This window comes from Heterodontus francisci, chromosome 13 (assembly GCF_036365525.1).
Source record: "Heterodontus francisci isolate sHetFra1 chromosome 13, sHetFra1.hap1, whole genome shotgun sequence".
Lineage (NCBI taxonomy): Eukaryota > Metazoa > Chordata > Chondrichthyes > Heterodontiformes > Heterodontidae > Heterodontus > Heterodontus francisci.
Genome location: NC_090383.1, coordinates 7956556 through 8078504, shown reverse-complemented (window position 1 = coordinate 8078504; position 121949 = coordinate 7956556). Strand labels below are relative to the sequence as shown.

At 44.2% G+C, this 121949-nt stretch overlaps 1 protein-coding gene across 3 annotated transcripts; it reads left to right on the top strand.

The window, feature by feature from the left end:
• The first annotated feature begins 24820 nt into the window (after positions 1–24820).
• Positions 24821–86174, top strand: LOC137376210 (BTB/POZ domain-containing protein 3). Of its 3 annotated transcripts, none has more exons than XM_068044324.1 (5): positions 24821–25120; positions 66044–66263; positions 67867–67957; positions 70975–71093; positions 78591–86174. In XM_068044324.1, exons 2-5 carry the CDS (start codon positions 66136–66138, stop codon positions 79621–79623), a joined length of 1371 nt encoding a protein of 456 aa, XP_067900425.1. In that variant the 5' UTR covers positions 24821–25120; positions 66044–66135; the 3' UTR covers positions 79624–86174. The 3 variants fall into 3 exon arrangements, with proteins under 3 accessions (XP_067900425.1, XP_067900426.1, XP_067900424.1); XM_068044325.1 differs by lacking the exon at positions 24821–25120 and adding an exon at positions 64855–64943; XM_068044323.1 differs by lacking the exon at positions 24821–25120 and having other exon boundaries at positions 65885–66263.
• The last annotated feature ends 35775 nt before the right edge of the window (positions 86175–121949 follow it).

The window sequence follows — 121949 nt, the reverse complement described above, 5'->3', positions numbered from 1 at the left end:
TATATTACATTATACTACACATGCCACAGATAAGACCTTAAGTTGTAGCTGTTTACTCCAAAGCTACAAGACTTTCTGGTGTAACTGCTCTTATCCTCTTTGAAGAGCAGAATTTATTAATTGCTATCTTTCTCTACTATAGTTAATCCCTCTACCTATGTTTACTACCCTAGCCACTGAAGTTGCACCTTAATCACTCATGGCTGACATCATTAATGCCACTTATTTCCTTATACAAGCAATTTTCATATCAGAAGACAAGCTACGAATTTCTCCCGCAGCACTTCAAAGCCATCCTGTTTTTATTGAAAAAACATTTTGCTCCAAGATACAAGGAAGTTCCATTATTAACTCCGCAAGTTGTCCAACATGCGACATTCCAGAATGTCCAACAAAGTCCGGAATGGAGACGTGGTCGGGTGCGATTTGTTTCCACCTGACAAGATGGAAACTGACTTCACCATGGTTACAAAGGCCAGCGGAATTTAAATAATGCTGGTGAGCTTCCAGCATTGAATGAGAGTGGCCTGTTGGTCGTGGGGAACGTACTGCTGCGGGATTTTAAAGACCAGCAAGAATCACTTTGGAAGCAGAATATTAATTTGTTGACCCTCAAGAATGTTGGTCAGATCCGTGAGGGCTGGAAGATGGGCCAGAACTCCTAGATTCATGGGTGAAGGTGCAGAAATGCTTCCCCATGAATTACCACGTAGGAGGGACAGATTAGCACAGAGCAATGCAGGCCAGTGAGCCAATTGCCATGCCCGATATCGAGTGGGCTGCGAGGAAAACTCCAGCCAATACACTATCACACGGGTGTGTGGTGGGTCAGCACAGCAGAGTCCAATGTTGTTCTACTCGATTGTTCCAATATGTCTATGTACTAGTAGGAGCTGCTGGACAACAATTAGGAATGAAAACCCAGGCTGATTTTTCCTCTCACTTCGCTACAGTAGTGTTCAGACGAATTGTCATGTCCTTTTACCAACACTATAGTTGTGCCACTATAGTCAGCACAGAACATGGGTGAGGCCAGGCACCTCTCTAGTCTGTATGCCTCTGTTTCAATGTGATTATCGACTGAATTATCAGGGGTTCAGGGAGCATAGACCCTCCAGTAAATCACTGAGGTATTTGAGGCAGAAGATCAGTCACGATCATATTGAATGACGGAGCAGGCTCATGGGGCCACCTGGTCTACTCCTGCTCCTATTTCTTATGTTCTTGAGGTATTTAGCTCCATCGCTGTGCACATTAATATTTGTTTCAGCCTGAATAATCCAAGAATCTTTATGGTTTCTGAGTACACAAAATGTTTCTGCATTGGAAATAGTTAAAATAAAAATACATCAAAATTAATTTTCCCACTTTCACTGACTTGAAAAGCTATCTTATTTTCTCAGCAGGCCTATCATTCTTTCAGTTGGTTCCCCACACTTCAAGATAATAACGCACTCATTTTTGCTGCAGTAAACTCTTTCAGTTTAGCTTTTTTTCCCCTCGAAGTCCAACATCTGCCACTGAACAGATAGCCTAATAGGCTGAAGCCAACTCTGTATTGAGTGGGATCCCAGCTTTCATTTCCATGCAACAGCTGAGTAAAATGTGTGGTGAATCACAGGAGCAAGACTGCAAAGTAATAGAGACACATAGCAGGCCATCAGAAACACATATTGCAATAGCATATGCAGTTAAGCAATTTGCAGCAGCACATTACCTGGGACCAATAGAACACAATCAGCAGACACAGCTTGTTAATTATGCTGTCAACATTTACTGCTGGGATCCAATGAAATTCTGTGAGAAAGCAACCCAGCCCATTAGTTTTATACATGATCATTTAGAGAAATGCACTCTAGATCAATTAATTCTATGGCATTTCTCTTACTTAGAACAATTTCCAGATAATTCATTAAAGGTTAACGTGATAATATAGCCAAAGGCTTTTAGGAGCTTGACAAGGGATATTTCAGTGTGCACGCATGATTCTGTTTTCCTGTATGCAGCCAAAAATATGATTAATCATTCCTTAAACAAGTTACAAACTCACTTAAGAGTTAATTGGTAGGAACAGATACCTTTTCAATGCACAATAGCGTGGTCTTCCTGTATGTGACAGAGTTAATGCTTGTGCTCTGTTTGTGTAATGCATTTATCCATCAGCATTAACGGATTTATGGCCACACTGTTAGTATTCGGCTGGGGAGTAATCTGGTTTATCACACATTCCTGATGTTACCATTACTTAGCTTGTGAAGGGCTTATTAAGACACAATTAAAGGCAAATATGGAGATTAGCTGATTCTTGTCTTCCTGACCATATTATAATGATGACACCTTCTAAAACGATGGCAAACTAGTGGAGAGAGGTGGCAAAGGCCTGTCAGACAGTTGAGCAGCAGATATGCGAAGAAATGTTTCAATCAACAATACATTGGACAACTTGGGTGAAGAAGAGGAGCAGCCATGGAGCTATGTGACCATGAGAGGCAGACCACAAGGACCCAGTACTATCCAAAGAAGCAAGTCTATGGCATGTGGCACAGCTCCTGCAACCCCCATGTATCACAGCTAAGTGCATCTGGCACCCCATTGATCAAATATTTTGCATGCCTACCATAGCATCTTACAATCTTACAATAGGACCCAGCAACAGTTGGCAGGATGCCATTGGTGAGCTGCAGGCTACATGATATAGGATTGGGAAGAGATATACGCCTTCTAGTGGATCAGGACTAACAGCAAGCTTAACAAATTGCCAAGAAATAAGGCGGAGGAAGACAAGTCAGCAATAATATCAGGACAGTCACTGTGTGAAGGACATTGGGCTGAAATACCTCCTATTTCATAGATTTATGAAACCTGAAACTCAAGGACCAGGGTCATGTTAGGCCTCCACTCAGTAGCTACCAGTCCTTCTGCCATCCTGACTAATGCCTTTCACAAACATCACCTGAGCTGGCATCTGATTCAAAATATTACAAAATACAAACATTAGAAAGTATTTACTGCACAGAAACAGGCCACTCGGCCCAACAGATCCATGCCAGTGTTTATGCTCCACATGAGCCTTTTCCCACCCTTCTCCATCTAACCCCATCAACATATAGAACATAGAACATAGAACAGTACAGCACAGTACAGGCCCTTCGGCCCACGATGTTGTGCCGACCCTTTAACCTACTCTAAGATCAAACTACCTACATACCCTTCATTCTGCTATCAACCATGTCTTTCCATTCCTTTCTCCCACATGTGTTTATCTAACTTCCCCTTAAATGTATCTATGTTATTCACCTCAACTACTCCCTGTGGTAGTAAGTTCAACATTCTCACCACTCTCTGGGTAAAGAGGTTTTTCCTGAATTCCCTATTGGGTTTATTAGTGACTATCTTAGATTTGTGGCCCCTTGATCTGGTCTCACCTGCAAGTGGAAACATCTTCTCTCTGTCTACCCCTATCAAAATCTTTCATTAATGAAGACCTCTATCAGGTGACCCCCTCAGTCTTCTCTTTTCCAGATAGAAGTCCCCAGCCTGTTCAATTTTTTCTCATTCAAATGACGATATTCCATTGCTCGGAGGGTCCAGCTTGTTGTTCTTTGAGTCTGGCATATTTCCTCTTGTGGGGGTGGGTGCTGGGAGTGTAGTCCAGTACAAGGGGGTCATTATTTTATAATTAGAGTCAGGCCATTCAGAGGTGATGTCACCTCGGAAGCACTTCTTCACACAAAGGGTAGTGGAAATCTGGAACTTTCTCCCCCCAAAAGCTGTTGAGGCTGGGGGGAGGAGCCAATTGAAATATTCATGACTGAAATGGCTAGATTTGTGTTAGGCAAGGGTATTAAGGGTTACAGAGCCAAGACAGAGTTACGATACGGATCAGGCTCAAGGGGCTGAATGGTCTCCTCCTGTTCCTATGTTTGAACACAAGAACATCATAAATAGGAGCAGGAGTAGGCCATACAACCCCTCGAATCTGCCCTGCCATTCATTAATATCACGGCTGATCTACATCAACTCCACTTTCCCGCATTATCCCCATGTCCCTTGAGTACCTTAGTGCCCAAGAATCTATCGGCCTCTGTCTTTAATGTACTCAATGACTGAGTATTCAGAGCTCTCTGGGGTAGAGAATTCCAAAGATTCACAATCCTCTGATTGAAGAAATTGTTCCTCATCACAGTCCTAAGTTGCTGACCACTTACGTTACATTACTATATCTATTGCACGAAGGCATGGGCAATGAATATTTTGTTAGGTTGTGGTCGCAAAGATTAAACATGGCACATTTTATTTAATAAAACACAATGCATCAAGAGTTTGGGTATATATTTCCTTTTTAGAACATTGTCTCTGCATTAAGTAACTTCAGCCCCCGAGAGCTAAGCTTATCAAAGACCCAAACCTATATCTAGGCATAAACTAGAGATAATGCTCAATTTACAGGGTGAAAAACATGGATTTTTGAAAAATCTAAATTTTGAACTTTAACAGCTTTTAGATTTTCAGGGGAATTGTGAGACAAGTATTTCCATTCCCCTAGTATCGTCACCTCTTCACATCCTCACTCTCAGTTCACTCTGAAGCAGATTCACCACTGGACTAGCAGAATGCTTTTAACACTGCACACATAGTGGCGCGGTGGAGGGAACGCCAGTTTTCACGATATCAGAAAGGTTCTTTCCTACTGACTTTCACAATGACCGAGCTTTTTGTAAACTCCAGAGCATGTGGCTGAAATGCTGAGGAAGCTATGTGGAATATACTGATAGAGAGACATGCTTCTGTTTTCAGACAATTGAGCGAGTTTAAAATGCACGGATGCAGAAAAGCCATTTCACTGTTTCTCGTTGGACTGTATATCCATTTGTGTTACTGCACAGATCGGCTCACTATTCTCTCAGAATATATCAAACACCTTTATTGCTATGGCTCCAACACTAGAAATAACAAATGAACCATCGATGGGTTATTTTAGTTGGGATGCAGAAAGTGCCATGGTCTACGTGTGCCAAGAGACACTTGTTCTTCTGTGCATGTGTATGCTGCAGCCTTATTTAAAGAGATAGACTATGCAAAATATCTAAGTAGATCAATTCAGATGACTATTTCAGATGCCTGTACAGTTGAGAAAAACATTATTTTTGTATGGTACCGCTCTTACTTCATCGGTGCAAATGGATGCTTCAGGATAAGCAGATTCAACTTAGCTCAGGTTTTATCTCACTTTAAGCTTGAAAGCCTTGACAACATCAGTTACATGGAAGAATCTCTTGTGTTGGTGACGGCAGTATCTCTCTAATGTCCTGTGTTGGCTCAGAAAAGTATCTCTCTATCGTCTTATGCTATATGCTCACAGCTGAATATCATTCTAACCTTCGTTGCACTCAATCCCTGTCTGGCTAATGCAGTCCTCTACTGGGATGCTATCAAAACACCAAGATAATGTTCCTGTTGATTTATGAGAAATATAGTTCATCCAACATTATACTTCTAGAGTTGTTAAGGGCAAGGGTTTGATGTGTGAAGATGAAGCATAAATTCTGACTGAAGAATGCCGCATTTGTGACTCATTGGTTCTATTTTCATTTAAGCTCCAAGTCTTGCAGTATGCTGGAAGGACGGTAACAAGATCCAGAATAGATCAGTTATGTTGAAACGTAGGTCTGAATTTTATTAGTTCACTGCCATTTTCGGTGGCGAGCTTGAAAGAAGGCGCGGCGCATGCATGCCTTGTGCACCGCTGAGTCGCCACGATATTTCGATGACGCAGAGGGAGCAGCCACTCCGTCCCCAGCAATACCGTCCGTGCCACTGCGTCGGCACCGCCGCCATTTTTAAACTCCTACAAGCCCTTCAGTTCAATTCCCATTTTAAAGATCCATTGATTTGACATTGAGTTTAAAAAATTAAATTAAAGCTGGAGACCCCTATACCACCCTACCCCCACCCCTCGCAATGACCACACACTTTATTTTTGGGACTTTCTCACCAAAGAAAACTTTATTCCCAACCCAAACCTTCCCCCCCTCCCCGAACTTCGTCACCTTTACCCTTCAACCCCTTCCCACCATCCCCTCAGCCAATGGAAACTGTTATCCACACATCTGCACCCCCCGCCCCCCCCCCCACCCCCGCCCTGAAAGTTTCACTCCTCTCGCCTCCCCACCAGTGTCGGAGATCCGAAGGCGCGGGACTTCTGGAAAGCAGCCAGAATATGGTCTTGGGATGGCCAGGTAAGTGCTTATTCACTTATTTTAATATCATTAACATATTTAGATTAAGGCTCCACTGCCAAGCGGCGGGCTGAGTGGCTGTCCCGAGGCCTCGCTGCCGCTAGTAAAATGCAGCGGAGCCTTCCCGGCGTCGAGCTCCTGAAGAATTTTCCAGGATCCCCCACCACAACCTGAAATGCTCTTCTCCTTTAACAAGAAATCCAATGAGAAATTATTTTTCCCAATCCTCTTTTCTTTAATTCATTCACCGGATGTGGAGATCGCTGGCAAGGCCAGCGTTTATTGCCAATCCCGAATTACCCTTGAGAAGGTGGTGGTGAGCCGCATTCTTGAATTCAACTGAGAATCTTCCTCAGCCATTTTCAGAGGGCAGATAAGAGTCAACCACATTGCTGTGGGTCGGGAGTCAAATATAGGCCAGACTGGGTAAGGACGGCAGATTTCCTTCACTAAAGGACATCAGGGAACCAGATGGGTTTTTACAACCATTCAATAGTTTCATGGTTATCATTACTGATATCAAGCCTTTTATTCCCAATTGTTATTTAATGAAGTGAATTTAAATTTTCGAGCTGCCATGCTAGGATTTGAACTCATAAGTCCAGGCCTCTGGATTACAAGCCCAGTGATATAATCACTATGCTACCACACTCTTTACTCATATGAACATTTTTAAGGGATTTAGAAAAATGTCAATGCCCCCAGTCGGGAACCAAATTGGAACATTACAACCCTTGGACCTTAGTGGAAAATAAATTGCGAAGCCTAAGAAATTGGTTTGTGCTATGCTGAACGTACCTGGCCTGCTGGCATGAACTGGCCACAGGGAACCATCACTGCACTGGAACAGATGGGCCTGAGCAACACCTGATATTGAGCCTCAGGCCTCATTCACACGTTCCCGCTGGGCATCCCTCAGGCAACTCACCCGGCAGAGCTCATTGCAATTCGGGGCCACTGCCAAGGCCTTGGGAGAGCAGGAGAAGTGATTGGGGGGGGAGGGGGTGCCAATCGGGTGGGGCACGATCAGGAGAGGGAGGGAAGTGATCGGGAGAGGGCCGGCAACAGTGTTTGGCACCACACAGCTCCACATTGAGGCAAGTCATTGTTTTCGCAAATTTACCTTTTTGGTTGCAGCCCTGCTGTTGTCTCTTTAACGGTCGTTGTTTAGACCGCATGTGGACCATGTCTTCCTCAAGATAGCCCAATTTTGCAAAGGAGGTTTCAAATGGATGTTAGACCCTCTATTTGCATACTCAAAGTACCTAATGCCTGTTCCAGCCATGGGCCCTGCACGCCTCTATCTCCACCCTTAGCAATATGGCGGGCCGGGTGCACTTCCACTGAGTAATGAACGAGCATGTGCCCTGCCTGCTATATTGGATGCTTAGGAGCTCATTTTGCGCCTGAAAAGAGTGCCACCAAATTTCTAGGATGTTTGGTTAATTCTACTGTTGCACTAATGGGAGAACTTCTAAGATTTCTTTTAATATATTCTGTCAAGATCACCGAACTGAAATGGAATGCTTCCAATTCCACGTGCTGTGTGGAATCCTTGTTGAGCCATGTCGATAATTCTGTATTTTTAAGATTGAAGGATAAAGTACCATCTTCTGCACTAATTAAGTTGTTTGTGAAACCTCAACATCTTGACAGTGACAGTTAAGAGCCAAAGCGACAGTGCTTTCAATAACAAGAATGACAACTTACATTTATATAGGTAGGTGCTTAGTAAGACCGATATCAAATAAAAACACCGAGCCACAGAATGAGATGTCAGGGCAGATGACCAAAAGCTTGATTAAAGAGTTAGGTTTTACGGAGCGTCGTTGCAGAAGAGAGACAGGAGGAGAGGAGAATTCCAGAGCTTAGGCCCCAGGCAGCTGAAGGAACGGCCACCAATGGTGGAGTGATTACAATTGGAGGATGTGCAAAAGGCTAGAATTGGAGGAGTACAGAGATTTTGGAGGGTTGGAGGGTCTTTGAGAAATAATTACCCTGCCACCTACTGGGTGGATGAAACAGATAATGTTTCCCTATTAATATTCTGCATTTGAACTTTTCTTCACTCTTTGCCCTTGAACAGGTCTAACACAGAACATCTCATTAGCAAAGGATTCTTCACTAAACTTAGACGTTTATTTTCACACTGTAAATCAACTCCTTATGTCAATACAGATATAGTATCTATATTTATTACTCATGCATTGTAAATCGTTCTTCCCTATCATTTTCAGTTCAGGGATCATTCTTAATTTTTAGTTTTGTTTCTTTCCATGTTTGTTCTACCATGAACTCATGTCATTCCAGCTTCCCCGAGTGACCAGGTGCATGGTGTCACGTTGCCAAGGGCTATCTCTAAAATTAAATCTGTTTACACATGAGCAGAAACAACAACAACTTGCATTTATATGGCACCTTTAAGGTAGTAAAATGTCCCAAAGTGTTTCACAGGGGTGTTACAAAACAAAATTTGACATTGAGCACATAAGGCAATATTGGGACAGCTGACCAAAAGCTCAGCCAAAGATGTAGTTTTAAGGAGCCTCCTAAAGGAGGAGGAGAGAGTTAGAGAGACAGAGAGGTTTAGGGAGGGAATTCCAAAGGTTAGGGCCCAAGCAGCTGAAGGCACGCCACCCCCTCCCCGCCCCCACAATGGTGTGGCAATCGGGGATTGGCATGAGGCCATAATTGGAGGAGTGCAGAGATCTCGAAGGGTTGAAGAAGATTGCAGAAATAGAGAGGGTGAGGCCACAGTGGCATTTGAAAAAAATTGAAGCATTGCCAGGTCAGGAGCCAGTATAGGTCAGTGAGCACAATGGGTGATGGATGAATGGGACGTGGTGTGAGTTAGGACATGGGCAGCAGAGCTTTGGATGAGCTCAGGTTCGAGTAACAGAATCTGGTGACAGAATCGGAAACAAGCTCACCGAAGAATCTAAGGGAAACCACGGGAAAGGGAAGCAGTGACAATAAAAGTCACTTGGAGTTCTGCGAATTCATTTGCCATATGCAGCACTGCACAAGAGGGGCAGCTGAAAACAACAACAACTTTCATTTATATAATGCCTATAATGTAGTAAAAGATTCCAAGGCACTTCACAGGAGCGACTGTCAAGAAAAAGTTGTTAGTATATTCCCAGTAGGTTCTAACGAAGCTGTAGGTGTAGGAATATATTTGTATAATGGCTGCTTGTTTTTTTTCAAGTTAATCTTAATTATAGAGTCATTGAGAGATACAGCACTGAAACAGGCCCTTCGGCCCACTGAGTGTGTGCCAACCATCAACCATCCATTTATATTAATCCTACATTAATACCATATTCCCTACCACCTACCTACACTAGGGGCAATTTACAATGGCCAATTTACCTATCAACCTGCAAGTCTTTGGATGTGGGAGGAAACCAGAGCACCTGGCGAAAACCGATGCAGTCACAGGGAGAACTTACAAACTTCGCACAGGCAGTACCCAGAACCAAACATGGGTTGCTGAAGCTGTGAGGCTGCAGTGCTAACCACTGCGCCACTGTGCCACAAGGGATGAGACAATGAGCACTCCAAGATTCCAAAGAGAATCAATGTTCCCAGGGGATTGCTTATTTATAATGAAACTACAAATATGTGTTCAAAACCTTACAACTTCACTATAATCAGCAAACAGCAAAAAAAAGTCATCCCTTCTTGGCATAACAGGCCCAGCAATGGAAATATGGGCCAATGTGCTCTCAGGATTGATAAAAATAGTGTATCACCTTATATTGTGAAGCTATACCCATCAGGAAAGGATAAACAGGCTGGATCTCTTTCCTCTGGAAAAGAAAAGTCTGAGGGGTGACCGAAGGGAGGTTTTTATCATTATGAAAGGTTTTGATAGAGTAGACACAGAGACAATGTTTCCACATGTGGGGAAGTGCAAAACAAGAGGCCATCAATATCAAATGGTGTTTGGCATCCTTCCATCTGAGAAAGATGACGGACATGCAGAAAACAATCCATTTCGGTGGGGTGTCTTCTCTGGGTGCACTTTTGCTGATGGCTGTGAAGGCCAATCCCTGAGAGGCAGGTACTGCCACAAGTGCTGTAGGTGAAGCTGCCAAGTGACGCTGTGAGTTGTTATTTTCAGCGTTGGTGCTTGTTGACAAGCTGCTGTAGTCTGGGAGTCATGGGAGTGTACGCCAGTCCACAGGATGTGTCACCATTTCCCTCTTTCACCAGCTAGTGACTCCCAGGTGTGATAGTCGACATTTAGGGCCTTTATGACCTTGAAGCGGAACTCTGGGTGCCTCACTGGTCGTCTGGCCACGGCTACCTCACCATACAGAAGGTCCTTGGGTATGCGACCATCTTCCATCCTGTGGACATGTCCGATCCACCGAAGCCGCCTCTGTTTGGTTAGTGCCAATACGTTTGCAAGCTCTGCCTTTGAGAGGACTGTCACATGTGATTATGTCCTGCCAGGATATACCCATAATGCACCTCAGACTGCAAAGAAGGAAATTATTGAGCTTCTTTTCCTGGTAGCTGTAAGTCACCCATGTTTTACAGCCATAGAGCAAGGTGCTGAGAACACAGGCCTTATAAACAAACCATCAGCTTGGTCCTAAGGGTCAGCTTGGTGTTATCCCATGCATGTTTTTCAAGCCGGCCAAAGGTGGTAGCTATTTTCCCTATGTGTGTATCGAACTCTGCATCAAGGGACAGATTGTCAGTCACCGTGGAGCCAAGGTAGCAGAATTTGCTAATCACTTCCAGTGGGGTGTTATTCCAAGTGATCGGGGCAGAGATGGAACACCTTGTCCCATGACCACAGTTTTCTTGACGCTTATAGTCAAGGAGAACAAGTTACAGGCATGGGAAAGACAGTCCATGAGTCTTTGTAGCTGAGTTTCAGTGCGAGTGACTAGCGCAGCATCATCAGCGTAGAGGAGTTCTCCGATCAGGACATGATAGGTGAAATTTTATGCTCTCCCCCGTGGTGGGTTTGGAGGCAGGAAGAGCATAAAATCGGATGGGATGGTGGTGGGGGTGGTGGGAGGGGGGTGGCCAATCCTGCCACCATCCCATCTCTGCCAAAATTTAATCTGGGCAGGAAGGCCTCTGAATGGCCTTCCCGCCCTGCCACCAATTGAGGCCCTTAACTGGGCAACTAACCCCCAATTAAGAGCCTCTTCCTGCTGCAGCCGCAAGAACCCGTGCGGCTGGCGGCTCTACCACCGCAAGGGATGCACGGTAGTGGGGTGGTTGGTGGTTCCACGTTCAAAGTCACTTAGTGCCTGAACGAGGGACCCAGCATCGGGAAGGGGGGAGGGGACCCACTAAGGGCCACCTCCCTGCCCTTGCTGCTGACACTCCTCCCACTCCTCCCCCAAGAACCCCACCCCATGAGACCTCTTCCACCCTGACCTACCTTAAGCCTGGTTCCAGTGCCGCTCCTCAGAGTCTGGTCGCTGCAGCTACAGCAGCAGACACCGCCTCCACGGTGGCACTGCAGCTGGCAGCCTCTGATTGGCCGGCAGCTCTCCAAGGGTGGGACTTCCGGCAATGGGGTCCTAAATACTATGGAAGGCCTGCCGTCCAGTTAAGTGCCTGATTGGCACCAAATTCGACGAGCCTGCCAGAAAAGAGATTGCACGGGGATCATGGTGTTGGTTTCCCCCTATGTTGAGACCACCCCGCTGCCAGCATAAAATTCCCCCCCACCCCCCAATGTGTTTTATGATAGTCACCAAGAAATCCAGTAGGGAATTCAGAGGAAACTTCTTTACCCAGAGAGTGGTGAAAATGTGGAACTAGCTACCACAGGGAGTAGTTGAGGCGTATAACATAGATGCACTCAAGAGGAAGCTAGATAAGCACATGAGGGAGAAGGGAATAGATGGTTACACTGATAAAGTTAGATGAGCAAGGATGTGAGGAGGCTTGGATTGGTTGGGCCGAATGTCTACTTCTATGCTACATATTTGATATAATATTGGCTCAAGATAACTTGTCCGTTGTTCAAAGATCGACTGATTCTGATCTGGTAGAATGTGGCAGTGGAAAATAGAATCACTTAAGAGTCTTTAGAAACCTGTCAAAAGTAGTACCTTAACTATTAAAAAAATTCCAAGAGCGTTAAACAAAATATGGTGGGAATAATATAGAATGTGCACTAGAACTTTCAAATAACATTGTTTCTTATAGTAAAGGAATCCGAATTCTAACCCTGTTTCCAGGGGTGGTTTGTGATGTGGCTACCAGATGTTGATCTAAATACACTATATTAACTAAGGGGACAAATGAAAGCAAACCAGAGAAGTAAAAGGTTTTAGACTACAAAAGTCAGCTTTGTTAAATTAACCAGTGTAGTAATGGAATGGTCTTTTGGGGGATGACACTAGGGAAGATTGATAACATTTTATAATGAAGGAGATCACAAACAAGAAATCTCATCGAATCTGCTCCCATGGCACCATATTGTTAGCAGTCTATTCTGGATGTTTCATGCATACCTCCATTTGTCATTAAGTTCAGAAAGTGAGTTCAGGTTTACAGAAGAGCACACAAATCTAATTGACTGGACGACTGCTTTGAACCCTAATAAGATTGGAATTCTTTGACAGGGAAATAGCTCTGGGAGACAGCTAAGCAAATGCAAATCAATAGTTTGTCATTTATAATGGAAGGAAGTATGTCAACCTCCTCCACATTCTTTTAAGGTGCCAGCTGAGGCTCAATTGATACCATACTGGCCTCTCAGCCAGAAGGTTGTGGGTTCAAGTCCCACTCCAAGCTTGAGCACACATATCAAGTCTGACACTCCAGTGCAGTACTGCGAGAGTGCTGCACTGCTGGATGTACCATCTTTCAGATGAGAAGTTACACTGATGCCCCATCTTGGGTGAATGTTGTTCCGGCCAGGTGAGGAGGAGTCGCAAGGCTCCCCCCCTTGTTTGACTGCAACCGGTTTTCTTTTTTTTAAACAGTGGCTGTGCTTTCCACGTCAAAGAGTGTTTGTTGTGATCATAAAAGAACCAATCGGACAGGTTTTCTTGAGTTTAAACAAAAAAGAGAGGAGTTTATTGTACTTAACCAAAAAAACCTAATCTAAATAAAAAAACTAAAATTACAGTACACTTCCAGTCACTCACTCACATGAGAATCACACACACCAATAGATTACAGAACAGGGAAGAATAGTAGTTGGGAGAGAGTTTGGATCAATAAAAAGGAAGATACAGTCTGTGGTGTCTGGTAACTTTAGTGGTCTTCCGGTTGAATTCGTGGTCCTGAAGTTCTGGGTTGATAGTTGTTCTTGGATACAGCTGAGCAGAGTTTCCTTCCCAGTCTTGGATCTTGCAGCTAGCAGCCAGACTTCACAAACCCCACACAAGGTCTTCTGGAGAGAGAGAGAGAGAGAAGCATACCCCTTCTGGCTTCTGCACAGATTGAGGGCTGGATTTTAAGAGCCTGCCGCCGACCTCTGCCCCGCAATCCCATGGAGGGGGTGGGCTGTCCATTTCTGGTAATGGCATCTGCTGCCAGAAAGGCCAGCCAGCCCTGCCGACATATTTACATTTTTAAAGAAAGATGCCCCCCAAAACTAACTAAATAAATTTCTTATGCCCCTTTCCCACCCCCCCAATAATAATTACAATAAATATTTTCCCTTTCCCCCCCAAAACACCAAACGTTTACATCTGACCTTCCCCCCCACAAACTGCACAAAGTTTAAGGTTCAACCCTTCCCACGATCCCCTGCATCCATCACGTATATTTGACCCCGTTTCCCCACCCCCCCCAACCCTGCACTGACAAATGTACCTCCTCCCCCCCACCAGTGCGGCGCCTCGTTTCCCCGGACAGGGATCTGAAGGCATGGGAGTGCCAGCCGACATGCTGAAGATTGCGGCGGGCCTTCAAGATCTCAGGGAAGTGTATTTAAATTTATTAATTTTATTGATTTGCATATTTAAATTGTGGTCCTGTTGCCCAGTGGTGGCGGGGGGGGGGTTGCTGCCACAGAGCCTAGTCGCCACTGGGAGAATCGGGTCGGGCCCTGCCGGCATCAAGGTCCATTTGGGCCTCATCTGGAGCCATCTTCAGGACCGCCCCCTCACACCCCAACATGGATCACGAAGTCGCGGGCTTGGTAAATGTAGCCCTGCGTTTCTGGCCTGTCGATCTTGTCCAAGGGAAACTCCCAGCTTTCACAGCGTATCCTTTGGTGTTTCCAATGAGATTCAAGTTTAGGAATTTCAATCTCTCTCAGGCCTCATGGTGTCAATGTTTACCCCTGGCAAGGTTTTCCCTTTCAATGTTAATGTCTCAGGATAGCTTTGAATGTCTTGCTAATGAAAGCAATCTCAGGTAGTTCAATCAATAGGGAATCCAGTGTTTTGGGTAAAGGCATGCATCTCCACTTTGATGTCTTGGACTGTGAAAGGTGTTCAAATGCAAATGGTGGCGGCCATTTTTAGCTGTGGCAAAGTCTTTGTAAAAATTGACTGTAATATTCCAGCTTTCATTTTTTTAAGTTTAATGTAGGTTTCCAATCAATGGATTAAAAATCCTCATTCAGCATAGCACGTCTTCATAACAATGTAAAAGATCCGAGAACACTATTTCGAAGAAGAGCAGGAGAGTTATCCTTGGCTAATGTTTATCCCTCAATCAACATCACAAAAACAGATTATCTGCTCATTTATCACATTGCTGTGTTACAACCGAGGTGGGAGGAGTGCGCTGTCTGTTCTAGTTCTACTTCTCCACAGGTCACAACATATATTTTAAATGTTTACCTAGTTACCGATACGGTCAATCATATGCTCTACTTTTTATCCCAGAGTAAAATACACCAACCAGGTTTTTTTTAATAAACAACAAAGTTATCAGTTTATTATAAAACAAGACTTATCCAGTAATGCAGCAAAGCATTAACACACAGATAGAAATATGAAAGTTCCCTTTTTAAATATCCCACATACAATCTCACACACGCACTGGAAAAAAAGTAAAGAAATTATCTCTGCAGAGGCCTTTTACAAAATAAAAAGACAAAAAAGGAATACTTTGGCCAAAAACTTGCTAATTCCTAAAAAAAAAGAAGAGATGGAGAGATATCAATTGTCCCTTTTGGTCTGGCATCCGGGTATACAGAGACGGGCAACTGGAATCTTTTCAGAAGTAGTTCGTTCTGGAGATGTCGAAAAATAGTCTCGTAGATTTTCCAGGAGAAATGTGACATCAGGGGTTTCAGTTATCACACTCTGGATTCGCAGGGTTTTTCAAAGAGGTAGAGAAAGAGTTGCTGACCCACTGGATTTCTCCAGATCTCTAAGAGAGGTGCACGAAAAATGAGCTGAGGGTTTCTTTACAGCAGGCTACAAAACCAACTGCTTTTCAACACTGTCCACATCCTAACTGAACCAAAACAATATCTCAGAAGTCAAACCAACTCATGACCCTCATAAATCTTGATAAGTCACTTCTCTGAAAACATCTCCCCCAAGTCACCAAGGTTTCTGTTGTTTATTTAGCTTAAGACATGTGATATCCAGTAAAGGTTGTTTTCAAACACAACATCCCAAGTGCCCTTTCAGTGAACATTCAAAAAAAAACAAAGTCCAGCATCTTTGAAATCTTCAGTCATTTCCACACTTTAAATATAAGTCCTCAAAAAAATGTAACAAAAAAATGGAAGCACTTTCATAACAGCTGTTTGTGGCAGTTTGCAGTGCGTATAACGGCTGCTGTGTTTCCTGCATTACAACAGTGACTACACTTCAAAAGTATTTCATTGGCTGTAACTGCTTTGAGACATCCGGTGGTCATGAAAGGCACTATATAAATGCAAGTGTTTCTCTGTTTTCTTTTTCAAGGTAAGTTCACAGTGTCAGTTTAGTAATGCACAATCTTGTGTGCTTGTAGAATAGACTCCAACCATTATTGTTATCCTTGGGAGCCATATAAGAAGGTGAAGTGTAAAAGGTGCCAGAGGTGTAGGGCAGCATAGTGGCGCAGTGGTTAGCACCACAACCTCACCACTCCAGTGACCTGGGTTCGATTCTGGGAACTGCCTGTGCGGAGTTTGCAAGTTCTCCCTGTGTCTGCGTGGGTTTCCGCCGGGTGCTCCGGTTTCCTCCCACAGCCAAAGACTTGCAAGTTGATAGGTAAATTGGCCATTGTAAATTGCCCCTAGTGTAGGTATGTGGTAGGAGAATGGTGGGGATGTGGTAGGAAATATGGGATTAATGTAGGATTAGTATAAATGGGTGGTTGTTGGTCAGCACAGACACGGTGGGCTGAAGGGCCTGTTTCAGTGCTGTATCAATAAAGAAATAAGAATGCTTTATGAAGGGGACATATACAATTGACCCAAAATTTGCTGGAATGGGGCATCTTGCAATGTGCCCTGTTTGTTAGATTTCTTCGCCCACCCTTCAGCTCGAAAATCTTTAGTGTTGGAGATGTGAGCTGGTAAAGGGGCATCTGGGACCTTGGTGAATATTGGGACCAACAGTCTTTCTCCTTAACCAATGAGATTGAAGGATTGAGAAAGAAACAGAGGAACGACTTAGAGGAAATAGGGTGAGTTAGACTCGTCAGGTATAGAAAGCAAAATAAATAGAGGGAAAGAAAGATTGGATCGAGAGATAGTGAGACAGAAAAGAAAAGTAAGAATAATTACATTTAAAATTTTTAAAACTTCTAACAACAATTTGCTACCTGTAAGAATGAGACACTGCAGTTTCAATTGTTCTCTTTCTGGGTAGGAGAGGTTGAGTGACATTGCAGGACTGTAAATCTCATCATTAAAAGGCTCCTTACGCCATTAAGCACCAGCCCTATCTTTCTGCAGTGAGTTTAATTGGAAATTAATGCGCAAATGCAACAATTTCTTGAAACTTGAAGGGGGCTTCTGTTTTCATGAGGCTTATGGTGGAATGGAACAAATTGTCCATCAATTTATGGTGAATTGCAACCCATGGGGTATCTCTTCCTCGCCACCATCTGCTAGAAGATTTACAGATTAATAACGGTGTGCACCATTAAACTTGCCATTATTTTGCTGCCCCATTATGTTTATCTTTATGGTCTTCAAAATGTGATGGGGAAATGGAACATTTTCCAATTCAGTTCCAGCGCCCAATGTCTGCATCAAGCAATCTTGGTCAAGTAAAGGTTGATGTGGAGTGTGTGGAGATTTCTAGGCGCAATGAACACTTCTGAGTAGTTTCAGCTTTTCACATTGTGGAAATCACAGTGGATTTCTGACTATTGCCATGTTAGGTCCCTTCAAATTAATCATGTGGAAACAAAACAGATACTACACTGCTTCTAAATTGGATTATTAAAGTGTCAGAAAGCTGGGCTGAGAGAATAGAATGGCTGGCAGCTTCTATAAGCAAGACCAAGCTTAAAATGTTCGGCTGTGCAAGCGGACTCCCGCTAACTGAAATGTGTCAAGAAGAGTGATGATTCTTATCATAAGATCAGCTAGAGCTATTGCCTCCATCTCAGATTGGTATCCCTTAATGAAATGCTCATCAATTGTTCAAATTAATAGGGAGCCAACAGTGATCAATTTTACTTTGATGTATCAAGAAAATATTACACACAAAGCTTCTTCTTTCATTGTTGCAACAGGCAAGAGAGCCGCTGATTCTATCACAGCCTTCTGCCCATGAAAATAATAATGTCTTTTTGATCGCTGGCATAATTATTCAAATACTTGTTCTGATGTATATTTACTAGAATGATTTGCGCATCCTTTGATAAGCTATGATGATAGCATCAGAATGAAGGGCCATACAATGTTTAATTACCTTCAGTGTCACATATTGGATAAAAGATTATCATGAATTCTATCAAAAATATAAAACTTCACATTACAAAATATCTTGTAAAGTTCCCTAGGAACTTATAACAGGCAATGGAATGTGTCACTAAAGACGTCGAATTTGCAGGGTTATTGGTAAAATGGGTGCGGGACTAAATTGAACAGCTCTCTCAAAGAGCCAGCACAGGTGTGATGGGCGGAATGGCCTCATTCTTTGCTGTCAGATTCTATGATTCTATTTCAAGCACGTGATACGTTCGACTTAAGTAGCTATGCCCCACTAGTGTGACATATTATATCCAGAATGATGGAAAGCAAGAGGTCAGGTGACATTGCATGAGAGTGAAGCGTTTTCCAATGTTCTTCACATCTTCCGATCTGTTCCTGGCCCTTTAAAGGGTGCCGTTTATCATTCACATGAACAGGGTTTCTGCCACACGTAGGTAGGTGGTAGGGCATATGGGATTACTGTAGGGTTAGTATAAATGGGTGGTTGTTGGTCGGCACAGACTCGGTGGGCCGAAGGGCCTGTTTCAGTGCTGTATCTCTAAAAAAAATATAGTGAAGTTAGGGCGATGGAGTGGGAGCAGCTCCAAGGAAATTTGTGGCCGTTAGCGCAGCTTTCAGGATACCTGGCATCCACCTGCATCGTCATTTACGGCCAGCACCAGAATCCCTTCATCTTCATAAAAGCCTTTGCGTTGAAGTAGGGAGTCACAATGTCCCCATGGTTTCGTCAATAAGGCCTTGTGCTTTTAGGAAACCAGCCTTTCTCAAAAAATGTACAGCCCGCTCTTGCTAGTTTCCATTGTCCTTAGAAAAAGCTAAGAGGGTTCAATTCGACTCAAGAGCAGTCTTTTTTTGCACCTGAAAATCGGGGGACCAGGAGTTGAAAATTGAAGGAGGGCCTTGGCTGTGCCAATGGCACCCAAAGTCAACCTGAAGCCATATACAGGCTGGCCTGTACAACGGAGAGAAGCCTTTTTGCCTCAAACAGGCAGGCATTGCTTTACACTGCAAATCAGTGTCCTACAACTGTTGTCGGACCTTGATGTAAAATTCAGGTACAAATGGGCAGAGCTTGCGAGACATGAACTGTGTCTAGTTAGGCCATTCAGCCCCTCAAGCCCATTCCACCATTCAATTGGATCATGGCTGATCTGTATTTTAACTCCATCTACCCGCCTTGGTTCCATAGCCCTTAATACCCTTGCCTACGTCAAAATATGTCAATTTCAATTTTGAAATTTTCTATTGGCCACCGCACCATCCACTCCCCTCCCACCCTCTCCACCACCCTCTCCACCACCACCCACCACCCCCCCCCCCCCCCACCGCCCCCCCACCACAACCCCACCACCTCGGCCCCAGCAAAAAACAGCTTTTGGGGAGAGAGAGTTCCAGAGTTCCACAACCCTCTGTGTGAAGAAGTCCTATTTGACCTTGAACTGAGGTTCCAACCCCATATCCTCCCATCGCTAAGACCGCCTGATCTCATTTGCTGCTGAAACCCTCTTCCATGCCATCATTATCTCCCATCTTGCATCCTTTAAACCGGAACTCATCCAAATCTCTGCTGCCATATCCTAACTCGCACCAAGTCCCATTCATCCATCCCCTCTATGCTAACATACATTGGTTTCCCGGCCTGTCCACGCCTTGATTTTAAAATTGAGATCCTTGTTTTCAAATTCCTCCATGACTTCACCCCTCCCGATCTCTAACCTCCTCCAGCCCTATAACCCTCTGATGTCTCTCAGCTCTTCCAATTCTGGCCTCTTGAGCATCCTCAATTTTAATCGCTCCACTATTGGTGACCATGCCATCTGCTGCCTGGGTCCTAAGCTCTGGAATTCCCTCCTTAAACCTCTCTCTTTACTTTAAAACTAAGCTTTTGGTCATCTGCTGCAATATCTCTTTACATGGTTCGGTGTCAAATTTTATTTGATAATGCTCCTGTGAAGTGCCTTCAGCCATTTTACTACATTGAAGACACTATATAAATGCAAGTTGTTGTTGTTGCCTACTGCTTCTATTTCAGAATGTTTTTGATTTGTTCATAGGATAGGCAATGGCAAGGTCAGCATTTGTTGCCCATCCCTAATTATCCTTGAGAAGGTGTTGGTGAGCCACCTTCTTGAACCACTGCAGTTCTAAGTACACCCATGATTTTGACCCACCTCAGGAGGTGAGATACTCGCTGCAGAATTCTCAGCCTCTGACTTGCTCTTGTAGCCACAGTATTTATATGGCTGGTCCAGTTAAGTTTCTTCTCAATGGTGACCACCCCCCCCCCCCCCCCCCCCCACTCAGGATATCGATATTGGGGGATTCGCAATGGTAATATCCAGGTCTAGTTATATGAGGGCACGGACTGCTTCAGTATCTGAACATCCCCACTTCTGAACTTATGATGGAGGCAAAGTCATTGATAAAACAGCTGAAGAGGGTTGGGCCTAGGATACTACCCTGAGGAACTCCTGCAGCAATGTCCTGGGACTGAGATGATTGACTTCCAACAACCACAACCATCTTCCTTTCTGCTAGGTATGACTCCAACCAAGTGGAAAGTTTTCTCCTGATCCCCATTGACTTCAATTTAACTAGTGCTCCTTGATGCCACACTTGGTCAAATGCTGACTTGGTATCAAGGGCAAGTCTCACCTCACCTCATGAGTTCAGTTCTTTGGTGCATGTTTTGGACCAAGTCTATAATGAGTTTTGGAGCTGTGTGCCCCGGCAGAGCTTCAGTGAGCAGATTTCCAGAATTAGCAGAGATTTTTTTTTAATCAATTCATCAAAACTCATCAAGGCAATGTTGACATTATCTAAACATTCTGATCTGAATGTTCTTCAGAATTTAAATTAATTGGTCTTGACGAATGCGACCACTGATTAAACTTGCCCTACTCTCCTCTTTTCATTAAATTGCATCTGAGAGCACTATAGGTCTTGGTCACAGAATCACAGTATTGATACAGCACAGAAGGAGGCCATTTGGCCCATCTTGTCTGCACCTGGTTTCTGAATGAGCAATTCACCTTGTGCCACTCCCCTGCCTTCTCCCCGTAACCCTGCACATTCTTCCTTTTCAGATAGCAGTCCAATGCCCTTTTGAATGCCTCAGTTGAACCTGAGGCAGTGCATTTCAGACCTTAACCACTCTCTGTTCGAACAAACATTTCCTCATGTCGCTTTTGCTTCTTCTGCCATTATTGTAAATCTGTGCCCCCTCGTTCTCAACCCTTTCATGAGTGGGAACAGTTTCTCCCTATCTATTCTATTCAGACCCTTCATGATTTTGAATACTTCTATCAAATCACCTCTCAGCCTTCTCTTCTCTAAGGAAAACAGTCCCAACTTCTTCAATCTATCTTCATAACTGAAATTCTTCATCCCTGGGAACATTCTCGTGAATCTTTTTTGCACTCTCTCCAATGCTTTCACATCTTTCCTAAAGTGTGGCAATACTGGATGCAATACTCCAGCTGATGCCGAACCAGTGTCTTATACAAGTTTAACATAACCCCTTTGCTCTTGTACTCCATGCCACACCTACGATTCTGTATACTTTATTAACTGCGCCCTCAATCTGTCCTGGCACCTTCAATGAGTTATGCACATATACATCCAGGCCCCTCTGCTCCTGCAACCTCTTTAGAATTGTACCCTTTATGTTATATTGTCTCTCCATGTTCTTCCTACCAAAATGTGTCACTTCACATTTCTCCATATTGACCTTCATCTGCCACCTATCCGCCCATTCCACCAACTTGTCTAGGTCCTTTTGAAGTTCTATGCTATTCTCCTCACTGTTCACAAAGCTTCCAAGTTTCGTATCATCTGCAAATTTTGAAATTGTGCCCTGTACACCAAGGTCTAGGTCATTAATATATATCAGGAAAAACAAGGGTCCCAACACTGACCTCTGGGGAACTCCACTACAAACCTTCCTCCAGTCCGAAAAACATCCATTAACCATTACTCTGTTTCCTGTCACTCAGCCAATTCCATATCCATGTTCCTCATGGCCCATGGGAGCGGTACCTGCTCCAGTTGCCCTCTCTTCCACGATCTTGTTCACACCTGGCTGGCCCTGGAGAAGGAGCATGCAGTAGCAGCTGGTGCAATTCCACGACTGGTGATCACTGCAGGGACTGGAAGACATGTTGGACACTAGGTGGGGTAGAGCTTCCACTTTGACCCCAATCGGCAATTTGGGTGAAAATTGCGCTGGTTTTTCTGAAATGAAGTTAGGGTTCAAGTTTCCGCCCAAACTCCCTTGCATAATCACAAATGTAAAATCTTCCATGAACCAGTGCAATTGGGCAGCGTAACAGAAGGTGACCATTCCTTTCCCTTTGCACTGAAATATATTCCTCAATACATTTAAGAGTAGTAACCTGGTGTTGTTCCATTAATACAGTGGCAAAAGATAATCATTTTTAATCAGAGTGTCTAGTCCAACTCCTGTGAGTAACCCAATCTTAAATCACTGAAAATTACTTTTAGAAAAGCTATACAGAACTATTTATTAGTTATATTGGTGTACAGTAGTCAGTTTCTTGGTAAATTAAATATTTTTTAACATGCATAAACTTTTAAAATGTGCCTATTAATGCTTCTGCACCTAAAAGAAAAGCTCAATTTGAAGGGTCTCCTGGAACAGGTGTAAACGGCACAATTATGTGTCAGTTGTGACTCAGTGTTAGCGCTCTCATCCTTGACTCTAGTGGGTTGTGGGTTCAAGTCCCAGTCCAGAGATTTAAGCACATAATCTGTGTTGATATTCCCGTGCAGTAGTGAGTGAGCATGGCACTGTTAGAGGTGCTAACTTACATGAGAGACATTAAACTGAAGCTCCCTCTGTCCTCGTAGCTGAAGCTAACAAAATCCTGTGGCCCTATTTCAGGGGAGGTGGTGGCATAGTGGTAATGTCACTGAACTAGTAATCCAGAGGCACAGGCTAATGCTTTGGGGACACAGGTTCAAATCCCACTGTGGTAGTTAATGGATTTAAATTCAACTAATTAATTAAAATCTGGAATTGAAAGCTAGTCTCAGTAATGGCGCCCTGAAACTATCATCGATTGTTGTAAAAACCCACCTGGTTCACTAATGCCCTTTAGGGAAAGAAATCTGTCATCTTTACCTGGTCTGGCCTACATGTGTGTCAGGACCCACAGCAATGTGGTTGACTCTTAACTGCCCTCTGAAATGGCTTAGCAAGTCACTCAGTTGTCAAGGGCAATTAGTGATGGGCAACTGTAATGAAAACGCTACATGCCTCATGAGAAATATTAATTTCATCGGTCGGAAGCTTGCCTGAGACTTTTACTGGAAATTCTTACAAATAACTTTTAAAAAAAGTAAACTGGAAGCCAAGACGGCCACTGCAATTTACATTAGAAACACCAAAAGATTAGACTGGAGACAGCACGACTGACTCAACCTAGCCAGAACAATGGGGTGCTCCCTGATTAAATTACCTGAAATGGCTTTATCAGCATAGTCATCATGGGCCATCTACACCCATTGACTTTGACAGAGCCAACCCTTTCCAAGTGTGACTGGACATCTTGAGGGGCAGAGCCTTGAATCTCAGAAGGACCTGATTAACACCACAAAGAGTTTTGGTAATGAGATGAGACTGCTTGTGCAAACAGAAAGCAGGGAAGAGTAACTGGAAAAGCCATTAATGAAGCAGTTCTCTCTCCAGTCAGACTGCCACAGTCAGCAACTAGGGGATAAGGATCGAACCCCTCTTCTGCCTTCAGAAGCCCTGAGAATAGTGAGCCCACTACCGTGCACCTGGCCCAGCAAGGACTTCAGGAATATAACTTCAGCTGAGGACTTGAGATTTAAAACTGTATTTAAATTCCATTATTCCTGACTCTACTCCAACCACCAAAGCTGTTTTCCCTCTGTAACCTATTTGTGTGTGTGTGACGCTCATATGAATGTGTGCATGAATGTGTAGCATATTTTTAGTAATTTTAACCAGTTTAGAGTGTTAAGGATAATAAACTTACATCGTTCTTGTTTAATCTCAAGAAAACCTGTCTGATTGGTTCTTTGGCAATTATATTACAGGAACAGGATCAAGCGCTCACTGAGGTGGTAAATTCAATCACTGTGTAAAAAGGATAAACCCTGTGGAGGTCAAACCAGAGAAGGGGTGCAAGGGGAGCCTGAGACCCCTTCCTCACCTGGTCATAACAGCAACAAATGCTGACCTTTCCAGTGACACCCACATCCCAAGAAAGAAGTTTGAAAATTAGCGGAAATTTGCCAGTGCTCATTATTTCAATTGGGGGGAGGGGGGGGGGGGGGGGGGGGGGGGGGTGCGGCAAGGCTAGTTTTATAGGTGGGGCCGGCTTCGAGCAAAAACACTGCTAAAGGTGGCGGAAACTCGATTTGCGCCAGACGTATCCGGCGCTTAAAATACTGCAATGATTGGCTGAATTCAGCCAGATTGCACTTATCAAAAAAAAGGACAAACTAGAGGAAACTCTAGGTGTAATATTATTTAATTTCATAAGTTCCCTTTTTGTATATTTTTATGGCTGGTCTCCTTAGTTGCTATGCTGTTTGACGACACTTTAACCCAGTTAGTTAGAGAGGGTATCCTGAACTACTGCAATGCTGGGGCACATTTGCACTGGTTGCATTTTTTACATATTTGAATGGCGGTTTGAGCAGAAAGCTGATTCTGTCCTTTGCACCCTAGTTACCAATTCAGAAAGAGTTGTGGGAGCCAGTAATGGGGACTGCAGATGCCCAGTCTACACACAATAGAAGCCATCACGTCCCTTAGTCGCTTGCAGAGCTGTTCCTATCCTGAATCCCTGGGAGGTCTCTCTCTCTTTCTCTCTCCACCCTCCACTGAAAGCTCTTCCCAGCATTTCCCCACCCCACCGTTAGCTCGCTTCCTAACAAGCTTCAGGGATGATGATGGTTCCGACTGGACGGTCCGATCCCTGACCCTTTGGGTTGTGTGGGGAAACCAGAGGCATTGAAGGATCCAACGCAACAACCCGAATCGACATCGGAGCAGGTCAGTGATACCCAGAAAGGGGGTTAGCAGCGGGTGGTGGGGCAGAGTGGTGTGACGGGGTGGGGTGTCTCCGCCCTGGGTTTTAGTATCACATCCATTGCGGAGCTGCAGCTGCGAGTTTTACATTGCAGGGGGAAGCAATGCCCGGTCTAGCAATTCCACCCTTCATTGTACCTTTGTTTGAAATTGACGGTGCAGTTTGCACATTTTTGAATGGAGGGGGAGGATAGATAGAGAGTAAGTTTTGTGGGGAGGAAAGGGAGAGGTGCTGTGTTGCCACTTTATTGGGGCTTTGAATTGTCCCATAAGAGCTCACCTTTAGGATGCAGAAAGTTCTTTTTGGTTGTTTTCGCTTCCCTGACATGTTTTGCCCCAACCTGGAGTCTTGGTGTTTCCCAACAGTTTGAGCAGTTATTTGCTGAAACACCCTGTTGTGTTCAGTTCATGGTACTGCCTGCAGTTCCATCTTTCTCTCTCTCTTTCTGTCTCAGTGGCGTCTGGTTGAGACTACAGGAAAAGGCTGCTGAGTGTAGATAATATAGAACCAGTGGGACACAATAGCACCTTGTTTTAAATCAGTTCCACTCTTTCTGGGCATTATCAGGGCTCGTGTTAACTTGGTTTAATGCAGGGGGGAAGAGAATGATCAATTTAGCAAAAGTTAGACTGGGAAAAGTTGAGTCTTACCAGAGTTTACTTAAGTTGCAGTTTGCAAATCAAAAGTGATTTAACCTATTTGAGAAATTGCAGGCTTTTTAAATCATTATTTAGGTTGTTTACATTATATGATGTAGAATGGTGTTCAACTATAAGCTTGATTTGACCTGGACTGATTAACATGGGGGGCCTTCGGTCATCATATTAAACTTCCAGACGTCAGTAAAATTGTTGGTTAAATTGGTAAACAGCCCCCATTGAGTTTGCATAAATTATCTCCAGCCAGTATAAACCTACTTTTGACAGTTACTGCGCTGGAAAACGATACAGCAGCTTGTCGAAGGCACAAGTTTGGAGAAATTAAGTTGCATTTGAAAACTATGACTGGGTCATTCAGAGTTAGATATGTTTGTTGTATATTAGCTAACGCTGTAGACAATAAATATGCTGCAATCAGAGACAACCATAAGATAAATCCTAACTTGGAAATGCATCATCACTGGGTCAAAATCCTGGAACTCCCTGGCTAACAGCACTGCAGGTGTACCTACACCACACAGACTGCAGCAGTTCAAGGTAGCTCATCACCACCTTCTCAAGGACAGTTAGGGATGGGTAATAAATACTGGCCTTGTCACTATATCCCAAGAACAAATTTAAAAAGATACATATACGAGAAATATAAAACAAGTCCAACACCATCAGAGAGAAATTAATTTTTCATCAGAACTGATAAAGCAACATAAAGATGTTATCTCATTTTCCTTTGAGTTCGTGGCAAAGCAGCCCTGAAATTGCTCGGAGTTCGCAACCCGAAACCAACGTGAGCAGAGGAAGAATTTGGATCAAGGCCTGGTTATGCCAAGGTGGAGGAATGGCTTTGTTAATTAATTATGGTATTAGCACAATAGAGAGGGATGACCTAAGTTCAGGAAAACAGGATGTAAAAGCAGTTTGGGTAAAGATGAAAAATGATAAAGGCAATAAGTCACTGGTGGGATTGGTGTACAGGCCCCATAACAATACCCATAAGGTAGGACGGGGTATAAAGGAAGAAATAATGGGTGCTTGTCAGAAAGGTATGGTGATAATCATGGGGGACTTTAATCTACATATAGACAGGGGAAAATCAGATGGGCAAAGGTAGCCGAGTTGAGGTCATAGAATGTTTTTGGGATAGTTTCTTAGAACAGCACATTCTGGAGCCAACCAAAGAGCAGGCTATACTAGATCTGGTAGTGTGCAACGAGATAGGATTAATTAATGACCTCATTGTGAAGGTACCCCTAGGCAGCAGTGATCATAATATGTTTGAATTTTACATTCAGTTTGAGGGAGAAGAGTGGGTCAAAGATTTTAAACTTAAATAAGGACAATTATGAAGGCATAAAAGCAGAGCTAGCTAAAGTGAACTGACAAAATAGGCTAAGGGATAGGTCAATAGAGATGTAGATATTTAAAGGGATATTTCAGAATACATAGAATAGATACTTTCCAATGAGAAAGAAAGATTTCAAGGGGAGCACCCAACTTCTGTGGTTCAAAAGTTAAAGGTAGTATCATAATTTTAAAAAAAGCATATAATTGCACAAAGATGGGAGGCAGGTCAGAAGATTGGACAGAATATAAAAAACAGCAAAAAATGACTAAAAGATTTATAAGGATGGAAAAATTAGAGTGCAAGAGAAGCTAGCGAGAAATATAAAAACGAAAAGTAAGAGTTTCTCTAGATATTTCAAAAAGAAGAGTTAACAAAGTGAGCGTTGGTCCTATAGAAAGTGAGTCTGGGGAATTAATAAGGGAAAATAAGGAGATGGTAGATAAATTGAACAGGTATTTTGCATCGAAATGAGAACAGAAAGTGCAGGAAATAGTCAGCAGGTCTGGCGGCGTCTGTGGAGTGAGAAACAGAGTTAATGTTTCAGGTTTACGACCCTTCATCAGAACAGGCAAAAGTTAGAATGTAACTGTAGGAAGGTATTTTGCATCAGTCTTCACTGTAGAGGTTACAAGTAACATCCCAGAAATAGCTATAAATCAGGAAATGGAAGGGAGGGAGGAACTCAAGAAAATTACAATCACCAGGGAAGTGGTACTGAACAAATTGTTGGAGCTGCGGGCTGACAAGTCCCCGACTCCTGATGGACTTCATCCTAGGGGCTTAAAAGAAGTGGCTAGTGAGATAGTTGATGTGTTGGTTTTAATTTTCCAAAATTTGCTAGATTTGGGGAAGGTTCCATTAGGTTGGAAAATAGTGAATGAAATTCCTTTTATTCAAGAAGGGAGGGAGACAGAAAGCAGGAAATTACAGGCCAGTTAGCTTGACATCTGTCTTCGGGAAAATGTTAGAAGCTATTATTAAAGACGTTATAGCACGGCATTTAGAAAAATTCGAGGTAATCAGGCGGAGTCAACATGGTTTTGTGAAAGGGAAATCATGATTAACCAATTTATTGGCATTCTTTGAAGAAGTAACATGTGCTGTGGATAAAGGGGAGCCGGTGGATGTATTGTACTTAGATTTCCAGAAGGCATTTGATAAGGTGCCACATCAAAGGTTATTGCAGAAAATAAAAGCTCATGGTGTAGGGGCTAAGATATTGGCATGGATAGAAGATTGTATAGCTAACAGGAAACAGAGAGTTGCATAAATGGGTCATTTTCTGGTTGGCAAGATGTAGTGAGTGGTGTGCCACAGGGATCAGTGCTCGGCCTCAACTTTTTACAATTTATATAAATGACTTGGATGAAGGGACCGAAGGTACGGTTGCTAAATTTGCTGATGACACAAAGATAGGTAGGAAAGTAAGTTGTGAAGAGGACATAAGGAGGCTACAAAGGGATATAGATAGGTTAAGTGAGTGGACAAAGACCTGGCAAATGGAGTATAATGTGGAAAAATATGAAATTGTCGATTTTGGCCGGAAGAACAAAAAAGAAGCATATTATCTAACTGGTGAGAGATTGCAGAGCTCTGAGATGCAGAGAAATCTGGGTATCCTAGTGCATAAATCGCAAAAGTTTAGTATGCAAGTACAGCAAGTGATTAGGAAAGCAATTCGAATGTTATCAGTTATTGCGAGGGGAATTGAATATAAAAGTAAGGACGTTATGCTTCAGTTATACAGGGCATTGGTGAGACCACATCTGGAGTATTGTGTACAGTATTGGTCTCCTTATTTAAGGAAGGATTTTTTTAAACATTCATGGGAAGTGGGCGTCACTGGCTATGCCAGCATTTATTGCCCATCCCTAATTGCCCTTGAGAAGGTGGGTGGTGAGCTGCCTTCTTGAACCGCTGCAGTCCGTGTGTGGTAGGTACACCCACAGTGCTGTTAGGAAGGGAGTTCCAGGATTTTGACCCAGTGACAGTGAAGGAACGGCGATATAGTTCCAAGTCAGGATGGTGTGTGACTTGGACGGGATGTAAATGCATTGGAAGCAGTTCAGAGAAGGTTTACTAGACTAATACCTGGAATGGACGGGTTGTGTTATGAGGAAAGGTTGGTCAGGCTAGGCTTATATCGGCTGGAGTTTAGAAGAGTAAGAGGCGGCTTGACTGAAACATATAAGATCCTGAGGGGTCTTGACAGGGTGGATGTGGAAAGGATGTGTCCCCTTGTGGGAGAATCTAGAACTGCTTAAAAATAAGGGGTCATTTAAGACAGAGATGAAGAGAAATCTTTTCTCTCAGAGGGTCGTGAGTCTTTGGAACTCTCTTCCTCAAAAGGAAGCAGAGTGTTTGAATATTTTTAAGGCAAAGGTAGATAGATTCTTGAAATGCAAGGGGGTGAAAGGTTATTGGAGGTAGGCGGGAATGTGGACTTGACATTACGATCAGTTCAGCCATGATCTTGTTCAATGGCGGAGCAGGCTCGAGGGGCCGAGTGGCCTACTCCTGCTCCTAATTCGTATGTATGTAAGGCCAGGCTCCACTTCTTTTTGGATGGCGGGGCATTCAGAACACAGCCAGAGGCGGGGCAGATGCTTTTTATGTCCACCTCCTTCCGTGGAGGTATCACAGAAAGAGGCGGGAAATGGTCAGGCAGCAGTATCTGCCAGGAATCCCATCACTGCCGCCTCCTTTGTCCCAATGCAATGTTCCTGTGAAGCAAGTGAAGAGCATGCCAGAACCTGATTCTGGCATAGATGGGGCCTGGTCCCAATTTTATTTTGGTGAGAAGGCTAGTTTCTTCATGGCATTGTCCACGGCAATCAGTGGCCCCATAAAGCAAGGGTCCCAGTTGCACTGGAAGTGGCGCAGGTGCCTACCCAGAATAAGCCCAAGACTCTGATCCTGGGATCTCAGATGAAGCCTGGGTAAAATTATGGGATGGGTGAGAGTTCTGCTCTTCCTCCCCCCCAAATCCATCCCCAGGAAGGTGTTCCAGAATCTGGGTCTGAAGGACCTGTGGTGTATATCCAGCGTTTTCTAGTTTTATTTTGGATTTTCAATATTCACAATTGTTTTTATTTGTACCCAAGAGATTGATGTCTCACAATTTGAACCTTCTGTTGGTAGGATCATGGTGAGAAATTTATAGATTGAGAATTCTTTTAGATATTCTGGTTCTGTGTTGATAATCTCCCCTCAGTGCTTGCAAGAGCTGGACCTGCAGCAAGGATATATTTTTCCAAGATATGTTCATGATGTTCATCTGTAGTATCTGGATCTCCTACGGTCTTGTTTCCAGTGAGTCGAAGGATATGGTTGACATTTGTGCAAAGTGGCAGGAAAAGTTGATAAGGCTGTCAAAAAAGCATGTGAAATCCATAGGCTTATAAACAGAGGCCTAGGCTACAAAAGCAAACAAAGTTATGCCAAGCAGTTATTAAACACCGATTAGGCCACAGATGGAGCATTCTATTCAATTCTACACACTTAAGGAAAGATGTCAAAGCTTTAGAGAGGGTGCAGATTAGAATGATACCAGGGATTATGTGGAGATACTGGAGAAACTGGGATTGCTGTCAGAACAGAGAAGGTTCAGAGGAGATTTAATGGAGGTGTTCAAAGCCATGAAGGACTTTAAAGGAGTAAATAAGGAGAAATATGTTCCAGTGGCAGCTTAACCAGAGGACACAGATTTAAGATAATTGGCAAAAGGCACAATGAGGAGAACTTTTATTTTACACAGCGAGTTGTTGTGATCTGGAATGTGCTGCCTGAAAGGGCAGTGGAAGCAGATTCAATGATAACCTCCAAAAGGGAATTGGATAAATACTTGATGGGAACATTTGGAGGGCTATGGGGAAAGGGCAGGAAAATTGGACTAATTGGATAGTTTCAAAGAGCCATGATGGACCAGATGGCCTCCTGAAGTTCTATAATATGGTGAGAATTAGTGAAGTTAAAGTGATTTTAGGATTAGCTTGGAAAGGTGTGACATATGCTGTTACAATTGTGCTTCCTCCAGTACATTTCCTTGTTTAAATGGCTTGATGTTGCTTTCTATGAGCAGACGGTTATCTCCTTTGAAGTTTAACCTTTGTTCTCTGATGCACTAAACCTACGTAGCCCAGGTCCAATAATAAACCCCAAATTATGTTAAATTGTTTACTCAAGAACATTTAAGGTTCCCTCTGTCTTTTGTCAGTTTGGAAGAGAAAATAGTTGCACTATAAGACCACTTTATTGCAGGCTCAGTCATTGTCCGGATTTATTTACAAATAAAATGATAGAAACAAACACATTGGCAAGATACTGTAAAGCACAACCAGTTATTAAATATATGTATATTAAACAATGATGGCATTTAAAAGAGCAAGATGCTCACCAAGATCCTTCTTGGAAAGGCACCTACACCCTCCGTAAACTTGAGCTCATCCCAAACTCTGTTGCCCATATCCTAACTTGCACTAAATCTCACTCACCCATCACTGACCCTGAGTCTCTCCTTAAAACCTACCTCTTTGTCCAAGCTTTTTGGCCACCTGCCCTAATACTTATATTTATGTGGCTCGGTGTCAAATTTTGTCTGAGTACGCTCCTGAGACGCGCCTTGGGATGTATTACTATGTTAAACGTGCTATATAAATGCAAGTTGTTGTAGTGGTTCTAGATTAGCAGTTAGTGGTTCGATTTAATTTCCACTGTGACCAGACCAATAAATTTGGTGATTTGTTGGCTGTCATCAGAAAAAGTGACCATGAGAAAACCTGGTTGGATTGTTGTAAAATCCCAGCTAGTTCACCAAAGTCTTTCAGCTAAATGAACCTGCCAACCCTTGCCTGGTCAGACCTAAACACTAGACCTGACGATGCAGTTGACTTGTAAGTGGCCTAACAAGCCATTCAGCCATTAAAAAAAAATAATCACCAGCAAAGTCTTGGCCCCCACAATCTCAAGGCAACTAGGGATGGGCAATCAAATTGACCATACCACATTCTGAGAGCAAATTTAAAAACATTTAAGAAGGAGTGTTAGAATTGGCCTCAAGGGCTAGAGAGGGGAAATATCAGTCAGGAAGCATCCTCTAGCCAACCAGTTACTCCTTCTGGAAACATGCCGGAAGAGATGGCTTTCTCACCCCTCCCTATCTCTCTGACCTTCCTCCAGCCCTACAACCCTCTGAGCTCTCGGCACTCTTCCAATTCTGACCTGTTGAGCATCCCCAATTCTAATTGCCCCACCATTGGTGGCCATGTCTTCGGCTGCCGAGGCTCTAAGCTCTGCAATTTCCTCCCTCAACCCCTCCGTCTCTCTACCCCTCTCTCCTCCTTTAAGATGCTTCTTAAAACCTACCTCATTGATCAAGCTTTAGGTCGTCTACCTTAATATCCCCTTATGTGACTTGGTGTTAAATTCTGTTTTAAAATGCTCCCGTGAAGCGCCTGGGGATGTTTTATTACATTAAAGGTGCTATATAAATACAGGTTGTTGTTGTTGTGGACAGGATCAAATTTGGATGCCTCGTCCAATAGTCTACCAAGCTTCTCTGTCTATGCCTATATGTGAGGAATGGCCGTTTAGGCGAGGTGCTGGAGTGCAGCGAATGTACCTGGAACTGTACCTCGGCACCTTCAGAGGAGGGGAAGAAGAAATTGATGTGGGGGGGTTGAGGTGGGGTATGGATTGAGAAGCCCAAAAGCGGTATGCTCTGGGGGAATAAAACCACGACAAAGAAGCTCTCCCTGTAACGATCCTTTTATTTTCCAAAAATATACTTTATTCATAAAAATTTGTTAAAAAAAAATTACCAAACAGTTCAAATCTGACATTTCAGAAAGTGTGATAGAGATCCGATTCCTTCAATACAGAACATTTACGCAGAGAGTAGTAGGGGCGTGGAACGCCCTGCCTGCAACAGTAGTAGACTCGCCAACTTTAAGGGCATTTAAGTGGTCATTGGATAGACATATGGATGAAAATGGAATAGTGTAGGTCAGATGATCGGCGCAACATCGAGGGCCGAAGGGCCTGTACTGCGCTGTAATATTCTAATTCTAATTCTAATGAGCTGCCTCTCAACTCTTTCCATTCCATTTTATATGCAATGTACATTTGCATTACACGCAAAAACATCTTTCACTGAGTTGATGGTCCTCCAGCAGCAGTTGATGTTTATCTCGGTGTGCGTCCCTGGGAACAGCCCGTAGAGCACAGACTCCTGTGTTACAGAGCTTCTCGGGATGAACCTCGACAAAAACCACTGCATCTCTTTCCACACCTGCTTTGCAAAGGCACATTCCAGAAGGAGGTGGACGACGAGCTCTTCCACACCACAGCCACCTCAAGGGCATTGTGCGGAGGCGGTGAAACTCCAGGCATGCAGGAAGGCTCTGACGGGGAGGGTCCTTCTCACCACCAGCCAAGCTACATCTTGGTGCTTGTTTAAAAGTTCTGGCGATGAGGCATTCTGCCAAATGACTTTGGCGGTCTGCGCGGGGAACCATCTGACAGGATCCACCATCTCCTTTTCCCACAGGGCCTTGAGGACATTCCGTGCAGACCACTGCCTGATGGACTTGAGGTCAAAGGTGTTTTTCTGCACAAACTTTTTCACGACAGATAGGTAGTACGGCATGGTCCAGCTGAGCGGAGAGTTCCATGGTAATGTGACCAGGCCCATCCTTCACAACACCGGGGACAGATAGAACCTCAGCATGTAGTGACACTTGGTGTTTGCATACTGGGGTTCTACGCACAGCTTGATGCAGCCGCAGACAAAGGTGGCGAGCAGTATGAGGGTGACGTCAGGTACGTTTTTTTCCCTCTTTATCCAGAGGTTTGAACATCATGTCCTTGCGAACACGGTCCATTTTCGCTCTCCAGATAAAGCAGAAGATGGCTCGGATGACTGCCATGGCACAGGAGTGGGGTAGGGGCCAGACCTGCGCCACGTACAGTAACAACCTGAACGCCTCGCCTCTGATGATCCAGTTGAGTTTTGTAAAGTAGTCTCAACACTTGCAACAACCTGTAGCAGAAAAATCACCATAACCTCAACACTTCAAGTTGCAGCCAAACTATTTCACATCATTCAGACCTACCCTAGGTTATACCAGCTACACATGTTTTATATTGTTAAAACAAAATAAGTGCAAGTTCTGCTGATGAATTCATTGTGCGACCTTTTTTATGGACAGACTCCAAAGCTGGAAAAGTGTTTTTGTTAGACACTTTATCCAAATTACGGGGCCCCTTTAAGGTGTGTGGAAATGTGCTTCCCTGCTATTTTAAGGACTTCCTGTTTTTAGTTCTGTTACAAATAAGCATCATGCAGCAACCCTGGTGGGAGACAAAGGATCAAGAGCCAATTGGCAAATACAGTATTCATCCAGTAATCATCGTGCTCCAGTATTTTGTTAGCCAAATGTTGGGAGTGCAGTGTGGTTTACTGCTATAAGGTTTCATTCTAAATACAGGCTGCAAGGCAATTAGGATCTGTGCAAAAGATGCTGGTGGTTGGTACATGGTTTGCTACCATCTTGCTGTTCATAACATTGATTGAGGGGTAGGGGAGAGCGAGGGTATAACATTGATCTTGTATATGAGTTGTATCAAACTGCTTTTACTGTGTTTTCCTGTAGTTGCACCACTAGAAATTAGATAGTAAATTTGCTGATGACGCTGTATTATTTAAGTTGGGTGGAAGCGAGAAATCAGTTGTGGGGAAGCTTCCAGAATCTGTCATTAGGAATAGAGTGACTGAGCACTCGAACAACTATGAGCTGATCGGAGAGAGCCAGCATGTCGAGGATAGGTCATGTCTAACTAATCTAGTTGAATTTTTGAGGAGGTCACTAATAAAATTATAAGGGAGTGTCTTTGGATGTTATCCATATATGTAACAGCCAAGCTGTATATAGTAATTTGTAATTCCTTATTCAGGATTGTCCATATAGATCCCATGGGAATTTCTCTCTTCAGAATGTCTTTGTTGCAGTATTAGGCACCTCATCCACAACCGTAAACGTTCATTCCCTCCACCCCCAATGCACAGTGGCAGCAGTGTGTACCAGCTACAAGATGCACTGCAGCAACTCGCTAAGGCTCCTTCAACAGGACCTTCCAAACCCATGACCTCTTCCACCTAGAAAGACAAGAGCAGCAGATGCACCACCACCTGCAAGTTCCCCTCCAAGCCACACACCATCCTGTCTTGGAACTATATCGCCGTTCCTTCACTGTCGCTGGGTCAAAATCCTGGAAATTCCATCCCTAACAGCACTGTGGGTGTACCTACACCACATGGACTGCAGCGGTTCAAGAAGGCAGCTCACCACCACCTTCACAAGGGCAGTTACGGATGGGCAATATCTTGCCAGCGATTTCCATATCCTGTGAACAGGTTAAAAAAAAGAGTTTACAAATCAGTGTTTTCTTGCAATGTTTTTGACTGTTCTTTGTTCCACATTGCACACCTTTTCTTGGTTATATGCAGAATGTTGTCTGATTTCCCATTGCTTCCCAATAAATAACCTCATGTTATTCTAGATCTAACTCTGAGGTCCCTCTAAACTCCTCCAATGCTGTGGATCCAATATTTGCAAGGAAGGTGTGAGATAGCGCAAGGGAAAACCCGGCACGATAGGGGCGGGGGAGTTAAGACCAGTGGACCCATGGGGAAGTATCCCAGCACTCGGAAGGGAACATCAGTGATCGGGAGGGTTGGGGAAGCTTCAAAGCTTTCTTGAGGGGCCTGGGGTGGGAGGTTCCTGCTCCTCTTGGCCCACAAGGAGTGCTGGATGAGCCACTTCCCTTGGGAGCTGGCAGCTCCCGCCTTGGTTCAGCTGCCAGGAAACGCACAGCTTGGGCCTCCCTCTCTGAACTTTGAGATGCGGTGCCAATGATGCCATCAGGCTGCGACATTAGGATGTTAACTAGGTCCCCGCCTGCCTTTTGTGGGAGCCTTATCCATGGTGGATTTCTGCACTTTAAGGTTTAAAGGGGTGCAAATGTGTTCACGTTTTCCTATCTTGATATTTTAACCCCCTCCCTTGCATATTGAAAGCTATATCTTTAGCACTGATTTCTAAAAGAGGGTCCCATGTTACAAGTGTGACAACCTAATGTCGACCAGCAAAGTATTCTCATGATCCTGATGATTGAGTTTAGCCGATTAGTTGCAAATCGAGAGTAATTTAATTAAATTTTTATGTACTTTGAGAACTGCATTGAAATTGTCCAAACTATTTTTTCCTTGGACTCTTTTGAGTTTTTGGAGAAGATTTTAATATGGGTATCTGAAGTGAGAAAATAGAGGGCTGTGCTATTAGTTAGGAAACACTTCTCCATGCAAAGGGTGGTAGAAGTTTGGAACTCTCTTCCGCAAAGGGCAGTTGGTGCTAGGTCAATTGTTAATTTTAAATCTGATATTGAGATATTTTTGTTAACCAAAGGTATTAAGGGATATGGGGCAATAGCAGGTAGATGGAGTTAGGTCACAGATCAGCTATGATCTCATTGGCTGGCGCAACAGGTTCGACTGGCTGAATTTCCTCCTCCTGTTCCTATGTTCCAATCCAATTGGAAATTTCTATCAGACGAGCTTATAATTAGTAGAGGACGACAGAGAATGAAAGAGTACTTTTGCATTAATTGAATGAGTAAACTTAATGTGGCTGCTTAAACCTATTGTTTGGTGCACTCGATAAGTGAGATCCAATACCCGCTTTAAGGTAATCCATTCACAGAATTGCGATGATTTAATCTACTGCATTCCAGATTCATTCCGCATGTTTATGATGTCATCTCAACCCTTTGATTGCATTATTGCCCTGTAATTAATTCTCTTGCAGGTTTTCATTATTTTATTTAGAGGGCAAAAATATCGCGTCCACGCTCAATGTTGCTAAAAGTAGGAACATCAGCCATATAATTATGTACGCAGGGTGTAGAATTTCCCTTTAATTTGATAGAAATTATTTCTTGCCAAACCTGTCGTAACCTTGGCAAGACGTCCTACTTCAACCACATTGATAGAAAGTGGAAAACCTTTCCATAGAATCATGTACAGTCATTCTTTTAACAACTGATGATGTGCAATCCCATCCTCAAGGCCCGATGACCCTTAAATCCTCCAACCTTCTGAGATAGTGGCTGCAGTTCAGTGAGAGAAGGTGGGAACTTGAGTAAATAGTCAATGGTTATGTCAGGTTCCATGAACATGTGGGTAAGGGGTAGACAAGCACACAGGAACAAAGCAATAATGCGGTCAATTTGCCGTATAACATTCATTATTTCCCATTATTAGGTCTTTTACTTATCTCAATTACCACAGCATGTCTGGTGAAATGTGCTGCATTATCACTGCATCTACTAAAGGTGTTCAGCCTTACAAACAGTTACTTTTCTTCTTCTATATAATGATCAAAGGAATTACCTCACATCCAGGCGTTTATACCATCGTCCCAATCATCAGGATTTACTAGAGCTTTCTCTATGTACATATAAGTCATGCAAATTGGTGATGACAACCGATTTCTCTTAAACTCCAATCCTGTGTGGCTTTCAGGTTTTGAGAAAGTGGGTAGTGTTATATATTGTTATACTATCTGTAAAGTGCTAGGAAATAATTAGCTAGGAACTAGTTGTTATGTGTAAGTGTTCCAGTGGGGCCACATTCATGGCTGCACTGAAGAGTCATGTGATATGTAACAGAAAACCAGTCTCACCAGTCCTACAGCAGGCAGCATGGTGGCTGACCAAATAAATGAAAAGCTCAAGCATTTCCAAGTTTAAAGTGTGATTATTTCCAACATCTGGGAACCAGAAAACAACAAGAAGACGTAACAGTCAGTATCAATAACGCTGAAAGGCTGCACAGTGGACTGGGTTACTAAGTTACTGTCTAACTCTGTTTAAATGGTTAACTTTGACTCTCAGTACTTACTAAAATCAAAGATAGCTTGTGATGGGAATGCAAAGGATGTTGCCCATCTTTTTGCATCCAGTGCCTGCTGCTTGTTAAATACAGATGGAGTTAGATCCAGGACAATTGTTACTCCGCCCCGACATTGTGCTTCAACAACTTGTATTTATTTAGCACCTTTATGTAGGAAAACATCCCAAGATGCTTCACAGGAGCGTTATCATACAAAATGTGACTCCGAGCCATATAAGGCGATATTAGGACAGATGACCAAAAGTCTGGCCAAAGAGGTAGGTTTTAAGGAGCATCTTAAAGAAGGAGAGAAAGGTAGAGAGGCGGAGAGGTTTAGGGAGGGAATTCCAAAACTTAGGGCCCAGGCAGCTGAAGGCACGACCGCCAATGGTGGAGAGATTAAAATCAAGGATGCTCAAGAGGCCAGAATTAGAGGAGTGCAGATATCTCGGAGGGTTATGAGGAGATTACAGAAATAGGGAGGGGCGAGGCCGTGGAAGGGTTTGTAAAAAGGGATGAGGATTTTAAAATCAAGGCGCTGCTTAACCAGGAGCGGGTGGTAATGACCTGAAACTCGCTGCCCACAAGGGCAGTGGAAGTGGAGACAATCAATGATTTCAGAAGGAAATTAAATAGTCATTTGAAGAAAATAAACTTGCAGGGCTACGGGGATCGAGCGAGGGAGTGGGACTAACTGGATTTCATGCTGGCATGAACTCGATGGGCCGAATGGCCTCCTTCTGTGTTGTAAGTGACTCTATGACTCTAGTGCAGGTCAGCTAGCACAGGGGTGATGGGTGAATGGGACTTGGTGCAAGTTAGGACACGGGCAGCAGAGTTTTGGATGACGTCAAGTTTACGGAGGGTAGAATGTGGGAGACTGGCCAGGAGTGTGTTGGAATGATCAAGTCTAGAGGTAACAAAGGCATGAATGAGGGTTTCAGCAGCAGTTGAGCTGAGACAGGAGCAGGGTTGTGTAATGTTAGAGGTGGAAATGGGCAGTCTTAGTGATTGCATGAATATATGGTCAGAAGCTCATCTTCAGGACAAATAGTTCAGCCTTAGATATTTGCCAGGGAGAGGGATAGAGTCAGTGGCTGAGGAATGGTGTATATGGCAGGGACTGAAGACAATGATTTGATTTGATTTAGATTTAGAGATACAGCACTGAAACAGGCCCTTCGGCCCACCGAGTCTGTGCCGACCATTAACCACCCATTTATACTAATCCCATATTCCTACCACATCCTCACCTGTCCCTATATTCCCCTATCACCTACCTATACTAGGGGCAATTTATAATGGCCAATTTACCTATCAACCTGCAAGTCTTTTGGCTGTGGGAGGAAACCGGAGCACCCGGAGGAAACCCATGCAGACACGGGGAGAACTTGCAAACTCCACACAGGCAGTATCCAAAATTGAACCCGGGTCACTGGAGCTGTGAGGCTGCGGTGCTAACCACTGCGCCACTGCGCCGCCAATGGCTTCAGTGTTCCTAAGATTCAGTTGGAGGAAATTTCTGCTCATCCAGTACTGGCTGTCAGACAAGCAGTCTGACAACTTAGAGACAGTGGTGAGGTCGAGAAAGATGGTGGTGAGGTAGAGCTGAGTGTCGTCAGTGTCCACGTGGAGGTAAAGGGTGGAAATGGGCTTCAGTTCCTGAATCATTCCTACATTCTTTCACTTTATAAAACTACTTTCCTTTTAACAAACTCACTTTTGTAGGCAGTATATTTTATAAAGTGCGTCAAATATCTGTTAAAATGTGGAAAGTCAGTTTGACATTTCAGAGAATTGCACTCCGGCTTACATGTGCTAAAGCTTGTGCTAATTACAAACCCAATCGACTCACTGTGATGTGACAGCATTACTTTTTCAGGAAACTGTTTTGCTGCAGGCACTCTATAATATGTGAAATAACAGATGGCTGAGGCCAAAATATCAAGGTGCAAACATGTCCTGTTGGGTTTGTGCTTTTCCATGCATCTGTGCATCAAGCACAATACACAGGGGGCTGTGTGCAGTTCTGCACCATCCATTCTATGATGTGCCAGCAAAATTCATTAACATCTAGGGAAATAGACATACCCTAGGCTGGACAACATTTCAGTTCAATTCATAAGCTGCTTTGTTCCAAAATAGGCAAAACAGACACAACACTGGATATGACTTAGAGGCACTTGGTACTGTCGGTATAATAACAATACCTTACATTTATAAAGCACCTTTAAGGTAGTAAAACATCCCAAGGCACATGATATAAGGCAATATTAGGACAGGTAACCAAAAGCTTGCTCAAAGTGGTAGATTTTCAGGACCATCATAAAGAAGGAAAGAGAGGTCGCGAGGCACAAAGGAGGAACTCCAGAACTTAGGGCTCAGGCAGCTGAAGGCACGGCCGCCAGTGGTGGAACAAATACAATCAGAGAAGCTCAAGAGTTTGGAATTATAGAAGCGCAGAGATCTCGGAGAGTTGAAGGGCTGGAAGAGGTTAGAGAGATAGGGAGGGGCGAACCCATGGAGGGATTTGAAAACAAGGATGAGAATCATTCCATTGTATACTATTACAAAAACAAATAAAGAACTCACATCAGTTAACCAATTTTGGTGGGCCTTTTACGTCAAAAAGCCTGAAACTTTCCACAATCTTACTTTCCAGAGTAGAGGTTCTCTCCTCGCTGTCTGCCACTGGCCACCTTTCTGGTGTGCGCTCTGATTTTTTTTTAAAAGCCTCTTTCCCTGACCCACAGAGATCAAAACAAATCTCAACCATTCACTCCCTGCACCACCGGAGCTCCGTGGCAGCAGTGTGTACCATCTACAAGATGCACTGCAGCAACTCACCAAGCCTCCTTCAACAGCACCTTCCAAACCCACGACCTCTACCAACTAGAAGGACAAGGGCAGCAGATGCATGGGAACACCACCACCTGCAAGTTCCCCTCCGAGCCGCACACCATCCTGACTTGGACATATACTGCCATTCCTTTATCATCGTTGGGGCATGCTTGTGGAACATCAAACTTGCATTGCCTGTATTTTGCCTCGTGCACCAACTGTTGTGTGTTGACTGACATACCTAAGGGCAGTGACTGAAAGTGTAGCAACATTTCTCTAGCTTGCTGGTTCTGCATAGGGAACATCAGAGCTGCTAGGATAACTTCACCCACTGAAGAACACCATTTTCCCTACCAGCCATGCAGTGTATAATGCTGTTGTCCTCCAGGGTGTATGTGATGTACACTACCACCTATTCTCGTAGATGAGGTACGATTTCACCATGGTTGTACAGTGGAGCCAGTATTTACCTGGTTGTATCAGTGTTCTGACAATGCAATTCCCTTCATTTCACTTTCCTACATAACATCAGTGACTACACTTCAAAAAGTACTTCATTGTAAAGTGCTTTGGGATGCCCTGAGCAGGTGAAAGCAGCAAGTCTTTCTTTGACTAAATGAACTTTATTTAGTAAAGAAAAACATTTTCTTTGAAAGGTTGCAATGCTACAAAACCAGGCATTCATAGAAGGAGATGTACTGAAAGTTCTCAACCAAGTAAAAGCATTATTTATACTATTAACCAAATATCTAATAATGAACAAGATGGATATGGCAATACAAGATATTGTGAGTTTTTACCATACTAAAACACAAAGAGCAAAGATGGGAGCAATACTGAATTCCAGTTTACTCAACCTGATAAATGACCAACTTTTAACCCATTATTATCACTAAATTATAAGAGTGATTATTACAAGATTTTCTATAATATTTTTATGACTGTTTTCACATTATCTCTCAACTAAATTACTAAATTTACTCAATTTACTCAAAACACAGATTATCTTCTTTGGCCTCCTTATCTCGAGAGACAATGGGTAAGTGCCTGGAGGTGGTCAGTGGTTTGTGGAGCAGCGCCTGGAGTGGCTATAAAGGCCAATTCTAGAGTGACAGACTCTTCCACAGGTGCTGCAGAAAAATTTGATTGTTGGGGCTGTTACACAGTTGGCTCTCCCCTTGCGCTTCTGTGTTTTTTCCTGCCAACTGCTAAGTCTCTTCGACTCGCCACACTTTAACCCCGCCTTTATGAGGCCCGCCAGCTCTGGCGAACGCTGGCAACTGACTCCTACGACTTGTGATCAATGTCACAGGACTTCATGTCGCGTTTGCAGACGTCTTTAAAGCGGAGACATGGACGGCCGGTAGGTCTGATACCAGTGGCGAGCTCGCTGTCTTTGGGGATCCTGCCAAATTCCATGCGGCTCACATGGCCAAGCCACCTCATGCGCCGCTGACTCAGTAGTGTGTATAAGCTGGGGATGTTGGCTGCCTCGAGGACTTCTGCGTTGGAGATACGGTCCTGCCACCTGATGCCAAGTATTCTCTGGAGGCAGCGAAGATGGAATGAATTGAGACGTCGCTCTTGGCTGACATACGTTGTCAGATTATATGGTCATTATAACATTGCAGTCATTTACAGCCAATGAAGTACAGTCATTGTTGTAAGGTAGGAAACATGGTAGCCAATTTTCACACAGCAACTCCCTAAAAACAGCAATGAATTAATGACCAGATAATTTTTTTTTTATGTTGATTTAGGGATATATTGGCTTGTTCACCAGGAATAACTCCCCTACCCTTCTTTAAAATAGTTCCTGGGATCTTTTATGCCCAACTGAGAGGGCAGACATGGCTTCGGTTTAACGTTTCATCCAAAAGATGGCATCTCCAACAGTGCAGCACTAGTGTAGCGCCACTGGGAGTGGTGGCCACTGCTGGGACTGCAGCCCAGCCGAGGACATGGAGCCAGGAGTGCAGGTAAGTTTGGTTTGCCTCGTCGGGGAATTCAGTGGTGCCCCAGCGAGGCAGAGGTGGTCGTTTGGGGAGAAGGGGGGGCATCTCGAGTCCTGGGGTTTGTTGGAGAAGCGGGGGCCAATCGGGCACCCTGTGCCTGTTTATCCCCGTGGAGGTGAGCGAAAGCCCTTAAGTGGCTGTTAAGTGGCCACTTAAGGACTTTGGCCTCGGGTGGGCGGCCCAGTTCTCATTTCACCCTCCCGCCTCCCGGCCCGCATAAAGTGGGGCAGAGGCGGGACTGGGTCGAGAAGGCCTCCCAGAGCCTCCCGCTCAATTTTATGCCACCCCCCCCCCCCCTTCCACCATCTGGCACGCTAGGATGGCATAAAATTCTGGCCAATATCTCCTCATGTGGCTTGGTGTCAAATTTTGTTTTTGATAACACTCCTGTGAAGTGCCTTAGGATGATTTACTACATTAAAAATGCCATGTAAAGCAAGCTGTTATTGATGTTCTCTTGTCCTCACCACAAAGGCAACCTCTATGTAGGCAAGCCTCCATTACAATCTGAAACTGAACCTTGTGCATTTAGTATGTGGGAGATTGCAAAGAATCCGCCCTTCATTGTAAGCTTACAACTGATTTCATCCTCAAACCCCACTCCCCCCAACACACCCTTCCCCTACAACCTATCACAAGCGGCAGAGCCTTGTGTCATCTTGCCCCAGAGTCTCTCTGAACTCGTGCACCTTAATGAATCTCTCCCTGCCTTCCAGAGACTCTGAGGCTGCATTCCAGTCTCAGTCTCCTACTGACCCCAACTCCTGCTCGGGTCTGACACCCAACTGTGAAATACCCTCAGACGTTTAGCTATGGTGCTGAAGAAATGCTTGTTGTTGTAATCGTTGCCACCCATGACAGCACAATCCTTTCACACCCGAATCAAAGCATCATGAACTTTATTATACAATAGGATACGGGCAGCAGAGATTTGGATGACCTCAAGTGTACGGATGGTGGAAGATGGTAGGCTGGTCAGGAGAGCATTGCAATAGTCAAGTCTAGAGGTAACAAAGGCATGGATGAGGGTTTCAGCAGCAGAAGAGCTGAGGCAGGGATGAAGATGGGCAATGTTACAGAGAGGGAAGGAGGCAATCTTGGTGATGGAGAGGAAATTGCGGTCGGAAGCACAGCTCAGGGTCAAATAAGACAGCGAGGTTGTGACCAGTGACTTGCAGTAAAACAGAGAGTAGGCCATTCGGCCCCTTGAGCCTGTTGCATAGGAAAAGGTGGAGGCCATTCAGCCCATTGAACCTGCTGTGCCACTTAATGAGATCATGGCTGATCTTGTTCCTCAACTCCAATTACCCACCTTCGCTCCATATCCATTGATAGCCTTACCTGACTAAAACAGAGTAACCACTATACTATCATACCCTGGAGCTCAATTGGGCAGTATTTCTATCCATACAAAAAATCAAAGAAGGGCCCTGTCAGCATTGCTGGATGCAGCTGTCGCTCAAAATAAGTGGGAGCAAAGAACACAAGTCTACAGCTGAAGCAGAAGGCTGGATGGAATATATTGTCAGACGATAATGGGCAGAAGCACCGACCATATCCAATTCCCTAGTCTCCACTCACCTGAATTCCACCCACAGGTCCCATCCCTCAACTCTCCTGTCTTCGAATGAAGGAGTGGTGAATGTATGGTTTAAACAACTTCAGATATAACTGTTAAATCTCCAACTTCTTCCCAGCTCTGACAAAAGATCATCGACCTGAAACGTTAACTCTGTTTCTCTCTCCACAGATGCTGCCTGATCCACTGAGTATTTCCAGCATTTTCTGATTTGATTTCAGATCATAAACACTGCTCCCATTTTTTTTTTCAGACAGCAGGTGCTGGCAATCTTCCTGCTATTGCCATTTACACCTCCTTGAGACCCATCTTTTGTTTCTTTTCTTGTCATATTACCATTTCCTCTCCTGCTGTCCACCCGATCACTGACCTTCCCTGTGTCCTTCCTCCCTCCACCATCCCTGCCTCTGTACTTCCTCAAAACCTGTTACATCACTAACTTTTTCCAGTTCTGATGCAAGGTCATTGACGTGAAACATTGGGGTGAATTTTCCCGGCTCCAATGCAGATAGGGCTAGAGATCAGGAGTTAGACAGGAAAATAGTTGGGGGGAGTCACATTGGGACGGCTCCCCAATGTATTTGTTCCTGCCTCTGAGGTCTTTCCCAGGGGTGAACTGGGAACCAGGCTGGCTGCCCACTCCACAGAGGCAGCAGCCAATTAGGGCAATTCAGGCTCCACTTAGGGGCCATTTTACGACAGCACCAGTATTTTCCCACCATTGGAGTGCCCTGCTCAGTCAAGGCAGTCTTCCGGCTGCAGGCTAGGGACCATGAGACCAGAGGCTCCACGCTCCAATGAGGGGACCGTGGGGATAAAAGGCTGCAGCTCCCTCCATTAAAAGTCCTGTGGAAGGATTTCCCCTCCAACCAGATGTCCGTACCAGCTTCGGTCCTCTTTAATGGATCACTTTTATACAGGCAGCCAAGGGCACCTCCAAACTGAGGCATCCTCGTGCTTGCCTGCCTGCCTCGGCAGTACCCATGCTCCCGGTGGGGACTGCCAGCCTGTCATTGCTGTGGGCCTTCTGATTGGACCGGCAGCCTTTGGATCCCGCCCGCCGTCCTTAACATGATGGCGAGCCCAGAGGCGGCCCACTAGGAGGCCACCTCCCGGAAAGTTGCGCCAATGGGCGCACCACCAACATGGGTGGGCTCAGGAGCCCCATGCCTGTCCGACATTGGGGTCCTGACGCCCACTGGAAAATCCAGCCCATTTACTCTGCTTCCCTCTCCACAGATGCTGTCACACCTGCTAATATTTCCAGCATATCCTGTTTTTTATTTCAAATTTCCAGTATCTGCAGAACTTAGCTTTTGTTTTATTATTTAAAGCTACTTTGACTGCTGTTTTAAAAACTTAAGTAAAAACTAGAGAAATTATTGTCACATTGATTCTTTTTAATAAACCTGTAAAAAACGTAAGGTATTTCTTCTAAGTTTCCAGGTAGTGCAAGGCTGCAAAAAAAAAAGAAACTTGCCATTAATTAGACAAGTGATGCCGAGTTGGTAGCTTGCAGTTAAATGGGTGACAGCCAAATTCTGCTGATTATTTTTCATTCAAAGCTGACTCTGAGTCCTTTCAGCATATATTATAATAGGGTTTTACAATGGAAATAAAAAGAGACAATATGAATTGCATTGTGTGCTCACACACTGCGCGGACTGTCTGGTTGCAGGCCTCTGAAATACGTTGTCTGCAAAGAAACATGTTGTGGGTTATCAATTTTACGTCATTCAGGCCCTGACATGCGACTTAACCAAACTCCAGGGACACACGTCCATCTGTAAAAGCTAAAACTATCTGGCGATTATGACATTTAATAAGATTGCATTCTTACCCAGGCCATATGTTCCATGGAAAATGCAGCGCAGAAACAGGCCATTCGGCCCAACTAGTCTGTGCTGGTGTTTATAATCCACATGAGTTTCTTCCCATTCCATCCACCTCATCTCAGCCTTTCAGCAAATCTTTCTATTCCCTTTTCTTTCATGTACTCATCTAGTTTCCTTTTTGAAAGCTGCTAAGCTATTTGCCTCACCCACTTCCTGTGGTAGCAAAGTCCATATTCTAACCAATCTCTGAGTAAAGTAACTTCTCCCTATTTCCCAATTGATTGTCAGCGGACGTTCAGCGACTGGCATCCCTTCGACCTGAAACAGGTGCCAGGAGGTGATAGGGGAGCAAACAGGGAATTGTGGGTGAAGTCTAAGGTACCCTGGGGAAATGTGGACGAAACCTATCCTAACTCATCCCACTTATGTCTGTCCATTGGGAAGGAGCAGAAGTTCCCTCCTGGCGTACAGAGTCTCAGTGACCTTCCTGATACAGGGCTGGATGTCAAACTAGGAGAAATTGCTGACGTCAGCTGCTTGAGGCTGAAAGGAGCCCATTGCATAAAGGTTGAAAGCCACGGTGACCTTGCAGTGCCCTGACTTGGTGCTCCAATTGTGGCTGCATAGCAACCTCCCTGGGGCAGTGCGGACACTTCACGCATTGATCCTCACTGAACATACAAAGGAAATAGGAGCAGGAGTGCCATAATCCCCTTCGTGACTGCCCCACCATTCAATAAGATTGTGGCTGATCTGATCTTGGCCTCAACTCCACTTTGCTGCCCAGCCCCCATAACCCTTGACTCCCTTGTGACCAAAAATCTGTCTAACTCAGCCTTGAATATATTCAATGATGCAGCCTCTCCTGTTCTCTCGGGTAGAGAATTCCAGAGATTTTCTACCCGCAGAGAAGAAATTCCTCCTCATCTCCATCTTAAAAGGGAGACCCCTTATTCTGAAATTGTGCCCCCCTAGTTCTAGATCCCCCACGAGGGGAAACATCATCTCCCCCCTTAGAATCATATATGTTTCAATGAGATCACCTCTCATTCTTCCAAACTCCAGTGAGTATAGGCCCAACCTGCTCAATCTTTTCTTATATCCTTGACATTGAGGTATTAGAAGTCTTTTTTGAACATCCACTATGGTATCCTCCGCAGTGCTCTGCTTCTTCCTCTTCTCCCAGCTGCTCCGGCTCTCTCCTGGCTCCTTCGCTGCTCCACATCGTCCTGACACCCCTCCCCCCCCCACACCCCCCCCCACCCAAGACTGGAGTTTTGAAGACAGAGAAAAGCAGTCCCCGCTCGCAAAAAATTGTTGGCAGAATTCAGAAATTGGTTGTAAAGCGCTAAAATAGCTCCCTCGACCTAGAGGTCAGCCAGCGACCTAAGACAAGCCAGCAACTAACCTGTCTTGGCCCTTCAAATAGCACTGCAGCTGGGTCCTTGCTGCTCTGTTTGTGTCAAGAGTCAGGGACTGGGTTGGACCAATTTCACAAAATGGTCCTACAATAGGTGTGGTCGGCCAGTATTCAAATATTGTAATGAGCTTTTTAAATATGCTTACGGCAAGCAACCTAGATGCCTACAGTCGTGCCTGATCCAATATGGAGGCGCACTTCTGGTCTCGAATGAGCTAGGTTGGCCCTGTAGGTGTCCGTTCTACGCCTGTTAAACAGTGTGGTGCGGTCCCATTTCACGGCCCATGTTTCCACACCTTGTCTGAGATAACGCAGAGCAGGTCACAACTTTAACGAGGACACCAGCCATCTGATGATGAGATTCAAAAATGTTTTAACTTTATTTTTAGCTAGGGCTGCATTTCACAAAATACTGAAGGATAAGTCCCTTTTAGACCCTGACTTGAATTATTTCTTCAACCATTGTGGAGCCGTATCCTGAAGTAGTCTTTCAATTTGACACAGAGCAATATGGAAATGTATCTTTTAAGATATGTATCTGATACATGCCAGGTTCCTTCCTAAATACATAAACGGTCAAATTTATGCATTTCATAGTTACAGGGGTATAAAACATATGGGATTCCATGGATACCCCATGAGAAGGCTGAAGTTTTAGATCATAATCTTAGAAGATCTTACAAAAAATTGTCATTCATAAAGACAGCCGAAACACCTTTATATGAAAAGAATTTGAGGTAAATAATGTTTTCTTTCTCTAAGCATCTGGTCAATTGTGTCAGTCTGCGTCTAATCAATGGTCTTTTATCCTAACTTTTCCAGATTCCCAACTTCAGCCTTGCTACAAATAAAACATCTTGAGCCTCCTCTTTTTAATTTCCGAACTTGTCAACACCCTTGACAGATTTCCCCAGATGATCCACTCCTGGATCCCAAGAGGTTGTCACATCTGTGAAACTGATATTAATAATCTTCTGTCAGCATGTTCCCAGCAAAGGTGCATTAGGGTGCCTACGCAACACTGTGCTCTTGAAGAATTCCTTTCTTCTCATTTTCATCTGAGATGCTGAGCAATGAATGTGGCTAATCCTTATTAAAAGCATAAGGCAAGCAATTGGAGTGACTTTTTAAACCTATTCCAGCTGTTATTTCCATTTTTGAGGAGAGATTTGTCACTAAACTTCTCTTTGGCCTCCTTGTCTCGAGAGACAATGGGTAAGCGCCTGGAGGTGGTCAGTGGTTTGTGAAGCAGCGCCTGGAGTGGTTATAAAGGCCAATTCTAGAGTGACAGGCTCTTCCCCAGGTGCTGCAGAGAAATTTGTTTGTCGGGGCTTTTACACAGTTGGCTCTCCCCTTGCGCCTCTGTCTTTTTTCCTGCCAACTGCTAAGTCTCTTCGACTCGCCACATTTTAGCCCCGTCTTTATGGCTGCCCGCCAGCTCTGGCAAACGCTGGCAACTTACTCCCACGACTTGTGATCAATGTCACAGGATTTCATGTCGCGTTTGCAGACGTCTTTAAAGCGGAGACATGGACGGCCGGTGGGTCTGATACCAGTGGCAAGCTCGCTGTACAATGTGTCTTTGGGGATCCTGCCATCTTCCATGCGGCTCACATGGCCAAGCCATCTCAAGCGCCGCTGACTCAGTAGTGTGTACAAGCTGGGGATGTTGGCCGCCTCGAGGACTTCTGTGTTGGAGATACGGTCCTGCCACCTGATGCCAAGTATTCTCCGGAGGCAGCGAAGATGGAATGAATTGAGACGTCGCTCTTGGCTGACATATGTTGTCCAGGCCTCGCTGCCATAGAGCAAGGTACTGAGGACACAGGCTTGATACACTCGGACTTTTGTGTTCCGTGTCAGTGCGCCATTTTCCCACACTCTCTTGGCCAGTCTGGACATAGCAGTGGAAGCCTTTCCCATGCGCTTGTTGATTTCTGCATCTAGAGACAGGTTACTGATGATAGTTGAGCCTAGGTAGGTGAACTCTTGAACCACTTCCAGAGCGTGGTCGCCAATATTGATGGATGGAGCATTTCTGACGTCCTGCCCCATGATGTTCGTTTTCTTGAGGCTGATGGTTCGGCCAAATTCATTGCAGGCAGCCGCAAATCTGTCGATGAGACTCTGCAGGCACTCTTCAGTGTGAGATGTTAAAGCAGCATCGTCAGCAAAGAGGAGTTCTCTGATGAGGACTTTCCATACTTTGGACTTCGCTCTTAGACGGGCAAGGTTGAACAACCTGCCCCCTGATCTTGTGTGGAGGAAAATTCCTTCTTCCGAGGACTTGAACGCATGTGAGAGCAGCAGGGAGAAGAAAATCCCAAAAAGTGTGGGTGCGAGAACACAGCCCTGTTTCACGCCACTCAGGATAGGAAAGGGCTCTATTGCAAGAAAATTGAAGTTCTTCTCCCAGGTTCCCCAGGGAGATTGGGTGGAGGTCTGTTGACCTTTGGATATTTTCTGATACCACAATTTTGTTTACAGTGGGAGGTTTACACACCATCATTGGCTGTTGGAAAGGAAGATTGAGTCAGCTGCATTTGCTGATTTTTAATTTATTTATTTAGAGATACAGCACTGAAACAGGCCCTTCGGCCCACCGAGTCTGTGCCGACCAACAACCACCCATTTATACTAATCCTACATTAATCCTATATTCCCAAACTCATCCCTACCATTCTCCTACCACCTACCTACACTAGGGGCAATTTACAATGGCCAATTTACCTATCAACCTGCAAGTCTTTGGCTATGGGAGGAAACCGGAGCACCCGGTGGAAACCCACGCGGTCACAGGGAGAACTTGCAAACTCTGCACAGGTAGTACCCAGAACCGAACCCAGGTCTCTGGAGCTGTGAGGCTGCGGTGCTAACCACTGCGCCACTGTTAATTATTTGCACATTCACTTGGGGAGAAGAAATCATCATTTGTTTTCAATGCCTCTTTCTTGAGTCTTATATCTTGAAGAAAATTTTAAGTAAAAGTTGTTTTCAGAAAAGCTCCCAAGATTTCTTCTCAACACCTTTGGCATACTTCAAACTGTTTTATAGAATCATAGAATGGTTACAGCACAGAAGGAGTCCGTTCAGCCCATCATGTCTGTTGTGGCTCTCTGCAAGAGCAACTTAGCTAGTCCCACTCCCCTGCCCTTTTCCCATAACCCTGAAAATGTTTTCCTTTCAGGTGCTTATCCAATTTCCTTTTACATACGAACATCCGAATTAGCAGCAGGAGTAGGCCACTCGGCCCCTCGAGCTTGATCTGCCATTCAATAAATTCATGGCTGAACTGATTACTCCACATTTCCACCTACCCCTGGTAACCTTTAACCCCCTTGCTTATCAAGAATCTATCTACCTCTGCCTTAAAAATATTCAAAGACTCTGCTCCCACTGCCTTTTGAGGAAGAGAATTTCAAAGACTCACGACCCTCTGAGAGAAAAATTTCTCCTCATCTGTCTTAAATGGGTGACTCCTTATTTTTAAACAGTGATCCCTAGTTCTAGATACTCCCACAAAGGGAAACATCTTTTCCACATCCACCCTGTCAAGACCCCTCAGGATCTTATATGTTTCAATCAAGTCGCCTCTTACTCTTCTAAATTCCAGTGGATACAAGCCTAGCCTGTCCAATCTTTCCTTGTAAGACAGCCGCCCATTCCATGTATAAGTCTAGTCTTTTGAAAGCCACGATTGAATCTGTCTCCACCACATTCCTTGGTGGTGCATTCTGGATCCCAATTACTCGCTGCGTAAACAAGTGTTTCCTCATGTTGCCATTGATTCTTATGCTAAGCACCTTAAATTGGCGTCTTCTGGTTCTCGACCTTTCTACCAATGGGAATCGTTTCTCCCTATCTATTCTGTCCAGCCCTCTCATGATTTTGAATGCCTCTATCAAATCTCTCAACCTTCTCTTCGCTAAGGAGAACAACCCCAGCTTCTCCAATCTGTATGCGAACCATCACCGCTTTGCTCATCTACTGTTGCACCTGCCAATCTTTGATTCCAGTCCATCTTGGCCAGATCCCTTTTCAACTCACTGAAATGAGTCCTCCTCCAGTTGAGTATTTTCACAGAAAACTTTCTTGTCCATTTTTCTAAACCTAATGGTATTGTGATCACTATTTCCCAAATGCTCTCTCACTGAAACATGCTCCACTTAATTCCCCTGAACTACGATCTTCACCCCGGCCTGCCGCGCCTTCGGATCCCCTTCCGGGGAAACAAAGCGCAACACTGGTGAGGAGGGGGAGGAGGTAAGTTTCTCAGTGCGGTGGGGGGGGGGGGGGGGGTTGAGACGGGGTCAAATAAACGTCATGAGTGTAGGGGATGGTGGGAAGGTTTATAGTTTAAAGTGGTCAAATTGTGAAGGTAAGTGTTTTTTTGGGGGGGAAGGACAAATAACTAATTTAATTGATATTGGGGGTGATGGGAGAGGGGCAAAAGAAATGTCTTTATTTTATTTCAATGTCACCTTAAATATTTAAATGTCCCAGTAGGGCTGACTGCCCTTTAAAAGTAGTGTCAGCGCCTGCACACAGGCAGCTGACGCCATTGCCGGGGGTAGACAGCCTGCCCGCTCCACGCGATCGGAGGGGGTGGGGGGGGGGGGGCAGCCGGCCCACCCCAGCTTGGAATTACAGCGGCTCTTTGGTGTGTGGCCCACACGGACAGGCCGCCATTTTGGGCGGCGGGCTTATAAAATTCAGCCCAATATAACTTTTCATCACCCATATTTCAATCCAACTGATAAAAGCTCAGATTCTTACAGCTATGCTGGGAACAGTTGATGTTTTCTCAGTATTTGGTGCTCGTCTTATACTTTTGTGTGTCAGATTAAATCGTTCAGAATCAATTTCACTTGACTTAGAATCTTAACTTGGGTTAAATAAAACAGCCTAATTTTAAAATGATGTAGCAATATTAGTTAATCTAATGGAAGCTGTAATTTATTTTAACTCAGGCTTCATGCTAATTATACCTTGAGTAGGAGACCTTGACTTCCAAAATAACCACGTTTGTTCAGACGCTTTTCAAGCCATTCTATTATTCCTAAAACCCGATCCGGGATGTTTTTCTAATAAAAGAGATGGTCCCAAGTGAAAGCCAAAGTGAAAACAAAACAAATCTCACCTAAATGATTGATTGAACTCCTGTTTGGAAACGTTTTTAATAAAATATTCCAAAAAACAATCTCACACTTGTGGTTGGGCGGCACAGTGGCGCAGTGGTTAGCACCGCAGCCTCACAGCTCCAGCAACCCGGGTTCAATTCTGGGTACTGCCTGTGCGGAGTTTGCAAGTTCTCCCTGTGACTGCATGGGTTTCCGCCGGGTGCTCCGGTTTCCTCCCAAAACCTTGCAAGTTGAAAGGTAAATTGGCCATTGTAAATTGCCCCTAGTGTAGGTAGGTGGTAGGGGAATGGTGGGGATGTGGTAGGGAATATGGGATTAATGTAGGATTAGTATAAATAGTATATATAGACGGGCCTGTTTCAGTGCTGTATTTCTAAATAAAATAAACTTTTCATGTGGGTAAAAACATGAGCTTTTTACAAAGATATCAACATATACCTTGAGTGTAGTAAAGTACAAACTTACATTCTTGCTTCAAGGCTAAAGGTGACTCAATATATTATGCACACACCAACGATGTCTGGCGTTTGATGATCAGTGAATCTCCACAGGAATCAGTGCTGGGACCTTTTAACACTATTTATAACCAATATAGATAATGGTATTTGTACATACACAAGTCTTTGAAGGGGGCAGGACAAGTTGAGAACGTTCTTAAAAAGGCATACAGGATCCTTGGCTTTATAAATAGAGACCTAGAGTACAAAAGTAAGTATGTTATGTTAAACCTTTACAAAATACTGGTTAGGCCTCAGCTGGAGTATTGTGGCCAATTCTGGACACCGCACTTTAGGAACGTTGTTAAAGCCTTAGAGAGAATGCACAAGAGATTTGCTCAAATGGTACCAGGAATGAAAGACATCAGTTATGTGGACAGCATAGAGAAACTGGAGTTGTTCTCCATAATGCAGAGAAGGTTAAAGGGAGACTTGATACAAAGGTTCAAGATCATTCACAGAGTTTTGATAGAGTAAATAAGGAGAAGCTGTATTGTTACGATCAGGTGACGAGGGGGTCGAAGGGCTCCCCTCTTGTCCCGCTTCTTGTTTGACCGCAACAGGGTTTATTTCTTTTTTTTAAAGTGGATGTACTTGCCAATTTAGTAAGTGTTTAACTATTTACGTGCTATGTTCATAAAAGAACCAATCAGACAGGTTTTCTTGAGTTTAACATAAAAAGGGGTTAGCTTTATTGTACTTGATCTAAGTAAAATAATAAACTATGCTCCAACTTCCACACTCTCTCTCTCTCTCTCTCACACACACACACACACACACACACACACACGCACACACACACACAGAAATAGGTTACAGAATAGAGAAGGATAGATTGGTCAGATTCGAGTCCGGAGGAATAAAAAGGGGTATACAGTCTGTGGAGTTTGGTGACTCGGTGGCTTTTGGCTGACCTCAGTGGTCCTGATGCTTCCGGCTTACAGACGTGGCCAGCTGGGTCGGTGGTTCTCCTGGAGAACAGCGAGGCAGTTGATTTCCTTCATGGGGTTTCTATCTGCGGCAGCTATAGACCTAGGTGGTTATGATCAGCAGGCGGGGTTTGAAACTTGCAAGGTGGACTGGAGAGAGAGAGAGGGACCCCACTTGGGTCTTCTCTGGTCAGTGTCTAGTTGCTTGTCTGGACTACAGAGAGGGAAAAACCAGCTTAAACACACAGATGGTGGGCCTGTCACATGACCAGTGTGTACTTCTTCTTACAACTTAACCAGTTCATGCCTGGCAATTCACTTCTTTCAACCAGGGTCCCGTTGTTGAAGTGCTTCCTCTCCACCAGTTTAATGTCCCAAGTGATTCCTTTACTGTCTTGCTAATGGGGACAAGCCAGGTAGTTCACTCAGAATTCCCTCGTCATTGTTCTGGCGGACTGGCCAGACAATTCATCTCCACCTTGATGCATTGGGAATGTAGGATATAGTGATGCAAATTGCGGTGGCCATTTTAGCTGCTAGCTATCACCTTTTATCTGTTCCTTTTTTCCTTTTTTAAAATTCAATTCAGGTTTCCAGCCGGTGGAATAAAAAAAATCATCATTCAGCATAGCACATGTTCGTGACAGTATCCAGTGGCAAAAAGGTCGGTAACCAGAGGGCACAGATATAAGGTGATTGGCAAAAGAACCAAAGATGTCATGAGGAAAAAAATGTTTATGCAGTGAGTTGTTGTGATCTGGAGTGCACGGCCTGAAAGGGTAGTGGAAACAGATTCAATAATTTTTAAAAGCAAATTGGATAAATACTGAAAAGGGAAAAAAGGTGAGAGCGCGGGGGAATGAGACTCATTGGATAGTTCTTTCAAAGAGCTGACACAGGCATGATGGGCCAAATTACTGTACGTTATCATTCTCTGATTCTATTATCCATGTAATTGAAGTCCCTCTTCCCTGAACCATTCTCATAAATCTTTTCTGCACCCTCTCTAAAGCCTTCAACATCTTTCCGAAAGTGTGGTGCCCAGAATTGGGCACAATAGTCCAGATTTATAAATGTTTATCATAACTTCCTTGCTTTTGTACTCCATGTGCTTACTTTCTCCTACTCTCCAAATACCTGGATATTACTGTTTCGTGAATTATTGTCATGGTATCAAGGAATTATGGAGTGCTGTACCTCATCAATGTAAGGTCTATTGGTACCGTAATATGTCACTCATTAACTGACTGGCCAAAGAGCCATCAGCTGGCATAATCAAATAGCCAAGTGCTCGTCAGATGTCCAATTATATAATTTCCAAATGTGCTTACTCAGCCATCCCCACTATCTATTTTCCTCCTTCTGATTTGAGCTGCACCCCACGTTGTATAAGTTTGAAAAGAGGCAGGCTATGCCTCTAAATTGGGAGTGTTAACGACACGTGATTTTTTTTGGCAAGACGTGCATTATTAATTCAGCCAGTGGCCAGAGAGATCAAGGCTTTTCCATCATTAACTGTGATTGACAGATGGTCTTGAATAGTTTGTAAAATATTGCAAACTCTGCCCAGGCAGTACCCAGAATCAAACCTGGGTCCCTGGAGCTGTGAGGCTACGGTGCTAACCACTGCACCACTGTGCCATCCAACTGATTGTACAACCTGGCAGAAATGTGTCATGCAGCAGGGCCTTTTCCCGAATTTAAAAAAAATGATCTCCCATTTCCTTCTCAGCCATGGCTCAGTGGGTAGCACTCTCGTTTCTGAGTTCAAACGTTGTGTGTTCAAATCCCACTCCAGGACTTAAACACAAAAATCCAGGCTGACACTCCAGTGGAGTGCTGCACTGTCAGAGGTGCCCTGGTTAAAGCGAGGGCCCATCTGCCTTCTTAGGTGAATTTAAAAGATCCCTTGGCACCAGTTTGAGGAAGAGGAGGGGAGTTCTCCCCAATGCCCTTTTCAATATTTATCCCTCAGCCAACATCAGTAAAAAAAAAACAGATTGTCTGGTCATTATCACATTGCTGTTTCTGGGATCTTGCTGTGTGCAAATTGGCTGCTGTGTTTCCTATATTACAACAGTGACTACACTTCAAAAGTACTTCATTGGCTGTAATGTGCTTTGGGATGACCTGAGGTCGAGCAAGATGCTATAGAAATGCAAGTCTGTCTTTCTCTCCCTCAAGTTCTACGGGTGTTAGCTGCCTCCAATATTGCTGCCAAGTGGCCATTCTGCAAATGTCAGTTTACTTGTGAGTGTTAGCATTTCAGGTAATGGGATACGACATGCGTTCATGTTACGTTCAGCAGAAATGCTCATTGGGGCAGGATTATGGCCCCGATATGGGGATGGGAACAGAGGCAGGCATGAAATTTCCCGACACCAGCCAGCGTGCCGGTTCCCCGCCACTGTCCCGACTCCTGGCAGTTTCCCTGAAGACTGGATCGGCCGATAAACGGCTACCCGCCCTCAAGTGGCAGGTAGCTTGTTATAATTCAATTAAAAGGGCATTGATGAGAGGCCAGCGCATTGTCTAGTTGGCCTGTAGGCCCTCTGCGGCGTCGGGAGCACGGCAGGTTCCTGGAGACCACCTCCTGGCAGCGGGCTGGGGCCCAGCACTCCAGAATCACATTGAGGCCCCTCCCGCCCACAGCCACAGGCTGCCCTGAGAGATGTGGATGTGAGACTTTCAGCAGCGCTGAGAGGATGCCTCAAGTGGGAGGCACCCTTTCCCTTCCTAACCTACAGCGGCAGGCCGACAGCTCCTTCCCTACTGGAGGGCCTTCAGCTTTGAGGGCCCGCCCACCATCTTTAATTGGACAGCGAACCCACACTCTGGCCACTAATTGGGAAAGTCAATGTCAGGTCACTGCTCCCAAAATGGTGCGGGGGTCAGGAAGTGCATTTGACCCCGCTGGCGGGATCCCGACCCAAAAGGAAAATCCTGCCCCAGGTATCACTGACCTTCTCCCACCCCCTTCTAATGTAGCTGGATTTTGCAGCCTTAAAGGGACACCACTTCACCTTAACAGCAGAATAGCACATCCTTATAAATCAATTCTGACTTAGCACCAGCAGTGCCCGGGGAGATCTGCTAGTGTACATTTATGAATCCATATCGCAAAAAAATGTATGTAAGGAATTTATTTTGCATCAGCAGGATGTGATGTAGTGCGATTGGCTCAAATTCCCTGGAACCTCTCAGAACACTGAAATATTTGGGCAGGATTTTCCCAACCCCAGGATGGCTGGCTGAGAGGCTCGGGGGGGCTGGGGGCTGGGAAAATACCAGGCGAGCCGCATTGGGATGGCTCCTCGGTGCAGTCATGCTGCCAGGGAGGTTTCCTAGTGCTGGGACTGGATGGGGATCGGCTGCCCATCGAACAGAGACAGGCAGCCAGTTTAAATAATTAAAGGACCTATTAAGGGCGTTTTGCCAGCAGCGGTGCAACCCCCCCTCCCCCCCCCGGTTCATAGAGGTGGCCTCCCTGCAGCCATCCGGGGGCCATTGGAGCTGGAGGCTCCGTGCCCCAAAGAGGGGGCCGCAGACAAGAAAGTCAGCCCCTGCGGACCCAATGGGCCATCCGGAAGCGCCTGGCCACTCTGATTTTAAATTTACTTACCCATCCATGAATCTGAATCTCCGACTTGCCTCAGCATCGCCCGCCTCTCCTGGTGGGGCTGCCAAGGCTCCACAGCTGCCGGCCCTCTGATTGAGCTCACAGCATCTCAAACCCCACCCACCATCGTTAATTGGACAGTGAGCCTGGAGGACCACCATCAGGGACCCGAAGCCTGTGGTAAAATCCTACTCTTTATTTCACTGTTTAAGCACATCACTCATAAAATCTTTACCATGTCTATTCATCTTGGTCTCTTGCTTACACTTGTACATGCATCTACAAATAAAATGTGTAACATAATAAATACCTAAAATATTCTTGAATATCAGTGCATTCAGCCACCCCATTTCACAGCAGGCCAAAGAGCTTTCATCGTCACAGGTGTTGGGTGCGCGTCTGAAACCATGTGGGTGCTGCATGTTCAGGTAAGTATTTTTTCTACAGATTAACTTTTGGCAGTGGTTTTCAGCAGTCTCTTTAAGGACCATTGGTTAGGCCACATGCAGACTTGTTCAGTGTTGCCCATGTTCAGGACAGCTCAACTTTGAGAAGGGGTCCTCAAATAGGCATTAGGCCTCTATTTGCATGTGGAAGGGGCCTAATGCCTGTTTCAGGCGCAGGCCGTGGACGCCTGCATGTGAGCCTTTGCCAATAAGGTGGGCAACGTGATCCCAGCAAAGAAAGTGCACGTGCACAATGCCCGCCACATTGGACGCTTAGGCGTCCATTTTATGCCTGTGAAACTGGCAAGGTGTCTATGAGTTTCTGGGCCATTGTCTTTGCAAGGACTATTTGGTGGCCACTTCTACCAGTGCTATCATGGACATGGTCTCCATGATAGGAAGGTTGGTGGGGATGTGGTCAGGCTTTTGGTGTTGGACGTTGAAATACACCATCCAGATTAAAATTTACTTCTTTGAAGGGAGCTTCAATATGGATGACTTACTAGTTCATCACTTATTTAGTATCTCACACTCCTTTAGAAAATAGCTTGGACTTTTGGAGGGATTCGCAGGCTGCTTGACAACCTGACAGGCCATATCATGAATGCTCCTTCCATGGCCATCAAGCCTGAGAGCGAGACTCGAACCTGGAGCCTTTTGGCTGAGAGGCAGGAGTGAGCCACAAGACGCCATAGTTCACCAGTTGGGGGTAATGGTTGGGATCAGCAGGAGGCTTCCTTGACTCTGACTTGAAACCATGGGCTGGGAGGCCGGGGGTGGGGGGGGTGGGGGGACACACAAAATGGCATGGGGTGGCATTGGGTGGCGTGCCTGTCATTGGCCAACCCCCATGCCATTTTGACCGTGGCAGGTACCCGTGCCGGATGTGAAGTCCGCTTGGAGGCAAAATAAGCTACTTACCTGCAAGACGAGGACATTTTGAGCAAACAGCAAGTAGGGAAGCACCAAGAGATTGCAGTCAAAGGGTAGGGAGAGATCGGGATGGGTGGGTGGTGGGTAGATGGTGGTTGGGTGGTAAAGTGGGGCAGGGTCCTATCTGGAGGGGGTGGGGAGCAGTGAGATGGCTGGGTGGGGTTTACAGGGTAGCGTGTTGAATCTGGAGGAAAGACTCCTGGCCCAGAAACAGTGCGGTAAAGGCAATTACCATCTGGATCCAGCCCCTCTTGCCTCCTAGTACCTGCCGAGTTTCCCAAGGCCTGGGAAACCCAACCAAGCTCCAATAATTTATATTTATATAGCACCTTTAACATAATAAAATATCCGAAAACACTTCACAACAGCACTCTAAAAAAAATAAGACATCGAGCCACTTAAGAAGATATTGGGTTAGAATGACCAAAAGCTTGGTCAAAAAGCTATGTTTTAAGGATCGTCTTAAAAGGAGGAGGAAACCAAGTTAGAAGTAGGAACACTGTTAAGATGAAGGCACGCAGCCTCCTTAAAAGGACTGATCTACCCCCTGCGTGCAGATTTGTCACCCACTCCTCAACTGCTTTCATTAAAACCAGAAGTTGTCAGATTCGAGGCAGGTTGGGTTCCTATTTCAGATTTTTTAACCTCCAGCAAGTACTAAACCCGCCTGTTTTTTTTGTTGGGGGGCTGTAGTTAAAATTACCGCCATGAACTCTGGTCCAGTACCATAACCACTACGGTAATATAGCTGCAAAAGAGCCTTGGAAATTCCTTTTTGCTGTTTATCATGGCTTTATCATGGGTGTTGGATCCTGATATTTGGGACATGACTGTCTCTCAAAGCATCATCCATGAACGAGCTTTCAGTCCTGAAGAGCAGCAGGGGCTAAAATGTGGAACATAGCAGAAATAGTTGAGGCAGCTGGGAAAGTGGGGCTTTCAAGTTTATCAAACCTCATTAGCTCGCATAATCCTGGCCTTTGCCAAGCCTTGTGGGTCTCCAGTCATACAGCTGCACATACAACTTGCAAATCAAGAAACTACAGTGCTCTTCTGAATTCTTACCTCAGCCTTAGACTCCTATCTTGAATAAATATCAGTAGGTTGACTGCTGGGGACTTCCCATTTTCAATGGACAGAAATAAATGTTTATAGAAATTTAATAAGATGTGGTTCTCAGTCGGGATCACTATTTAGCACAGTAGAGATTACAACCTCTCAGTTCTTGGAATTATAGATGGTGCAAAAATTACCCTGCAAACACCTTGAAGGTGCCTGCGTTTTGCCCATCTTTAAGCTGTTTTGTATTGAGTCATTGATCCCATTATTTGTTTCTATCCTGTGTTTGCACCACAATAACTTTGTCCTTTTCCAGCCTCCTCCAGCTGCTCACCCCCTCACTGTATCTTCCAATAAAGTAAGCCTGTTCTTTTTATTTATTTTCCTGTGCTATAGCTGCCCATTTTACTCTGCGTCTTCTTCTCTAATTGGAAGTAGCTTAACTGCTAACATTATTATTAGCAAACAGCAACAACCTCCCTGTCCCTGACTCTGTGTAAAATGGAGCGACACCTTTCTGCTTCCCTGGTCTGCCTCCCCTCTCTTCCAAAAACAAATCTGTTTGCAGGATTGATTATACCTGTTGCATCAGCTCATCATTGTACGTGTAGATCTAACCCTTTTTGCATTATATTCCAATTGCAGTAATTATGCTGGGTAGAATGGATGTGTAACTGTCAAATCCTCCTCCCGTACTAATTGCCATCGCAGGTTTCTTTTGCGTGACAGGGAAGTCATTATTTCGGTAGTGGTAGACACTAGACAATGTACATTTAAATATCAGCAGCCCTGATGTTTGTTTTGGCAAGTACAAATCTGATTAATAACATCAAAATGTATCTTAGTTCCTTTTTTAGGCCACCAACCTGGCACATCAATTGTATGTTGCATTTATTCCCTCAGCTGCTGCAAACTGTACTGCGAGAAATAAAACATTTTTAAAAAAAAGACTTGTATGCGGAAACCTACTGGAAAGTGCCAAGTTGATAGTAGAAATGAGTCTGACTTGAAAAAAGCTCCAGAATTTGCATAGTTGTGAAAATTAGGCAGTCAATTTGTGTGACATTGAAAACCTCTGGAACACCCAGTTATATCTGAGATTACTAAATGCCTTGGGTATACAGTAAATATAAACCATTGAAACTCATACTGCAGTAAATATATGGTGAAGCTAGGATTGTAATAGATAGTAACATTTTCTGCTTTGATTGCTTGTTTTCTTAATAACGTTTGTTAAAGAAAATCTATTCTGGGAGCTTTAATGCTGGAACCAATTCACCAGTAAAGCCAGCCTTTATAGGTAGTTCTTGTGTTGTTGTAAAGTGCAATGGATCTCATCCCGGAAGGCTTTCCTATGAGGAACAGTTATAGGATGTTGAACAGCTGGGCACACCTGTTTTATTCAAGAAGGCAAGAATGAATTCTGAAACTCATGAATCATAAATGCAATCACATGACCATTATGCTGTCACCAATATTCTGCTTATAATAATAGGTAGTATTTCTTCTTTTAATACTTTAAAGGTGCAAGCAACTGTATAAAACGCTGCAGTCTTAGACTTAAACAAACTTGGCGAATTACACTTCTGGATTTTGTAATAAAAACAATGCTGGAACCACTCAGCGGGTCTGGCAGCATCTGTGATTTTGTATGCTGTTTGCTACAAACAAGGGCTGGAACTGTTCAAAGGAAGTGTCACTCAGGAGTTTCACTAGTGCAATGGTTCTATCCATGTCTTTTGCAATTTTCTCAAGTGTTGAAGCATGCTAACCAAGAATTCTGTATATTAGGACTCTTTCAGTGAGGGAAAAGGCAGCTGATTTCATGATGGAAGACACCTTGAACAAGCCAACACTTATTGCACTTGCTCATGGATGTATCTTATGTCCAATTCACCTTTTTGACCACTATTGGCTTTCAAATGTATTCACTGTTGACATGGACCAAGTCTCAGACACAAAAGCAAAATACTGCAGATGCTGGAAATCTGAAATAAAAAACAGAAACAACTGGAAATAGTTTGCAGGTCTGGCAGCATCTGTGGAGAGAGAAACAGAGTTAACGTTTCAGGTCGATGACCTTTGTGACGAAACGTTAACTCTGTTTGCCTCTCCATTGATGCTGCCTAACCTGGGGTTTTCCAGCACTTTCTGTTTTTAAGTCACAGAGACACCCATGCACAGCAAGTGGTCCAAGAACTGTTATTTTACAAGAAACTGGCTGAAATGCTTTGAGTGTGCACGCAAAATCTTTGTTTGAAGTAAATTGTTTCTTTCTTGGTGAGATCATCTTAAAGTGATTCCACTAGCCGACATCGTTCTTAAACCTCATTTTTGCCCTCTGATAAGAGAATTTTTGGTATGATTGAAAACATAAGTAAATCTTATTAATACAGTAGAGAATAGGCTAACTGTTACATTCAGGGTGTGTACTTATCTTTCCATCTCTGTCGATGAATGCTTCACAAAGGAGCTTTTAGAAAATGATTGAGTAGGCAAAGATTTTTTTTTTAAGTAGGGCGGAGGTCACAAAAAAAGGCTTCACTGATTTTACCCCCTCCTCTCCCCATTTTAATTTCTATTTAATTCGAACAGCAGTGGTTTTAATACTTCCTGTAGTATCAGGTAAGCTGATCCTCACCTGTCTCCACTGTAGAGATCCTGAACCAGAGGCCAGTGCAAACACTACCAACTGAGCCAAGCTGACACAAATGTCCCCGTCCATGAGCTATTGGAGGTCTTTGAAATTCTCTGTGGAAAGATGAGGGTTGATCTGAAATGGATTGGAATTATTTCTTTTTACTAAGGTTGGATTGCTGCTGCTGCTAACACCTTCAATTGTTTCACCTGAAAAGGGCAGTACTCTATTTTTTTTTATATTATGGATGACTGCCCTTAAAAGCGGGAACAAAGTTTTTTTGTAAACATGTGACAAACTGAATTGGATGCTAGACCTCTACACAGCTAGTTCTGATGAAGGGTCACTAACCTGAAACATTAACTCTGCTTCTCTCTCCAAAGATGCTGCCTGACCTGCTGAGTATTTCCAGCATTTCTTGTTTTTATTTCAGATTTCCAGCATCTGCCGTATTTTGCTTTTACTCTACAGAGCTTAACTTGATAGTAAAGCACCCTTGTTCCTTAATGAGTACCTCAAAGGGATTCTGACTATTTAAATGGAAAGGCACATCTCAACTACCTAATCGGATGTCTAGACTCTGTTCAATTGTCACAGGCTCTGTGTTATGGAAAATAGAAGAACAAAGAACAAAGAAAATTACAGCACAGGAACAGGCCCTTCGGCCCTCCAATCCTGCGCCGATCCAGATCCTCTATCTAAACCTGTCGCCTATTTTCTAAGGGTCTGTATCTCTTTTCTTCCTGCCCATTCATGTATCTGTCTAGATACATCTTAAAAGACGCTGTCGTGCCCGCGTCTACCACCTCCGCTGGCAACGCGTTCCAGGCACCCACCACCCTCTGCGTAAAGAACTTTCCACGCATATCCCCCCTAAACTTTTCCCCTCTCACTTTGAACTCGTGACCCCTAGTAATTGAATCCCCCACTCTGGGAAAAAGCTTCTTGCTATCCACCCTGTCTATACCTCTCATGATTTTGTACACCTCAATCAGGTCCCCCCTCAACCTTCGTCTTTCTAATGAAAATAATCCTAATCTACTCAACATTTGGAATTATTCCTAAATCAGAGGGTCTATTGACAACACTCTGTCAGCTAATGACCTTAAAGCGGAATGGGACTTACGACAAAGTCTACTTACTCGGCAGAGTCTGTTTAAACAGCGCACACTACAGCAAACAGTCTGTAGAGTTTATTTAGACATAGTCTACAAACTAGAGGAAACAGAACTCATGACTGAAATTGCAGCAATGCTCCCAATAAAAGCAGGGTGGTTTCTCCAGCAAGATGCAATGAGTGGAGGATAGTTACACGATGCAAATCATGTGTGTAAAGTTAATCCCAGTCATTTACAGCAGTGCAATACATGAATCACAGAAAGTTAACATGCAGGTACAGCAAGTAATTAGGAAGGCAACTGGTATGTTAGCTTTTGTTAGAAAGGAATTGGAGTAAAGACATCTTACTACAATCATACAGGGCATTAGTGAGGCCCTGGAGTATTGTTTTTAGTGCAGTTTTGGCTTCCTTACCTGAGGAAGGACATACTTACTCTTGAGACAGCATAACAAAGCTTCAACTAGACTGGTTCCTGTGATAAGGGGATTGGCCTATGAGGAGAGATTGAGTAGACGAGCCCTATATTCCCTGGAGTTTAGTAGAATGAGAGGTGATCTCATTGGAACATAAATTCTTAAGTGGTGCTGAGAAGATATTTCCCCTGGCTGGGGAATCGAGAACATGGGGTCGCAGTCTCAGAATACTGGGCCGGACTGAGATCAGGAGAAATTTTTTCACTCGAAGGGTTGTGAATCTTTGGAATTCTCCACCCCAGAGAGCTGTGGATGCTCAATCATTGATGATTTTCAAGACAGAGGTTTTTGGGTACTAAAGGAATTTAAGAGATATGGGGATAGTGCGAGAAGGAGGAGTTGAGGTAGAAAATCATCCATAATCTTGTTGAATGGCGGAGCAGGCTCGAAGGGCTGAATGGCCTCCTCCAGCTCCTATTTCTTATGTTCTTATGTCTCCTGGCGTGATTGATGCGGGGAAGTTACATAATTGTCTCTATTCTGTCCAGGAATGGTGGTGTCACTCTGTACAGACTTCACTTGATAGTGGAGGACTGGCGTCCTGAATGAGTGTCACACAGAGCACATTGAGATGTGCTTTTCCCATCAGACCTGGTGCAATGCTGGGTTGTCCCAGTCTCTGTCTTGTGGGAGGGTAGATGAAGGTAGGGCAGTGTTGGGTGATACACAGCGAGCTGGGAGGGCGAGGTGCCTTTAACTGCGGGCGCTGTGCACTGGCTCTGCCTATTTACAGTAGGTGTCAGTATAGATTGGTGCCCAGTCGCAGCCGGGGCTCCCAGTTGTTTGTTAACAGCTACTCTCGGGCTACAGGAGGAAAATCTCGGTCGCTGTTTATTTCTTTTAAAAGAGGGGTTGGTGGGTGAGGGAGAAATAGCAACTTTCATCATTCGACAGCCGCCCTGGGAGCAAAGAGCTGCAATAGCAACAGAAACTCAGCCAAGTCCTTCGTGCTTATAACACAGGGAGAGAGAGAGAGAGAGAGACAAGGAATCTTGCTTCTTTTTAATCCGATCTGCGGCAGGACTCAATTCCCAATAATCCCTAATAACCATCACTTGGCCACCTCTGCACAGCTGGAAGGACAGTGCAAGAAAACATCTGGGCACTGGATGAGGATGCTGCAGTTAAAGCGAAGACTCCTCACCTCCTATCACACTTGAGTAAAAGAGGGGGTTGGGGGCGCGGGGGGGAGCTTCCCAAGCCCGGGGGTGAATTTGAACCTGATAAAATTTAACCCTCTATTGCCCAGAGCTTGAGCGAGTCCTCTTTCCCCCCTTTCTCCTCTCTCCCTTCCTGAGCCTCCGCGGCTGTGCCGATCACTTTCAGATGCACCCATGGTTGATGCCAAGAGAAGGAACATGAAGTGTCTCACTTTCTTCCTGATGCTTCCAGAGGCGGTGAAGAAATCCAAAAAGGCATCCAAGGCCAGCCGGCTGCCCGTCTGCTACGAGATCCTCACCCTGAAGAAGAGGGTAGCTGCGGAGATGTACAGCAACAAGAAAGCGCCGAGCCCCGGCACCAGTGTCCACAGCTACCAGCAGAACCTCACCAACAATAACACCATCCACCAGGCTGCCAACTGGCAGGGGCTCTACCCCACCATCCGAGAGAGGTAAGAACGGGAGAAGGGGCAACACTTCCCCCCTCCCCCCCAAAAAATAGATACTTTTACCGTGCCTGCGAGCTGAGTGATTTCCCCCCTTTCACCAAACAGCTCAGTCTAATGGGAATGGTAACTTTCAACTTTTGTCCTGACCGCATTTACGGGGATGCACCTTTTTGTTTTTTTGAGGTTTGTACATGGTTTTAAATTGGGGACAATTTGTAAACTTAACAGCCAAGTCTTGTGAATGTGCTGCATTTACTGGTAATGCTGAGGCTGCTGTTTTCACTGTGACAGTTTGATTACAAGGCTTCCTGAAAGCCTGGCAATTGACACTGAGAAATCCACAGAGTACTTTATTAATCGCTTCTACCTGAGGTGATCAGTGTGAAATGGCTATTCTTTTTATCTTGTGGTCTACCTAGAGCCCCTTTTTTTGGGGGGGTGGTGGGGGGGGGGGGGGGGGGGGGTGCGACGGTGGAATAATGAGCAGTACATGTGATGAAAGCCCTGAGAGGGAGCTGTTACTTAAAAGCAAATTGATAAAATTGGATATATTTCTGTTGCGTTTGATAATGGGTGATTATTTTCATAGTAGCTTTGGATTGCTGAGGCCAGTAATAATAGAAAATGTCCAAAGAGGGATCACCAAAACTGGTTTAATTCCGTGTCCAAAAAAGTGCTGTGCTTTGAAATTAAAATCATCTCAGTTCAAATGTCCTCACTCAGAGCCCCTGGGATCTGGATAGCTGGTGGAAGCTGATTCCCATCAATAATTAATCAAAAGGAAGTTGGATCAGGTTCTTACAAGATTAGGGACAAAAAGCAGGGATGTGGGAATAAGCACAACTGCACTTTCATAGGGCCAGCACAGACACAGTGGGCTGAATGGCCATCTTCTGTGCTGTAAGATTCACTGATTGGAGGTAAAATAAACAGTCTCGTTATCAACGTGAGGAGAGGGAAGTCCTGTGAAACAATCTTTTGCAGAGGGGATTTGGGACACTCCTGGTTCTGAGTAAAGGGTGGGTGCATGCAGGGGAAGCTGTCATCAAGTATTTTAGATTGAATTAGATTAAATGCTGGCATGGGTTGTGCATTTACTGTGAATGGAGAATTTTAGCTTTGAGGAAAGTTTGGATAGGCTGGGGTTATTTTCTTTGGAACAGAGGAGGTCGAGGGGAGATTTAATTAGGGTGTATAAAATTATGAGGGGCTTAGATAGAGTGGATAGGAAGAAGCTATTTCCCTTAGCAAATAGGTCAAAAGCCAGAGGGCATTGCTTTAAAGTAATTGGTTGAAGGATTAGAGAGGAGTTGAGGAAAATGTTTCCACCCAGAGGATGATGGGCATCTAGAACTGCTGAACGTGTGTTAGAGACAGAAACCCTCGTTACATTTAAATAAAACTCTTGGATATGCACTTGGTCCTTAGTCCTGTATGTTATGACTCTTCAAGAGCTGGAGAGGTGGGTTAGCCTGGATAGTTTTTTATCAGCAGGTAAAGCCACCATGGGCTGAATGGCCTCCTTCTATCCCATAAAATTATCTACATTAACATGACATGTAACCTTTTCTGATTGAATGCACGTGTGACATTTCCCCTCCCTTAGAAATGCCGTGATGTTTAACAACGATTTGATGGCAGATGTTCACTTTGTGGTGGGACCACAGGGAGGGACTCAGCGGTTGCCTGGACACAAGGTAAGCAACACATGTACTGGAAGTTAAATGATCATTCATCAAATGACAGAAAGTGCATCAATAACCTGCACTCTCAAAAAAGCAATTTCTTGCTTTGCCCAATTATCAATCAGTTATTCATTAAACTATAAATGTGCTTTTTAAAAATCATTCCTTTAATTTTTTTAGCCTATTCAGAAAGGCTAATGGAATGCTGGCGTTTATATCTGGAGAAATAGAATACAAGGGGGTAGAATCATGCTTCAGCCATACAAAGCCCTAATTCAACCACACCTGGAGCTACTGTGAGCAGTTCTGGGCACCACATCTTAGGAAAGGCCTTGGAGGGAGTACACTGTAGATTTACCAGAACTCCAAGGGTTAAATTATGCAGGGAGACCACACAAGCTAGGATTGTTTGCCCTGGAATTTAGAAGGTTAAGGGGTGATTTGATTGACGTTCAAGATATTAAGGGGAACAGATAGTAGACAGATAGAAACATTTTTCTGCTAACTGGGGAGCCTAGGACCAGGGGGCATAGTCTCAAAATTGGAGCCAGACCTTTCAGCAGTGAACTTAGGAAACACTTCTTCATGCAAAGAGTGGTAAAAGTTTGGAATTCTGTTCCACAAATGGCGATTGATGTTGGATAAATTGTTAATTTTAAAACTTGAGATTAATGCATTTTTGCGGGTAATTGGGGTTAGGTCACAGATCAGCCATGATCTCATTGAATGGCAGAACAGACTCGAGGGGCTGAATGGCCTATGTACCTATGACTTTATAGCATGAAGTGCTGCAAAAGTTTTGCTGAAGATGTTTGGATAGTATATTGTAAGCAAGTGAGTTATACATGAGGATTGGTTGTAAAAGTAGTTCATTTTCAGCAGATCGATTTGGAGTTTGAGTGGAAACGGTTTTAAAATTTTGCATAAACTGTGTCCATAAGGTGACATAATGGTGTTCAACATTAAAACACCAATGTTTGGAGATCACGGAGTGTGACTACTATACATTTGGTGTAAAAGTCAGCATTTGTTCTAAATCTGGCCCGGGAATTCTTGGTGCTGACCTTTAGCACAATACGTGTCCTGATGTTCCATTTTCCATCTTACCCACTAACATTTAAATAAAGACTAAAATCTTTGTCTCTGACATTACTTCAGTCAGATACACGAGTTCAATATCCCACAAATACACTTTGTTTTAATGGATTGTTACATAAAGCATTGATGTTACCTTGCACACAATGTATTTCCTATTTAAAGCTAACATTTAAAAAATAAATGAGTCCATTTTCTTCCAGTGGAAAATTCAGCTTGTTATCAGAAATGCCAACATTCTCTCCATCCCACTTCAGTGGTTTGTTTATGCCACGAGTGTTTTAATTGCAGCAAAAATGAATGTTTTTTTCTTTCATTTGCTTGGGGTGGTGAAGGAGGCTTATCTGCTAAATCATTTTAACAGCGTGTAAGTGCCAAACCCATTGTTCCACCCAATGGCCTACCCCTCATAATAATGTGATCTGTTCCGCACCTCCGTAGAAAATGCACAGCCAAAGGGAATCCTTTTACACCAGAATCTGGGTCATCATCGAGATGGTCTGCTCGTGGTTGATCAGGAAAATGATATAGTGCTGTAGACTGGTTTGTCTTTACACTTTAGGAAACCTCAATTCCATCTGCAACAACGTTCCTGCTCAGGCTTGGGGCACAGGAAGGAGTGTTTTTAATTTTTTAGGGTATTTGGGCAATGTCTTTTTCAGATTTGTCAGCGGTTATTTGTGTGGTAATGAAATTTCTTAGATAGATTACTTGAATGTGCAGTGGTTAGCACCGCAGCCTCACAGCTCCAGCGACCCGGGTTCGATTCTGGGTTCTGCCTGTGCGGAGTTTGCAAGTTCTCCCTGTGACCCGTGTGGGTTTTCGCCAGGTACTCCGGTTTCCTCCCACAGCCAAAGACTTGCAGGTCGATAGGTAAATTGGCCATTGTAAATTGACCCTAGTATAGGTAGGTGGTAGGGGAATTGTGGGGATGTGAGAGGGTAATGGGATTAATGTAGGATTAGTATAAATGGGTGGTTGATGGTCAGCACAGACTCGGTGGGCCGAAGGGCCTGTTTCAGTGCTGTATCTCTAAATAAAAAATAAAAACTGTGGCACATGAATTTCAATGCAGGAAAATGTGAGATCATCCACTTTGGACCTAAAATGGAAAGAACTGGGGACTTTCTAAATGGTGACAAGATAGAAATAGTGGAGGCCCAAAGAGACTTGGGAGTCCAGGTGCAGAGGTCATGAAAATGTCATGAATAGGTACAGAAAATAATCGAAAAGGCTAATGAAATGCTGCCCTTTATATCTTGAGAACGAGAATACAAGGGGGTAGAAGTCATGCTTCGGCTATACAAAGCCCTGGTTGGACCATACCTGGAGTTACTGTGAGCAATTCTGGGCACCACACCTTTCATATTGGCCATGGAGGGAGTGCAGTGTAGGTTTATCCGAATGACAACTGGACTTCAAAGGTTAAATTATGAGGAGAGATTACACAAACTAGAGTTGTATTCCCTTGAATTTAGAAGGTTAACAGGTGATGTGCGAAGATTTCAAGATGTTAAGCAGAACAGATGGGTAGATAGAGAGAAACTATTTCCACTGATTGGGAAGTCTAGGACTCGGGGGCATAGTCTACAAATTAGAGCCAGACCTTTCAAGAGTGAAATTAGGAAACAGTTTGAAATGCAAAGGGTGGTAGAAGTTGGGAACTCTTTTCTGTAAATGGTAATTTATGCTAGGTCAATTGTTAATTTTACATTTGAGATTAATACATTTTTGTTAGCAAAAGGTATTAAGGGATATGGGGCAAAGATGGGAAAATGGAGTTAGGTCACAGATAAGCCATGATCTCACTGAATGGCAGAACAGGCTCGAGGGGCTGAATGACCTCCTCCTGTTCCGATGTCCCTATGTTCTTGCTGGTGTTCTTTTTGTAATTTTACAAACTGTAACTGGTCTTCCCTCCTCCATCCCTACAGTATGTTTTGGCTGTTGGGAGCTCAGTATTTCATGCAATGTTTTATGGGGAACTTGCTGAAGATAAGGATGAAATTCGAATCCCTGATGTTGAACCCGGTGCCTTTCTCGCTATGCTGAAGTAAGTATCATTCCCTATTTCATTAATTATGCTCAACTGCCTTCAACTAAGGAAGTTCTTTGTTTAAAAAGTGATGTGATATATGTGTTGGAAATGATTAAAGAGTAGCTTCTGTTGTGTTAGACCTAACCAGTTATCTGTTGCAATCTTACTAAAATGTCCAGGAAAGTTTGGCTGTGGGTTATTCCGTCAATATTTGTTTAGATGTAAAATTGTTTTATTTTGCAGTGTCTAGCAAAACGTTAAAATAATTAGTAATTTGACTTTGAACTTACAGTGGTCCTTGGTTACGTCCCTGCTAAGAATGGTAGTGAGTCTCAATCTACTGACCAAGAATTCATATTGCATATATTTATGGGCACCTCAACAACAAATTGCATTTATATAGCACCTGTAATGTAGTGAAACATCTCAAGGCACTTCACAGGAATGTCATCAGACAAAATTTGAACTGACCCACATAAAGCAGTATTAGGACAGGTGACCAAAAGCTTGGTCAAAGAGGTAGATTTTAAGGAGCGTATTAAAGGAGCAGAGAGTAGTGGAAGGGTTTAGGGAGGGAATTCCAGAGCTTAGGGCCCAGGCAGGTGAAGGCATCTTACCATGGCAACACATTGGAGACAGCAGATAGGGGTGAGGTGGAACAGTGCTACCAATCTTAGTGAGGGCAAAAGGACTTTCTCTTACACAGCTGAATTTCCATATTTAGTATTGAAGTGAAAAATAGTGCTGTGCTTCCACTATCCTGAGATACCCTAAGCAAAATAACAGATCTCCACAGTGCTCTGTTAATTTCAAACAAAATGGCATGCTGTATCTAAATATGGAATGACTTCCAATGTTTTAGAAGGTGAAGTAGGTTAAGGAAAGCGCCCTATTGCCCTCTGTCTTAAGCAATCTGCATTCAGCTCCCATGCCCAGTATAGTGCAGTTTTTTTTTTAATTCACAAAGTGCATTGCAGCCAGCATGGCTGAATGCCTGTTTTTTTCTTCTGTTGTAATGAGATCAGTCTACAAGGGATCGAAATTTAGGCAATAATTTCCTATGCCGGCAATGATTGTGTGCAAAATGACGCTGTGTCCTTGCAGCATGAATGGTGCGAGGAGCAACTATTTGCTTTCTAGAGCTGGGTGTCAATGCAGTGCATGTGCGTGTTTATTTTTTCAGACGCTATTCACATTGACAGCAACAGACTTAACAGTTGTTCCTCTTTGCACGTCAGCTCAGCTTTAACATGCTGAAAATACAGCCTTTCCGACCTTGATGATGTCGTATCTTACGGCATGGTTTCCACTCTGCTGAAAGTTCCACCTTTGTTTTATCCTGGGGATGGTTAGCGCAACCAAGAAGCATTGCCGCTCGAACATTTTGTAAAGTTCAGTTGCAGTGTGTGTGAATGGTGGGTGTGGGCTGCACACTCCCCATTTGTACTGCTAAAGATCTTCACCGGGGGAGGGGAAGGGTTCGACGTGGTTTCCCTCAAGTCCCCTTCAGCCAGTCAATTCACAGCTGGAATAATGGGCTGACTGAGAGATTGTACAGACGATATTCACTAATACCTCAGATGAAGTTACAATTCGATGAACCATAAGAAATATAATTTTATTTTAGTACATTGAAAGAAAGACTGCATTTATATAGAGCCTTTCGTGACCTCAGGATGTCCAAAAGCCCTTTACAGCCAATGAAGTACTTTTTTGACGTGTCGTCGCTGTTGGCAGAATTTAAACCGTTTCTTCCGCCCTCTGAAAACCTACAGCCACCAGCATGCCTGTGTCTTGCAGAGCAATCGTGCGTACAGCCTAATAATATCAAGGCTGCACGCTCCTTTAATCCTGAGTGCAGTTTCAGAAACGGGTGTGATTCAGAGACCTATTTGATCTCCGGCCGTACAGTAGCGAATTAGTTGAGGGCAGGGTAACCATTTAGATTCAGGATGATTTCCAATCTGAATTCACCAGGCACTAGTTACATTTTGGGACAATGAGAGGGATTGAAATAAAGGCCCAGTCTGCACTGTGGAAAGAGACTGATTCAAGATTGTAGCTTTGCATGTACTGCATGCAATAAAGTCTACAATATTTGTTTAGGATGTGGCAAAATAGAAGACTTTTCCTTAGGTTTTCCTGGGAGTTACCATTGACCAGAAACTGAACTGGAGTAGCCATATAAATACTGTGGTTACAAGAGCAGGTCAGAGGCTAGGAATCCTGAGGCGAGTAACTCGCCTCCTGTTTCCCTAATGTCTATCCACCATCTACAAGTCAGGAGTGTGATGGAATACTCTCCACTTGCCTGGATGGGTGCAACTCCAACAACACTCAAGGAGCTCAACACCATCCAGGACAGAGCAGCCTGCTTGATTGGCACCCCATCCACAAACATTCACTCCCTCCACCACTGACGCACATTGGCAGCAGTGTGTACCATCTACAAGATGCACTGCAGCAACGCGCCAGGAATCCTTTGACAGCACCTTCCAAACCCACGACCTCTACCACCTGGAAGGACAAGGGCTGCAGATGCATGGGAACACCAAGACCTGCAAGTTCCCCTCCAAGCCACACACCATCCTGACTTGGAACTATAACACCGTTCCTTCACTGTCGCTGGGTCAAAATCCTGGAACTCCCTTCCTAACAGCACTGTTGGTGTACCTACACCACATGGACTCCAGCGGTTCAAGATGGCAGCTCACCACCACCTGCTGAAGGGCAATTAGGGATGGGCAATAAATGCTGGCGTAGTCTGGTTTAAGTGTTTGCAATGCAGTAATTTTGATAAGTAAATACTGAACAGAAAAGGACCATCTTTTCTGTGCTTTTTATGTAATAATGCTGCTTACATGCACAATATATGTAGTAAAATCATGTGGATCACATCAACACTTTCTAGCAAATGCTCAGACTCTATATATAAATCTGGAAATAATATCAGTAGAATTGACCATGAAGCTGTCGGATTGTTTGTTTTAAAAAAAACAGTGCCCTTTAGGGAAGGAAATCTGTGGCCGTTACCTTGTCTGGCCTTCTGTGAGATTCCAGTTCTACACCTATGTGGCTGACTCTTAACTGCATTCTGAAGTGGCCCGGCAAGTCACTCAGTGGAATCTAACTTCTTCTACCCAAGGTGACCCACCACCATCTGCTCTGGGAAGCTAGGGATGGGCAATAAATGCTGGCCTTGCCAGCGGCACCCACATCCCAAGACTGAATTAACAAAACAAAAAACATAAGTTATATTTGCATTTATATAGTGCCTTTCATTACCTCAAGGTGTCCCAAAGCGCTTTTCAGCCAATTAAGTACTTTTGGAGTGTAGTCATTGTTGTAATGTGGAAATACAGCAGCCAATTTGTGCACAGCCAGCTCCCACAAACAGAAACGTGATAATGACCAGATTTTTTATTAAATGATGTTGAATGAGGGATAAGTATTGTCCAGGACACCTGGGGGGGGCCTTCCCTGCTCCTCATCGAAACAGTGTCATGGGATCTTTTGTGTCCACCTAAGAGGGAGGACCGGGTCTGGGGGAGGGCCTCAGTTTAATGCCTCATCCAAAAGATGGAACCTCCAACAATGCAGCACTCCCTCAGTACTGCACTAGGTGTGTCATATTTTGTGCTCAGGTCTCTGGAGCGGGACTTGAACCCACAATCTCCTGACTCAGAGTTGCGAATGCTACTGACCGAGCCTCAGCTGACAGCTCAACAACAACAACTGGCATTTAAATAGCGCCTTTGAAATAGAAAAACCTTCCAAGGTGCTTCACAGAGGCGTTATCAACAAGGAAAATGCCCTAAAGCAGGGCTTGAACCCACAACATTATGGCTGCGAGGCAAGAGGGCTGTCACTGAACCAAACTGACATAGAAAACATTTATTTCCCGATAACCAAGTTTGATTTTACACTGTGCAAAAGGTGGCCATCCTTTTGGCTTCCACTGCTATGGAATTTATCCCCTTACATTGCAACGCAGATAAATGCCTAGCTACAACAACAGATAAAATACTGCACACACACACACACCCTCTAATACCTTCTTTCTGAATGCCCAGGTACAGTTATGCCTTGTAGAGTTTTAAATCTGTTGATGTTGATGATTTTAGAATTCCTCAGAAGGAGGAACTAAAGAAAGGATTGGACTTGTCCTCTGGAAAGTCCATAAACACCAGTTATTTGCATTCCTGGGATTATGGCCTTGTGTCATTTCATACAGTAAAGGGACATGAAGAGAAGTGAATAAACAAAGAAATTTCTCTCCCTCTTTGATGGCTACTTTTGTAAGTTTTTCAGTTTTTATGCTGTGACATTGAAACACAGAGGAGTAGATTGGTTAGGACTGAAATCGGGAAGAGATGTTAAGACAGGCTGCCAACTCACAAGTACCCGGTTTACATTGCCGCACAAAGTCGAGATCTACTCCTGAACCTTAATCTTTTCTTTTAATTTGTTCATGGGATGTGACCATTGCTGGCAAGACCTTCATTTTATTGCCCATCCCTAATTGCCCTTGAGAAGGTGGTGGTGAGCTGCCTTCTTGAACCGCTGCAGTCCATTTGGGGTAGGTACACCCACAGTGCTGTTAGGGAGGGAGGTCCAGAATTTTGACCCAGTGACAGTGAAGGAACAACGATATAGTTCCAAGACAGGATGGTGAGTGACTTGGAGGGGAACTTGCAGGTAGTGGTGTTCCCGTGCAACTGTTGGAAGGTGCTGTCAAAGGAGGCTTGGTGAGTTGCTGCAGTGTATCTTGTATATGGTACACACTGCTGCCACTGTGTGTCAGTGGTGAAGAGAGTGAATGTTTAAGGTGGTGGATGTGGTGCTGATCAAGCAGGCTGCTTTGTCCTGGATGGTGTCAAGCCTCTTGAATGTTGTTGGAGCTGCACCCATCCAGGCAAATGGAGAGTATTCTGATCTGTGCCTTGTAGATGGTGGACAATCTTTGGGGAGTCAGGAGGTGAGTTAATTACTGCAGAATTCCCAGCCTCTGATCTGCTCTTGTAGCCACAGTATTTAAATGGCTGGTCCAGTTAAGTTTCTGGTCAGTGTTAACCTCAGCATGTTGATGATGGGGGATCCAGTGATGGTAATGCCATTGAAGGTCAAGCAGAGATGGTTAGATTCTTTTTTGTTGGAGATGGTCATTGCCTGGCACTTGGATGGTATGAATGTTATTTGTCACTTATCAGCCCAAGCCTGGATATTGTCCAGGTCTTGCTTCATTTCTACACAGACTGCTCAGTATCTGAGGAGTTGCGAATGGTGCTGAACATTGTGCAATCATCAGCAAACATTTCCCTTTCTGACCCTATGATGGAAGGAAGGTCATTGATGAAGCAGCTAAAGATGGTTGGGCCTAGGACACTACCCTGAGAACCCCTGCAGCGATATCCTGGGGCTGAGATAATTGGCCTCCAAGAATCACAACCATCTTCCTCTGTACTAGGTATGACTCCAACCAGTGGAGAGTTTTCCCCCGATTCCCATTGACTCCAGTTTTGCTAGGGCTCCTTGAGTCCGCATTCAGTCAAATGCTGCCTTGATGTCGAGGGGAGTCACTCTCACTTCACCTCTGGAGTTCAGCTCTTTTGTCCTTGTTTGGAGCAAGGCTGTAATGAAATCTGGAGCTGAGTGTCCCTCGTGAAATCCAAACTGAGCATCAGTGAGCAGGTTATTGCTAAGTAAGTGCACTGTAATAGCACTGTCAACGACATCTGCCATCACTTTGCTGATGATTGAGAGTAAACTGATAGGGCAGTAATAGGCTGGATTGGATTTATCCTGCTTTTTGTGTACAGGACATACCTGGGCAATTTTCCACACTGTCTAATAGATGTTTGTGTTGTAGCTGTAATAGTGTTGTTCAGAAGTAGGTTTGTTATTGTAATATTGACTCCACACCGCTAACTGAAGCAATTAAATTCTGATTTTAATTTAAAACATTGAAACTCTTGTTTTTTCCTGCTCTCTCTGCCTACTTAATTCTAATTTTACTTTTTTGGTCTGCCTAGTTGACCTCGCCTTATTTTCCCTATACTTTATTTTGGTATTATAAGCTTTTCTTTTTCACCAACTTTCCTGCCATTTCCTCAGCTCATAAGTTGCTTTTTGGAGGTGAGACTTTCAGAAAGAAACTGGGTTTTATTTGTCTGGAAAACCAGCATTTAGGACTTTATTTCTCCACAAGTACCCAAGAAGTAAAGATTAAGACCATCAATTGTGAATATGTAAAAGTCTGACAAACAAGGAATGGCTCTGCCAAGTTAATATCCCCAACATGTTGGCTGGGAAAATGAGGATTGTTGAGTTCCGCCATTAATTTGCGAACATAAGAAACAGGAGCTGGTGTAGGCCATTCGGCCCCTTGAGCCTGCTCCGCCATTCAGTAAGATCATGGCTGATCCTCGACCTCACCTCCACTTTCCCACCCTAACCCCATATTGCTTGATTCCTTTAGATTCCAAGAATCTATCAATCTCAGAACTCAGTCTTGAATCTACTCAATGACTGAGCATCCACAGCCCTCTGGGATAGAGAATTCCAAAGATTCACAACCCTCTGAATGAAGAGATTTTTCCTCATCTCAGTCCACAATGGCCAACTCCTAATATTGGGACAATGACTTGAAGTTCTAGACTCTCCAGCCAAGGGAAATATCCTCTCGGCATCTACCCTATCAAGCCCTCAGAATTTTATATGTTTCAATGAGATCACTTCTCATTCTTCTAAAAGCCAGAGAGTACATGCCCATTCCACACAATAGTCGCCTAACTGTTAGCACGAGTTGCAAACAGCCGAGTTTTCATAATGAGTTATGTCGTGACATTTTTTTCTGTTCTGTGGCTTCTGAAATTAAAGTAAAAACCGCTTTCTTCCTAAATTAATATTCACCTAGCTGAAGACACAAAGGATAGTCGAAATCTAGAATTCTCCCAACCTCCCTCCCCTCCCCCTAAAGGCTGTGTATGCTGAGGGACAGTTGCACCTTCCAAGACTGAGATGGGTTGATTTTTGTTAGGTAAGGATGTCCAGAAATATGAGCAAATGAGGGTAAATGGTGTTGAGGTCCAGATCAACCATGGTCTAATTGAGTGATAGAGCAGGCTCCAGGGACTGAATGGCCTACCCCCATTCCTAGTGTTCCTAGTTTCCTAAAACGAGGAGGCTTTAGTCCACAACTAAATTCATCCCTGCTCCTTAAAAGGTAAGAATTTATTAAAATTATGCTTGCAATCCCAATGTGAATATCAATTCACAAAGTGATATCAAGCTGCAAAGAGCAGCACAGGGAATATAAACCCCTTGATTGGAAGTGATTTCTTCTAGAAAGAATAAACCACACTTGGACAGGTTAGAATTGGTTTCTTTTATAGACAAATGTAATCCCAGAACCAGGCCCATTAAGCTCTGTAATTTTGATGAATGTAGGTCACCTGCCCTGGTGCTTGGCCATCCAGCTCCTGATTATTGATGCCCTGGTTTTCTTTGCAGGTACATCTACTGTGACGAGATTGACTTGGCGGCAGACACGGTCTTAGCCACCCTCTATGCTGCAAAGAAGTACATCGTTCCTCATCTCGCCCGAGCTTGCGTTAACTTCCTGGAGACCAGCCTGAGCGCGAAGAATGCCTGCGTGCTGCTGTCCCAGAGCTGCCTCTTCGAGGAGCCGGACCTGACCCAACGCTGCTGGGAAGTGATCGACGCCCAAGCCGAACTGGCCTTGAAGTCTGAGGGCTTCTGCGACATTGATTATCAAACGCTGCAGAGCATCCTGAACAGGGAGACACTCAACGCCAAGGAAATCATCCTGTTTGAGGCAGTGCTGAACTGGGCAGAGGTGGAATGCCAGAGGCAGGACCTGTCCATCAACATTGAGAACAAACGCAAGGTTCTTGGGAAGGCCTTGTACCTGATCCGCATTCCAGCCATGACGTTGGACGATTTTGCCAATGGCGCTGCTCAGTCTGGGGTGCTGACACTCAACGAGACGAATGACATCTTCCTCTGGTACACAGCGGCCAAGAAACCGGACTTGGAGTTTGTGTGCAAGCCCCGGAAAGGCCTGGCCTCCCAGCGCTGCCACCGCTTCCAGTCGTGCGCCTACCGCAGCAACCAGTGGCGCTACCGAGGCCGGTGCGACAGCATCCAGTTCGCCGTGGACAAGCGGATCTTCATCGCCGGCTTCGGCCTGTATGGCTCCAGCTGCGGCTCGGCCGAGTACAGCGCCACACTCGAGCTGAAGCGGCAGGGTGTCCTCCTGGGCCAGAGCTTCAGCACGTTTTTCTCAGACGGCTCCAGCAACACTTTCCCCGTGTGGTTCGAGCACCCGGTGCAGATCGAGCCAGATACGTTCTACACAGCCAGTGTGGTGCTGGATGGCAATGAGCTCAGCTACTTTGGGCAGGAGGGAATGACTGAAGTACAGTGTGGAAAAGTCACCTTTCAGTTCCAGTGCTCCTCAGACAGTACCAATGGCACAGGCGTTCAAGGAGGGCAGCTCCCAGAGCTAATATTCTACGCCTGAAAAACACTAACGCTTTGGAAATCGCCCCTCCCCATTCTGTCTAGTGTGATCTGCACACATTTCAAAGAGCAACAAAATTAAGACCTTTATTATAAATTACTAGACTCATAATCTGGTTTCATTCTCATGGATCTGAAGCCAGATACAGTTTTGAAAATGGCTCCAGCTGTTTCTCTTTTTTCCAAACAGGGGTTTAATTTCCTCTACTGTGTAAAATGCAGTTCCAGGCCGCATTAATGCAGTTATTAATCTGAATGCGTTAACTAATTCACCACCAAAGGAAATTAAACTCCTAATATGGGGTTTAATAGTTGGTGAATTGCCCGAGCTGTCAGGATGATGGTATTGGAATCACTGGGCTGCATTTTACATGTCTATCGCCGAAATCGGCAGCGGGTATAAACAATGGCGGTCTGCCTGTGCGGACCGCACGTCGTGAAGCTGTCACAATGTTCAGCGAAGCGGCTCATTTAAATGGTCGGGGTGGACCGCCCACCCCGATGATGTGGAGTGGATGGGCTGTCCGTCCTGGCAATGGCAACAGGCGCCATTGCAGAGGCACTGACGCCATTTTTTAAAGGGCTTTGAGCCCTTCCATTTCATTAAAATTTTTAAAGAGATAACGATGTAAAACTTATTCGAAGAAATTAACTCAATGTTTCTAGCCCCTCTCCCACCTTCCCAATAACCATACGATTCATCCCTTGCCCTCTCCCCCGCAAAATACACCCCACCCCTCCCCACAGTTCATAAACTGTGAACTTTACCCCTTCCCACCAATCAGATGAGTTTGACCCTACTCGCACCCCCCGCCCCCCACCGACACTGAAACACTTACCTGCACCCACTTCCCACTGGTGTTCCGCCTCGGATCCCCAGACAGGGTTCCGAAGGCACGGGAGTGTCAGCCACTGGCAGCAATATTGCACCGGGACGGACAGCGGGAGCGGGTAATTGATTAATTAATTAAAATAAAATTACCTATGCAAATTTGGCTCCCGAGCAGCGGGGGTGCCGCCACAAGGCCTTGCCGTCGCCGGTAATATCGGGCCAGACCTCCCCGGCGTTGAGGCCCGTGGCCACCCCACCGCGACCTCTGACATCGGGGGTGGGGGTGCTGTAAAATTCAGCCCACTATGTTTATTTCCTCTCCCTCACTTTATGGCCTAACTTGCTCACCCTTCAACAGCTGTAAACCAGCGCAGACAATACAGCGGCAAATTCCTCCATATCTCTCTGTTTGCACACACCAGGTTAAGTCGAGTCTAAAACAGTTTCCAATGCAGCCCTTGCTACAGAAATGATCGTATGCAGAATTATCTTAGGAAGCAAATTCAGCTCACTAGCTGCCAGTGTGACAGTGGTGTTGTGTAACACAGAAACAGTCAAACAGAATTTTAAAATATGCATAAATGTGTGCACAAAATGGGAAGGATGCCGACTATCTGAATGAGTGAAAGTGAATAAGAGCTAGCATGTCTAAGAAACAAGAAGTAGGGTAATTCCACTTTTCTCTTTCGTGCTGTTCAGCTATGGCTCAATGGGTAGCAGTCCTGCCTCTGAGACAGAAAATCGTGGGTTCAAGTCCCACTCTGGAGACTTGACCATAAAAGTCAAGGCTGATATTCCTGTGCAGTACTGAGAGAGTGCTGTGCTGTCTTGTCGATGAGATGTTAAATTGAGGCCCTGTTAGGTGGATGTAAAAGATGCCATTTCAAGGAACGGCAGTGTAGATCTGCCCGGTGTCCTGGCCAAACTTCATTCTCCAACAGAAAAAACCAAAAGATTATCTGGTCTTTCTCACATTGCTGTTTGTGGGAGCTTGCTGTGCACAAAATTGGCTGCTGCGTTTCCTAAATTACAACACTCCAAATGTGCTTCATTGGCTGTGATTTGCTTTGGTACTAAATCTATACAAAGCTCTGATTAGACTGTGCCTGGAGTACAGTGAGCAGTTCTGGGCACCCGACCTTAGGGAGGATATATTGGCCTTGGAGGGAATGCAGCTTAGATTTACCAGAATGATACCTGGACTCTAAGAGTTAAATTCTGAGGAGAAATTATACAAACTAGGATTGTATTCCCTGGTAATTAGAAGGTTAAGGGGTGAATTGAGCAAAGTTTTCATGATATTAAGGGAAACTGATAGGGGAGATAGAGAGAAATTATTTCCACTGAGGACTCTAAGAACTAGGGGGCATAGTCTAAAAATTAGAGCCAGTCCCTTCAGGAGTGAAATTAGGAAACACTTCTACACATATAGGGTGGTAGAAATTTGAAATTCTCTTCTGCAAATAGCAATTGATGCTGGATCGATTGTTAATATTCAATCTGAGATTGATAGATTTTTGTTAACCAAAGGTATTGAGGTATATGGGGCAAAGATGGGTATATGGAGTTAGATCACAGATCCGCCATGATCTCATTGATTTGTGAAACAGGCTAGAGGGACTGAATGGTCTCCTTTTCCTATGTATGAAAGACCCAAATGTTGTGAAAGGAGCTATAGAAATGCAAGTCTGCTAGCTCCCTCAAAAAATTCTGATTCTCTTCTGACTGACGTCAGGAGCAGCCATATCTGACTTGCTATGTTTTAACACATTCCCCTGTTGCTATGAGCACCAAACCCCTGTGAAGGATCTCTCAGTTTTTCCTGTGATTTTGAGCAGAGTGCTATGCATTTTTGCTGTAGTAGTGAGAGAGCAGAAAATGTAATCTTTCTCGGCACTGTTTTTGTCCACCCCTACACCTGCGAAAGTAAAACGAAAACAAGGAAACAATCCCGCACTATCTACCTCTGTGTTGGCAGGTTACTTTCGTCAGACTGTATGTGACCCCTGGCATTTTAAAGTGCTGTTAAGAAAAACTGAATATCAATTTTCAGAGAACGTGTTTTGAGTGACAGTAAATGCATCTCCTCTCCAGAAGAGCTCAGCTAATCAGAATTCGCAAATCGTAAGCTTATTAAGTTGTGTGGGAGGGTAAAACGACAGCAGCAATCAATGGCGGGCTGATGAACTACAGAAGACTGTAATCATCTTCTGAAAGAGTCCTTCACACAAAGCAAATGAACCTTGTAAATAGGAACTGCTTGGGCCACCGCTTTTACAGTCTGATAATTAAGAGTTTTCAAGGTTTCTGATTTCTTTTTTGTTATTTGCTTCCCACTTGCAACACGTATCTGTTCGCATGGCAACATACAGCAGCCGAAAGGGAAATGGTAACAAGGGACCCATCCATTCAACTGGTTCTCACAGAGAGAAGGCAAATCGAGTGAGTTAACTCATGCCATTTTCACCTGCGTGTGAGTGGCCACTTTTAGACTCCCCACTGGCAGCAGTGAAGAGGGAACTTTCCCACCTTTGGCAAGGGTTTGACGTGTGGTGTCCAGTTTGGATAATAGAAGAATCTTGCTAAGTTAAGGGGTGATCTAATTGAGGTGTTTAAGTTGCTAGGGTAGATAGAAATTATTTTCTCTGGGGGGAGTCCAAAGCTGGAGGCATAACAGGCATTTTGGGGTGATGCCAGGAAGCATGTCTTCACACAAAGAGTAATGGAAATCTGGAACTCTCTCCCCCCCAAAAGCTGTTGAGGCTGGAGGTCAACTGGCAATTTAAAATTTTTATTTGGTTAGGGTATTCTGGATTACACAACCAAGGCAAGTGGTTGGAGTTGAGATACAGAGCAGCCATGATCTAATTGAATGGCGGAACAGGCTGAAGGGGCTGAATGGCCTCCTCCTGTTACTGCGTCCGTAACAACAAGCTGCTCCATCCCAATTACCTGTTGATAAATTTCTCATCCAATTACGCAAAGCTTGTTTATTTAAAAAAGACGTTAAAATTAAAGGGGGATATTTGGAACTTATCAACTTGGCATCACACTTCTGAAAAGATGTAAAGGCCTTACAAAGGGTACAGAGGAGGTTTACCAGGATATTACCAGGGATGAGGGGCGTCAGGTATGAGGAGAGTTGGAAAAGTTCGGACTGTTCTCCTTAGAACAGAGAAGGTTAAGAGGTGACGGAATAGAGGTTTTCAAGGGGATGAGAGGTTTTGATAGAGTAGAGAATGAAAAACTATTCCCTCCAGGGACTGGGTCAATAACCAGAGATCATCCATTCAAAATCATTGGTAAAAGATCTAGAGGGGAGATGAGGAGAATTTTTTTTTCACTCAGGGTATTGTCAGGATCTGGAACGCTCAACCTGAAAAGGTGCTGGAAGCTGATTCCGTAAATAAATAATTAAAAGGGAGTTGGACAGTTAGGCAAGGACGAGGAACTTACAGGGTTACCCAAAAAAAGCTAGGGTCTGGGATTAAGCACGTCTGCTCTTTCAAAGAGGCCAGCAGAGGTACGATGGGCCAAATGGCCTCCTGTGCTGTAAGTTTCTATAATTCTATGATCAGCTCAAGGAGAGAATTTCAGCAGAGTATTGGGCATGTTTTCCATACCAATGTCCATTTTAGAGTTAGGAAGGTGAAATGTTAGCAGTAAATTAATGAGGACAGACAGTGACTACTGAACCAGCTCGCCTTTATAAATATCTGCTGATGGACATTATCTGCTCTGCTGCCAGAATTGGAATGGACGCTCCTGAGGTTATTTGTAAGGATCATCAGGAACTCACTTTAAAAACGCACAGTACCTTTTGGAACAAAGATCACCATTTTATTCAGAAAGCTCTGCTGTCCAATTATACTTAAAACGCAGAGAGGGGATTATGGTCTTCTTAGGCTACACATTCGAAATCTGATCTTACAGGAAGATGGTAGAGTCATTATTGGAATCATAGAATGCTACAGCGGCAAAGAGGCTGTTCAACCCATGGAAAGTCCTATCCAAATTAATCCCACTACCCAGTCTTTCCCCATGGCACTGCAAATGTTTTCTTCTTCAAGTATTTATCCAATTACCTTTTGAAAGTTACTATTGAATCTGCTTCCACTGCCCTTTCAGGCAGCACATTCCAGATCACAACAACTCACTGCGTAAAACATTGAAATGGTTGAGGTCAGATTGGTCAATCAGAGACCTCTTGCTCAAGCATTTTGTGTGAATTCTAGCTGAAATCTCAACGGGGATTGAGGTTAATGTCTATTATCCATTATTAAACCCCTCCTGAACAAAGCACTTAATAATACTTGTGCATTTTAAAGACACAGCTCCAAGTGCCTCCTTATTGGTGACACAGCACCTGGGGGAGGTGGGGGTGGGGGAATGTGTGACACCTAGCTTATTGGTTTGTTAAGTGGAAAGATAGATACTATGTACAGTTTTTTTTTTGCAGATGCTGAAACATTTCTTATTTTGGAGTAAGTACCTAGCTAGAAACAGGGAAGCACAGTCACTGGGAAAAAATCCTTTTATCTCTGTATCCACTTAATGGAAAACGAGCCATTTGAATTTTATGTTGCCTCCATTAAACTGCAGGAGAAATGGGGAGGAATGACCAGTTTAATTGCAGAATGTCTACTGACACCACTCTGTTAGCCAATGAGTCGGAGTTGGGACGAGCTTCTGCAGCAAGCAGAACTCATGACTGAAACTACAGCAACGTCTCCCAATGATAGCAGGGTGATTTCTCCAGCAAAATGCAGTGAGTGGAGGATAGTTACATAATACAAATCATATGTAAAATCTAACCCAGTCGCTTACAACAATGGGGTCTCCAGACTCGATGTACAGGGGAATTACCCAATCATCTCCATTCTGGCCAGGAATGGTGGTGTAACTAGGAATTCCCGGGAACAATAATAATACTGCATCAAAGCTTTTGAACTTGGCTTTGTCAGCTATTCCCCCAGTTTTATTTTTAAATTTAATATCTTATCTAAATGACTCCATGTTCCGAGAAGTTTCAATTCAAAAGACCAAGTCTGAAATGACGTTTTGCAAATTATAATGATAAGCTGCCAACTTTACACAACAGCCCCTTGTAATAGTTGCTTTGAAGCCGAGCGGTGAATGATACAAGTTGCTTGTGGGAGTGTCTTTCTCCCAAATTTGCTGATTATTGCAGCTCTGCATTTTAGTTTGATTTGCAAACTGTAACAGAGTTATATATTACTTGAATGAGCAGCTGGCTAAGACCAATGCAGTTCCGTCAGGTTGAGGTGCCTGCAGACCTACCAGCTGAAATGGAATACGTTTTTTTAATTTAAAGACGAGTTGATAAAGAAGAATGTTGTAGTATTTCACTTAATTTCAGAGTTTTTTTAAAAAAAGAAAAACACAGTCATTTGTTACTACGTTGTAAATTGCTCCTGTGGAAATAGTGAAGTAACAAACTTTAGTTGTGCATCAGTCTGGCACTGTATGTTTCGGAATCTATACTTATCTATAACTAATACTGTTTCCCAAAGTACGTATTTGGCACTGATTATATAGTTTCATAAACCGTGCTTGGTGACTGCGGATTTTGTGAACAAGATCGAGTACCTCAAGCTTGAAGTCATTGTGCTCTAATGAAACAGTTTGAATGATGTTTGACAAATGAATGTGTATGGTATTTTAAAACTTGTAAGGAACAATAAAGAAAGCTGGTTCTTTGGTGCCTAACAAATACTTTTAAAAAGTGATTTTTTTTTTTACTGTGTTCTTCTTTCTTCGTATTTACAAACCAAAAGATCTGCTTTTTCAGTTTGCTATTTTGACACCTTTTTTCATATAAAAGATTTTATTAGATGTGGTTTTAGTGGGTAAGAATATTTTTGTTATTTATTTGTCAGAAGCTAGTCATGCAAACAAACTACCTGTGGTCAGTTCAGGAAAGACTTTGGAAAAATTCCTCTTTGACGTCATAAGGCAATCAACAAGTCTCCAGTAGCCCATTAACAGCTAACAAGCAATTTGCCTTCAATACCTAGAGATGTCCTGTTCTCAGGAACTTGTCCAAGTTCCCTTTTAAAGAATTGCACAGAATCCAGCCCCTTTGCATGCTCTGGGCACTGATAGCTCTCTCTATGAAAATAGATCCTTCCTGGCATCTAACCTAACTCTTTGCCTAAGGATTTTATATGCATGCCCTCTAAGTCTACCATCATGATCAACCTCAAATAACCTATTCAACCAGTTTGTGTTTACGCCCTACAGTTAATACCTCATTCATGTCCCCTCTAAGCCTATGACCTCTGAAGTAAATAGCCTTAACTTTTGAAGCTTATCCTGACCCCCAAGATTAGTATCATTATGTTCACTCTTCCTCACCAGAATCTCACTATTCTTCACCATGTGTGGGAACCAGAACGGTACACAGTACCCCAAGTACATATTACCAAAGCATTCTATGCGGGCGGCACAGTGGCGCAGTGGTTAGCACTGCAGCCTCACAGCTCCAGGGACCCGGGTTCGATTCTGGGTACTGCCTGTGCGGAGTTTGCAAGTTCTCCCTGTGTCTGCGTGGGTTTCCTCCGGGTGCTCCGGTTTCCTCCCACATGCCAAAGACTTGCAGGTTGATAGGTTAATTGGCAATTATAAATTGCCCCTAGTATAGGTAGGTGGTAGGGAAATATATAGGGACCGGTGGGGATGTTATTGGAATGTGGGATTCGTGTAGGATTAGTATAAATGGGTGGTTGATGGTCGGCACAGACTCGGTGGGCCGAAGGGCCTGTTTCGGTGCTGTATCTCTAAAGTAAAGAAAAATCCCAAGTATGGTGTTCTTCATGTTATATTCCTAGCAATACAATTCGATATGCACTGTGTCCGTTATACATCCCAAATACCAGAACGAAGCATATCAATTTAGCAGTGGGGTGGTCTCTGCACAATAGGCATGTAAATTAGGGTCCGAATGCCTATTGAGGGACCCCATTGAGAAATCAGTTGGTGACAAGTGGGGCTGGAGTTCTTCAGCTGCTGCCAACTCCAAGTAAGTTTGACAAAAAGACATCCTCAGGAACAGAAGTACTCCCCGACTGCACAGGAGTCATGACCAACATGGCCGCACAGTACCAAGTCTGAGCCCAAAAACTATGACTAATGTCTAGGCCTATTTGCCTTCTCTACAACCATCTTTAATGAGTTACCAACTCTAACCCCCAGCTCTCCTTTGTAATTTCTAATCACTTGAAATTGTTTAGAACACGCCACATGACTTCAAGAAACTTAGGTCCTGCCTCACTTAACCCGGTTTGAATACTTTGAGGAACCATCCAGAATAAATGGGCAATTACAGTCTTGTTGAGGTTCTATATTTTGATTTCCAAATCAAAGTGCCACATAGAAAGCCATTGAAGACCATTAGATCTTATTGGATTATAAGAGAGATGTGATGGTGGTTATGTAATTGATTGAAACCTAGTAAGCAGAGGGTTCTCATTGATGGGAGTGGGGCCTGGTCGTGAGTTGTGCTCCATCAGGCTCAGTGTTGAGAACACAGCTGTTTGCTACCATCATTCATGATTTGGATGACAGCAGCAACAGACCTATTCGGAAATTCAAAGAAGACACAAAAAAATTCACCAAGTGTGAATGATTTATACCTAATAGGTTTCAGGCTTATTTAGATGGGTGAAAGGGCCAATGTATGGCAGGCTACAATGTGGACAAGTGCATTGTAATACAATGTGGTTTGGGAAACTCCAGACAATTCTATACCATTGTTACGAACAGGTGAGAAATGGGTCTAGGGGTTCCCTCTCAACCTTTTCCTGGTTCAGCCGTAACAGAGTTTAATTTTTGAAACACCATGTTTTTAGCTTCCCTTCAGTGAATCCTTGTTCACTGCTCTCCAATTGTTATGGCAAAGAAATCAACCAGACAGGTTTTCTTAGATTTAAACAAGAAAGGTGTAAGTTTATTAACCTTAAAACTCTAACTCAGTTAAAACTACTAAAAATACGCAATGTGACCACGCCAGCAAGCATACGCGATAAACACATGCATTTAGAGACAGAAAAGGGGAAAGGTTTGAGGCAATAGCTGGAGTTCATTTACTGTCTTTTGAGTTTGATGTAAAGTCTTTGCAGTTCAATCTTGCTGTCTCATTGGGGCAATTTCAAACTTGTTTCGATGGTTTTCTACCTTGAGGCTTAGTTTCCTTCCGTGGGTCCCTGTCTTTGTGTGAGAGGGAGAGAGAGAGAGAGAGACCTTCCTTCTCTGCTGTCTTCAAATTGCAGTCTGACTCAAACTGTTCTATAACGGGCGGCACAGTGGCGCAGTGGTTAGCACCGCAGCCTCACAGCTCCAGAGACCCGGGTTCAATTCTGGGTACTGCCTGTGTGGAGTTTGCAAGTTCTCCCTGTGTCTGCGTGGGTTTCCTCCGGGTGCTCCGGTTTCCTCCCACAAGCCAAAAGACTTGCAGGTTGGTAGGTAAATTGGCCATTATAAATTGTCACTAGTATAGGTAGGTGGTAGAGAAATATAGGGACAGGTGGGGATGTTTGGTAGGAATATGGGATTAGTGTCTTTTGGGCCTCCTTATCTCGAGAGACAATGGATACGCGCCTGGAGGTGGTCAGTGGTTTGTGAAGCAGCGCCTGGAGTGGCTATAAAGGCCAATTCTGGAGTGACAGGCTCTTCCACAGGTGCTGCAGAGAAATTTGTTTGTTGGGGCTGTTGCACAGTTGGCTCTCCCCTTGCGCCTCTGTCTTTTTTCCTGCCAACTACTAAGTCTCTTCGACTCGCCACAATTTAGCCCTGTCTTTATGGCTGCCCGCCAGCTCTGGCGAATGCTGGCAACTGACTCCCACGACTTGTGATCAATGTCACACGATTTCATGTCGCGTTTGCAGACGTCTTTATAACGGAGACATGGACGGCCGGTGGGTCTGATACCAGTGGCGAGCTCACTGTACAATGTGTCCTTGGGGATCCTGCCATCTTCCATGCGGCTCACATGGCCAAGCCATCTCAAGCGCCGCTGACTCAGTAGTGTGTATAAGCTGGGGATGTTGGCCGCTTCATGGACTTCTGTGTTGGAGATATAGTCCTGCCACCTGATGCCAAGTATTCTCCGAAGGCAGCGAAGATGGAATGAATTGAGACGTCGCTCTTGGCTGGCATACGTTGTCCAGGCCTCGCTGCCGTAGAGCAAGGTACTGAGGACACAGGCCTGATACACTCGGACTTTTGTGTTCCGTGTCAGTGCGCCATTTTCCCACACTCTCTTGGCCAGTCTTGGATTAGTGTAGGATTAGTATAAATGGGTGGTTGATGTTCGGCACAGACTCGGTGGACCGAAGGGCCTGTTTCAGTGCTGTATCTCTAATCTAATCTAAAAAAAAAAGTCATCTTTTCAGTCCAGCAACAGTTTAAAGTTAATGTTGCATACGACAAAATTAATATGCCTCATTCTTGGCAGGTGGGGTTTTCATGACTACCAGGCAGAGGTAAAGGTAACAGAACAAGAGGGATTGGGGGTGGGGATAATAATTGTTAACTCATTAAAAGTGCACAGATAGTGTGAGTTGGCTATATAGAAGGCAAATAGAGTTCGAGATTGTATTGCTTTCCTGCAACCGACATCAAACTGATGAGCCTATATTTCTTGTTAAATAATGGGATCACATAAACCTCTATCCAATCCACTGAAACAAGCCCAAATTTCAATGAGCTACTGAATGCATCAGCACACATGGCATTCCTCACTTCATTCAGCACTTCAGGGTAAGTAGAATCAGGCACTCCAGCCTTCAGCATTAAATGTCTTAATCTTAGCTGAGACCATTTCTGCAGTTACTTCCATTGAAACAATTTTAGCTGCATGTCCATGTACTACTGGGATCTTAGAATCATCTTCCGATGTGAAAACCCATGCAAAACATGTACTTAGCTCATCATCCATATGTTGAATTCAGACCTAACCTGCCCTGTTAACTCCCTCAAAGGACCAAAGCTGCATTTAATTGTTTTCTGACTTCTAAACATCACTGATAAGTCTTACCATCCCTACTACAGATGTTGTTATCTTTTTTTCTACTGCCTTTTTAGGATTTCTAATATGGGTTATTATTATCTTTAGATGTTCTTGTACCCTCTTGGCAATTGTTCCCTTTTTAGCTAATGAATTTTTTAAGGCTAATTTCCCTACAGACCTGTGTATTTGGCCATCTGGGCGACATGAACCTTCCTCTTTATCCTAGCAACTTACAAGATTATCTTATCCATCAGCGTAAAATTAAATAAACTCTATTTTATTCTGCTTGCAGCTTTTTTATAACCTAATAGCATACCCCAATGTACCATCATGACCATAAGTGGAAATTTAGCCCTTCTGAAATAGAATATTAACATGAAATTATCAACAGGGTTAATTTACCTCACCAAATGAAATCAAAAGTACAATGATCACAGCAACCCAGACGTTTCCCCAAATGGAGATCAGATATTGTCCAAGGATTATAGCTAAGTGGTAACTCTGTTAAGTTGTCCTCTATAGTACTCTCCCATAACATTGATTCTGGCAGCAATCACTGATAAACAAAACTGACTTTCTTCCCTCTGGAAAGCTTGGCTGCCCAATGAGATACCAGTTAATGATTGAATAGTTAAAATCCCCCTGACGACAATAATTGTTCCGTTACCCTTATAAACTGATCACAAAATTTTTAGTCTTGCTGTTGCCCTGGAGGCTCGTAAAGGGTCTCAAGGATCAGCCTTGTTCCTGTTCCATAATACAGTTGCAACCAAACCATTTCAACTCCCTGCTACTGACCAATATTACTCCCTTCTATTGCAATTATCTCACCTTTTACAAACAAAGCTAAATCACCTCCTCTCTCGTCCATTCTTTCCTATCAGAAGCTCACCTTTCAGCTACTTTTCAGATCCAGCATTATTATCTGACGCATGTTTCAGAGATACTTATAGTATCAACATTCTCCCTGGAAACATATTGCAATGTTTTGGCACAGGTATTTTGATTTGATTGGTCACCCTTCTCAAGTGGGAAAAGTCACAGCGGCACTTGTTGTATGTAGCATAGCTGGTGGAGTCCACCACAAAGCAAGATCCCGTAAACAGCAAGGTGATAAACAATTAAATACGATTTTTATATTAATGATGTTGGTTGAGGATAAATATTGCCCAGCACGTTGGAACAACCTCTTCAAGTAATGGCCAGGGGGTCTTTTATATTTATTTAAGCAGGTATCATCTTCTTCTTTCTTCTTTTGGCCTCCTTATCTCGAGAGACAATGGGTAAGCGCCTGGAGGTGGTCAATGGTGTGTGGAGCAGCGCCTGGAGTGGTTATAAAGGCTAATTCTAGAGTGACAGGCTCTTCCACAGGTGCTGCAGAAAAATTTGATTGTCGGGGCTGTTACACAGTTGGCTCTCCCCTTGCGCTTTTGTCTTTTTTCCTGCCAACTGCTAAGTCTCTTCGACTCGCCACCCTTTAGCCCCGCCTTTATGACTGCCCGCCAGCTCTGGCGAACGCTGGCAACTGACTCCCACGACTTGTGATCAATGTCACAGGACTTCATGTTGCGTTTGCAGACGTCTTTGAAGCGGAGACATGGACGGCCGGTGGGTCGGATACCAGTGGCGAGCTCACTGTACAATGTGTCTTTGGGGATCCTGCCATCTTCCATGTGGCTCACATGGCCAAGCCATCTCAAGCGCCGCTGACTCAGTAGTGTGTATAAGCTGGGGATGTTGGCCGCCTCGAGGACTTCTGTGTTGGAGATACGGTCCTGCCACCTGATGCCAAGTATTCTCCGGAGGCAGCAAAGATGGAATGAATTGAGACGTCGCTCTTGGCTGACATACGTTGTCAGGTATAAGCAGGTATAGCCTCAGTTTAAGATCACTTCTGAAAGAAAGTAGCTCTGATTGCATTGGAACTCCACCAGAGTGTCAGCCTAGTATTATGTGCTCACGTCTCTGGATAGGGTCTCTTGAGCTCATGGCTATCTGTCTCAGAGATGAAAGTTTTGTGCATTGAGCCAAGGCTGACACCAGATTAATGCTGGGAAATAGCTAATTCCCATTATTAACCTATTGTTTACCAATTCCCGGAGCCTCATGTGGCTCTTTAACATCTCATTGTGGCTCCCAACCTTTTCCAGTTGGATTGCATTAATATGAAAAAAGCCTAAAAAAAAAACTTAAGTCCAGAAATGTAATAGCTGTGTTTTTATTGTTGGGTAAAAGGCTAATCATTGTCCTGTACTTTATGGTTTCAAATGATTATTGGAATGAAAAACATCATTGTGCTCTAAATAAGCCTGTTTAAGTGGTATAGTTACACCATGGTTCGATGAACAGGTTTTATGGCTGTGATCATTATTGCTTCTAATATAGCTGGGACGATAAATTATTCTGAATGTGCTATTCGAAGCTTTTTTTTTAATCACGAGAATCAACAGCCGAAAAAATTGTCTTAATTCTACTTTCTTTTAAAGATGTCAAAATTATAGTAAAAAACAGTCAGAAAATGATGAGTTCAGTTAGGTAATTTTAATTTTGATTTTTCATTTCTATTGATGCATAAATTCAATACATGTATTTTATTTGTTATATAAGCAAATTATGCATTCTACCAGAGACAGTTGACAAGTTGACAAGCATTTGGTTTAGAAATGCCGAATTTTCATCATGCGGCTCCCCAATAGCTTTTATTTTAGGCATTTCTTTTTTTAAAAAAGGATCTTCAGGTAAAAAGGGTTGCCGACCCTTGCCCTGGGGAGTCAAGAACAGCTGATGGTAATAGTAAAAACGTGATAAATGTTACTCGCAAGCAATGAAGAGTTTTATTTAGGGAACATCAGATGGGGGCATGTACAGAATTCTGTAAAGTGCTTCTGTGCATTAGCTAGAAGCATTTGGAATGAAGGCCTGACTATTTACTGGCTATATTTGACTATACAACATGGGAACTCTGCCAAGGAGCTATCAGTTCCAACAGAAAGTCATGAAAATGGAGGCAGAAAGCAGGGAGCCAGTATTAGGGTTTGTGGGCATATTTACACCACCAGCTTATTCAAAATGGACAACAATTCTTCAGAAAATATAGTGGAATTACAGAATAGAATCAAATACATTAGTCTCCTCTCACTATTAGTTTAAATACTTCACTTCAGCACTTTCCACATTCAGACTGTAAGCTTCAAATTATCACATCCCTCCTGAAAAACTCATATTCCCAGAAAATCCTTATAAAACAAATGCTTCACTGCAGCTCGGCAGAGATGTTGGAAACTTCCTTCCAAATTTGCTTGCTGGAGATTCCTAACCCTGCCCTCGCCCTGAACACGCATCTTTCTCCAGTTTCTCTCCTATCTCCCCTCATGCCCACTCCGAGCTCATCTTGTCCATGAGATCCATTTCCTGCTCCCTTGATCCTGTCCCCACTAAACTGCTGATCACCCAACTTTCCCCTCCAAGTCCCCTTGGTAACTGATATTATTAATGGTTCTGTCTGTTCATGTGTTGTCCCCCTCTTCTTTAAATCTGCCGTCAACTTTCCTCTCCTCAAAAAAAACCCTTGACCCCACCGCCCTTGCAAACTACCATCCCATCTCCATCATCCCTTTACTCTCCAAAGTCCTTGAACGTGTTGTCGCCTCCCAAATCCATTCCCATCTTTCCCAGAAACCCAGGTTTGAATCCCTCCAATCAGGTTTCCACTCCCAACACATACGAAAACAGTTCTTACCAAAGTCACAAATTGCATCCTATGTGACTGTGACAAAGGTAAACTATCCCTCCTCTTCCTTCTCGACCTGTCTGCAGCCTTTGACATGGTTGACCACACCATCCTCCTGCAACAGCCTGTTATCCAGTTGGGTGGGACTGTTCTCACCTGGTTCCAGTCCTCTCTAACTAATTGGAGCCAGAGCAATGGCTTCTCTACCTGCTCCCACACCTTTACCTCTGGAGTTCCCAAGGATCTATCCTTGGCCTCCTCCTATTTCCCATTTACACGCTGCCCCATGGCGACATCATTCGAAATCACAGCATTAGTTTTCACATGTACACTAACAATACCCAGCTCTACCTCACCACCAGCTCTCTCGACTCCTCCACTGTTAGTAAATTATCAGACTGTTTACCCAACATCCAGTACTGGATGAGCAGAAATTTCATCCAATTAAATATGGGGAAGACTGAAGCCATTGTTTTCGGTCCCCACTCTAAACCCTGTTTTCTAGCTACCCAGTCCATTCCTCACCCGGGCAACAGTCTGAGATTAAGCCAGTCTGTTCGCAACCTTGGTATCATATTTGACTCTGAAATGAGCTTCCGACCTCATATCACACCATCACTAAGACCACCTATTTACACCTCCATAACATCACCCAACTTTGCCCCTGTCTCAGCTCATCTGCTGCTGAAACCCTCCCTTACATCTGTAATCTCCTCCAGCCCCAAAACCCTCTGAGATATCTGCACTCCTCTAATTCTGGCCTCTTGAGCATCCCTGGCTTTAATTGCTCCACTATTGGTGGACGTGCCTTCAGTTGTCTTGGCTCTAAGCTTTGGAACACCCTCCCTAAACCTCTCGGCCTCTCCACCTCGCCTTCCTGCTTTAAGACACTCCTTAAAACCTACCTCTTTGACCAAGCTTTTGGTCATCTTCCCTAACATCTCCTTATGTGGCTCGGTGTCAAATTTTGATTTATAATGCTCCCGTGAAGCGCCTTGGGATGTTTTATTGCATTAAAGGTGCTATATAAATATAAGTTGTTGTTGTAACCCTCTCTCACACTCCCACTTCCCACCACTCATAAGGAAAAAGTGTCAAACGTGAGGGCCAATTTTCCTCTGCCTTGTGACCCAAAGAAAAGAAAAAAGGGGGCAGCGCCACTCAGGAGGGAATTTTCACCCCAAAAACCAGGCACGTTTGGGTCGGCTGGGAGATGGGTAGGCAATTTAAATATTGTAATGTGGCTGCATACCATAATGGCTTTATGTCTCTATGACCCTACTGATAGCCCCTGAACTCCTCCCCCCACACTCCACTGAGGCCTCCAACCTCCCTGCCCCCACCCCAGCTCCCAATCCCTCAGGCCTCCAATCTTAAACCACCACCCCGTGGGATTGGACCCCATCCACACCTCTGGGATCGGACCACTTCCACCCTGGGCTCGTAAACCCCACTCCCCCATACCCCTGGACAGGGGCTCAGACCAACCTGGACCTGCAGCCTCTTCTCCCATGCTCCTGGCCCATTTGGAAACCAAGCCTGTCAACCAGGCTCACTCCTGGGTGATGGGGAAACCCATCAGCGATGTCACACGCAGGCAGTGAAGTTAAAACCCGACTTCTGGGTTTTTCAAACGCTGTTGGCCAGCCCTCTGACCCCCAGCTTCCTGACAGGTCAAAAAGTCAAAACTACCCCCTTAATACCATGTCTCCACCTCAAAAAAACTGGAGTGATGTCAAGACACTGCTTGCATCATGATCTTGGCTCTCTGTCTGACGGTAGCATGCTCACTGAAAATGAACATTAGATGTTGCATACTGCCCCCTCAGATTGGAACTGAGATGGGACTACCAGCAATCACCACCCACCTCCAAGCAGGTGAATGACAAGGACATTCCGATTTTAACCGACAGCCAGCAGGTCTCAAAGTTGCCTCTCCGCCGTGCTGCTACCTATGGCTCCTTAGGTGCAATCTAGGGTACGTGGCCACTCACCAGGGTCAGGGGAGGGGTCATGAACTTGAAAATTCATCCTGGTTCAGCCTCACTGGAGTCAATTGTACTGCGCTGCCCAACAACAACAACAACAACAACAACAACAACTTGTACTCTTATAGTGCCCTTAAAACAGTAAAACATCCCAAGGTGCTGTACAGGAGTGATTATCAAACAAACTTTGACACTGAGCCCCATAAGAAGATATTAGGGCAGATGGCCAAAAGCTTGATTAAAGAGGTAGGTTTTAAGGAGAATCTTAAGCAGGAATGAGAGGTGGAAAAGCAGAGAGCTTTAGGGAACTAATTCAAGAGCTCAGGGCCCAGGCAGCTGAAGGCACGGCTATCAATTGTGAAGTTATTGAAATCAGAGATGCGCAAGAGGCCAGAATTGGAGGAACGCAAATATCTCAGTGGGTTGTAGAGCTGGAGGAGATTACTGAGATAGGCATCGACAAAACTATGGAGGGATTTGAAAATAAGGATAAGAATTTTAAAACTGAGTCGCTGCTTAACCGGGAGCCAATGTAGGTCAGCGAGCACAGGGATGATGTGTGAACGGGACTTGATGTGAGTTAGAACACGGTCAGCAGAGATGTCCTTAAATTTATGGAGAGTAGAATGTGGGAGACCAGCCAAGAGTGTGTTGGAATAGTCAAGTCTTGAGGTAACAAAGGCATGAATGAGGGTTTTTCAGCAGGTGAGCTGAGGGAGGGGCAGAGTCGGGCAATGTTACAGAGGTGGAAATAGGTCAACTTAGTGATGGGGCTGGTATGTGGCCAGAAGCTCATCCTGGGGTCAAATATGACATCAAGTTTGCAAACAGTCTGGTTGAGCCTCAGAGAGTTGCCTAGGAGAAGGATGGAGTCAATGGTGAGGGAGCAGCCTTTGTGGTGAGAACTGAAGACAATGGCTTTGGTCCTCCCAATATTTACTTGGAGGAAATTTCTGCTCATCCAATACTGCCTGTCAGACAATTTAGAGGCTGTGGTAGAGTCAAGAGAGGTGGTGGTGAGGTAGATCTGGGTCTCGCACTCACACTGGCACAGAATTGCAGGATATTCAGCCTATTAACCTTTGAGTGGAAATTATGTTTATTAAAGCTGTCATGAGTTTATATGCTGTCTGAGAACATCAGTTCATTACTAGGAACTAATGAGAAAAGATTTAATTCACTGTCTCTAAGATGTCTTGCAAACTTTTTTTCCGGTTTCTGTCCCCCTATTGCCAGACCCCAACTCTGTCAAACCCCAATTTCCCCTCCACACTTTTACCAAACTGAAGTGATTCTAAGTCCCAAGAACTCCCCTTCCAATGCTGCCTAAACCTAGGACCTACCCCTCGGGGCTACCCCTTCTTCCAATGTTGCCAATCCCATCACCAGCACCGTAAGGTAGCCAGATTCCATGGCTGACAAAAGCTATACTGCCAAAGGCTCATGAGCTCTCTTGTCATTCAGGCATGTCCCAGTACTCCAAAAATCTCATGACCTTCCACTGTAGTGCTAACAGCATCCAGGCCTCCTACCATTCGGCCCCTCGCGCCTGCTCTGCTATTCAGTGAGATCATGGCTGATCTTCTACCTCAACCCCACTTTCTGCCTGATTCCCTCATCCCTTGATTCCCTTAGTATTCAAAAATCTATCAACCTCTGTCTTGAATATACTCAACAACTGAGCACCCACAGTCCTCTGAGGTAGGGAATTTCAAACATTCACAACCCTTTGAGTTGACCCCTTATCCTGAGACTATGACCCCTAGTTTTAGACTCTCCAGTCAGGGGGAAATATCCTCCGAGCATAAGAATTTGATATGTTTCAATGTGATTACTTCTCATTCTCTAAATTTTAGGGAATATAGGCCTAGTCTATTACACCAGCTGAAGGAAATAAAAACGACACCCACTTCCCCCAATGCTCAGGATTAGTATGTGTACTGTGGAGAAATCCCAGTACGCAGTGAGTTGTTGTGATCTGGAACGCGCTGCCTGAAAAGGCGGTGGAAGCAGATTCAATAATACCTTTTAAAAGAGAATTGGATAAATATTTGAAAGGGAAAAATTTGCACAGCTGTGGGGAAAGAGTGTGGGAGTGGGAATAATTAAACAGCTCTTTCAGGGGGCTAGCACAGGCACAATGGGCCGAAAGGCCTGCTTTCTGTGCTGCATCATTCTGCGATTCTGTGCTCGGTATGACTCGCTCAGTGAAACAAGACGAGCCTGTGTTTCTTTGGCTTGTAACTGATTATGTAGTCGATTTTCAAAATTATGTTGGAGTAAACTGGAGCATGGAAGACCATTTTTATTTTTTTAGCCTCAGAGGCAGAGACTGAGCACGAGAGTGAGAGAGAAAGAAGCTGATGTCAATCTTAGAAGCAACTGATTTTTTTTTGTTTATACCAAGGACACAGAGGGAAAAAGTTTCAGTCACTGTGAATCATTGGCTCTGCTAATAAGACATTCTGCATTACACTGCCTAACACTGCTATTGTTACATTCACCATAAGATAACTATTAACATAAAGTGCTGTCTCTTTTATGCCTTTTGTCTTTGTGTTTAAGACGATTAAAGGAGTTGATTAGGTCAGAATAGAAACTATTTTCTCTGATGGAGGGAGTCCCAAGGGTATATAACCTTAAAATTAGAGGTAGGCAGATCAGGGCTGATGTCAGGAACCACATCTTCACACAATAACAACTTGCATTTATATAGGACTTTTAACATAGTAAAACATCCCAAGTTGCTTCACAGGAGCGATTATAAAGCAAAATTTAACACCAAGCCACATAAGGCAATATTAGGGCAGATGGCCGAAAACTTAGTCAAACAGCTAGGTTATAAGCAGCATCTGAAAGGAAGAAAGAGCGAGTTAGAGGGGCAGAATTCCAGAGCTTAGGACCAAGGCAGCTGAAGGTGTGGCCACCAATGTTGGAGTGATTAAAATTGGGGATGCTGAAGAGGCCAGAGGTAGTGGAAATCTGGAATTCTATCTCCCAAAAGGTTGTTGCGTCTGGGGGTCAATTGAGAATGTTGATAGTGAGATTGATTTTTTTTTTGTTATGCAAGGGTATTAAGGTTTACAGAACCAAAGTGCGTAGATGGAGTTGAGATACAGATCAGCCATGATCTAACTGAATGGTGGAACATCCCTGAAGGGCTGAATGGCCTCCTCCTGTTCCTGCGTTCCATCACACTCTGAATGTTTGTACTTATGGCATTGAACTTGCAAATATGCAAATTTGTGTTTGACTAAGTACTTGATTTGTAACTTTTTATATACATAAACTATCAACAAATAACACCAGAATAGCTCAACACACTGAAAGAAAAAAAATTGCATTTATATAGCACTTTTCATGACCTCAGGATGTCCCAAAGCTCACTACAGCCAATGAAGTACTTTTTTGAAGTAGTAGGAAACGCGACAGCCAATTTGCACACAGCAAGCTCCCACAAACAGCAATGTGATAATGACCAGCTAGCCTGTTTTTTGTGATGTTAATTCTGGGATAAATATTAGCCATAAAAGATCCTATGGCCGCTATTTTGAAGAATAGTTGGGGGCCTTCTCCCTGGTGTCCTGGTCAGTATTTATCCCCGATCAACATCACAAAAACAGGCTATCTGGTCATTAACACATTGCTGTTTGTGGGACCTCGCTGTGTACATTACAGTAGGAAGAATGAGGAGAGATAATACAAGCTAAATGGTACAATTTTAAAGGGGATTCAAGAACAGAGAAACCCAGGGGTGTTTGTCACAAATATTTGAAAGTGACTGGACTGGTTAACAAACCAGTAAAGACGATAGAATCCTGCATTTTTTAGATAGAGGCATAGAGCACAAGAGCCAGGAAGTTATGCTAAACATTATAGAAGACACTATTTCGACCCCAACTGCAGTATTATGTCCAATTCCAGGCACTGCACTTCAGCAAGGACATGAAGGCTTGGAGAGGGTACAGAAGAGATTTACCAAAATGGTTACAGGGATGAGGAGTCACAATTACGTGGATAGACAGGAGAAGCTTGGTTTGTCCTTAGAGCAGAGAAGGCTAAGAGGAGGTTTGATAGAGATGTTTAAAGTCATGAAGAGTTTAAATAGAATATGGAGAAACTGTTTCCAGTGGCTGAAGGGTCAATAACCAAAAGGCACACATTTAAAGTGATTGGCAAAAGAACCAGAGGCAATATGAGGAAAAACTTTCTTTTTAATGCAATGAGTGTTTAGGATTCATTTCCTGATAGGGTGATACATATAGATTCAATAGTAGCTTTCAAATGGAAATTAGATTAATACTTGAAGAAAAATTTGCAGGGATATGGGGAAAGAGTGGGCGGAATAGGGCTAATTGGATTGCTTTTCCAAAGTACTGGCACAGGCTTAATAGGCCAAATAGCCTCCTTCTTAGTTGTACTATTCTATGAATCTATCGATCAATTGGCTGCCATGTTTCCTACGTAACAACAGTGACTACACTTCAAAACTACTGCATTGGCTGTAAAGCATCATGACAGTTGCTATATAAATGCAAGTCTTTCTGTGGTACCTGCAATGATGATCTCGCCTCGACCAGTCTCACCACCCAACTCAAGATGAGAACCCATGACAGGAAAAGCTGGGAGATTGAACATTTGGATTGGTTCTTGATGCAGCTGTGAGTTAGGAGCACGTGCGTGCCACGCAACAGCCTCAGATTATTCCAAATAATCCAACACCCTGAATAAATATGTTTGCCTCAAACTGTGGTAGTTCTAAACAGCCGGAATTGGCAGATTGTAGGAGAGGCTCTGTGTTGGGGTAGAGGAGAGAAAGCTCCACTCAGGATCCAACTATGCTGCACTTAACCTGGGAAAAAAGTGAGGAAATAGTATCTCCCCAGCACCAACACCAATCACCTTGATGAAGACAGAATTATACAACCTAACCCAAAAATAATTGGGCAGCAGCACTGAAAGAAAATCAAAGTGCACGCATTGAGAAATGGAAATACGATCAGATTGTTTTTGAATGGTTAATGCTCAGAATTAGAGGTGAAGGAAAGGGACTCCGTTGTGTTTTAGTTTTCAGAGCAAACTCCCTTTGTCATGTAAATGTAACTGATAACTCCTGGGCAAGCTATAACAGTCAGCAGGATTTACTAAAGTGTTATCAAATTCATGATGTTAGACACAATTCTCTATTGAATCACAATGTGAACTCCCCGGTTCGAGGAGCCTTTACAATCTAATCGTGGAGCAGGCCAAAGAACCCTGACTCACATCTTGCTTTCCAAATTGAACGTTTACCTCTTGCCAGCAATTTTCATCTGCTACAGTTCAAATCTTCTATTAATGTAAATGTCAGACGTAGGTATATTCCTTTCCCCTCTCTCATTTTAAGGACTGAATATTTCACAAGTCCATCGACGTTTCTCCTGTGTCAGATCAATAGGTTAACATTTGGCTTAAAGCCAGGTTTATTTGTAAGAAGAAATTAACAGCATTTTGACTGTGCTTCATGTAACACACTCCAGATCTATCCAGGAGAAAACAGCCAATCTTAGTCACGCGGAGCTTTAGTTCATTCTCCTAAAGTGGAATTGCCAGTGTTCACTTGCTGTCTTTGTAGCTGACAAAATCAGTATTTCCCAACTGGATTTCAGGATAGGCCGCTCACGGTTTGACAACAAACCAGGGCATCTGCAGTTGTTTGCGGTTCATTAATGAACAAAAGCAAATTGGTTTTCGCACAATCCCAACACTGGATGTTCTCACTTCCAGCCTTGATGTCGTTTGCACTGGATAGCCACGTCACCTGAACTTCTGTTGACAGCAAAGATTCTTCTCTCTGTGTTGGCATACCAACCCAGAAAACCTCACATGAAGAGATTTTGGGGGCCAATTTTAACCTATCCCACCAGCCAGGAAGTTGAGTGATTGGGTGCAATGTTCGTTTTATACCTGGCCTGATTTTACTCTCCATTGAAATCAACATGTAATTTTGGGCAATCCAGTGAGTTTCCTGCCCAATGGGCTGGATTTTAAGAGCCCGCACCAATCTCGGCAGCAAGCTCAAAAAACGGAGACCTGCACACGATCTTAAGCACAACGACTTATTTAAATAGCCAGGGCTAGCCCGCAACTGCCTCCAATCTCATGGAGGGGCGGACGATCCATCCCCAGCAATGGCATCAGCTGTCAATGCGCAGGCGCTGGCACCATTTTTAAAGGGCGGCCTGCCCTGCTGCCTAATTTAAATTTTTAAAGACAGGCCCTTCCAAAATTAAATAAATAAATTTCTAACGCCCCCTTTCCCAGCAACGCCCCCACTAATAACTAAATTAACTATTTGCCCTTCCCCCCCCCAAAAAAACACTTACCTTTTCCGTCTGACCTTTCCCCCCCCCACAAACTACACGATGTTTGAAGTTGAACCCTTCCCACCATCCCCTCCACCCATTCCCCCCCTCCCCCACACTGAAAATCTTATCTCCTCCTCCCTCCCCACCTGTGCCACACTGCCCTTCCCCGGTTGGGGAATTGAAGGTGTGGGAGTGCCGGCTGCTGCGCCAAAGATCGTGGCGGGCACTCAAGATTGGAAGTGAATCTATGTAAGTTTATCAACTTTATTCATTTGAATATTTAAATTGAGACCCTGTCGCCCAGCAACAGGAGCGGGGGGTGGGGGGGGGGTGGCGGCTGCCACGGAGCCTTGCTGCCGCCGGGAGGATCAGACCAAGCCCTCCCAGCATCGAGGTCCGTGGAGGGCCTCATCCGGACTCATCGTCGGGCTGCTCCCAGCATGGAACCCGCGCCTGGCGGACAACACAACCCAGCACAATGTGTTTGGTTAAAATTGCTCTCTTTGTGACCATCTCTGGCCACCACAGAATGTGGAAGACTTGGGTTTTTACAACAATCCGGTGGTTTCATGATCATTATTAACGAGACTAGCATTTTACTCCAGCTTTATTAATTAAATTTAAATCCCAGCAGCTGCTGTGGTGGGATTTGAACTCATATCTTCAGAGAATCAGGCCAGGCCTCCCGATTATTAATCCAGCAACATAACCACTATGCTGCCGTACCGCTAGCATAGAAATGTCCCCCCGACAAATAAAATTTCTAAGGGGCTCGACAGGGTAGATGCTGAGAAAGGTTTTCCCCTGTCTGGGGAATCTAGAACATGAGGGCACAGTCTCAGAATAAGGGGTCAGCCATTTAGAACTGCAATGAGAAGTTTCTTCACTCAAAGGGTCATGAAACTTTTGAATTCTCTACCCCAGAGAGCTGCCAATGCTCAGTCGTCGAGTATATTCAAGATAACGATCGATAGATTTTTGGATACTAAGGGACAGTGTGGGAAAGTGGAGCTGAGGTAGAAGATCAGCCACGATCTTATTGAGTGATGGAGCAGGCTTGAGGGGCCGAATGGCCTACTCCAGCTCCTATTTCTTACGGTACATCTTGCACATGGCACACACTGCTGCACGTTGCTGTGAGAGTAATTTACGGGACCCTTTTAGATCAATGTTTGTTTAAACGTATGAATACAATTGTTTATATGGAACACTGTAATACTTTCTGACTCTTTTCAACTCTTTCATCTAGAAGCAGGTCAGATGAGGCTGCAAGCCCTTCAGGGAAAACATGAATGTGAATGTCAGTAAATGTCAGTTATGAGTATGATTAAAGTTCCAAGTTAACAACGTGGCACTTTACTGATAAAGCTACCAGATGACTGCAACCGTTAATGAAAACTCTTCTAGGAACAGAATTGCCTTGATAAAAGAACTTGAAAGGTCGGCCGTAGCTCGGAACTGGTGAATGAAAGGACACGATTGTGTCCCGTACTGCAAATATAATAGTTACATGGACAGACTGAAGAAGCTGGGGGTGTTCTCCTTAGAGCAGAGAAGGTGAAGAAGAGATTTAATAGAGATGTTTAAAATCATGAAAGGGTTTTGATAGAGTAAATAAAGAGAAACTTTCCCAGTGACAGCACCTTCCAAACCCGCGACGTCTTCCACCTAAAATAACAAGGACAGCAGACTCATGGGAACACCATCAGCTGCAAATTCCACTCCAAGTCACACACCATCCTGACTTGGAACTATATCGCTGTTCCTTCACCGTCGCTGGATCAAAATCCTGCAACTCCCTCCCTAACAGCACTGTTTGTGTACCTACACCCCAAGGACTGCAGTGGTTCAAGAAGGCAGCTCACCACCACCTTCTCAAGAGCAGTTAGGGATGGGCAATAAATGCTGGCCTGGCCAGCGACGCACGCATCCCATGACAGGACAGAAAAAAGATCAGTAACCAGAGGAAACTGATTAAAAGTGATTGACAAAAGAACCAGAGGCAACATGAGGAAATGTTTCTTACGCAGTGCAAGTTAATATCTGGAATGCACTTCCTGAAAACTGATTCAACAGCAACTTTTCACATTGGATAATTACTTGAAGGGGAAACATTTACAGGGCTATGGGGAAAGGGCAGAGCAATGGGACTAATTGAATTGCTCTACCAAAGAGCTGACACAGTCACAAGGGGCCGAATGGCCTCCCTCTCTGCCACGTCATTCTACAACCTCACATTGGAAAAGAGGTAGGATCTGTTGCTGGGCAAGCTGGATCTCCCAGGCCGTTAGCAGTAGGGTTGGCACAGATTTGCTTTTTAGGCAGAACACTGTTTTCTGGCAGCCTGACAATTTTTTTTTTTCCGAAGAAGAAAACACAAACAGGGCAGAAAATGTTTTATTTCATGTGCACAGTGCCATTTGAATCCAGTCCTGGGAGGGTGTCACACTGCATCCTGGCTCACTCAGTGTATTCACTCACAGTATCTGTCCAATCAGGTGCCAACCTGCCAGACAAACATGCTCATTTGACCAACTTACATACAAAGCTGGTGCCACATGGGACCTCTGAGTGCAAATCCCATCATGTTGTTTTACTGCATGAATGTGTTTTTTGTAATTTAGAAGATTATGTTATGCAAAATTGTTTTTTTTTGTGCTCCTCAAAATGAAAGATAGAGAATCATAGAACCATGGAATGGTTTCAGCGCAGAAGGAGACCTACAGGTCCCGCCGAGCCTGTGCCAGGCCAGGGAATGAAGTGCTTTTTACCTCAGGAACTCAGAGGGAGAAATTTTAGCCCCTGCACCACCTCCCCTCCCCCCACCTCCTGGCTCATGGAAGGTGAGCAGTTAAAATGCCCCATGCAATTTACCCCCTCTGGTCCTTGCTACCTTCCTGCAGATCCTGACATTAATTTGCTCTTTTTAACATTTGATAAAGGACATCAGTGGATTTAACCTTCTAATTTACCACACAGTTTCTCCTCAATTCCCTCTTGCTTTGCACTTCCTTCATTATTTTCCTCTTTCATTGCGTTGCGGACGCTTGATTTATTTGCTTCTTTGTCATCCTTTCTTTCCATTTATTACTTTTCCTTTGATCTTCAATTTGCTCTTCTACCCTCCGTCCCTTAAGTGTGCTTCACTTTATTACCTTCTGGATTTCAGTGTCTTTGCTTTCCCTCCATTTATCCTGAAGAGTAACTTCTTAATAAATCCTTTACAATTTCTGTATGTCTATCGTTCTATTTTTATTTGATTCTCAGACTTTCTACGCCTTTACTCTGTTGCTCTTCTCAATTCACAGATGACAGTCCAATGTGATCTCCTGGACTTTTTTAAAATTCATTCATAGGAATTGAGCATCGCTGGCAAGGCCTGCATTTATTGCCCATCCTTAATTTGCCCTTGAGAAGGCGGTGATGAACTGCCTTTTTGAATGCAACTGAGTGGTTTACTGGGCCATTTCAGAGGGTAGTTAAGAGTCGACCACATTGCTGTGGATCTTGAGTCACCTTTAGGCCAAACCAGGTAAATGGCCATTAATGTAATGTGAAGTCATCCACTTTCGAACTCAAAAGGGTAGCACAGAGTGCTTTCTAAATGGTGCAAAGCTAGAAACTGTGGAGGCCCAGGTACACAGATCATTAAAATGTCATGGACAGATATAGAAAAAAAAAATCAAAAAGACTAATGGAATACTGGCCTTTATATCTAGAGAACTAGAGTACATGAAGTAGAAATCATGCTACAGATATACAAAACTCTAGTTAAACCGCACCTGGAATAACTGGGAACAGTTCTGGGTACCACACCTTTGGAAGGATATATTGGCCTTGGAGGGAATGCAGTGTAGATTTACCAGAATGATAGCTGGACTCCAAAGGGTCAAGTTATGAGGTGAAATCACACAAACTAAGGGTGTACTCTCTGGAATTTGGAAGGTTAAGGGGTGATTTGATTGAAGTTTTCAAGATAGTAAGGGGAACAGAAAGGATCGATAGAGAGAAATTATTTCCACTGCTTAGTGGATCCAGGACTCGGGGGCGTAGTTTAAAAATTACAGCCAGACCTTTCGGGGGTGAAATTACAAAACAGTTCTACATGCAAAGGGTGGTAGAAGTTTGGAATTCTCTTCCACAAATGGCCATTGATGTTGGATGTAATGACAAGCTTGGTGAGTAAATAGGTCTTTTTTCCTTCCACAGTTACGTTGTTGTTTTGACTTGTTCCTCACATCTAAGGGAACAGGCATTTTGACTCTTCTCACCTATATATAACCCATTCCACCATCTCTGACACGCCAGTTAACAAAAAGAAAGACTTGCATTTATATAGCGTCTTTCCCACAGGACATCCCAAAGCGCTTTACAGCTTTGAAGTGTAGTCACTGTTGTAATGTAGGAATGGTAGCAGTCGCAGTAAGATCCCACAAACAGCAATGTGGCAATGTCCAGATAATCTGTTTTTTGTGATGTTGGTTGAGGGATAAATATTGACCAGGGCACCAGGGAGAACCTGGACCCCCCCCCACCCCCCACCGCTCTTCTTCAAAATAGTACCATGGGATCTTTTACATCCACCCGAGAAGGCAAGTTTTTAAAGTCTCATCTGAAAGACGGCACCTCCAACAGTGCAGGGCTTCCTCAGTGCTGCAACAGTCTAGATTTCTGTGCTCAAGACTGTGGAGTGGGTCTTGAATCCAGAAGCTCGAACTCAGAGGCGACTGTGCTACCAACTGAGCCAGCGGAAAACTGAAATTTGAATTTATTTAATTAAGTGTCAGTTTTAGATTCAGTTTGCAGAGTGAATAAAACAGATGTTTCGCTCTGTGACACTAAATATTGGTTGGCACTGCTTGTAAGCATCTCGCCCTCAGTCCTTTTTTGACGATTGCCATCTGCATTTACATTTATAACTGCTTCATTTTATTACCCAAGATATTTGAGATGGAATGAATTCAACATGTCATTCCAATTAACCATTAAAAACCTGAGACACAGATAATGAAATGAATAGTCATTTGCTCTAATTGGTTCACTGTGATGGGTCCAAAAATAGAAAGCAAAATGTATTCCAAGAGCACGCAGCATGTAGGGCCCACATCACTCACTAATACTCTGCTGAATTAATTAACGAATCTCTCAATTCTTCATCGGAGTCCCCGGGAAACCATTCTCCCACCGAGTATAGCAGTCAGCATGCTGTTTTTGTCCTTGTTGTTAAGTTAGCCTCACTGGTTGATAACTTTGTTTGGCAGAGATTGGCCTTTTGGGGTTATCCCTAAAGTAACTGCAGTTACATGAAGCAGGCAATTAGAGTTATAGAACTGATTATATGCCTGTGCAGCACATAACCAGTGCTCACTGGGGTGTCAAAGCATGTGAAATGCTAAAGAACTGAGCAGCCAATTACGTTTTAAGATATGTCAGGGAAGCCTTGCAGAGCATTAGATACCCAGTTAGCCTAATTAATAGAATTATATTCAGATTGAAGTGCCAAACTACCTCATGCCATATTGACCAAGAACCTCATTTAGAACAAGTTGATCTTCTTTCAGTACAAAATCCTTTTTTTAAACAAAATGGGACAAAATCCTTTTACCTCTATCTGCCAGTCTATTAAAAGCAAAGCCGCATAGGTGTTCATTTACCAGGTTTGCTTAAGATGCAGAACAGGCTCAGTCGTCCCAAAGAACCAGTTCCAGAGCTGATTGTGGTTTAAGATATATGGAATAAGCTGAATGGGCTCTGCAGGCAATGTTCCATAAAAATACAGGGGACGAAAACAGAGATAATCGATTTCTAGTTTCACACTGTGGCAAAGCAATCAATCCGCTATAGAGATATGAAAGGAGCTAGTAATAGAAATTATTGAAATAAAACTCACTCCACAGAAGAAGGAGTAGGCTGACAAATGAGAAAAGTCAGTACAATCTCCCACCCTGCCTCACCTCACCTCTGGCACCACAAGAGCGACAACCCAGCCTGACCATCTCAAGATAACAACATAAAACATTCAGAAGTGCTTCACAGAACCGATTATCAAACAAAATTTGACACCGAGCCACATAAGGAGATATTAGGTCAGATGACCAAAATCTTATTCAAAGAGATAGGTTTTAAGGATCACCTTAAAGGAGAAAAGAGAGTTGGAGAGGTTTGGGGAGGGAATTCAAGAGCTTCGGGCTTCAGTAACTAAAGGCACGACCGCCAACGGTGGAGCAATTAAAATCAGGGATGCTCAAGAGGCCAGAATTAGAGGAATGCAGCGGTCTCGGAGGGTTGTGGGACTGGAGGAGATTGCACATAAAGTAATCTAAAATGCCAGAAAAGTAAGTATAAAAAAATTTAGAAAAGATGAAATCAGAAACCGGGAAAATACTCTTTTTCTACTCTAGCTTTTGGCATTTATGAGACCTCGTCACTTTGTTTTTCTCCCATTGGTTTGATTATGTTCTCCCATGTGGTCTTCCTTGATTTTGAAGGCAACAGCCACAGTAACAACAGATTGCGTTTATAGAGTGCCTTGAAGCAGAATAACACTATGTTAAGCTGTGAATGAGGCTTCACCTGCCAAACAGATCGATCGATTGAATGGTGGAAGTACTGGTGAATAGTAGCAATGGCACAACATAGATTTTACAGTAGTTATTAAACATAATTATCTCTTTCAATAGGTAGGAAACTCCTGCTGTGCTAAACTCTGTATTCGTACCGTGTGACTCTTTTCCTCTTCTCTGTGTTAACAAAAGCTGCCTGGTTTCATTCTGCAAAGCTTCAGTGCTGGATTTTACCAGCCCCTTGACGCCATGGGTCATGGTGGGAAGGCCCATAAAATGCGAGTGGGAGTGACCCGCCACAACCCACAACGCCGAGAAGGCCTCGCCGGATATTAGTGATGGCAGCCAGGCCTCGGTGTAGCCCGCCCCCCCACCCCCTCCGCCAAACGGTGGGGCCTTCATTTAAATATTAAAATTAGATAAATTAACATGCAGGTGAACATACCTGCTGCTGGCGGCCATCCCACGCTGATTGTACAGCCAACCGCCCGCAACTTACGCGCCTTTGGAACTCCGTACAGAGTTCCGAGGTGAGACATAGGTTGGGAGAGGGGATGAATAAAATTATCAGGGCGGGGTGGGGGGGGGCGGTGGGGGGGGGAACGTGGGAAACCTTTTTCATTGGCTATGGGGATGGTGGGAAGGAGTTTAGGGTCAAAGTCAAAGGTCCTGAGTGAGAACTCACTTTTTTGGTGGGGATATGGAGAAAAACTGTGCTTATTCATTGTGGGGGGGTGGTGCAGTGGGAGAGGGGATTGCAGGTGTCAGCAGACTTTTATTTGAAGGTGTTAACAAAACGGTCCCTTCAAACATTGAAATTTCATCTAAGGGTTTGAAGCCCTTTAAAAATGGCACCGGCGCCTGTGAGGTGACGCCGGACGGCGTTGCTGGGGACACAGTAGCCGCCTCCTCTATGTCATTGGGGGTGGCCGCTCTGCACACCCCCCCCCCCCCCTCCAGTTAAATAAGCCCCCACGCGTAAAATTGCGGGGGCTCGGCGGAGACATGTCAATGTCGGAAGGCTCCTTGACTTCACAGTGTGCCGCTGAGGAGCGTTGTGCGCTGATAAAATTCAGCCCTCAGTATCTCCAATTTGACCCAGCTAGGTTAAGGAATACTTTCCCAAAAGCAATTGGGATTGAAATAAATTGAAATAATTGTTTTTTAAGAGGCTGCCACTCAGGAACAGTAGAATCACTAGAGGCAATATGAATCTAACTTGCTGTGTGGTAAACCCACGTGATTGGGTGGGACGTGAAACCAACATTGCACCCTATCCCGTCAGTGTCCCAACTGGTGGGGTGGGTTCAAATTGGCCCCACTGGTTACCGTGTAAAAACCGCGTTCTACCTAATACCGTGGGTTTCTCTCCCAGCGAGCTAGCTTAAAATTCCCTCTGTAGAATCATACAGCAGAGCAGGAGGCTCAGTCAGTACATTTGAACAAGTCCCACACCATTTGAACTGAATGCCTCAGATACCTATTTGAGACAAAACAAGGAACATAGAGGCATAGAGTTATACATAATGGTGCCGGCCATCAAGCCTATCAATTCTAATCCCATTTTCCAGCACTTGGCCCATAGCCTTGTATGTGATGACGTTTCAAGTTTCTCATCTAAATACTTCTTAAATGTTGTGAGTGACATTTGCATCAAAGTCCGCCCAACATCATGTGAAGTTGTGTTTAGATCCCTCGGGTGCAGTGACAGGAATTTTTAAAAAGCCAAGAGCGGGCTAAATCTTAAAAAAAAAGGAATCATTCTTATCACAGAAATCACAAACAGGGAAGGTGGTTAGAACGTGAATGGCGCACAGAATATAGTTAGTGACTTGTGGAAAATAATAGTTGCTAGGCAATTAGCACCTTGCTGTTGCTGGAAAGCTTCACGCCCAAGGACACCAATGCTTCCAAGGCAACTCCTGCCAATCGTGTTAATGAGCAGTTATACAGAATGTTATGCACTGACTTTATACACCATAGATTAATATATGCACTGCAAGACTGATGAAGAATGTTACTCATTAAAAAGGCAATGGGTTAAGCGTCCTACTATTGGCAGGGCATGAAGCAAGCAGTAGCAGATTGGCCGCCTATTGTATACCCAGCCATTTGCCATCTCATTGACTTCATCTTCTCAACTGTGCCATACATTGAGAAATCAACCATTCTGGAAATATAGTGATGACATCAATCTAAAGGTATCCCCTCCCCTTAAAGTGCTGGAATCTGTGATATTCAGAATAATATTGCTGTAGAACAATTTGCATTTATATAGTGACTTTAAAGGAACTAAATGTCCCACGGCACTTCACAGGAGCATTTTCGAACAACATTTGACACCGAGACGCATAAGGAGATATTATGGCAGATGATCAAAATGTTTAATCTGGTGTGGGCCATCGGGAGATAGATTCAGCGACCGGAGCTGCAACTGGTGCAAACATCACTGTGAGTGTGAGTTTGTAGACCTTGGAGAATAGCGCTGGAGACCAGCTCTATTGTTACTGCCCTGCCCCTGCTTCGCTGTGCTTTGATTCCTTTGTGGTATCGTTGGTTCAGCAGAATTCGTGGGGCCTTGAATGATGAAGTGTTGTGGAAATTCTGATAATTTACATGTTCTCTTCAATTGATTCTTTCTTCTTCACTGCTATATTTTTTGCACTTGGCATAAAGCAGCAACATTTTGCTTTCTTTTTATATTATTGAGTATAGTATTGATATGATGAAGACAGAAAGAATATGTACAAACATTGTGCCTATTTCAGCTGAACAAAATAAATGACAGCCATTCGCTGGTTCATTCCTTAGGGCAATGCATTGTCCAATCTGTCAAGCTACCTGGTTTAAATTTTAAACAAAGCTTGGCAGTTAACTGTCAGTCACCATAAACTGGTGCATTCGCCATGGCAAGGCCTCTACCAATCAGAATTCACTTGTCACCAATCAGCACACTCTTCTCACGTGGTATAAGTTTCCCCTTACATTCATTATTCTTGTGATTGTCCTGATGATTGCAAGACGAAAACTTCGAAAACATGTCTCTATTTTCAGCAATACTCCAGTTCTGTACTACCAAACGACTATTATTGAGTATACCAAGCTGGAGTCTTAGCACAGTAGCATTGTAGAAACAGAGAAAGATACAGCACAGAAGGAGGCCATTCGGTCCACTGTGCCTGTGCTAGCTCTTTAGTAGAGCTATCCAATTAGTCCCACTCCCCTGCTCTTTCCCCATAGCCGTACAATTTTTCCTCTTCAAGTATTTTGAATGCTATTATTGAATCTGCTTCCTCCATCCTTTAAAGGCAGCGCATTCCAGATCATAACAACTCACTGTCTAAAATATGTTTCTCATGTCACCTCTGATTCTTTTGCCAATCGTCTTAAATCTATTTCCTCTGGTTACCGACCCTTCTGGCACTGAAAATGATTTCTCCTCGTTTACTCTGTCAAAACCTTTCATGATTTTGAACACCTCTATCAAATTTCCTCATTACCTTCTCTGCTCTAAGGACAGAACTAAGATTGTGTTTTGCTTAAGATCAAGGTTATTATTGGCAGATCAAATAGGCGGCTTGAATTTATTGTATTTTCTTTTTGTGAATGTTTATAAAGCAACACTAGGTCCAAAGATGTGACTTTAATTCATTGATTTTATTATATTAATTAAATAGGGCAGCATTAATAACTTCAACACCACGCTCATACTGAATTTTATATCTTGTTTGATTGTCAAACAGATGGCCTTTTCCAACAATATCCTTGGCGGGTTTCTTTCTTAAAAGTGTATACATCGTAACAATTTCCAGCAGGAGATCCTATAAAAAGACTTTTCCATCTGCAGCATCGAATCATAGAGTCTTACAGCTCAGAAGGAGACCATTTAACCCATCGTATCTGTGCCGGCTCTTTGAAAGAGCTGTCCAATTTAGTCTCACATCCCAGTTTACTCTCCTGCAACTTAACTCTCTCCAAGTCCATGTCCTTTTGAAAATTCCTGCAGAATCTGATTCCACCACTCTTTCAGGTAGTGCATTCCAGATTGTAACAATCCTCTGTGTGAAGATATTTCTCTTCATTTCCCCTCTAGTTCTTTTGCCAATTATTTTAAATCTATGATGACTGGCCCATTTGCCAGTGGAAACAGTTTCTCCCTACTTACTCTATTAAAACCCCTCATAATTTTGAATACCTCATTTCGGAGTCCCCTTAACCTTCTCCACTCTAAGGAGAACAACCCCAGCTTCTCCAATCTCTCCACATAACTGAAGTCCCTCAGCCCTGATATCATCCTGGTAAACTTCCTCTGTACCCTCTCCAGTGTCATGATATCCTTCCTAAAATCTGATGCCCATAATTGGACACAATACTCCAGCTGGGACCTAACCAGAGATTTGTAAAGGTTTAGCATGACTTCCTTGTGTTTTGTATTCAATGCCCCTTTTTACAAAGCCAAATAACCCATACGCTTTTTTACCTGCTTTATCAACGTGACCTGTCACCTTCAAAGATTTCTAACTACGCATCCTCAGGTCCTTCTGTACTTGCAGCTGGTTTTCAAGAGTCATCGCTCGCCTGTAATTCATTTTGCCTGTCAAACCCCCGTCCACATTTGCCAAAGTGATCAATTTATCAGTGTTGCATTTACACCAATGTCTCCAATAATGCCTTTTCTTCCAGGACAATGGTTTAAATGTTTAATTATTTTTGTGCTGTTCATGTGACTTTGATTAAGTAGGTAGCCAGACATCGCCCCGGGAGAGAAAATAGCACACTATAGCAAGCAAAGCCAGTGGGAGATTCTCTTTTCTTACCTTCCGCAATTAATGAAAAATATATTGGTATCACTTTGAGCATCCCTGAGGGTATGTTCAGGGAATTGAGTTTTGAAGTTTTGATTATGGATGTTGAACCAAACGAATGAACAGAAGCGTTTTTCAAAACCGACTGCAGAAAGAAGCAAGTCGCTGGGTTTGAGTATGTTAATTATTCTGAAAATGACAGAGTGCAATAGTCCTCTGGATTATGTTACCAGTACGTGCAATGAGTGTGGATTCACTAACAGTGTTCAAATAGAAGCTGGACTGGTTCCTGCGAGTGGAAGACATTTTGAGTTATGGGAGGTAGGTGGCGAATGCGGACAATGAACAGTCAGTGTGGTCTCCTGGACAATGAAAAGAAAGATTTGCATTTATATAGTGCCTTACACTACCACTGGATGTCCCAAAGCACTTTCCAGCCAATGAAGTACTTTTGAAGTGTGGTCACTGTTGTAATGCAGCAGCCAATTTACACACAGCAAGTTCCCACAAACAACTATGTGATGATGACCAGATAATCTATTTGTTGTGATGTTGATTGAGGGGTAAATATTAGCCAGAACACCAGGGATAACTCCTCAGCTCTTCATCAAAAATAGCACCATGGCATCTCTTATGTCTACCTCAGAGGCTATACAGGCCTCAGTTTAATGTCTCATCAGGAAGACAGCACCACACTCACTCAGTACTGCATTGACATGTCAGCCTTGACTTTTATGCTTAAGTCTCTGGAGAGGGATTGAACTTGTAACTTTCCTGACACAGAGGCAAGACTGTTACTGACTGAGCTACAGCTGTGTATCCAAAACCCTGATTTAACTAACCCCCCCCACCCCCGCCTCACCCCCCTCAAGTCTAAATCAGGGGAAACGATCATTGACCAACACAAGCAAATGGACCGCTGGGTTGAGCACTACCTAGAACTGTACTCCAGGGAGAATGTTGTCACTGAGACCACCCTCAATGCAGCCCAGTCTCTGCCAGTCATGGATGAGCTGGATGAACAGCCAACAAAATCGGAACGCAGTGATGCCATTGATTCTCTAGCCAGTGGAAAAGCCCCTGAAAAGGATGGCATTACCCCTGAAAGAATCAATAGTGCCAAGCCTGCTATACTCTCAGCGCTCCATGAACTGCTTTGCCTGTGCTGGGACAAGGGAGCAGTACCACAGGACATGCGCGATGCCAATATCATCACCCTCTGTAAGAACAGGGGTGACCGCGGTGACTGCAACAACTACCGTGGAATCTCCCTGCTCAGCACAGTGGGGAAAGTCTTCGTTCGAGTTGTTTTAAACAGACTCCAGAAGCTGGCTGTGCGTGTCTACCCTGAGGCACAATGTGGCTTTTGAGCAGAGAACATGCTGTTCTTCCTTCGCCAGCTACAGGAGAAATGTCATGAACAACAGATGCCCCTCTACGTTGCTTTCATCGATCTCACCAAAGCCTTTGACCTCGTCAGCAGACGTGGTCTCTTCAGACTACTAGCAAAGATCAGATGTCCACCAAAGCTACTAAGTATCATCACCTCATTCCATGACAATATGAAAGGCACAATTCAGCATAGCGGCGCCTCATCAGACCCCTTTCCTATCCTGAGTGGCGTGAAACAGGGCTGTGTTCTCGCACCTACACTGTTTGGGATCTTCTTCTCCCAGCTGCTCTCACATGCGTTCAAGTCTTCAGAAGAAAGAATTTTCCTCCACACAAGATCAGATGGCAGGTTGTTCAAACTTGCCCGTCTTAGAGCGAAGACCAAAGTACAGAAAGTCCTCATCAGGGAACTCCTCTTTGCCGATGATGCTGCATTAACATCCCACACAGGAGACTGTCTGCAGAGACTCATCGACAGGTTTGCGACTGCCTGCAACGAATTTGGCCTAACCATCAGCCTCAAGAAAACGAACATCATGGGACAGGACGTCAGAAATGCTCCATCCATCAATATTGGTGACCACGCTCTGGAAGTGGTTCATGAGTTCACCTACCTAGGCTAAACTATCACCAGTAACCTGTCTCTCGATGCAGAAATCAACAAGCACATGGGAAAGGCGTCCGCTGCTATGTCCAGACTGGCCAAGAGGGTGTGGGAAAATGGCGCACTGACACGGAACACAAAAGTCCGAGTGTTTCAAGCCTGTGTCCTCAGTACCTTGCTCCACGGCAGCGAGGCCTGGACAACGTATGTCAGCCAAGAGTGGCGTCTCAACTCATGCCATCTTCACTGTCTCCGGACAATCCTTGGTATCAGGTGGCAGGACCGTATCTCCAATGCAGAAGTCCTCGAGGCAGCCAACATCCCCAGCATATACACCCTACTGAGTCAGCAGCGCTTGAGATGGCTTGGCCATGTGAGCCGCATGGAAGATGGCAGGATCCCCAAGGACGCATTGTACAAGGAGCTCGTCACTGGTATCAGACCCACTGGCCGTCCATGTCTCCGCTTTAAAGACATCTGCAAACGCGACATGAAGTCCTGTGACATTGACCACAAGTCGTGGGAGTCAGTTGCCAGAGCTGGCTGACAGCCATAAAGACGGGGCTAAAGAGATGCAAGTTGAAGAGATTTAGCAGTTGGCAGGAAAAGAGACAGAAGCGCAAGGGGAGAGCCAACTGTGTAACAGCCCCGACAACCAATTTTATCTGCAGCGCCTGTGGAAGAGTCTGTCACTCTAGAATTGGCCTTTCTCGCCAGTCCAGGCGCTGCTCCACAAACCACTGACCACCTCTAGCCGCTTACCCATTGTCTCTCGAGACAAGGAGGCCAAAGAGAAGAGAACAGGGCAGCTTCAGGTTGACCTCTCATTTCACACCCCACCTGACTTTACTCTCTGTTAAAGTGCTACCCAAACCTGTCATGTTCCACTGGACATATTCGCTGAAATTCGGAGCTCGAGTATTAATCTGAAGGTTTCAATTATTGTCCTCACCCAACCTGGCGTACACTGGATAACAAATGGTGGGGGTGGGGAGCCAGTGCTGATATTTTCCCCATCCTAAAATCAGAAGCATTGAGGCTCACATTAGCACCATACCTGAGCAAACTCCTTGTACAGACCTGGGGTCCACCTTAGGAGCTTCCTAGTCTTTGTGAAACAGGAACACGCCATTGACTGAATTTATCCTCTGTAAAACAATGGGATGTCTACAGCATGCTCTGGAGCCAAACCTGCACAGCACCATGCACACAGATAGGGTAAGTGCACTCAGCAAACATCTGCAGCTAACACAATGAACTAGATAGGAATTCAACCCACTGCACTAGCATTGTACAAATGATCAGAGAGTAAGATGGCGATGTGGATTGACAACGGGTTTAGCCCAAATAGGGAATTCTTTGCAGAACAACGTGCTCTGAGCGTTACTGTTAGCGACACAGAGTTTTTGATACAAGTAGCTTTGTGTGTAGGTACAATTGGTGTTGGAAGTGACACGCAGTTTATGATTCGAATTAGTTTATCAGAAATCCACAATTTCATTCTGTTGCCAAAGGCCTTGGCCAAGTAGCAGACAATCTGGAGGCCACAAGCTGTTGTTGATTTAGGATTACAATATCATCGGCCAGAAGTCAGCATATTGGCTATTGTGACACCAAGTATCACCAACACATCCTTGGAACTGATAATCAAAGCCACTCAGCCATCCACTAATATGGCAGAAGGACCTTGAGTTTCCTGAGGCATTAACATCACTATCCAATCCATCCAAATAGGCTTGGACCAGAATACAAGAGGGACACATTTAAAAATATTAACTTACAGTGGTTGCATCTCATGGGGTAAAATTACTAACCATGACAATTGGACAACTTCATATATAATTATTTTCATCATAACAATTATTTTCAATTGTTTGGTCAGGAACATGATATTAGCAGTAGGCCATTCTGCCCCTCTAGCCTCATCTACCATTCAATTAAGTCACTGCTGATCTGCATGATAACTCTATCGGCCCGCTCTATCAAATCCATTATATTGTACATTGATAAAATGTAAATCAAACGTAGCTTTAAAAGAAGAGCTATTTCTTAATAACTTCAACATTTGTGTGAATTACAACAGCTTCAAAGAAATTCACCAAAAGTCTTGATTCCCTCCAGCAATATTATTCAGGAAGTTGTTTCCAATCAAATTTATCACCTGATTTGGAATGTGAGAGTGGATGATTTATTTTACGAGCAAGCAGATTTCCTGGCCTTATGTGGCAGTGATTTTCTATTACTTGAATTTGGAGTGAATTGAAGTTGGCATAAATAGCTCTGGTCATTGATGGAGCACCGTCTGCTCATGCAAGCTGTGTAGCTCCTTCTTCTCTCCAACCAGGTCCTCCAACCATTGTCCTGAGATGTCAAGCCCAAAGTCACTTTGAATGTGGTGCCAAAATGATCTGAAAAGCTTTGACCCCTCTACACTGCGCGCCAGCTCCATAGCAACACATCATTGGAATCTCTGCTTGAGCAATTTGACAGCGTGCCATGTCACAGATTGCATGCCATGTGCATCTGGTGTTCAGCTGATATTTCTAAATGATGGAAAGGAATCAAGAGCCAGTGTTACAGCCCATTGTCTCTCAAAAGCCAACCTTGTACTTGATAATTCCTTTCTGTGTTTCTGTGCTGGCTAAGAATGTTTTGGTCATTAAGTACCATGTTCCTGGCTCCCTCTGTTGATCTAAGTTGTTGGGTTGGTTGATGATGCCAATATCTTATGCGGGTAGGGTCAACCACTTTCAAAAAAACCAAGGAACACTGGTAATCTTTGCTGCAATAGCAACTAATTCTCTGCGCAAATCTAAAGCAGAGATGTTACATTTCTTGCCTCCCTGGTAAGCCAACACTCCTAAAAGTGCTGCATAGAAATTCAGATAGTTTATCTTTACTATTTATACTGCTTGGCGTGCATATAGTCCTCATGTTCCTTCCTATCCAAAGGTGAAGATCCTGCTATACATGATCATCAATTGCGTCAATGCTCCATTAATGCAGGGCACTGAGGCAAAAGCCCTAAATGTCGATTATTGCTCCTGGGAGTCACTAGCTGGTGAAAGGGGAAATGGCGACACATCCTGTGGACTGGTGTGCAGTACCACGATGACCAATTGTCGCAGCAGCTTGGCAACAGGTGCCAATGCCAAAAACAACAATTCTCAGCTTCACTTGGCAGCTTCACGTGCAGCACTTGTGGCTCTCAAGGATTGGCCTTCACAGCCATCAGTAAAGATGCACCAAGAGAAGACACCCCACCTAAATGGATTGTTTGCTGTGTGCCCATCTATCATAGATGGAAGGATGTCAAACAGTGAGGCAAAGGCAATAGGACTTGCTTTGGTTGACCTTATTCTGTCAAACAATAGTGAACAACCTGGCTCTCCTTTCTCTTGAAAACAGAAGGCTGAGGGATGGCCTATTAGAGATCTTTAAAATTCCGAAATGTTTTGATAGAGTAAACACAGAGGGCTGGATTTAACCTTAGGCGGACAGGAATTCGCCACTGACGTAAAAGGCGATGGTGAACCCGCTTCCGCCTAGTCCGGGAATCCGTCCCATATTTTATGGGTCCCCAAGCTTTAATTGTCCTGAGGCGGGACTTCCACAAGGCTATGGGCCAAGTGCTGGAAAATGGGATTAGAAGTGTTAGTTGCTTGATGGCCAGCACAGACACGATGGGCCGAAGGGCCTGTTTCTGTGCTGTATAACTCCATGACTCTGACTCTAAGTCCTGCCTCATTAAGCTGCCAGCCAATCAGCGGGCAGGGAGCTCTTAGTCCCAGCAGCGCCACCAGGAGCGGTGGCCACTGCTGGTACTGCAGCCCAGCCGACGTCATGGAACCAGGAGGGAAGGTAAGTTGGGCATGCCTCACCAGGGAGATCAGTCCTTCCCTGGTGAGGCTGGAGTGGTTGTTTGTGGGGAGGGGGGTATCTTGAGTCCCGGTTTTGGGTTGGGAGGCGGGGGCGGCCCTCAATCAGGCACCCTGTGCCCGACTGCCATGGCACCCCGACCCCTCCAGCTCATGGAAAGGCCGGCAACTATCGCTGGGCGGTGTTTCACGTACCCAGCACACCTGCTTGCCATTTGTAAAATACCTGTGGAGGCGAGCGAGGGCCCTAAAGTGGTCATTATGTGGCCACTTGAGGGCCTTGATTGGCCTCGGGCAGGCGGGCCGTTCCCCCTCCCCCACCACCCAACCACTGTAAAGTTGACCGGAGGCGGGAGCGGGGCAGGTAGGCCTCCCGGAGCCTCCCGCTCAATTTTACGCCGCCCCCACGCCACCATCTGACCCTCTGGGGTGGCGTAAAATTCAGCCCAGAATGTTTCTGCTTGTAGAGAAGAGCAAAACTAGACACCATCAATATAAGATAGTCTCCAAGAAATCACAAGAAATGGGGAATTCAGGAGGAACTTCTTTACCCAGAGAGTGGTGAGAATGTGGAACTCGCTACCACAGGGAGTAGTTGAGGTGAATAACATAGATGTATTTAAGGGGAAGCTGGATAAACACATAAAGGAGGAGGGAATAGAGGATTATGCTGATAGAGTTAGATGAGTAAGGTTAGGAAGAGGCTCGAGTGAAGCATAAAAGTCAGTATAGATTGGTTGGGCCGAATGGCCTGTTTCTGAGTTGTAGATTCTATGTAATTATCTGCAAACTGGAGATTATATTAACTGATGGTGGAGAGCGGGCAGGTAGCAGGAACCACGTGCCACCCACCTGGTTTTGGCAGTGAGAGGCCTGAGCTATTTAGCGGCTGGATGGTTGCGGGCACTAAACAGCTCCCCTCTGCTGTTCACCAATTAGAGTAGGAAAGGTGGGGAGGCAGGAGGTGAGGAGGCAAACCTGGGGTGGGGGGTGGGGGTTGGGTGGGGTGGGGGTGTGGGGAAGCAAGCCCGATTTCCTTTGTGGGTCCAGGAGAAGCTCTCCCCTCCTCCCAGCCCTACTGAAAACAAAACAAAGGCTTGCATTTATATAGCGCCTTTCATGACCTCAGGATGTCCCAAAGCACTTTTCAGCCAATGAAGTACTTCTTGATGTGTAGTCACTGTTGTAATGTAGGAAACGCAGCAGCCAATTTGCGCACAGCAAGATCCCACTAATAGCAATGTGGCAATGATCAGACAATCTATGTTATTTTAGCAATGTTCATTGAGGTATACTGGGCAGGACACTTGGGATAACTCCCTTGCTCTTCTTCAAAATAATGCCACGGAATCGTTTATGTCCACCTGGAAGGACAGATGCGGCCTCCGTTTAACATCTTATCTGAATGACAATGCAATACTTTCCAGCCTACTTTGGGAGCAGCCATCAGCAGTCCCTTTAAGGACCACTGTCTGGGCTCAGGCGGCTTGCTGCCTGGTACAACCACATTCGCACCTCGAAATTGGCAATTAGGGTCTTGTTAACGTCTGAGGTGCATAATTTAACAAGACTGCAGCCTGATCCAGGAAGGTGGCTGGGCTACTCTTGTAAAAGTCCTGGGTAAACTGGAAATGAGTGGGAATAGAGCATTAAGTGCAAGCTTTCTGATTTTAGGGCATCTATCACCACTGTCCACACCCTGCAGACTGTGTTAACATCAGCCCTATTGAATTCTGATGGTGTAAACAGTTTAGCTAATTAACTACTCTTCTACTATTTTGTTGAGTGGAAGTTTTTAGTTCATGTCCAAGATTCTGGCCTGGAATTTCCATTAGGTTACGCTGCTTCTTTCAGTACAACTCATTCGAAGTCGGCCATGTAATGTGTTCTTTGTGTTGTCTTAAGTAACACAATGAGTTAGTTGGATTCCAATTCCTTAACAATCTCAAACAGGTTTATTAACAGCTAACTATTATATACAATAGAGGGCAAACTATGTACAGAACCTTTGTCCAGGGAGTTGCAGTTGCAGAGTGACTATGGCTTCTAGTCACATGACTACATCCTGGCATTTAGCTCATTAGCATGCTGAGTTCTTAAAGGGTCACCATTGGGCGGCACAGTGACGCAGTGGTTAGCACTGCAGCCTCAGAGCTCC

What these genes read in the sequence shown, in the direction of transcription:
- LOC137376210 (XM_068044323.1), top strand. Translation starts at nt 65,986, where the DNA reads ATGGTTGATGCCAAGAGAAGGAACATGAAGTGTCTCACTTTCTTCCTG. An exon ending in TACCCCACCATCCGAGAGAG is followed by an intron (nt 66,264 to 67,866) that starts GTAAGAACGGGA and finishes CCCCTCCCTTAG; the next exon opens with AAATGCCGTGATGTTTAACA. An exon ending in GCCTTTCTCGCTATGCTGAA is followed by an intron (nt 71,094 to 78,590) that starts GTAAGTATCATT and finishes TTTTCTTTGCAG; the next exon opens with GTACATCTACTGTGACGAGA.